This window comes from Podarcis tiliguerta (assembly GCF_965153285.1).
Source record: "Podarcis tiliguerta genome assembly, chromosome: 2".
NCBI lineage: Eukaryota > Metazoa > Chordata > Lepidosauria > Squamata > Lacertidae > Podarcis > Podarcis tiliguerta.
In genome coordinates, this window is record NC_139535.1 from 26,417,853 (window position 1) to 26,562,031 (window position 144,179).

General features: G+C 43.7%; 2 protein-coding genes and 1 long non-coding RNA gene across 10 annotated transcripts; 2 read left to right on the plus strand and 1 right to left on the minus strand.

Moving 5' to 3' along the window:
* Positions 1-22,055: 22,055 nt before the first annotated feature.
* Positions 22,056-35,983, minus strand: LOC310671043. 3 transcript variants are annotated; one of them, XR_014507703.1, is made up of 4 exons: positions 35,842-35,983; positions 31,854-31,946; positions 27,453-27,581; positions 22,056-22,322 (listed from the first exon to the last, which is right to left on the minus strand). It is a non-coding gene; the product is annotated as an uncharacterized lncRNA (long non-coding RNA). The 3 variants fall into 3 exon arrangements; XR_014507704.1 differs by lacking the exon at positions 22,056-22,322 and adding an exon at positions 22,660-24,415; XR_014507705.1 differs by lacking the exon at positions 22,056-22,322 and adding an exon at positions 25,719-26,466.
* Positions 35,984-36,074: 91 nt separating this feature from the next.
* KBTBD8 (kelch repeat and BTB domain containing 8) lies at positions 36,075-58,067 on the plus strand. Of its 5 annotated transcripts, none has more exons than XR_014507564.1 (5): positions 36,081-36,276; positions 42,981-43,191; positions 45,821-46,935; positions 53,400-55,504; positions 55,697-58,067. XR_014507564.1 is itself a non-coding variant. In XM_083425677.1 (5 exons), exons 3-5 carry the CDS (start codon positions 43,043-43,045, stop codon positions 53,861-53,863), a joined length of 1,728 nt encoding a protein of 575 aa, XP_083281803.1. In that variant the 5' UTR covers positions 36,161-36,403; positions 37,519-37,564; positions 42,981-43,042; the 3' UTR covers positions 53,864-58,067. The 5 variants fall into 5 exon arrangements, 4 of the variants coding, with proteins under 4 accessions (XP_083281801.1, XP_083281803.1, XP_083281802.1 ...); XM_083425677.1 differs by adding an exon at positions 37,519-37,564 and having other exon boundaries at positions 36,161-36,403; positions 53,400-58,067; XM_083425676.1 differs by adding an exon at positions 37,519-37,564 and having other exon boundaries at positions 36,168-36,276; positions 53,400-58,067.
* Positions 58,068-74,851: 16,784 nt separating this feature from the next.
* Positions 74,852-101,907, plus strand: LOC310670422 (monocarboxylate transporter 2-like). Of its 2 annotated transcripts, XM_083425769.1 has the most exons (5): positions 75,137-75,251; positions 77,956-78,220; positions 93,316-93,459; positions 94,790-95,647; positions 100,054-101,907. In XM_083425769.1, exons 2-5 carry the CDS (start codon positions 78,004-78,006, stop codon positions 100,353-100,355), a joined length of 1,521 nt encoding a protein of 506 aa, XP_083281895.1. In that variant the 5' UTR covers positions 75,137-75,251; positions 77,956-78,003; the 3' UTR covers positions 100,356-101,907. The 2 variants fall into 2 exon arrangements, with proteins under 2 accessions (XP_083281894.1, XP_083281895.1); XM_083425768.1 differs by lacking the exon at positions 77,956-78,220 and having other exon boundaries at positions 74,852-75,251.
* Positions 101,908-144,179: the final 42,272 nt, after the last annotated feature.

The window sequence follows — 144,179 nt, forward strand, 5'->3', positions numbered from 1 at the left end:
TTTTTGCTGGCCAGTACTGGGGTGACCAAGTGCTTTGAGGATTTGGCTCTGCAAAAACTGTCTGTGCTCCCAGCTCAGCAATTTTTCATAAAACCACCATATAAGCAACTCTGAGCAACCTGGGGGAAGGATGCATAGCAGTACAATAAAGCACATTGAGATAATCTTCTGAGGCCCTTCTTCGTGTGCCTCCTCCTCAAGAGGTCTGGAGGGTCGCAACACAAGAACAGGCCTTCTCTGCAGTGGCTCCCCATCTGTGGAATGCTCTTCCCAGGGAAGTTCGCCTGGTGCCTTCATTATACACATTTAGGTGCCAGGCAAAAACGTTCCTTTTTAACCAGGCCTTTGGTTGATTTGATTGACATTCTATCAGGGCCGTCTTTAGCATATGCACCACCAGGATGCAAATTTAGTTTACAGTGGTACCTCGCAAGATGAATGCCTCGCAAGACGAAAAACTCGCAAGACGAAAGAGTTTTTTGTTTTTTGAGTTGCTTCGCAAGACGAATTTCCCTATGGGCTTGCTTCGCAAGATGAGAACGTCTTGCGCCTTTTTCATAAAACCATCAATGCATTCCTATGGGAAACTGTCAATGCATTTCCTATGGGAAACTGTGCTTCGCAAGACGAAAAATTCACAAAACGAAAAAACTCGCGGAACGAATTAATTTCGTCTTGCGAGGCACCACTGTAGGGAAAGCCAAAGTTGTTAAGTTGTTGACCTTTTTTTACGGGAAGTGAACTCAAAGTTTTTTTTGGGGGGGGGGAATGCTCACCTGTAACAACGACGCAGTGGAAAAAACTGCTTTTGTTTCCTGGCTCATCGGGAATATTTGATGCTATGGAGTAACAGAGCGACAGAGGAGGGGCGGGGACTTTTGCTCCAGTGCTTTTCACTGCCGCCAATCGAGAGGGACTGGTATACAGTAAGTATACATTTCGCACCCCCCAGAATTTGGCGCCTGGGTGCCCAGCACCCCTTGCACCCAGATAAAGACGGCCCTGCATCCTATGCCCTTTAAAATGTGTTGGGGTGGGTTATTGGATTGTTGTTGTTTTCATTTTGATTATGTGTGTTGTAGTTTTATATTCTGGTTTTATTCTGTGAACCACCCTGAGACCTGAAGGGAATAGGGTGGTATATAAATAATAACAGTGCTCCCCCCCCAAAAAAAAAATGTTTAGGGGTACTCTCATTTGACTCAAGAAAATCACCATTTTATAGTTCAAATTGGGGAAAATAAATACAGTAAATGGACAAAAGTACAAAGATTCACAAAATGTTTAGGGGTATGTGTACCCCTGCGTCCCCCCAGAAAAAGGCACCGAATAATAAAAAAATAATAATAGTAAATGGTCATGAATTTGCCATCTTTAAAGAAAGTACGAAGTTGTGAAGGACGTTGCATATAGACTGTACCAACCCAGGATGACTCTGTGATTTGATTGTGGTTTTTCCTCCACCTGATTGCACAAGGATGCTGTCAGCGGTGGCTGGTGTTCATTGGCACTGATAGGGCAGAAGGCCAGGGAGATGGCCAGCAAACGGTGACATGGCCTGTGAGATTCTTCCTCCTTAGTCCCCGTGTTGCCCTTGTAGCACTCAGCAGGGAGGAGGATGGGGACAAAACTTGAATTAGTTGGCTCCATGTATCATTGGCTCTGACTCCACCTGTTGTTGGGTCTCCCTGCCTTCCTCCCTGCCACTCTCAATGGGTCATCACAGTTTATTGAGCATTCATTCTGATTTGTTTGCTGGGCAGTTAGCCAATGTTTTATTAAGCACAATTTACAGTGCATTTTCCTTGCCCTTTGCTTATCACAGAAAGTCTCCTTGTGTATTTTGTGTATTTGGCGTTTTCATTTTTTACTTTTATGTTGTGAACTGCCTTGTGATTTTCAGATGAAGGGTGGTATAAATTAATAAATTAATAAATTTAATAAATTAATAAATTAATAAAATTATTTAATAAATTAATAAAATATAATAAATTAATTCATTCCGAATAGTTTGAAGGAGTGTGTTCTTTTTTTCCTGTCCTGGACCTGTGTGTCCTAGAGGAGTTAAATCATTCAAAGATGACAGAGAGAATCTGTGATTTAAGTTCGTCCTAAGAAATGTCAAGATTCTAATCATTAATGAGCAAAGGAATGCAATCAAGGGATGAATTATGTACCCAAGCGATATATTAAGTTTGATGACAATCAATGGGGGGGTGTCATATATTGGAATAGCTGAGAATTATATTAATATTGGATTAAAGATCTAATGAGGAAATTAAAACAAGAATGGCTTTTGAAAAGCAACTGTTCCAGATTTGTCTGGTTAAGAAAAATAACAAATTCATGGAAGCCTGACCTAGATTCATAAGATGTTATGTATGGCTGAAATTTCTGTATGGATAGACATGAAGGAGGCAATAAAAATGGACTTGAGGCAGATGAAATGTGTATTTTTTTTAGTTTTGGGCATGTGCTCTCAATTGGTAAAATTAGGTAACAATTTTGGATCAAGTGCAGGCTGATTATATATATTTTCATGGGTTTGCGGGAGGGAAGGATCCCCTAAAATTCCTGGATGCCAGATGTTAGATTTAAAATGCAGGCTAAACCAGGAAATAGCCTGTGGGGGGAGAGGGCCATCAAGGTGTAATTATGGGGCAGTGACCAGCCATTGACCCTCTGCCCCAGCTCCGGTTAAATAGCAGAGCTAGGAGGAGGAAAATTACAGAGGAGGCATGATTCAGCAACAGGAAAGCGTTCTTTTAAAAGTGAGGCTTGGGATAGTGGGGGATAAGTGGGGGTGGGCAGACAGATGGGGAAGAGTGGCTTGGGTTCTTGAGAAGAAGACAGGAAGTGGGAAGAACTCTATGCGGCACTTGCTAGAGGAGGCTGCACCAATAAGCCAGGGGCCATAACTGGCTTCTGCTTTGGACATGAGCTGGCGAAAGCTGTGAGAGAAGCAACAATGCTCTTGGGATGTAATGTTCTGCATCCCCCTCCACTGAATCCCTTCCAGGTGTAAATATGTGTAAAATAAACCATATTTCTTAGACACTAGTATCCACTGTGCCTAGATAGATAGATCAACAGACAGACAGACAGACAGACAGACAGACAGACAGACAGACAGACTGGTACATAAGAGGTATGTGCAATTTTTTTGGACATCTAATGAGATCTGGAAAACAAGGGAAGGGAAGGTTGACTGAGTAGTTCTGATGGATCGGCTCAGTCCATTTGGCTCAGTCATGGTAGTCCTGGATTGCTGTTTACCTCATTAAACAAACAGGTGGGCATATTGCAGATTCCTGAATATGTGCTTTGGAATTGCTATGTGGAAAACATGTGAGAAGGCATGTGGTCCCATGAATAGGATTCCAATATGAGCTCAACTCTCAACGCTCAACTCTTTTGTACTGGCTGAAGGAGATAAAAGACTGACTATACCATTGGGTAACACTTAAGTAGTTACGAATTGTGACATAAGTAGCTACCTCGGATATTAGGAGTCGTGCTGTTGCTACAGCAAATGTGAGACTTCACATTTGTCTGCCAAGGAGCTGCCAGACTAAGTTCAAGGTGCTAGCTTTGGTGTATAAAGGCCCTGTGCTTGGTATTAGGATACGTGAAATTTCCTATCCCCCCTTATATACCTATTCGACCACTGTGCTCTATAGGTGAGGGCCTCCTGTGGAAGCCATCTTATCAGAATGTCCTTTCCACACAACGTAAGAATTGGGCCTTTTGTATTGCGGCACCTGCCCTTTGGAATTCCTTTCCCTTTAATATTTAGACAGGTGCCACCTCCATTGTCTTTTTGGCATGTACCAAACACCTTCCTTTTTCAACAAGACTTTAAAGTTACCATCTTTCCCAATCTGCATCAGTACTGGAATTCTTGTTCAGATGTCATTTAGATGTTTTAAAGATGTTTTTATTGCTTTATCACTTTTTTGGCTGCTCTGCCCTCCTTTAGAAGGGCAAGGTATCAAATAAAGAAAAAAAGGAGGAAGTAAGTACCGTATTTTTCGGTCTATAAGACGCACCAGACCACAAGACGCACCTAGTTTTGGGAGGAGGAAAACAAGAAAAAAAATATTCTGAACCTCAGAAGCCAGAACAGCAAGAGGGATCGCTGTGCAGCGAAAGCAGCAATCCCTCTTGCTGTTCTGGCTTCTGGGATAGCTGCGCAGCCTGCATTCACTCCATAAGACGCACACACATTTCCCCTTACTTTTTAGGAGGGAAAAAGTGAGTCTTATAGAGCAAAAAATACGGTAAATCTCCTTTCTCCAGTGGCACTTTAGAGACAATCTTCCCTTTACATTACATCCATTTCCAATGGGCCATGAATGTGTCATGAAGAACCCACAGAGAGAACAAGCAGTGATTACTGCTCAATTCCCCATTTTTGTGTATTTCTCTAATGGAAGCCCGTGAACACAAGGGCACCATTCTCAACCGATGCCAGGAACATTATTTTGTACTCACAGCATAAGATGTCCTGTCAGAAACAACAAATCAAAGAGGCAATGCCTTTATCAGCAGATGGATTTTGAATACACAACAATAGATGTTTCTAAAGGTTGATATGAACACACCCAATAAGAAAGTGGGTGTGGGTGGGAATGTATTTTATGATGATGCTCCAAGAAGTACGAATCGCATCCAAAATGAGAAGCCACAATAGTTGTCTTTTGAGTAGATCCAAAACATGCCGTAGTGATTAAATGGCAGTGTGACTTTTCGGGCCAAATTTATTTAAACCCAATCAGTGTGGGAAGCCAGCAACAAAATGTAATAGCCACGGATTTATGAAAGATGCTAGATCAATTTAAATCCTCAAAGGCGAGCTGTCTGACAGAATTATTTGCTGTTTTCATTGTAGCAAATGTTTCCCAAATAATTTGGCTGGCAGGGGTTCATGTGAAGATCACCCACTTCAAGCACCCCAACCCGTTTTGCACAGTGAAACTAGTACAGACAGCTCCTCGCTAGCAAACATACAAAGAAAGCCTTTCTAAACATGTGGTTGACTCTTAATTTCCCCCAGTCCTCTGGCAGATCAACATGTTCATTGGAAACACTGACACAGCCCTGAGCATTTAAATGTTTAAAGCTGCCGCAGGATCCTTGGTTGCTTTTTCCTGTGACAGACCAACATGGCTACCCCTTCAGCATTCGCAAGATGGTAAGTGCCGGCGTTGTCGTTTGTCAGGATGTCACAGGAGCCCTCCCCGGCATACGTTCAGAGCAGACAGTGCCGTAATTACCCCCATACTTTCTCTAAACTAGCATCTGGCACAGGCCACTTTCGCTGACAAAATACAGGATTGGACAGGATCACGGAGACATTGGTCTGACCCCTCCAGATCTGGTCAATGTGAACAGCTGGAACAGAGCAGCCCAACAGCTTTAAGAGAGACCCATGCCCGACAGAAGCCTACTCAATGTGCTATAAATACATTTGCCATCTCCCAGGAGCTTGACGCGAGCCATTTGTCAGCGGAAAAGTCACATGGGCTTCCTGTTGTCGCACTTCATCCTCTCCCCTTTTGTCAAAGCGATAATTCCTTCTTGTTTGAGACTGCAGCTCGGCATTCGCCAGGTGTAGGGTATTTCTGCAATAAACATTGGTACTGACAGCTGCTGCGCCAGGTTTCTAATTTCCAGCCAAGCTGGCTTGGGGTATAAGATGCCAGATGAAATTAAGCATCTTTTTCTGATGATGAGGCTCTGCATCACCATCGCAATGCACCCTCCGCAATGACCTATCTCAGGAAGGGTAATATTGGAGGCTGCTTTCGCTCCAAGGAATTAGCACAAGAAAAGAGCAAGCCAACACATCTATTGACTGGCGAGGACGTGTTGGCTTGATTGGTAGAAGTGCGATGCAACATTGCTGTCAAAAAGCAGCATAGCCCGTGATTAAATAGTGGCCGCAAGAGGATTAACCATATGTGATTTATTTAATAGAGAAGCCACTGTTGTTTTCTAGGGGACACAGTTAGATCTGTCCCTGACTACTTCTTATATAATTTCAATTTACTACACCCGTCCACGTTCCATCCCTGTTGGAAGTAACAGCAACAATAATAATTACGTACAAAAATTGTATTTCATCATTCCTGTGAGGATCTCGGGATGGCGTACATAGGATTGCGCCATTCCATTTTCACAACTATCCTACCTTGTAGCTTAAAGTTGAGAGGTGGGGTCTGGCTCAAGGTCAGCTAGTGAGCTTTATGCAGAGCAGGGATTTGATCCCTCTTTGATTCACTGTTCACTATACCAGACTGGCTTTCCAGAAGGATCTGTTGGACGTTGTGGGATTAGGTCTGGTAAATCACATGATCTAGGTATCTGCTAGCCACATTTTTTTTTTTTTTTTACTTAACTTATACAGCTGTCCTTACAATAGTTTACTCATACAGTGGCACCTTGGGTTACATACACTTCAGGTTACAGACTCCGCTAACCCAGAAATAGTACCTCGGGTTAAAAACTTTGCTTCAACATGAGAATGGAAATTGTGCTTCGGCGGCGCGGCGGCAGCAGGAGACGCCATTAGCTAAAGTGGTTCTTCAGGTTAAGAACAGTTTCAGGTTAAGAACGGACCTCCGGAACGAATTAAGTACTTAACCCAAGGTACCACTGTACATCCACACAGAAATGTTATGGAGTACAGTCTAAATCTAAATCTTTTCCTCATATGGGAGTTGCTCCAGCGCCTTGATCATTTTATTTGCCTTTCTCTCCATAGTTTCTAGTTCCACAATATCCTTTTTGAGAGGCATCCACCAGAAATATACACAGTACTCCAAGTATGGCTGCACTGTAGATCTGCATGAGGGCACTGCAGTATTATCGGGACATTAAAATGCCTGTCTTGGCTGGATCCTGCAATCGCTGTTCACCTTAGAGGTTTTCCTCCGAGTATGAGACAACCCAACCCCATTTCCTGCATTGTTCTTCTCTGGAATAGACACCCCCCCCCATCAGCTTTTCTGCCATATTTGGAGCACAAGAGGGCACCCTCTCACCTTCACTATCTTTCTATCATCGAAAACCCAAACACGAGCTCATTGTTTAATATTGCTTCCCGTTTTGAACCAAATATCACTGACGTGGATTTTGCATTAGCTCATGCTTGAATTTCCAGTGCCTTGGGCTTAAGCTACTGCACATGTGGCCGAGTTATGTGAACATCTGGATATTTATGAGATTGGCAGGCAGTCTATTCTACTATTAACACCTGCATAATATATTCGGTTCTGGAGCTTTGGTAAAATGTTTATGCTTGACACAATTGCCACTAACCCCTAATGCTTCTGACATTGAAGGCTGCAGATGGTGTCCTCTAACGCTCGCCAGGCTGAAACCTGCTCCCTAGAACTCCATTTATCTGCGGAGACAAAACGCTTGCTGTTTGCCCTACATTTTGCTTGATGTCACGTTCCGAATCACTTCGTTTTGTTAGCCTGCATGTCATTGTTTGAAAGGAAGCTGGAATAAATCCAAGCAGTTTTTACCCCACCCAATTTCCTGCTCCTGGTATTTTAGCTTTTTTTATTATTTTTAAAAAGGGCCAAATTCTTACGGTCACAGGACTTACCAAACAATAGTGAATGACTGGTTTGTGTACACCACAAGCCTTAAAACCTGAGTTGCTAGGCTTCTGGGGATTAAGATACTTGTGTGTGACGTGTTCATTGGTCAGGGACTGTAGCAACGCAATGTGTTTCAGCTTTGTCCTCGAGTACGTCTGATTGAGTTGGCTTGTACCTTGCAAAGGCACAATTTCAGTTACATATCTTAACAACAAACTTTTCCTGTTACCAAGATTGTCCCTGTCAGGCTATTGGTTGAGCTGCTCTGACATCATGGAATGTGTGTAATTGCCCTTCTTGGGTCTGGCAAGGCTCCATTTCACAACTTTCTTGCATTTTGGCAAGGAAACCAGCAACCTAAGCAGGTTTGCCCCCTTCACAACTGGCATTAGGGGCATGGATTTTGTACTCTTCTATTTGTGCCCGGGGATCAACAGTATCTCAATATGTTTTGAAAAGGGCCCTGTGGTGGTTTTCTGCAGATTGCAGACCAGATAATTTGGTGCACTGGCAACCAATTCCAATTCCAACCCCACTCCTACCCCCTTCTCCCCTCCCCAAATCTCTTCTATGGAAGCTTTGGCTTGGAGATAGTTGGGCAAAACAGGTGACTGAAAAACAGTTCCAGGGCATGAGAAAAGCCCTTGCCCAAAGAAATCTCAACAGCTTGAAAATGAGCCTCAGGAACATGGCTTTCATCTGCCAGGCTATTTAAAAAGAGCCAGCCTCATCCTTCCTTTAACTTTCCTTGTCATTGTCCGGCATAAACTGCAAATCTCTGGATGCAAATCTCCCTGTCAAAGGTACAGGCAGACACCTGATCAAAGGTCATCCTCTCTTTTGTGTTTCTATTTGATACTGACATTTCTATTTCATTTTTTAAGTGCCATGGTCAGTTAGAGGAACTGCATTTTGATGGAGAATTACTGATGTGCTTCATGTCTTCTCCAGGAAGAGGTGTGTGTGTGTGTGTGTTTCTACTCATCTTCTCCCATCTCCCTGCCTCTTTTCATATCTTATGGGTGTTTTAAATTGAGTGTGTTTTCATTTTTAATGGAGTAGTTAAATTAGCTTTGAAAGTGCAGCAGCTCAGTGCTTCTGAAGATTGCCTGCTTATTAACTGAAGCTCGGTTTGCTACGAGACGATACCCTGGGAACTGATAAAATAATTATCATTATTTTATTTGTGGCTTCATTTCATTCTTAACTCTCAGGCAGCTTGCGGGATGTGAAAGGGCCAGAGGGACAGGATATTCAGTAAAACGGGGTGGGGCCGTGCAGGGGGGAGGTTGGAATACAATGCGCTGCTAAGTGAAGGTTCTGTCAATGCCAGGGTTTTTTTCTTGCACAATGGAAACTTCCTCTTGCCCAAAGAGGAGAGATGAAACATTAAAGCAGGGATGGAGGGCTTTTGGCCCCTGCTGGGGACGATGGGAGTTGTACCTCCAGGTATAGGACGGTATATAAATTCAATTAAAAATAACCACCACCACCTCTAGAGAGCCCAAGACCTCCCACTCTAACATTAAATCGTGGGGTGTTATGTTTGACAACCTGAGAGGACACTTTTCATTGTGAGTGATACATACTAGCCCCAGTGGCGTAGCGTGGGGGGTGCAGGGGGGGCCGGCCGCACCGGGCGCAACATCTGGGGGTTAGGGTTAGGGTGCGCAAATCCATGGGTTAGGGGGGGCAAATCCACGGGTTAGGGGGTGCAAATTACTTGCCTTGCCCCGGGTGCTGACAACCCACGCTACGCCACTGACTAGCCCTATTCAGGTTATTGCCAGAGGGAAGAAGCAACACAAGTACAATGAGGTCCTGTGTATATAAAGTCACAGGACATTTGTGTTGAAAATGAAGGGAAGCCTCAGTGACCTGTGATCAGCTTCATGGATGATTTCAACAAAACTGGCCTTCCAATGTGACAGAAAAGCACGTCTGGGAAGAAAAGGATAGAAGAATATTTGTTCCTGCAGCAGCAAAGAGCCTGCATGCTTTGTGATTTTGCTCATCTATCTATCAGCTGGGATTAAATTCACATGTAGGCAGGTGGGATTGTAGCATTTGTTAAGATTTACATTGAAAAAAAGATGGGAAGGAAATAACAGCTTGCAGTAGCCAACACATGGCAGTTCTAAAGCTACCCTGTGGGGAAAACACATCAGGAACATGCTTTCATCTGGCCAGGAAAAAACAGAAAGTGATGCCTGCCGGTTTTCATTCATTCTGTGCCTGAGAGTGCCTCTGTTTTGAAGCTGGAGGAGAAGCTGGAGAAACACTTTCTCATCCAACTGCCAACGCTTTGGGCTCTTTTGAACACAAGCTCCCAGAAGATGGCAGCAGAGCACTTTTCATTCAAACTCACCTTGATGCGTACGGAATAGGATATTACAAATGCCGGAATGTTTTCCTTCTAAAACCATCAAGGTTTCCCCAAACAACTTCCAACACATCTCTGATTTCTCATTTTAAAAATATAATTATGCAAAGTCATTGTGGCATCTAAAAAAAACACGCTGATACTTTTTCTTTTGCAAACTGCCCAGAGAAATAAAATATAAACGCAACAAAAGAAACAAACAAATGTGAAAGAAACAAACCTTAAATCTCGAATTATGCCTATTTAAACAAAATAAACAAACTTTCATCATTTTTAATTGACTTGCCTAATTTATTTCAAGTCCAGAAACTTGAGCTTCTTGGCTGAGGAATCAAGATCTCACTCTGTAGAACTGACCTAGAGATGAGGGAAGATAGCCAATTCAGTTTACATTTAAAGGAACACCTTCCTAATTTGCCCTTTTCAAAAAAAACGAGAGAGCTGAAATGCAGCCATCCTTTGACATTCACACATCTCTGAAATTTGCAAAGCAGTTGTCCTGGGCATCAGGGGTGGGGATCCATTAGAACTCCAGGTGTTGCTGAACAACAACTCCCATCAGCCCCAACAAGCATGGCCAATGGCAGGGGATGAAGGGAGTTGCAGTTCAGCAACATCTGGAAGGCCAAAGGATCCTCATGCGATGTAGTTAATAGTGTAGATAATACTGAACTAGATGGACCAATGGTCCATCTCAGTATAAAGCAACTTCCTATGTTTCTATGGAAGAGACAGTGTGTTTTACAGTTGCCTTCTATGGCTCTCTATCTTCTTTCAAGCATGGGTGTCGTTCTGAGGGAGGAAGGGGCACCCCCTCCCCTGCATTTCAGACCACAGTTATTTCATCAGGAGCACATTTATCACTAGTTAGATCATTGGTTCTTGTTATGTACTGAGTTGAATAGGATCCGAACTGCAGCAGTCTGATTGGTCCTAGAACAATAGGATCCAAATTGCAGCAGTCTGATTGGTCCTAGAACAATGCAGCAGTATGATTGGTTGGCAGGAACCAACCAATCATGCTCCAGATAGAAGTGAATCCACAACCTGATTGGCTTACAGTAGAATTCCAGAATTAGCCAATCATGTGCAGCCCATTGTGTAAATAATGTATATAAAGCAGATACTTTGAGGGGACATTCATTCATTCCTCCTCACCACTATGAGCTGAATAAAGAGAATGAAATCACTTTGCAACTCTGAGTATATTTCAGTTCTACAGGCAGAGGGCCACTTTTCATATAACTTTTTTTTTAGGTGTACACCTGAAACGTTTTATGCACGCAGCTAGAAATCTTAACACGTAAATGTGAAAAACTCGTGAGAACATACAGATTCTACAGGGATGCTGAGCTTGTCAGGCATCCCAAACTGACCAAGCTCTATGTTCAGGTTTGCTGCTGTGTAACGTGTGAAATGGGCCTGAACAGGACATTGACAGGTAAATTAGCCCAGGTGAACGCACATTCCTTTGCTTTCCTGTGCTTGTCTTCCTGTGCTGATAACGTTGCTGTAGTTACAGTAAGGTGTAAGAAGAAGAAAAATGATCACAATAAACATATGCTCTTAAAATATGCTTTCCCACAACACATATTTAAATACATAGTCAAGTAGCAAGGCTTTGGACCTTGCAAAATGTGACATCCTACCCTCCCAAGGTTTGGACCATATTTTCTGCCTCAGTCACCCCAATCCTATTTTAAGGCTGGTCACCTCTAAGACTAGAGTTGATCTTGCCAATGTTTGTCATATTCAGAAGAGATCCACTGATGTTCATGAACTTCAGTGATTTACCCATTCATTTCAATAGGTCTACTCTGAATATGACTTAAGTTGGCTATCACCTTATATGTCTCTGGCCTGTCTTACACCTTACATACTGTTAGTAGCAAACAATGCTATTGGGGGGGAGGGGAAACAATAATGGCGGTGGTAAAATCTATTGTCTTACTGTTCCAGCAAGGATGGTCTCAAGGGGGAGCAATTTAAAGATAAAATCCAATCCAGGGAATTCCCATAAAGGATATTTAATTTGGCTGGCAATGTTATGAAAGATTGGCGGGCCAGTATGTTATGTGCTGGTGGATAAAATATTGCTCCATTGTATTCCTTTCAAACCAAATCAGCAGGAGAAACTTACCTTCAGTCTCTTGTCAGCAATTCATTGACTGGCTTCTATTACCATTTTGATTCTGCTTTTCATTGCGTTTATGACACTCCCTAAATATTTATTAGCTTTCACACTGATTATAGGAGTCAGTCAATTTTACCTGGGCCAGTTCAAAAACCATTAGCATTGGAGGCATGAGCAAAATGCAATAAAGATTCTCATGGTAGATTGCAAAGACAGCCTAACCCTAACACTTAAAAATGCAATTGATTACAAAGAGCACCAAATGGGTAATTCTGCACTTTAAATAAATAGGTGTGTGTGTGTGTGTGTGTGTGTGTGTTTAAGTGTAGAATGGCATGATACAATCTCTGTGTGTGCTTGCTGGGAACAATTAACTCTCCTTTCTCTACTGGCCACATATCCAGGGCACAGGTTCTGATGACCTGCCTCTATTGTATGTACCAGCAGAGGCACTATTGTGTTGCACAGGTAGTCTGCGTGACTTGTGAAGAGCTGAGTGGACTTACCCATTCTGGTGCACATCTAGGGCTAGTCCACATGCCACACATTTCTTATGGGGGTCATTCCACACCAAATCACCTGGTTTAATACTCGACGATGCTCTCACGTCTCAGATTTTCTTCAACAACAACAAAATATTTATGTGTAGATACTTATGAGATAACCACAAATTAAATTTTAAAGATTTTTTTGGTCCAAAATTGGGTGTAGGAGAATTTTTTTAAAAATTCAATTTTTGCACAATTTAGGCTAATGCAATTTCTGCGTCTGTTTAGAGAAAACCTCCTGTTCTGCTTATTCTTCAACCAATTGGGCTTATTTTGGTATCAAAATAAAGCTAATTTTGGTCTCTTTCAAAATAAGGTATAAAAATGGTATGAAGTGCCACAGAAAAGGGTCATCAACCATTCAAAGTGAATTTTAGTCATTTTCTACCTTGGTATGTTCGATAGGCCATAGCGCGCAAACCACAACTAACACATGTATCATACTTTTTTTGTAGAATGGGCAAACCATGCACTTGTTATGTTTTAAAAACAAGAAGGATGTCTTTTGTAGTTATAAAATATTTTAAAAAAATTAAGTTTTGTTAATTATTTAATAAAAACAAAATAAATATTGCAAAATTGTAGTGCAAATTTCTTGCTATATGGCCTCTGTGAGTAGAGAAAAATCAGAGTACAGCATTAGAAAGTAAAAATAAAATACTGGCGTTTCAAGCCATTTGAACATAAAAATGAGTGCTCTTCCCATATGTGAAACTGTACACACCATCTCCTGCATGGAACAAATATCCACGTAGGAAATTCACTTGAGGACATTAGCTACCATCTCTCTCTATTTGATGTGACTGGCCAGCAAAACTGCCCTGTCGCTTATGCACTAACACAGGTCTGCTTCTCACATGAAAATTCTGTTGATGATACCAAGCCTTACATATGAGTTTGTTGGATATTCTCTGGGCGTGTGAGAATCATTTGTTCCAGAAACAAAGAAGTTTCAAGAAGCAGCAGAAGGCTGAGATTGTTTTGTCTACGCAAGGACATTTTCTGTGGGAACTGTTCTTTGGACATGTGCAGTATGACAGGAAGTGCTGATAACAATAGTTCTGTGTAACTTGTTGTGAGTCTCTTGCTTGCGCCATGCAGTGAGAGAAGTAGAGAGAGAGTCTTGGACTCTTGTTGCACTCTAAGCATACCTTGAATATGGCAGTGGTGAATGTCTGTACATATTTGCTACCCATATGCTTTTATGCCTGTCAAGTAAACACCTACACTTGACTGAATCTTTACAGCATCCATGAGTGTTTCTTGCCTTACACTTGCCTTCTTGTACCTTCAACCCCGAAGAAGCTTCCAAGGAAGGAGCTGTGCTGAGATGTAACTCTGCTGAGTATGGATACTAGGACACAAGTGCAGCAAATGTGATGCAGGACCCAATCCTTTTAAATCACCCATTAGACGGTGATGGATTGATCCAACAGAGTTTAACATGTTATCAGTAATGTACAGATGGACACATGCTACAAGTGCCTGGAAGCCAATCCCAACTGCTGAGAGAAATGATACAAGCCTAGACACACGTGTTGCAAAGCACATGTGCCTCCGTGCATGACTCACATAATTGTGGCATTTGCCACAGTTCCCAGTGGTGGCGGTGGGATGGCATTTTGCCACCAAGTCACATGGAGCAAACAGCCCAGCAAAGCCATTCAAAAAACCAATGAGACTGATTAAACACGTCTTAGCCGACTGGGTTATCTATAAAATTTTCATTAAAATCTCAAGTGTTAAATTTATTTCCTTGCTTTGTCACAGTTTTCTTTAGTCGGTAGCGATAATTACGACATTAGAGATTAAATGAACCTCATATGCTACATCTTTGGGGCCTCCTAGGAGACTCGGAAAAGTGATTTAGGGAAAGTGCAGTTGCTGTTGCTCCTAATCGAGTTACAGTAATTGTCACCTATAATTTTGGCTTGACTGTTGTGTGTTTAATCAGAAGCTTTACCAAGGGATCCTTTGCCACAGAGCTCCCCCTTATCACCACACACACGCACATTCCCTTTTTCAAGAACGAGCCCTGTTCAAAAGAAGCAAATCTCACTTGCTGTCCTGCCGATAAGCTGGCTTTCCCTCCAATTTAAAGACAGGGAAGTAAGATGTGGACAGTCCAAAGGCTAAACTCACTTAGTGGTTTCCAGCAGATCATAATCTAGAGCGACAGCAGAGGGTTTTCAGTGCCCAAATATCATCTCAGAATTGACAGGCAAAATGAGGAAGGGCAGCACAGGTTGTTTAAAGAGCCATACAATGAGCAGAACCTTGTGCCCTGCTGGGGTGCTTGTCACGAGACAATCATATTCTGATAACCGCTTTTCTGTGTATGAGAACCACCTGCTTTAATTGCAGAAATGGAGATTTTGTCCTGCTCAGACCAAGAAGCTGATTTGGCTGTGAGGGCTTTTATAAGGTTTGGTCTGTGAGGTCAGCTGACTGCATTCATGCCAGAAGAATGGTAGCCACAGGGCATACTGGTTCCAGAGATCATGAACTGCCTGGCTTGTGGGGATCCAAGCGCTGGTGGTGCCAGGAGTATGGTTAATGTGCTGCTGTTCATATGTTGCTGAAGCTCCCATCATCCCTGACCAGTGGCCATGCTGGCTGGCGCTGATGCGAGTTGGAGTCCCACAACATCTGGAAGGCCACAGGTTAGGCACCTCTGTGCTAAGGACCAGGCTGGGAGGCTCTGCTCCTTGGTGCCTTATGCAACCTTATAACTGAGCGTGGCGGGGATAGAGAGTCTTGAAGTTGGCATTCGGCTCTATCCCCCATTATCAACTTCTACCGCTCCTCGCTTTCTTCATCTGAAACACAAAGAGCATCTTCAGTGCAGAACTTGTGCTACAACTGTACGAATCAAAGCAAGTGCCAATTAGAGCAGGATTGGAGCTGCTTGTAGGAGGCCAAACGATCCTAGGTTTTCAGGAGTAAAGAGAATTGAAAATCCATGTTGGGGGACCCTTGCATGTCTCTCTTCCCACTTCAGCTCTAACTGGAATCTGTGTATTTGCACCAGGTTTGAAGCTTCAATCATATGCAAAATAACCGAAAAGAAACAATAACCTGCCCTTGAATAATTCATGCTATTTGTGAGACACTTTAAAAGCTTCCCTCTTAAATCGCAGATTAGCATTTTTGTTGCTTTCCTAATCAAAGGGTGTTTTTTAAAACAATTCCCAGTGCTTCTAAGATGTATTTCCACTATTTTGACTCTGGATTCGGTTTTTTGTCTCTTTTTTCTCCCCCTTTGTGGTTTGATTTGGCCTTTGGAAAAAGCCTCATCGCTTGTTCTGAAGCCCACAAAGTTCAAGAGCTTTCTGCTAAATGGTGAGTGCCTAAAAACACACACACACAAAAAAAACACCCACCAAGGAAGATATTCCCCAATTTGTAAAGAGTCCTTTTAAACTATGTGATTGAGTTTCCGCTATAGGATTTAGGCTGCAATCCAAGACACAGTTATTTCGGAGTACGTTTCAATGAACTCAGCAGGGCCTACTTCTAAGTAGAACATAAGAAGTGGTTACTGGATCAGGCCAGTGGTCCATCTAGGACAGCATCCGCTTCTCACTGATGCCTATGGGAAGTGAACTAACAGGATCTGAGCAGAAGAGAGCCTCCCTGCCTCCTGTGTGTTCCAGCAGCTGCTATCCAGAAGCATTGCTGCCTCCAACTGTGGCAGCAGAGAGCAGCCATCATGGCTAGTAGCCATAGATAGCCTTATCCTTCATGAATAAGTCTGATCCTCTTTCAAACCCATCCAAAGGCAGATCTACACTCATGGTTTAGAACGTTAAAAATGTAGTTAAAATGTGACATTAGAGGGCACTGCAGAGCAGCAAGCCACTGGCCAAGGGAAACCGCAGTAAATGTTATAGAACATTATATCTAAGTAAAAGGTAAAGGTAAAGGACCCCTGGGCGGTTAAGTCCAGTCAAAGGCGACTCATCTCGCTTCAGGCTGAGGGAGCCTGCTTTTGTCCACAGAGAGCTTTCCAGGTCATGTGGCCAACATGACTAAACCGTTTCTGGCACAATGGAACACCATGATGGAAACCAGAGTGCACGGAAATGCCGTTTGCCTTCTTGTGACAATGGTACCTATTTATCTACTTGCCCTGATGTGCTTTCGAACTGCTAGGTTGGCAAGAGCTGGGACAGAGCAACGGGAGCTCACCCCGTTACAAGGATTTGAACTGCTGTCCTTCTGATTGGCAAGCCCAAGAGACTCAGTGGCTTAAACCACAGCACCACCCGCTAATAATGTTATCTAAGAACTAATAATGTTTAAAAGATCAATATGGATCCAGCCCAAATTGGAGCGAATGCCATAGTTTAACTATGCACTGTTTGAAGAAGTGCTTTGTCCTGAATCTTCATTGTTCAGCTTCATTGGACGGCCCTACGTTTTAGTGTTATTAGATGCAGGTAGAGGGTACTTTTCTTAATCCATTATCTTCATACCATGTGTGGGTATATACATCTAGCACTCATTTCGGTGCCAATTGCTTCCAGAAAAAAATCTGTTTGTGACCTTGCTAACCCAGAAAATCGTAAGAGTAAAGTGACCAAATTTGGGGTATTTATACCAGCACACAGTTATTTCCTGCCATTTTCATGGTAGAATCATGGGGGAATAGAAGCACCATTGTCCAATGATGTTCGTTGTTGACATTTGCTATTGTGTCACACCATGCCCGCCACTGTGAATGAAATTTAGCCTGATGTGCTGGTATCATCAGTCAAAAAGCCACATGGTGCAGCGTGAAAGGAATGTTAGACAACAGGACAGAAGCCCAAGCGTTATCATCAGGGAAATGAATGCAATATTCCCCATGTCTGAATGCACCCTCAGACACTGAAAAAGTGCACTTTCAGTGACTATATTGCTGCTCATGGTATCTCATAGCAAACACTATATGAAATGTCAGAATAATGTTTTCCCCCCAGTCCAATAGTTTCCTTAGGCCGAAACATCAGACACAGCCAAAGAGCTTTCTAGCTCAGGGCATGATCCGAACAGAGGTTTCGTCTTCTGGGGCATGTGGTGGACAGTGAGCTGAATCTGCAGGTGTTTGGTCAACCAAGTCTGAGCCACTGCTGCACCAAGGCCATGATGACAACTGAGCCGGGAGATTACAGACAGAATAATAATTTTTTACATTACAACCCTATGCTAGAAACTTTGAAGCAAGTCCCACTGTTTTCAACCGGGGTTTACTTTGTGAGAAGCATGCTTCTCAGCCTTAAAATCTTAACAGCTGAAAAATTACAAGGTGAAAGATACTTAACGAAAACCACATTTTTTAAAAAGTTTTTCAAGATTTTTGGTTCTCCTTTCTAAAAAAGGAAAACACAGAAAACACAGCCTGTTGGCTGTCAACATTTAGTGGGAGGGATTACATTTAGTGGGCATATGATTAAAATGAATTAATATACTCTGTTGCTCTGGCACAACAAATCCTCCCCCCCTCCTCCAATTACAGTTGTTTTAGGATTACTGGGAAGATCCCTTCTACGTAATGCCAATGATTCATTCTACAACTATGTGCCTTTATGACGACACTGAAAAATACATTTAACGTGCTTCAATCCTCCCTTCTTGCTTTTCTACATTCTGTTTCGGGAGTTTTCTGTTCTTCTTTTAAATTCTCTGTCGGCTCATTTGAAAAGCAGTAAAAATTATTTGAAAAGAAATTACATTTTGCCAGGCCTCACAATCAAACTCAAGCCGTTTCTTCCAGGGCTACGGAGCCTGGAGCTCTCCACATGTTGCTGGAGAACTTCCATTATTCCTGATCACTGGCCGTCTGGGTTGGGAATGATGGACGGGCTACAGGTTCCTCACCCCTGATATCTACTCTCAGTGGCTAGCATGATTGCCTTAACACTGCCCTGAAACACTATTTACCACAAAAGATCACGACCTACACAGAGGGCCCTTTTCAGTAATTTCAAGAATGGCCAGATGTAATGGACCTGCTTTGTTCTCTTCCCACAGAAAGAGGATTTGATTGAAAATGAAAGTACGGCATGCCTGTCAGTATAATCCTATATAGCAAGCAAGGGTTGTTGACGATAAGAGGGTACCAACACCAGTGCCATGAACAACATGACAGCATCACATTAAAGGATGGGGGAATCTGTCATTAGGGAGGGGGAAGGGCCAGGGCCATAGCTCAGCGGTAGAGCATCTGCCTTGCAAGCAGGAGGTCCCAGGTTCCCAGGTTCAATCCCCAGCATCTCCAGTAGGGTTGGGAGAAACTCCTGCCTGAAATCCTGCAGAGCTGCTGCCAATCAGAGTAGACAATACTGAGCTAGATGGACCGGAGGTCTGACTCAGTATAAAGTAGCTTCCTACGTTGCTATGGGGTGCAGGTGACGCTGTGGGTTAAACCACAGAGGCTCGGACTTGCCGATCAGAAGGTCAGCGGTTCGAATCCCTGCAACGGGGTGAGCTCCTGTTGCTCGGTCCCTGCTCATGCCAACCTAGCAGTTCGAAAGCACGTCAACATGCAAGTAGATAAATAGATACCGCTCCGGCAGGAAGGTAAACAGCATTTCCGTGTGCTGCTCTGGTTTGCCAGAAGCGGCTTAGACATGCTGGCCACATGACCCGGAAGCTGTACGCCGGCTCCCTTGGCCAATAAAGCGAGATGAGCGCCACAACCCCAGAGTCGGCCACGACTGGACCTAATGGTCAGGGGTCCCTTTACCTTTATGTTGCTATATTGATTTCAGTTTCTCTCAGTTTTGCGTTTTCATAATCTGAAGTTCAGTTTTCCACATCCCATTTTATGCTTTATTTATTTTTAAAGTCCCCATGAAAGTTCATCAGCATTTTTGCATGAATTTCTCCCAATACACACATTTTTGCAAAGCAATTTCCCGTAAGGCAATGCATTTTTAAACATGATTCTCATGAATATATGCACACACTGCCCTAGCATATGCATTTTTGTACACATTACTTGACTGGAGAGCTGCATTGCAACATTCAGAGAATTGCCCAGAATGCACTGTTTCAGAAATTGCAAATTAGGTAGGTTTGTCTTTAGATGCAAACTGAGCTGAATTTGTCCCCCACCTCTGTGTCACATACAACTCAGCTATTATCTCTTTAGGCTATAAAATAAAGATCAGACGGAAAGGGTTGTGTGCCGAGCAGACTGTGCAGTCCTCTGTCCTCCATCTCTCTGCTAAGGCTGTGGTAAAACCTTCCCCTTTGGCTCTTCCTCCAAAAGATGAAAACCCAGCTGTGAGTAGTTGTCCTTGCTGAAACAAGCATTCTTATCAAGGATGACAAGCCTGTGATCTTCCATTAACTCGACGAGGGCAAATTCTACTGACCTCATTAGGAAGGACCCAACCCAACCTTGTTGTATTAGGGATTTCTCCTGCATGAGAAGACAGGCCCCGGCAGACTGAGCAGACGAGACCAACAGTGGGTCCAATGGTCAAGAAGGTGGTTTCTGCATGTGCTGTAGAGGGAAGTGAGGGGCAGATGGGGCTTGTCAGCCTGGGAAGGTAGCCCATCTAGGAGAAGGAAAACTCTGGTCCAAAACTCTGCTGCCTTGCATGATATCTTTGGGAGAAGAAAAGGCTAAAAAGTAAACCTCACACAAATCCAGAGTGGCGTCTCAAAGAGAGTTGGATGGTGCCTTGTATGCCTCCCTCTGGCAACCCCTGCAACCAAGCTGATGCCAAACATATTGTTCTGCTGTCCTTTGGACCAAATCACCTAGGCTGTCTGGGAAGCCCAGGACCTCCACACACACTGCCCAGGCTTGCACTTCGGTGCTGCTAAGGCAGCAATTTGACTTCACTGCCAGAGGCTGACTTCATTGTCTCTTGAGACAGACAGATGCCATTGGAAGGACCGTAGCTCAGTGCAGGAGCACACAGAAGATGCCTGGTTCAACTCCATAGGTAGTGCTGGGAAAGACTCTTGCTTGAAATGCTGGACAGCTGCTGCCAGTCAGGGCAGACTAGATGGGCCAGTGGAGGCTGGTTCTTGAGGGCGCAGTGGGTGCTGCCCCACCACCCTCTGTCTGCCCTTAGCCAGCCCCCATCCGCCTGCCTTACAACCCGTCAGCAAGAAGCTCTGCCTACCTTTGACTCTCCACCTACTGTTGGCCTCCTTGCCTTCTGCCCTACCAGTCTCAATAGGCACCAGCCCCCACTGAGCGTAAGGCAGCTTACCCAGCAGGGTGGGAGAATTACTGACTGGCAATTCCAGCCAGCGACAGCATTGTTCAAACCTCTTCTATTAGAACTGCAGCTCATTCTGCCTTCCCAGCTCGCCCAATGACAATCTGCTGCTCGCACACCGACAGGCTGCTGAAATGACAGCTCAGGATTTCACACGCGGGTGCACCGTAGTCACAGGGGAGTTCCTTTTTTTTATTCCCGTTCCACTATTAGGTTTCAAACTTCCCCACTGAGTGGATATCCTCAAGCCATGCTAGGTATGCTTAGTTATGCATTGAACTTACAGAGTGGAACTAATCCAGCAATTCGGCTTCAGATACAGAACAAAGGGAAATAAGCCCAGTATCAGGTGAATGTTCAAGGCTTTGCAAAGCAAAGGCGAAACAGAGTTCTAACCACACACACTTTGCCTATCTGCAAGCAGCTCAGCTAACAGGGTAGGTGATCAGGACTGTGCCACAGCTGTCCTATGTTCAGTTTGGTGCCCTTTCTAAATGTTAGGAACCTTTTCCTCTGTAGCTACTATATATTTTGGAAATAGGTTTGTCTGTTTGTCAGTCTGTTCTCCATTGGCTTGTCCACCTCTTGAGATATTGTCATCTAGCTTCCCAAACCAAAGTCGCAGCAGCAGATGTTGACATTTGGATGCCGGGCGCCATTTTGAATCAATATGGTGGACCAAAACATGACTTTGGTTTGACATTGCCTGGCTTTTGGCGTGATAGGTCCAAGCTGGTATATCACACTATATATATATTTTAAAATCACAATATTTTATGGTTTCTGCAAACACCTAGGCGGAGCTGGGGACTCCCTGCTGATTTAATAATACAACAGAGTTGCCTAAAAGATGAGGAGATGGAAACCCTCTCCAGGCATTATCAATACAGGGAAAGAAACACACGTGGGGGGCAGCAGCAAGGATGACTGTGGTAACTCTACCTCATGCCTTTTTATTATTATTTACTGAAATGATTTATATGCCGCTTAACTACAACAGCCTCTGAGCAGTCTATTAAGATATGATACAAAAAAATAAAAATAAGTTAAAACTTTAAAATCAAACTCCCTGGAATAATAATTTTATGTCTTCCATAGGCACCAGAAGTGCAACCAGAAGGGGGCCTGTCTGAGCTCAGCTAGAAGGCAGCTCCCTTAAATTGAGCCCCCAAGTCTAAAGACATGGCTCCTGGTGGATCCAAACCATCAATCCCAACCATGACTGCCTTGAAGACTTCAGTGACCTGGGCAGGGATATTTCTGTTTGTTAGGGGCTCCCCGTGTGGTTTGGAACCCTGCTAAGAAAGACTGCCTACTTCACCCACTCAGCTGCCCTAAGATGGAAGGCAATGGAAGCACCTCCCTCTCACTCCTGCTCACGTGTTGCCTTCCTCACACCTCGAAGAGAGTGTGCTTGTTCTGGAGGATGAATCCGCACATGGATATAAAAGCTTATTTATATGCCACTTTTGCACAGCGAACTCTGCCCAAGCAAAGTCACATCAGAAGGAGCACAGGAAACTGCCTTACAGCGAGTCAGTTCAGGGGTCCCTCCCATCTATTCCCAATCCATATCTCTTTCATTTGCCTTACCCGTAAATCCTTTTTTCCCCTGTTTCCCCATTAATCTGCATGAAAATTGCACACAATAGTCCATATTTAATACAAATTTAAAACATGCTTTTCTAAGTGTTTTCACTCTATTATCATCATCATCATCATCATCATCATCATTATTTTACACATTGTATTTTTTTTGTGGGAGGCTGAAAAATCCACTTGAACATCTGGGAAGTGTGACAGTCATGGAAAATTAGGCATTAATCTGGGAGGTGCAGATCAGATCAGCTGGAATTCGCCAAGATAAAGTTCTTCAAACATCCAGGTGCTGGTGTCTTTGGAGGACACCTGAGAGCTGTGCTACTTTCCCCCTGTCCAGGAGTACCCTGTGGAAAGTTCCATTATACAAGCATAAATCCTTGCACTGACAGGATGCATTATTTTGATAATGCCCTGAGTTTCTATTCCCCATAGCTTCAGTGGGAGGGAAAAGACCACTTTAAACCTTAAAATATATGCAGCTTTTAGAGAACCTGTGCTTGTAGCATCCCTGCCCGTTCCCCCCTAATTAAAGATAAATATACAATTGTTTTCTCATTGTACAATCTGCAGTGCCTTTGAAGCAGCAGAACCAGTCTGACCGCACGCACAAGTCAAGGAGGCTTTCTACAGAAGAAAGCACACCCATATTTAGTCTCCTTTCAAATCAAGTCTGAAATCCATTTTGAAGATAATCCTTTCCAGATTGTACAAAACCTGGGTTTTATTCTTAGTGCTGAAATAGCACGGTTTCAGAGGTTGCATTTGCTCATTTGGGTGGCTCCTCCTTTAAACTAGTGGTGGAAATGCATAAAACCAATGAAAGTCGACTGTGCACATAAAGGAAATGTAGACCCTATAAAATAAACAATGCCTCTTCTTCTTCTTCATCACCACAGCATCATCTGAAGGCTATGGGCACCGTGTTAAAAAATTGCCTGCTGAATGCAATCCCTATGACATAATCAATAATCACATAAAATGTCTTGGCAAAAGCTATTTCAATAACTTCATCAGCTGGCTTTTTGATGCCCTACTGATCCAAATTCAACCCCTGTGGGAAACCCTAGGAGTTGAGCCAGACATGGATTTGGCTAGAGGCAGTGGAATAAAATGGAATGAGGAAATAAAGTAATTTAATTGCTTTGGCTTTCCAGCTCAGGAGATCTGTATTTAAGCCACAACCAAGGCACTCATTTTCCCCCTCTGTGGATTCCCCACTGCAAATGCAGAGCAAATATCTTGTCGGTCTGTACTGCAGTCTATGGTGCTGCTATTTTTAGAAAATGTTGCTTGGCTTGACTTATGGCTAGTAGTGACTGGTGTGTAAAATTGGCTCTTTCAGATCAGCTTGCCCCAGCATGTCACTGGATCCTAGGGTCTGTCCTGTTTATTGAGCATTCATCCTGATTTGCTTGCACAAAGCTTACACGGATGTTAGATGATATCCAGTTTTTTATTGAGCGTTCATTTGTTTGTGGGAGTTATATAGCCATGAGCATTGATCTTGATATGTTTGCGGGGTGTTTATGCATCTTCCCATAAAATATTCATTCATCCCACACTCTTCAGTGCCTTTCCTAACTGCAAAAAGTCCTTTTAAAAAGTGGGTTTGTTCTAGGATGACAGAGCACTTTAATCCACTTTAATTGTGCAATGCTAAATTTCCAGCATGCCCTTGAATATCCTCCTGAAAATAGTGACAGCCTGGAAACACACCTAATTTTCTAGAACTGGAAAGTCATTTTTTCACAGGTTCATTGTGGACCACAGATCTGCGTCAGAGAATATACACCTCTGATGCAATTCAACAAAACCTAGAAACATCTCTCTGTAAAGCTAGCTTATTTCCAGATGCTTCAATTTTCCCCAGGATATGTTGGCATGGGTTGGTTTTCGTCATTTTCACAGGTCTGCAAAAACAGACACAAAAAAACAAAGAAAAACAAATGTGTGTGAGAAAATGATGGCAAAAACAATTTTGCTGAATTCTAATAACTCCTGCAGATAAATCAGTGAGAATTACAATGCAATCCTGGGCACGTTCACTTGGAAGTAAGGCCCACTGTTGTTCAGTGTTAAGTATGCACTGTTCATTTTCTTCCTTTCCTCTGTCTTCTGAATGGTCTTCCACTCATGTGTCTCAAAAGCTTCTGCTTTGGAATCAGTGACTTCATTTTGCATTTAAGTCTCAAGTGGCAGATTTGTGAAGGCGCTCAGTTGTGTGAAGCATCAGAAAGAGGTGGTGATACAATGAAAGCTGCTTATCTTCTCCTTTGATCCAAGGGAAAGGGGGGGAAACGGCAGAGATGGGAGCAGGCCAGGCCACTCAACTAAAGGCTACAATTACTATAGCAACCTATGATGGGTGATGAGGGGTTGTGGTAGTGGAATGTAGGATCGTCTTGTTAGAGGCGTGTGGTGGGAAGGATATCTGCCAAATAAGAAATGAATTTTTGATTCCAGCACAACGCAACTACTGAGAATTTCTAACCATGCTTGATCAGCCACCACCCACTCTGACAGCAAAGTGCATCAGCAAATGGAAATGAAATTCCTTGATTCAGCATCTGACCTCTTAGCACCAACGTGCCACTTTAAAAATTCATCAATGCACTCCTTGGAGATCCTTCTTGAAAGGAAGATTGCCAAACATGAGATTTGCACTTCTTCACACTTGTCAGATCCACCTTGCTGGGTCATTGGCTGTGAGCTTATATGTCAGACTTGTCCATTTGCCCCCTTTTTTAAAAATTAATATCAGTGAAAATGGTAAGTCTCTGATCTCTTGGGCAGACCTTGTCATGTGAAGCTAGCAAGGCAGGAGTGCTGTTGTGCCCTTCACTTTCTTATCAGTCATACCTAGCTAGGATGTGTCCGTAATGCAGCATTAATGTGCATGTGGGTCCCACAGATTCCATTTTTTTCTGTGTGCGCTTTTGTCCATGTAAAAGCACTTTTCATTCTATACTTCCGAAATCTATTTCACTGCTTCCCATCCACTAGTGGGCAGTGCTTGACGGGATGGATGGATCTATGCAGCACAGTCTTATCCCCTTCCCTCTGTGATTCCTTCCTTGCCTTTCAATCAATGTCAACCAGACAATGATGATCACCGGAAACCAAAATAGTTAAGAGTGATCAATTAAACAAGGCAGGGTTGGTGGTAGGTAGCACAAGCATCCTGGCATTGGCAAGATGACACATGTAAGAAAATACGATTAAAAGTGAAAATTTTATTTAAGCCACAATTGTCCGATAAATTGAAATTCAAGGAGAAACTCCAGCAGGAAGTGAACAAATTACCATTTATGGGGCAATTAAGTAATGTTACCTGCAGGTTGAATCGAGATTACAGTTTTAACAAAATAAAAATAAAAAATAGCACATGTTAATTAGGGTATCAGTGCCAGGATTTGTCATCACCAATGCTGTGGCCCTTGCTAACTGATCACTGTAATTATTTAGCATCGCTGCCTGTTTTTTTTGCACTTCATTTCCTTCTGAACTTGCTCCTCTGTGTTCCCACCCACCAGAACACCATATGTGTGTCTTCTTGCACATTCAGGATTACTTCATGTGCCGGATGAAATGGACTGTGGTTCATGAAAACTTATGCCATAATAAATCTGCTTGTCTTGAGGGTGCCACATGAATATTTGTTTTTGCTGCAACAGACTAACATGGCTAACCTTTTGGAAACTGTTCTTTTTAAACAAGCGTTTGATGTTTAATTGATTCTCTGTGTGGGCTGGTTGACGGTTCTTAGATGTAGCCAGCTTATTACGAATGTTACATCATTTTTTTTTAAAGTCCATCTATTTGATGCACTTACGGCTTTTATTAAGTTACTTTTTATGACTGCAAGCAGCTTTGAAGACAGGGGGACAGAAAAGTTGTCATATACACAGCCAAATCCAAATATATTTTCAAGTCAGGCTGCTTCTATGGGAAATGAGGAGAGCTGTAAAAAAAGCAAACCACGGCCACGTCCATGTCAGAAGCATTATACCACTTTAAACAGCCACGGCTTCCTCCAAAGAAATCTGGGAGCTGTAGTGTGTTAAGGATGCTGAGATTTGTTAGGTGATCCCTATTCCCAGCACAGACCTACACAGGGCTAGCCCACCCATGAGGTTTAACAATCACGCTCTCTTCCTAAGGAACTCTGGGAACTGTAGCTCAGTGAGAAGAATAGGGGACTCTAAACAACTCTCAGCACCCCTAAGAAACTGTACTTCCCAGGATCCTTTGGGACTGTCTACTGCCTTAAATGTATGGTGTGGGTATGGCCCATCACTTATAATAATAATAATTTTTTATTTACACCCCGCCCTCCCCAGCCAAGGCAGGGCTCGGAGCGGCTTACAAGCAATAATAAAAACAAGACTCCCAAAACCAGGACGGAAACTGGACTGAAATGGATCTAATGCCGATGTTTCCTCCAGAAACCTACCAAGCTGTTCAGCAACTGCTCTCTCAATTACCTTACCCAGGTATGGAAGATTTGAAACTGGGCAGTAATTGGATAGGTCTAAGTTTTCTTTAAGAGTAGACACACCACTGCTTCCTTCAGTTCCCATGGGAATGTCCCCGTGTCAAGGGACAAATTGATAATTTCAACCAGGGGGGTCCGCGCAACATCTGGACACTCCCTAATTAGCCAAGACGGGCACGGATCAAGGAGGCAGGTGGTGGGCCTATCAACTTGGAGGAATCTATCCACATCAGTAGGGAGTATCCGATCGAAATGGTCCAACACTGGACCTGAAGTCAGTCGAGGGGCCTCCAGTTCAGTCACTGTATCTAAATTGGCAGGGAGGTCACGGCGGAGCAACAGGACTTTTCTCCTGCCTTATGGGGCAGGGATGCAGCCAAATCAATTTTGTTGCATTGAACATTACATTACACATTGAAGTACATTACATTAGACAAAAGAGTATGTCTCACCTAATTCAATACAAGGATCCAACCATGAGTCTGGAATCAGATTATAAAAACATAAGAGGATTCCTGCTGCATCAGACCAAAGGCTCCAAGGATTTCTGCACCCTGTTCTTATGGATGCTCGTGGGAAGTCTGAAAGGAGGATATAACGGAATGGCAAATGGCATTCCGTTTGGAATTCAGTGAGAATGTGAACTTGCCGAAGCAGAAGATTCCAGCAACAAAGATTAAGGCCACCAAGGTTTATTATCATTAAGAAGCTTGTCCTTCTATTTGATGGTATTTTCTGAATGTTTTCCCCCTGCATCTGTGCTGAAAACAGGAGTATGTATATAAAATTTGGATCATGTCTTTCTTTTCTTTTCAAAAAGCACGACACTGGCCTCTTAATATTTAAAAAGGACATGCAAAATATGATCCAGATGTCACTGGCTTATGGCCATTTTATCCTGCCATTTTAGATTTGGAAAACTTTATTTGACTAGGAACAAAAGCTAAATCCCACTGCTCATTTCCATAAAACGCCTGAGCTTAGAGGATATGAAAGGATTCCACCCAAAAGGATTTGAAAGAATTCTGCCCAAAGAGGAGTTCAAGAGCCTTGGTATAAAGAACTACTCACAGGGTTTAAGGTAAAGGGATGTGCCAGGATTTTGATAAGAGGGGAATCATATGAAGTGAGTTGATTTTTCAAATTGCTAATTACCATCTATGCAGAGGACTGTGGCCCTGGATAAAGGCATAGTATTTGAAACATGATGTGTCTAGCTTCACAAAATGCTGCTTTTTATTTTGGTGGGGGTAGAATGGCACTGAAGGGTTGGAAAACAACCCTGCTCTGCAGGAATATTTGCAAATAATCACCAAACTATTCTTTCACTGTAGAATCATAGAATTGTAGAGTTGGGAGGGACCCCGAGGGTCATCTAGTCCAACCCCCTGCAAGGCAGGAATCAAAAGCATCCATAACAGATGGCCATGGAAACTCTGATAATACCTCCAATGGAGAGTTTACTACCTCCCAAGGGAGTCGATTCCACTGCTGAACAGCTCTCTACTGTCTGAAAGTTCTTCCTGATGTTTCGTCAGAACCTCCTTTCTTGTGACTGAAGCCATTGCTTTGAATCCTACCATCCGGAGCAGGAGAAAACAAGCTTGTTCCATCTTCCATGTGACAGCCCTTTGGATATTTGAAAATGGCTATCATATCTCCGCTCAGTTTCCTCTTTTCCAGGATAAACATACCCAGCTCTCTTGACTGCAAATGGTATTAGTTATGCAGATGTGGTCTTAAGAGAACAAAATTTACACATCTTGAGGTCACGCGCATGTGTGCGAGTGTGAGTTGGAACGTGTGGCTGGGGGTGGGCTGTCTTCCCAAAACAACAAATGGTTCCAATAAAAAATGCCCCTCCTGTTAAGGACGGGGCTTCTTTTCCTTGACATTAGCAGCACTCTTGCCCATCAGGGGTTCTTGTTTCCAACAGCTTGCCTCAGCGAGATCAAATCCAGTGGGCAGCATGTGGTAATCAGAAATGGCAACCTGGCTATCTGCCCCATTAATTACCCCCTGCCATTCTTTGGTCGATTCTGATGTGACATGCTTTGCGCTCAGTGTGAAAAGATTAATTTGCTTTCAAGGGCAACTGCCCGCCAGTGATCTCTCTTCTTTGCTTTTCCCTGATCAAGTTAACCGCCAATAATGAACAGCATCAACTCAAGGATACTTCAAGAAACACACACACACAAAACACCCTGACCAAAGTGTTGCACAGAGCGAGTCCTTAAATATGAAGCTGGCTAATTAAATCTATGTATCAGTGTATTTAATTACCGTAGTGCTACTTAATGGACACGTCTCCCAAAGATAGTGTTCCTGCAGTAAATGACACACTTCATCTGCTTTTGAAAGATTGAACAATGGCAAATTATTCAAGGCTTCTGCTCTTCTTCGTCTCGACAGCGTAAAGGGTGAGGCATATCAGGCTTCGGGGCTGGCTGAGATCTGTCAAATATTGCGATTGAGGTTGCAGTTCAGCCACATTCACTATTAGAATGAGCAGTGATGTGGTGTCCTGTACTGGCTGGGAGGGTGGTGTTCTGCGTGGAGGTAATGTTGTGAGGACTCCCATGTCACAGAACACCTCCTGGTGAAAGCAGCTGTCACTGTGATGATTAGACCCTGGGGAGCTGGTTTGCCAGTTACGACAGTCTGCCTTAAAGATCCACAAATAGATGTGGATCTTGAAAATAAATATTTGATGTACACTTCTGTTGAGGCCACCATTCTGTGTGCTAGAGCAGGATTGGAGCCGTTCTCTGTAAAATGTATACCTACAATGTATTTTATTTATGCTTATGTTTTTAAATATGCTACAAATCACTTGGAGAACTGTATGGAACAAGCAACTAACAAGCCTAAATAACAGCAGGAATAATAATTTATTTCCCTTCTAGTTTCTTTACAATGTAATGAAGTAAACTTCTTGAAACCAAGTTCTTCCACCTGTTGATATCTGAGAGGCTCAATGAATGTGGGAGTGAATTATGTGCTTTGTGCTGACTTCCCTTGACTGGCCTCAGGGCATGATCTTGGAAAGATTCCAATTCAATTTTAGCTTGTCCTGGATCCTTACACTGCCAGAAAGGTAAGGTGCTAGTAAATATTAGCATTTAGCACATCATGGCTATGTTTCCTGAGGCAGCAGCTGAGGACTACTGAAAGAACCTCCTTGCAAAAATAGTTCTCTGCTTCTGCCAGCAGTAAAGATATCCCAAGCTCAGCAAACCATCAAACAAAGCATTTGACCATATCATCATGATTGTTGGCTTGAGACCGTAACAGTAAGTCTTGGGTATCAAAGCAGTGCCAAGGTTAGTTTTGTTTGACCATCTAAAAAAGATCCCACCTCCTCCTAGGATGTTGTTGTTGTTTAGTCGTTTAGTCATGTCCGACTCTTCGTGACCCCATGGACCAGAGCATGCCAGGCACTCCTGTCTTCCACTGCCTCCTGCAGTTTGGTCAGACTCATGTTTGTAGCTTCGAGAACACTGTCCAACCATCTCGTCCTCCTCCGTCATCCCCTTCTCCTTGTGCCCTCAATCTTTCCCAACATCAGGGTCTTTTCCAGGGAGTCTTCTCTTCTCATGAGGTGGCCAAAGTATTGGAGCCTCAGCTTCACGATCTGTCCTTCCAGTGAGCACTCAGGGCTGATTTCCTTCAGAATGGAGAGGTTTGATCTTCTTGCAGTCCAGGGGACTCTCAAGAGTCTCCTCCAGCACCATAGCAAAAGCCTCCGACTTACATTTTACTTACGTTTCCACACGCAGAAGAATGTATTATCTTATTAAAACTATGTAAACTTGTGGACTTGACAAATATATCATGTGTGTGTGTGTATATATATATTCTCACACACACATATAATATATACATGTCATATATATGTCATATATATGTATACATAAATTAATAATGGTTAAATGCCCTGAGATCCTGGAATGAAGAGCGGTGTATACAAATTTAACCAAGCTCAGCGCGCCCAGCCTTCGGCATGCAGGCAACTCTCTGCAAGCCGCGGGAACCCGGCGCAGGCTCCCATGGCTTACGGAGTTCTGCACGAAGCCTTGAGAGCGAGAGGGGAAAGCCTGCATTCGCCCCATAGGACGCACACACATTTCCCTTTCATTTTTGGAGGGGGAAAAGTGCGTCCTATGGGGCAAAAAATACGGTAATTGCAAAGTGAACCAAACGGATGCCATTATTTAAATCATGTAGGCAATATTAGGGTGGAGCGCCTCCCAGACTTATAAGCTAGCTGCCATCCTGCCAACATTATTCATTTTGTACATGTTTGTTTATTACTAGATTCCTTACCCGCCCTGCATCATGAGGTAGCAGGGCAGGTTACAGTAATTTTAAAACACAATATTAAAGACAGATTACAATTAAGAGAATAAGGTCAGTCCTAAAATATATACTGATCTTGGTGATTTATACAAAGTATTGGTAAAATTCCAATTCATCAGGACAGCAGCCTCAACAAGCACACAGGTCACCTGGCCAGTCTTCCCCACTATGATAAGCTGCATTTTATTTATGTTCATAGTATTTCTTAGTTTGCATCCTTCCTCTAACATTTTCATGCATTTTCATTGCAAGTCTCTGCCCTTCTTTGTCCACTTTTATTTTGCAGCCATGTAAAGAGGCCACCCTAGCCATTGATGATAGATGGCCCTACAGAGTAAGGTGCAGATAAAAATCAAGTTGGTGGTTATAATTCCCCGCCCCATCCCCTTGCATCCAAGTCAGAAGCGTTACAAAGGAAATCTACCGTGAGAAGAAAAGTTTCCTTTCTGAAAGACAAGATTAAATTATCCATATCTGTATTAGACAACACTCACCATTTCATTGCTTCATTTTGCACACTAATCCAGCCAGCCTCTGCAGCAGGAGATAGGAAACAGTGAGGGCTTCAGGGAAGCAGGACCCGCCGGCTGAGAAGGACAAATATCCAAGAATGTCATTTGCTACAAGGTAGGAGTTGTAGGTATTCTTCCTCCACTTTCATTTTTATACAGCGCTGGTCAATTTCACAGCCCATAGCAATGCTGAATGGGGAAATTGGAAACCAGCAGAATCGATTTGCAGAAGTGAGGTTCTATTTTCTTTTACAGCTCTCTCATCAGAGTTGCTATCATTCCCGTGTTATGTGGTATTATTATCGAAAAGAAGCCTGGGCATTGCTGATAATTGCTAAGAGAGGCTGAAGCCGTCCTCTTAAAGTAAAAATGGAACCACATTGCCACACTCCCCAAAGGTGCTGGTTCTGAATGTTTCTTTAGGTTGTCAATAATACATTGGAAGGGTCAGTGCTTAAGGTTCTCACATCAGGAGCCTGTCTGATACTGGCACGCACCTGGAAGCCTCTCCTGCTAAAAATGGAGGTGTGCTAATAATGGAGTTACCCAAGAACTAGGGCAAGGCACTCTACAGATGCGCAAGGGCATCCCATCTTTGGCATTCTTTCATGTGCTAGATTTAAGCATTTATTTTTAAAATGTGTTAGTGGGATTTCTGTTGGGCATGAACTGAGGCAATGTACAATTAACAGCAAGTTTTTAAAAATAGTTTTGAATACATAAAACAAAAGAGAAACAAAAATATAGCTAAATGAGCATAGAAAGGCACAGCATGCTGCTTTCTCACCAAATGCTTCTGGGAAGCCCATCATCAAGAGCATGAATGCGTCAGACATCTCTCCCGCCCCCATGTTGCCGGCTAGCAACCAATCCTCCTTGCGGGGTCAGCAAATCTCCCCCCACCTGCCCCAGTCAAAGTACAGAATACCAGATTAGTTATTCTAGTGTTTTCACATGAGTAGAATGTGTGCTTTTATTTAAAATGCATCTCTGGGTTATTTGTGGGGCATAGGAATTCGTTCATTTTTTTCTTCAAAATATAGTCTGGCCCCCCACAATGTCTAAGGGACAGTGGACCGGCCCCCTGCTGAAAAAGTCTGCTGACCCCTGTTCTAAGATGTCGAGCCAATGTTAACACAGTAGGGTGCTGGCTCAAAAAGAGGCATTTTCTACTGTTGTCTCTATACCTACCTCTGCCATATGTGAAGTAGCAACTACCAGTCACTTCAGATGTCTTGTGAAGACATACCTTTTTGCCCAGACTTTCCCTAACCCATAAGACTATACCCTGCTTTATGTGTTTAAATCTTCTGATTCTCTTTTAGTTCTATTTATTTGCTTTTATGTGTTATTACGCAGGTGGTGCTGTGGGTTAAACCACAGAGCCTAGGGCTTGCCGATCAGAAGGTCAGCGGTTTGAATCCCCGCGACGGGGTGAGCTCCTGTTGCTCAGCCCCTGCTCCTGCCAACTTAGCAGTTTGAAAGCACGTCAAAGTGCAAGTAAATAGGTACCGCTCCAGCGGGAAGGTAAACGGCGTTTCCGTGCACTGCTCTGGTTCACCAGAAGCGGCTTAGTTATGCTGGCCACATGACCAGGAAGCCGTACGCCAGCTCCCTTGGCCATTAAAGCGAGATGAGCGCCGCAACCCTAGAGTCGTCCCTTTACCTTTTTATATGGCTATTTTAATGGGTTTTGGTTGTGTTTTTGTTCTTTTAATACTGTGATGATATATTTTTTGTTTTTTAGACTGTACTCCACTTAGAGATTTTGGGAACATTAAGCAGTTTATAAATGCTTTAAAATAACCAAACTTATTTACAGCTGCTATACACAACAAAAGCAGGATGAAAAGAAACAAAGAAGCCCTCAAACATTTGTGGTATGAAAAGCTATAGGATTTCAGCAGGAAGTTACAGGACATGCACCAATTGGAAATGAAATGATCCCGAAGCTTTTGCAGACCCAAACAGTATTAAAAGTAGGATCACAAATAACTACCCTCATAACCTCATGAGCACAAATCATCATAGATACACAGTAAAAAGGATGCCTGAAGGGGCCCTGAGACACACTGTTTATTATTGAAATAAATTATATTTTATTTATATCTGAAAGTTTCAAAGCACAGTAGATCCTCACAGCATCTGGTTAAACTGAAATACAGGCCACATGCAGCTGAATCCTATGCATGTTTATCAGGAAGAAAATTCTACTGTGTTGAATAGGGCTTATTCTCAGTTAAGAATGCAGGTCAGTCCTGATAATTTTAATGCGTGAGCAGAGATCTAGAAAAGGGAGCCTTTGGGGCCTAGCTTTATTTTTACATATTTATTTTACAAAATGTATATTTAACTTGACTAGTGTTTTTTTTTAAGAAAGCCTCAAAGCCGTTTACAAAAAGAACAGAACATCTTTTTTTTTTACCAGTTAAAAACAGATATTTAAACACGCACAAAATTAATTAAAATCAACGGATAAGCTAAAAACCAGTTTAAAATACAGGTCAACATCACATATGTCTGGATTGGCTTGCCTAAACCAAAGTGATTTTAGGATCATAGAATTGTAGAGTTGGAAGGTACCCTGAGGATCATCCAGTCCAACCGGTTGCAATGCAGGAATGTGCAACTGTCCCATGGGGGATTAAACCTGCAACCTTGGCATTACTAGCACTACGCTCTAACTGACTGAGGTGCTGGAAAGCGTGCAGCGAAGGTGCCTGCCTGATGTCAAACAGAACCAAATCCTCAAAGGACGAGTAGGATGCAGCACCTGCAGCAGGTATGTAAAACTTTGTGACATAACAGCCTCCCATCCGATGTCAAAGAAATAAACAACTATCTGACGTTTAGAAGACATCTGAAGGCAGCCCTGCTATTATGCTAAAGGAAAAAGAACACTGCATTGAAAACAATCCCTATTTTCTCCTAGGACTCTTGATGCACTCAACTCACTAGCAGAAATAATAACAATAACAACAATAATAAAAAAATATTTATACCCCGCCCATCTGGCTGGGTTTCCCCAGCCACTCTGGGCAGCTTCCAACAAAATATAAAAAACAGAATAAAACACCACACATTAAAACTTCCCTAAACAGGGCTGCCTTCAGATGTCTTCTAAACATCAGATAGTTGTTTATTTCTTTGACATCCAGATGGGAGGCCGTTCCACAGAGCGGGCGCCACTACTGAGAAGGCCCTCTGCCTGGTACCCCGTAACTTGGCTTCTTGAAGTGAGGGAACCACCAGAAAGCCCTTGGAGTTGGACCTCAGTGTCTGGGCTGAGAGATGGAGGTGGAGAAAACCTTCATTGTTGTTGTTGTTGTTTAGTCGTTCAGTCGTGTCCGACTCTTTGTGACCCCATGGACCAGAGCATGCCAGGCACTCTTGTCTTCTACTGCCTCCCGCAGTTTGGTCAAACTCATGCTGGTAGCTTCGAGAACACTATCCAACCATCTCGTCCTCTGTCGTCCCCTTCTCCTTGTGCCCTCCATCCTTCCCAGCATCAGGGTCTTTTCCAGGGAGTCTTCTCTTCTCATGAGGTGGCCAAAGTATTGGAGCCTCAGCTTCAGGATCTGTCCTTCCAGTGAGCACTCAGGGCTGATTTCCTTCAGAATGGATAGGTTTGATCTTCTTGCAGTCCATAGGACTCTCAAGAGTCTCCTCCAGCACCATAGCAAAAGCTTCCGACTTACATTTTACTTACGTTTCCACACGCAGAAGAATATATTATCTTATTAAAACTATGTAAACTTGTGGACTTGACAAATATATTGTGTGTGTGTGTACATATATATATTCTCACTCACACATATAATATATAATATAATATATACATGTCATATATATGTATACATAAATTAATAATGGCGAAATGCCCTGAGATCCTGGAATGAAGGGCGGTGTATACAAATTTAACCAATAAAACAAAATTAATACGAACGGCAGCAATAATAAACCACCGCACCCTTTGATCCAAAGCACCAGCCCTGGCCGAAGCACATATACCGGGCCACTCAAGTCATCCACCGCGACCTCTGTGGATTATCTCTTCAGAGCAACAAGCCACCCGCTTGGCGAAGAACCGCGCGCTCCCTTCAGAACTACGATTCCCGAGGTGCACTTCGCGGGAGTCCCGATGCTCCGACTGGGGCGGAAAGCGGGGGGGGGGGGGAGAACACACCCAACCCCGCAGAACGCAGACGACACGCACGCGCGCGCACACATATTAAAACTACAACTCCCAGCGGCGACCGAGCGCTCGCCGGCCAATCCGCGCTCGCGCGTCCTGTGAAGTAGGACGGGCGAGGGAGCCCGTCCTTTGGCGGAGCCGACTGGAGGCCGCGCTGGCGGCGGCGTGATCCGCTCTCGACGGGAGGGTAGCCGAGGAAGGCAATAAAGGGTGTGTGTGAGAGAGATAAGCTTCGGCGCCCCCCTTCTTCCTCCTCCTCCTCCCCCCCCCAGCCTTGTGGTGGGCCCACCCACTCACCCTTCCCCTCGCCCGCCCCGCAGTATGGCTGCCGTGGGAGGTGGGCGCAGCTGGGCCGGGGCCTGAAGGCGGTTGGAGTGGGCCGGGGGGGGGGTTGGGGGGCGCGCGAGGTAGTCCGCGAGGGGCTTTCGAGGCCTGGCTGCTGGGAGGGGCCGGGCAGCAGTTCCATTGCAAGGGTATTGCGGGGGGTGGGGTGGGGGGTGGATGCACCAAAGTGGGGATGTCGTTGCTGATTATATGTAGGGGGGGGGGGGCGTCTTTGTGAGATTGGTGTTGTGGACTATTATTATTATTATTAATACTACTACTATTTGCGAAGTCCAAATGTGCTGGGAAGGGTTGTCAACTTAATCAAGACGCATCAGCGCCCATGGCACTTCCTTGTGCTGTGTGTGTGTGTGTGTGTTATTAGCTGGGTATAGACAAGTGTGGGAGGTGTCAGTCACGCACGTCCCCCCTACTCAGAAATAGGCCCCACTGTGCTCACTAGGGCTTTCTGGCAGGTAAGTGTTTCTGTGTGTGTATAGGTTAGCAGCCCCAGTTAGTTAGGCAGGTTTTTAATTAATTTAAGCATTTGTGTGGGTAGGACGGCGGCAGTTTTGAATTGGATAAGTGGCCCTTGGGTTTTGGGGTGGGCGTGGGTGGGGTCTGACTTGCCACAGGTGCCATCTTGGAAGAGGCGTCGCTTCCCCTTGTGTAGGAAGGAGGGCTGGGGGTGCTGGTGTGAGGTAGAAGGATAATAATTAGGAGCCTCTCCAAACATCTGTTATCTCTGGCGCGCACATGCCAGTGTCTGTGAGCAACAGGGTCTGGATTTGGAGGTTGTATAGCTGAAATGCATAGGACTTTGTCAATATGCAGCATTTTTGTGTCATGAATGTACAGTGGTACCTCGGGTTACATACGCTTCAGGTTACAGACTCTGCTAACCCAGAGATAGTGCTTCAAGTTAAGAACTTTGCTTCAGGATGAGAACAGAAATTGTGCTCCGGCGGCATGGCGGCAGCGGGAGGCCCCATTAGCTAAAGTGGTACCTCAGGTTAAGAACAGTTTCAGGTTAAGAACGGACCTCCGGAATGAATTAAGTACTTAAACCGAGGTACCACTGTTCATGTAAATTGAGTTAAGTGGCTTGAAGATATGTTTCCTCTGTAGGGTCCTGGGGTATGTGGAAACAGGGAGTACCTGGATGAGGCAATTGGTGAGTGCACTAGATATCATTAAATGACTAGACACTTCTCTGAGGCAGTAGATGAATTCACTATCAAATGCAGAATTGTTCAGTTATCGTCAAGAATCTACAAAATGCAGTTGCCATAGTTGCTTGGCAAGCATTATCAGCCCCAACCCCCAACTATATCATGAAGATTGGCTGTAATTTCAAGCTGCACTTTCTGGGCACGTAGAACACCTTCCAAACTGTCTCCATTGTAGGATGGCTTTTCAAGAACAGGCAATTGTGGACTCATGTTAAAGTTCTGACCCAAGGCTCCCAAAAGGTCAACAACAACAACGTTATTACTTGTACCCCGCCCATCTGGCTGAATTTCCTCAGCCACATGTGGTATTTAAGCAATATAATATAGCATACAAATTGACACCAGCCATCTCCTTAAAATATTGAATGAAAAATCTGCAAGGCAGAGAGATCTTCCCAAAAACCAGCCCTGACCCACAAATGCTGGAAGAGATCAGGAATAAACTCTTCAGAGGCGCCTTGTAGGGGTCGATAGGGCAGAACTTCAAAGACTGAAAGTTTGTGTGAGTGGTTGTCTCAGCAGACATAAAACATGGGCAGGATAAGTCAATTACTGTGCAAGAGATAGGTGAAGTATCATGTAAGAATTCTCAGACTTTATAGTGGAAGCAGAAGTATCCAGATTAAGAGTGTTTTGATAGTACAATGGGATTTGTAATATGTTTAAATACCCAATCTTCCCCTCTGGGAATTCTGCTTCCTTTGTTGCTTTAACAAAAGGTTGCTTAATTGTTACTTTCCTTGGCACTCCTTGCAAGATTTTTATGCTTGGTTGTCTTTTTTCGTTATGTACTACTGGTTGTGGCATAGATTATAAAGATAATTAGATTAAATGCAATTTATGTCAGTTTTTTTAGATCTTATCACAGAGGTAAAATGCATAATAGGTCTTTCAGGGCTTTTATTTTATTTTTGTCAGTTGGTTACAAACAGCCTATTTCCAATCCATATGAAGTTTTGCTCTAGCCAGCATTGAGTGGTGATAAATCATAAGCAGGTTTACTTCCCCAATACAGAATTGTTTCTTATAGTACAGAAGTGGCATATGATTAAAGCTTTAATTATGAACCAAAACTGCAAATCACTTATTACAGCGGTACCTCAGGTTACGAACTTAATTCTTTCCGGGGGTTCGTTCTTAACCCGAAACCGTTCTTAAACAGGTGTGTTTTCGCTAATGGGGCCTCCCGCCGCTGCTGTCGCGTGATTTCCGTTCTCATTCTGGGGCAAAGTTTGTAACCCGAGGTATTACTTCCGGGTTAGCAGAGTTTGTAACCCAAGGTGTTTGTAACCTGAGGTACCGCTGTAATACATATGCTTCAGGTTACAGACTCCGCTAACCCAGAAATATTACTTCGGGTTAAGAACTTTGCTTCAGGATGAGAACAGAAATTGTGCTCCGGCAGCAGCAGAAGGCCCCATTAGCTAAAGTGGTGCTTCAGGTTAAGAACAGTTTCAGGTTAAGAACGGACCTCCGGAACGAATTAAATACCTAACCCGAGGTACCACTGTACTCTTAATGGGTTGGATACTTGTATCTAAGCATTTGGAAACACTACCAATACACAGAGAGCTCTGACTTGGAGCTAAAGATGAAAGAGAAGTAAGGTAAGAAAACCCAACTCTTGCTTCCAACCTTATAATCAGGCTATCTGTTTTCAATAAATATGAGGAAGACAAGCAAGCATAATGCCTGGGAAGGTCTTATTATGGCCTGTTGGGGTTTAAAAAATGTATTACTTCTGCTGCACTTAATACAAATTCCTGATTTTGGGAATTACAAACTGATACCATTACATCAATCCCCTTGCCCTGGTATTAGTTGCCTCAGTACTAACATCTTATCCCTGTCCCCAACCCCCCTTTTAAAAAAATTAGCAGTGCAGGAGCTAGGAACATGGTGTCTTTGGCTTTGACAGAAATGCTTAGTTTGCCATGATGAAGGAATTAGTAGTTCTTTTAAGTTTAAGAAAAGTCATGGCCAAGGTTCTTGTTTCAGCATTCTACTTTTAACAGTGGCTGTTCAGATACTACTGGGAAGTCCAGGGACAGAGCATGAGTACAACAGAGTGCAAGGTTTTTGGAGATTAAGCAACTGGCCGCATCCCCCATGAAAATTGATTATTTTCGAGAAAAGGCCCCTAAGCATCAGTTGAGTTCCAGCTGCTGCCAATCAGTAGACAATACTAAGCTAGGTGGACCATTGTTTTGACTTTGTATAAGGCAACTTCCTGTGTTTATCAGTCAGGTGTTTAATTGTGCTGATCTTCTTTGTTAGTTACAATTTCTAAGTTCTTCCACTTATGAAGAAAAAGTTCTTTTTTTATGAAAATAGGAAAACATATTCATGACTTGGGCATTGTAAACAGCAAATGAATGAATGGTAGGGCACAGATAAATAATGCAGTCATAGTGAAGTGAATACATCCAGTAGATCTACATTACTGTAGAATCTCAATGTTCTCATTCCCAAGTATATATTGTACAAGCTTCATTTTAGCTGAAGGCATGAGAGGGGTTGAGATTCTTGTTTGACTGCTTTGTGTAAAGTGATTAATAATTATGGAGTGATTTTTTAAAATTGTTTAGAGCTGTAGTTCTCAACCTTTTCAGACCTGGGACCCACCTTTAGCCCAGACATGCATTTGGGGACCTTTTCTATATTGCATTTGTACTGTGGTAGCTCTAATTTTTCACCCACCTTAGGTCAGATGAATGTTACTGGATCCTGTTTCACCAGTAGGGCTGAGTGATATCTTGTTTTCAACATCACAATATATCACCAGCTAAATTTCATGATATCTCCTGCCAACCTAAGAGTTCGGAAGCACGCCAGTGCAAGTAGATAAATAGGAACCGCTGTGGCAGGAAGGTAAACGGCATTTCCGTGCGCTCTGGTTTCCATCATGGTGTCCCCTTGCACCAGAAGTGGTTTAGTCATGCTGGCCACATGACCTGGAAAGCTGTCTGTGGACAAATGCCAGCTCCCTCGGCCTGAAAGCGAGATGAGCGCCGCACCCCATAGCCGCCTTTGACTGGACTTAACTATCCAGGGGTCCTTTACCTGTTCACCTATATCACAATATATGCAGTGATGGAGGGTCTTGTCACGCCTCCCCGTGGCAGCAGAGGGTCCTGCTGTACCTCCTCGCAGAGGGTGCACCGCACTTCCCTGCAGCAGCTGAGGGCCTTCATCAGGCTCCCTAGAGTGGTGGAGGGCCTTAAAATGTAAGGAAGTAGTAGATTTAACAAAAATATTTATGAGTAGTTTAAGTGATTTACTAGTCAAGTTGCATCTGTTTCCTCACTCAGAGGCCTACGTGGAATCTGCATGCATGTCTCACTGAGTTCAACTAAATATACTTTTACTTTCCTGGGAGCAAGTCCCATTGAATTCAGTTGGGCTTGCTTCTGAGTAGACACACATTTGCTTTCACTGGTTACTGGAAAATACCCTCCTCATCATTGTCACACAGTACCCAACCTCCCATAAGGCAGCCAGCTAAATCTTCTTCCTGCCATTCCCCCCCCCCCGAAGGCCCCCCAAAAGCCGCCATCCCACCAATTCTCCCTTTTTATCAAAGGGAGGGAGGGCAAGCAAGCAAAAATATAGTCTCTTTTACATTCAAAAAAGCACCCTTCTTAATATGGAGGAAAGCTATATTGGGGGAACCAACAACATAAACAGCTCCAGAAAATAAAAGTAAAAACTCTTCCTCATTTTTTCACTGGTGAGGAAAGAAAGAAGTGCTTTCCAGTTCTTTGGTTACTTTGCCTCTTTGATTGTCTAGCTGTGGAATTGTTTGCAGGCTCTGCATGATTAGCTGAGCTCTAAGTGGAAAGATACTGGTGAAGCTGAAAGAGTTTGCTGGTTTGTGTGAGGGCTTATTGTCATTTTTTATTGGTAGGAGGGTGGAGGGAGAGAACAAAAAATGCTGGAGACAGTGCCTGCAAATTATCTGCAAGGTATGGTTCAGCTGAGCTACCCCATGGGAAGCCGTTAACTCTTCAGCTTTTGTTCAATGGTATATTGCCTTGTTGAAACACTTACCACGGTGTTATTTCAATACAATTCAACATATTGTGATTTATTGCATAGTCCTGTTCACCAGCTGAAGATTACTGGTTCATAGTATCTGAATGTATGGGAAGAATGGACCCTGGTTTTATTCAATCTAAATCTGAACCCTAAGAACTCTGGTGTTCTGTGGGGACAGGATGAAGATGATGTTTGAAGCGTTCCCCTCTGAAATTTTTGTGGATGGTTAAAATTGTAGCTTTCAAAACAAAAATGAGATTTCATTATTATAGAGCACCTTTAATTTTTAAATTTTTTTGCATGGCGTAGTATGTTCTTAACACCTGTTTTGTGGTCGTTCTGTAATAATGGAAGCTTAGCCCTCTTAATTAATCCTATTGTTAGATGCTGATGTGAGGCAACTCTGGCATGTCCTTAAAAAGTTGTAGAAAATTCATCCAGCCCATTCTTCTGTTGAGAAAGTGTCACTATGTCCAATATACAAAACAGCTTTCAATTCCAGTTGGTGTGGTTATTGGAAGGCTTTGAGTGTTTCAGTTATAGATACACTGGGATAAGTACAAAAACAATTGAGCCCTCTTAAGTTCATCAGGACCACCTGTTGGGTTGCTGCTGGACCTGAGGTGGGTTGCAAAAGTCGCACTGCTACCATGCAAATATGATTTTAAAAAATTAAGAAAGGATTGCCCAAATTTAAGAAGAAATGAAAGTCCACAATGGTTTCAGTTCTTTCAGTACGGGAATTTTAGAAAATTCACAGAATAGTACTTTGAAGAAACCCTTTGCCAACCTTTGAATTGCTGATAAATCAGTGAAGTGCTGATGGGTTAAGAAGCTGATGTGTTACTAAATTTACCAGAGTTTGCTTTAAAACAAGACCTGTCGTTCGAATGTGGCACTAAGCCGGGATCACTGAAAAGTGAAACTCTTCCAAAAGTTGCAGTTCTTGTTGTATCAGGGATGTGAGTGGGTGGGAGTGTGCAAGGCTGATGCTTTGCTTGGGCTTGTTCATGCTCATCCATGTAATGTTAAACCATGGTTTAATGTGTACTGAATCTCTTGCCTAAGAGATGTATGGAATTCTACCACAAGGTGACTGATGAAAAAAGAAATCTGTAAGGCCTAGTATGTGTTGTAGCTTGTGTGAAGTCTTGGGAAGGCATCTTAATAATCTGCTCCTGTCTCCTTCAAGGTGTAAGAACTAGTGTTCACAACGTATAAAATACGACTCGTTTCTTGATCCATGAAAACATGCAAGAAGATTGTGAGTCTTCTCTTTTTACTCTGTGCTAAGTTTTATCTGTTTCAATGTTTTACCAGAACCGAGCAAGTTCTCACAAATATTGAATGGAACTCCTGTTTCAAGCACAGCCAGCGTTGGGATGGATCCCTCCCATGCTTGTAGCATTCTCCAGCAGCTCAAAGCAATGTATGATGAAAGGCAGCTGACAGATATTGTGGTGGAAGTAGACCATGGGAAAACTTTTTCTTGTCATCGGAATGTTCTTGCTGCAATCAGTCCTTACTTCAGGTACATTTTGAGAGCAATGCGTTGTGTTAATGTTCTATTCATTATATTTTAGCTGTTGCATTCAATATTAATGTGCAGACATTCGTTTAAGGTTTAGGAATAATGGCAGTAGAAGTTTGTGCATTACAAACTTCTGGATTGATTAATCACGTTTCCATATCAACATGAAATGTGATTTATTCATTTTCACCAAACTTCTTCTCCAGGCAGATGTTCTACTAACCAGTTGAATACATGAGGTAGACTGTGGTATTATAAATGTATTGCTAATTTGCAAGAGTGCTTTACAGCCTTGGACATTCGGCCTTGTGTTATGCTCCGAGTGAGGCCGCTATTAATGTTAATATTATTAAGTGAATTTATATACTGCCCTATATCCGGAGGTCTAGTTTTGCCAGTAGGGAAATGTATAGTGATCACAACTTAAATGTTCAATCTGACAGGTATGGAATTGGCAAAAAAGAGGTTGTATTCAGTACTTGTGTTGGGTTATTTAGTGTTGACTATGTAATGAATACATTGAAAAGAAAAAGAAACCGTTGACAGTTTTTGCTTAAAAGTAATGAGTTCCTCAGGCAATTATAATTGGTTGCTGGTGTAATGTGATTTCAGATAGGTTGCAGCAGTGAACATAGCCTTATTTCTTTATTTATTTTTATTTTATATCTTGCCCTTCTTCCCAAAGGCGAACAAATACACTACAGTGGTGCCCCGCAAGACGAATGCCTCGCAAGACGGAAAACCCGCTAGACGAAAGGGTTTTCCGTTTTTCAATGCGCTTCGCAGGACGAATTTCCTATGGGCTTGCTTCGCAAGACGAAAATGTCTTGCAATTCTTGCGATTTTTTTCCGCTCCCCACCCCCTTTTTCTAAGGCTGCTAATAGCTTTTTAGCAGCTAATCCGCTAATCCCTTAAGCCTTTAATAGCCGATGATAGCCGCTAAACCGCTAATAGCGCTAATCCGCTAATAGGGTTGCTTTGCAAGACGAAAAAACCGCTAGACGGAGAGACTCGCGGAACGGATTCTTTTCGTCTTGTGAGGCACCACTGTATTTTTAAAAATATTGCACATGCTTAGAAGAATGGAACTATATTTGCTTGCATTCCAGCAAACTTTGCATGCATGTCACTGTGTTATGCCGAAGAATGGAAAGACAGTTGCCTGCTTGACAGAAATCATGCCTAGGCTTTGTTTATGGTGCTACGTTGTTAGGTCATAGCACATGAAAAAATAAGGCCTCTGACTGAACAGCGACAAACATAAACCAAGAAAAATATGCCAAGGGCTGCTTTCCGCTAGGGAAAATAGGGTCTCCTCCTTTGTCCACCAAGCTGTTCTACCACTCTAAAAGTCTGGAGAAGGTATATCCGTGTAAAAAAACAAAACAGACCTAAGATCTCTGGCCAGTTTCAGGTTCTGCACCAGTGCTACCACATTTCTCTCTATCCCTTCATGGGTTTGTCACTGAGCGAAACTGCAGACAAACAGGAATGCATTATTCCTGTCCAGTCTGAAATTGCTGATGAAGGAAAGGAGATGAAACGAGGCAACTGAGTAAATGGGGACCATGTAAGTAAAGTACAAACTATAGAACTCTCCCATTGCACCCAAGTTCCTATTTGGTATTTGTACCATTGGCTCTTTGTGCCTGGGAAAGTTTGTCTACCCTTAAGTTTACTATACCAATTTTGATTTGAGAGCTTCCCTTTCCCCCCTTCTTCTTTTTGATCCCTAATAAAGAGGTATGTAGCTGGAAGCCTCTTTTCTGTTTCTTCCCCTTTTTGCCCATTATGTTGAAACAAACCAAAGTAAACAGTTTCAAAATAAGATGACTTTCGGCAATTTCAACAAAGCTGAATTATGCCTGCTACCTCCTCCTACAAGAACGTTTGTTACACAGAAAATCAGTTCAGTCCATTTTTACCTCCTTACACTTCCTAGCTCAAAGAAGTTGTGGGTATCCTCAGTGGAAGAAAAATGGCAAAACTGGTTGCTTTCAAGCCCCATGAGTATTTTATATTAATCCAACTTGGAATAGTAGAAACTGCTTGTATGCTTAAGAACTTTATAACTTTTAAATCAGGGGTGGGAGGATCTTTTTCTGTAGGGTCATTCACTGTGCTGAACCTAGGCTTGGCAGTGTGGGTGTGGCTGCTTGTCTATGATAGGCAGTTACTCTGGTCATGTATGTAGTTGTGGTCTGCTATTGCAGCTTCACAAAGTTGCATTGCTGCTATATGCAACTATAGCAGAACATTTAATTCATTACCACAGGAGTCAGACTATTTAGCATGAACTGCTGGGAACAGCTACGTAGGTGGTATATAATATATAGCTATTCACTGCAGTGGTTGCAAAAGAAACCTTGCTTGCCTTGTGTTGCAATCCCTGCCCCGAGCAATAGCATGCATATTTGTGTACCGTCAGTGGATGGTGGCTCAATAAAAGTCAGAAGTCTGTTCAGTTGTCTGATTAAATTGTTTGAGCTAGCAATCTAAGATTAGAAATGTGTCTTGTGTTCTACAAAAACCAAACTGATTAGGTAATTGTTAATACAAAGATTAGCTTACTGTTGGCATGTTAACAGTAGTTCCTTATAAATAACTCTGCATATTTTTGTTTTGTAGATCAATGTTCACTAGTGGCCTTACTGAGAGTACCCAGAAAGAAGTTCGGATTGTTGGTGTTGAAGCAGAGTCCATGCATTTAGTACTGAACTATGCATATACCTCCAGAGTAACACTGACAGAGGCCAATGTCCAAGCTTTGTTCACTGCAGCTAGTATCTTCCAGATCCCTTCTATCCAGGACCAGTGTGCTAAATACATGATCAGTCATTTGGATCCTCAGAACTCGATTGGAGTGTTTATCTTTGCTGATCATTATGGGCATCAGGAACTGAAAGTGAGCTCACAAGATTACATTCGTAAAAAGTTCCTGAGTGTCACCAAAGAACAAGAGTTTCTCCAACTGAGGAAGGACCAACTCATAAGCATCCTGGACAGCAATGATTTAAACGTTGACAAGGAAGAGCATGTCTATGAAAGCATTATAAGATGGTTTGAACATGAACCCAACAAAAGAGAAGCCCACTTGCCGGAAATTTTTGCCAAATGCATCCGCATGCCCCTGTTGGATGAAGCATTCGTAGAGAAAATTCCTCCCATGTTTGCACAGGCTATAGCCCAAAACTGTGTACAGAAAGGAGAAAGTAGTGCCAATGGCTATACCCAACGGCTTGGAATGACTGCTTCAGAAATGATCATCTGCTTTGATGCTGCCCACAAACACTCAGGAAAGAAGCAAACAGTGCCTTGTTTAGATTCCGTCACAGGGAGAGTGTTCAAACTATGCAAACCACCCAATGATTTGCGGGAAGTGGGGATTCTTGTGTCTCCCGACAATGACATTTACATTGCTGGAGGGTACAGACCAAGCAGCAGTGAGGTCTCCATAGACCACAGGGCAGAAAGTGACTTCTGGATGTATGATCATTCAGGCAATAGATGGATCCCTAAGACTCCACTGCTTCGTGCCAGAATAGGCTGCAAACTGGTTCATTGCTGTGGTAAATTGTATGCAATAGGTGGTCGGGTGTATGAAGGAGATGGGCGCAACTCCCTGAAATCTGTGGAGTGTTATGATGGCCGAGAGAACTGCTGGACAGCTGTCTGTCCAATGCCTGTAGCAATGGAGTTTCATAATGCTGTGGAATATAAAGACAATATCTATGTTTTACAGGGTAAGATGCTTTGTGTCCCTGTGGTATATGTGTGGGAGCATCTACAAGTGAAACGTTTCACAGAAAAGTTCTCATTCAGGCCTTTACTTCTGAATAACTTTATTGAGGGTTATAGCTTGTATAAAGGAGAGTTTCTACTTATGTCCACCTAAACTGTAGGCAAAGGGAAGATAATTACTCGGTGACCTATGTATTGCCTGCTTTTTTATCCTGGGTAATACTAGATAATACTAGTTTGTATCCATTGCTTAGCATTGGTTTGACACATACCGTCAGTAGTAATTACTTGATGGGGGAGAAAAATGGTATTGTGTGTAGTTGATGTTATAACATATTCCACTACTTAAGAGTCATGGTAGAATGTACTGGGATTGCTGTCCACAACACAAAGTGAATGATTTCAGGAAACACAAGCAGCATTATTGACTGGGCCATAGCTCAGGGCTTGCATGTGGAAAGTCCTAGATTTAGTTCCTAACAATACTAGTGAAAAGGACTTTGGGTAGCAAGGCTGCCAAAGACCTGTCACTGTGTGAGGACCTGGGAAGTTACTGTCATTCAGAAAAGACTAGTCTAATTAGGTATAAGCACTGACGTCGGGTGGAACATTTGCCAAAATGGACAATTTGTCAGAATTCTCTAGTGCTTAATGTTTCCTTGAAAAATATTCTATTTCATAAGTTCATTAGTAACAGTGATCAGATGCCAGTAGCAAATAAAATACAGTCATACCTCGGCTCCCGAACACCTTGGGAGTCGAACGTTCCGATCAAAAACCGTAAGTGAGTGTTCTGGTTTTCGAATGTTCTTTCGGAAGCTGAACGTCCAATGGGGCTTCCTGCAGCCAATCGGAAGCTGCGCTTTGGAAGTTGAACGGACTTCCGGAACAGATTCTGTTCGACTTCCGAGGTACAACTCTATTATACAAGTGTGGGAGTACAAAGTTGTTGGCTTTCTTTGTTAAATGCAAGTAAAACACACTAAATTAGGTCACTCTCTAGGGCCTCAGAAAATTATCAGCGCGTATTATCTTGTGCAATTTAGCCTAATTTGCATTGAGATTTTTTCCCCCAGAAACCTTGCATCACTGGGTATAAGGAAATTCTGGATCTTCTATGCAGCACTTGACTCTGAATATGATTCTGTGATTTCTGCTCCCACTCCTAAGTATTCTTCTTTCTAATCTGTGCCACATTTTTCTAAGTTCATATGCACATTCATAAATAAGGGGAGCTAGCAATAATTAGTTATGGATGGGAAGGAATAAACTAGTCATCCTCTTTGCTTGCCTACCTTCTATCCATCCATCAAATCCTTCTTATGCATATATACCCCAGTGCTGCCCCTACCAACAGAGCAACCTTCCTCAAGTCACCAAACCCTTGGCTTAAATAGAATTGCTCTGTTTCAAATCACTTCGTAGGCTGCCTCTATAGAAATGGCTTTTAGAGTAGCCTTGTGATGGATATTGAAGCAAACCTAGTTAATCCAGGAAATCCCCGGATTTGGTAGGAGTGTTCTGGAGATTCATGGAGACCTATAATATAACAAGATGAGAGTGTGTGTGGAAATGGGATGGTGAAAATGGCAGAAATTAATAGTAGGATAACATGCATCTGACATTTTTATGGGATTTGATGCTCCTTTCTAAATGGATCCACACTTGGCATCAGCAGTCCCCCCCTTTTCCCCCTAGCTTTATTGTGCTGCTTCAAAGAGAGACAATAGCAGGGCAGGCAAAAAAAGGTCAGGTAGATGTAACGTAGCTTCCTTTCTGTCTTGGAGGATTCATAGCACATAACATTTTAAGTCCTTATTACTGATAAAATCTGGTTCAGTCCCACCTCTTCTGTACTCTAACATTATGCAAAGTGTTTGTAGTGAGGTGGTTCCTGTAGTGAGGTGGAAAGGGTTGAAAAAGAAGCAGAATTCCTGGGAAATTGTGTTTTCCTATTACAATGGGGCTGCTGCCTGGGACGAATACTTCTCATTCTTCCTTGACCTGAATAATAATAATAATAATAATAATTAATTTATTTATACCCTGCCCATCCAGCTGGGTTTCCCCAGCCACTCTGGGCGGCTCCCAACAGATTAAAAACAGAATAAAACATCAAATATTAAATGCTTCCCTAGACAGAGCTGCCTTCATACTTGGTCAGGGGTGGGACACCAGTGGCCCTCTGGATGTTGCTTTAGCACTCCCATCATATCTGTCCATGGGCCATGATGAAAGTTAAGAGTGCAGACAACCTCCAGCTGAAGGTTTCCCATCTTTCATTTTTTAAAACTGGTTTTTAATTTCAAATAATAAAACATATCCATACAAGGAAAACAGAGCTTAGCAGTTGTACAGAAAAGAAAGAAATATACCAGCCGAAGGTTGCAGTTTTAGACGTTCCGAGAAAGGCAGTAATATGAAAGTGTCTATATGAGGTTCCATGAGTAGATGGAGGGTGAAAACCAAGTTCAGTTGTCTTAACAAAGTTAACAAAAGGCTACCATGTTGTGTGGAAGGTGTGAGTCTCAGATCAATATTCCTTTTGTGAAATGGTTAATTTATCCATATGCATGATTCCCCATACTTGTGAAATCGAGGCTTCAAAAAGATTTGCATTTAAAGTAATTAGCTGCATTTAATAAATGGAGGATGAGGTCTTTATTGGTTATGTTCTTAATCTAGGGGGTAAAATTAAGAAAGCTAATTTTGGGTCTAGTTGCAGTGTTTGTTGCAACATCTGATTAATTGTTTGAAGAGCAAAAGGGAATAATTTTGGGGCAAAAACCACCACGTGTACTAGAGAGCAGGGTAAATTGCATTCTTGCCAGCAAAGGTTGATGTGTTAAGATTTTGTTGTCGTTTAGTTGTGTCTGACTCTTCGTGACCCCACAGACCAGAGCATGCCAGGCACTTCTGTCTTCCACTGCCTCCCGCAGTTTGGTCAAACTCATGTTGGTAGCTTCGAGAACACTATCCAACCATCTCGTCCTCTGTCGTCCCCTTCTCCTTGTGCCTTCAATCTTTCCCAACATCAGGGTCCTTTCCAGGAAGTTTTCTCTTCTCATGAGGTGGCCAAAGTATTGGAGTCCATATAATCTATCTGGGCACATGTACCAGTGATGTGCTTTTCTCGAGTTCTAATTGAGATGGAGCCAAATGGTAGCTTAGTCCAAATTTGTTCCCAGAGTTTTTGCTCTAAGTCTCAAAAATCTCTTTCCCATTTTAGTCTTCATGAAGTAAGAAGAAGGGTAGTCAATTGTGTGAGGATTTTATATAGTTAGAAGTTGATTCCCCTTCCCAGAGGGTTGGTTGAGTTGAGTAGTTGCTCAAAACTACTTAAGCTGTGTAATGCTTGAATCCTTATATTTGGCTGATTTAGAAAATTTATAATGTGTATCTCCAACCAGCCACCTGGTATATCTCCCAATATAAAATTTATTTCTGGAGCTATAAAGGGCTTTTGATAAATGTAGAAGATTCTGAGTTTATATAATCCCACTGTTTCCCACTTTTCAAATGAGCCTTTTTTGGCTTCTGTGCACAAGGAAGAATGTTGAGTTCTTGGGACTGAAGGAAATCAAAAGGTAAATGTTTCAGTCTCCCATATGGTCAAATCTGATTTTAGAAATGGGTTAATAATGTCTTTTGATGTCGTCTTGTTCATTTTCTGATAAGGCAGTGAATGCATAAAGTCTTGACGTATCATCCTCCTTTTTTAACCATGGGACCTGGTCTGAGCCTTGTAAAATCAAAAGAATATTGTGTCAGTAAGTGAGCAAAGTCCTTACCTTTTTAGGTTAGGTATTGCTATACTTCCTCCTTTCTTGACTATAAAGGGTTTTATGAGGTCGTTGAGGTCTCTGGTATGCATGAATAAAATTTAGTATTTTTTGGCTAATTAATTAATGTGAGAAATAAATTGCTACGCTCTGAATAAAGAAAGATTGTGCAGTAAGAGCATCATTTTTGCTAAAGAAACTCTACCCGGCTACGAGAATGTAAACTTAGACGATTTTTTGAGCATTATTAATTCTTTTATCAAGGCAGTAAAGTTCAATTTTTCTAGTTTTGATAGATTAGGTATATTCACTTCCAGGTATTTAAAGTAGATATTACAGAGATGCAGGCCAGTTGTTTGTGCCAGTGCATTTGTAGGTGTGTGGGGGGGTACATATACATAAACACAGATTTGGTGAAGTTAACAGTGAACCCAGATATCTTGCCATATATAGCAAGTTGGTGATAACAGACGGTAAAGAGGCTTCATAATCAGAAAGAAATAATACTTTGGCATTTTTTTCCTATACTGAGCAAATTTCACTTCAAACTCCCCCTCCCTACTGCAAAAAAGGGAGTCAAGAGAGTTTATACCAGAGGATGAGCATTGCTAGGCCCCTGAAGCTGTTTTTAAACTTAAACCATTTTAAAACTTGATGTGAACTATTTTCAAGAAAGGAACTGTTTATAGGCGGGTGTTGCATTTAAATGTCCTTCCTGTTCAAAATTCTAAATGTTTTATTGCTGCAGCTCTGCCTGAGAACATGTCAAGTAATGGTTTAGACTCTAGAGGGCCTCTGAGCCTAAGAAAAGTGTCCTTCCTGCTGAATATTCACACTTATGCAAAAAAAGGTGCAGAAAATAAAACCTCTAATCAGACTCTTGAAAACCTACAAGTGAAATAATAATACTATTTAGTCTCTTCTCTGCCTGTGCTCTACTTAAATGCCACACAACTTATCCCCATTAGTAGCTGGGCTTTGCCAGTGGGGGAACCTCATGTTAGCAGAAGTCAAGAAATTAAATGAGATAAAGGGCTCACTTCAATAGGGAAACATTGAAAGGACATCTACCAATGGTAGGAAACACTTGGAAATGTGGTTTGCAAAACAAATTGGAAAGTTTCTGACAAAGAAAGTACAGCTGGATCAGGCATAGGCAGACTCCAGATGTTTGGGACTACAATTCCCATCATCCCTGACCACTGTTCCTATTAGCTAGGGGTGGTGGGAATTGTAGTCCCAAACATCTGGAGGGCCAGAGTTTGCCTATGTCTGAGCTAGATAATCTACATGTGTACTGAAAGCTAATTTGCCTGATTTTGATATAAAGAGGTTAGACCTTGCTGGAGAGGTGCTCCAAAATAGAGACTCTGGGTCAGTACCTGTTAACCTGGAGTATTTTGAACATTCCCAGGCAAGTGGGAAAGTAGCTGTTATCAGTCTCTGTTAAATCTGCAGTGAAACAGCACAAAGAGAATTGAAATTAGTAGATGTAGAACAGAATAAAAAGTAAAAAGGTTGATGGAGTGCAAAAGGTTGATGTCTTTAGAAACCATGGTTTATCTTGTCAATGTATTAGCTTTACCCAAACTGTTATTGCACTGGTATTATTGATTGAAATTGTTTTAAACTCTTTTCAATACTGTACTCTTTGCAATCTGTCCTGGGACTTTAAGGTAAAAGGCATGATTATGATGATCATAGAATCATAGAACTGTAGAGATGGAAGGGACCATGAGGGTCATCTAGTCCAACCCCCTGCAATGCAGGAATCTTTTACCCAACGTGGGGCTTTAACCCATGACCCTGAGATTAAGAGTCTTATGCTGTACTGACTAAGCTATCCCAAATTATGGTGGTGGTGATGATATTCCTGTGAGTTTCAGCAAAATGTATGCTGTTCCAGGAGTCACATGTCTGAAAATGAATTAATGTGGGAAATCTTAACTGTTTTCTACCTAATTAAGTTCTACATGGTGAAGTATGGGAGTGCACACCACTCAGATAGGTTTGTTATGGACAGCTCTCTGTAGTGGACAAAGCTGATAACTGGTTTTAATGAACAGCAGTGTTCATGGAATTCAGTGGTATTTAGGTAGCCTATTTAAGATTGTCACCTAAGTTAATGCAACTCACCTCTTAAATTGGGATAAATGAGTTTTCACCAGCATGTTTAATATAGAAGGAAAGCATAACAATTACTATTTTAGTTTAAATTTAACTATTTAAATTCAGGTTCATCCAACTTCCTAGATAGTCAGAAAAGCCTATCTAGGAAATTGGATGGGTGGTTTTTTTTAAAATCACTGTATGAAGCAATACTGTGGAACCTGTAGCCCTCCAAATGTGGTTAGATTCCAAACTCTCAACAGGCCTTGGCAGCATGGCTGATAGTTGGGGATGTTGAAGGTTGTGGCCCTCTGTTGTTGGGTTGCATTAGGTACATATTTGGATATCTAACATAAAAGCAGCATTTCTTGCAGAGTAACCATACACAAGTCCTAGAATAATTGTATTTTAAAAATGCATTAAAAGTTTCAGACTCTTAAGCTAGGGTAACATTGTGATGAGATGTCCTTTGGAAAGCCAGAAAGGGAAATTTCTTATTCTGGACTTTGCCCACTGTCATCTTAGAGCAAACTGTAAGTTCTTATGTTTTGGTCTCTCTTCCTCTCTCTCCCTAGGAGAATTTTTTCTCTGCTATGATCCTCGAAAAGATTACTGGGGTTTCCTAACTCCTATGACTGTGCCTAGGATCCAGGGTTTGGCAGCTGTCTACAACAACTCCATCTACTATATTGCTGGAACCTGTGGAAACCATCAGCGTATGTTTACCGTAGAGGCCTATGACATTGAGTTGAACAAGTGGACTCGAAAGAGGGATTTCCCGTGTGACCAGTCCATCAATCCATACATTAAACTCGTCGTCCTCAAAAATAAACTTCATTTGTTTGTCCGAGCTACTCAAGTCACTGTTGAAGAACACGTCTTCAGAACCAGCAGGAAGAATTCTCTCTATCAGTACGATGAAGTTACTGACCAGTGGCAGAAGGTGTATGAAACCCCAGATAAGCTTTGGGATCTTGGACGTCATTTTGAATGTGCTGTTGCTAAATTGTATCCACAGTGTCTTCAGAAAGTTATTTGACTTCTTCTGTTCCCAACCCACTCCTCCTTTCATTGGTAAAAGGCCTTAGTACTTTGGTATTTAATGGTAGCAGAAAAATCTGTTTTTAAAGAAAAAAACCAATTCAATTCTGTCAGTATTTAATGTGAGCTGAAATGGTTGGTGGTTTGTTTTTTGGTTTTTTACATGGGGATGGGTGCTCTTTAAAGGTTGCAGTGGGGAGAAGGGAATTGGTAGTTTAGTTTCCTAATGGATGTTTTCCTGCGGTGAAAGGTGTGGGTTACGAAGTGCAATTATCAGCATTTTCTTTGCTAGAGTCATTTGATCATGTTGTTTCAGAGTGACAGTTTGACTAAAAGCAAGAGTAGGTGGATTGGGGTAACGCAGAGAGCAAAAATCTAACATGAATAGCTGAAGTGAAGAGAGCAAGTTTGAAGTGACTTATTTAAAATACGGGTAAAATCTGAGGCAATATCACTAGTTTGCTGTTTTAGATTCAGTGACACTAAATAGACAAGTTCCTGGTCCTTTTACCTCTTCCATATGTATAAAGGTACTGAAATATTTATGTTTATAAATTATGGTAGCTACTGCAGAAATATCAAAATTTGCAGCAGAACATGAGCTACCACCTTGAAAAACGCCTCCATTAGGTGGCTGCATCACTCCTTTTCTGTGAGTTTTAGTGTGTGTGATTGTCTACTCTTGAACTTCCAGTGGCATCAGAAGAACCATTTTCTGCCAATTAAATGTATAGCTTCAAAAGCAGTTGAACACATTGGTCACTCCATAAAGGGCTTAAACCCAATGGTGCTAGCACATTTTTAATACTTGTAAGTTTGAAATGGGTCAAATGGGACTGCTAATTTACAGCACTCCATTAGTATTAATGTCTCTAGTCTTAAGCATGTATCTTAGTGTTTTATATATGAGCCTCTATTTTATTTTGACTCTTTCTTGTGAAATTTGTTCTTGCATAGAATAAGGATAGGCAAAGTATTAATGTCTGTTAGTTTGGGGAGAGTTGTTCCAGCTTTTAGAAGGTTAAGCGCTGTATGCACTTTTTTGTCCATCCTCCAGTAAGACTTAACAGTGTAGTTTGTGACATCTCTTGTCATCCATAATAGGTTGAGTTAGGCTGCACTTATTTTCCCACTTACCTGGGAGGTAAACTCCATTGAACATGGAATAACTTAATTCCACGTAAACATGCATAAGATTGTATTGTGTGAGAGCTGGCTGTTGGGAAAATAATACTGAGCCATCCTTCAAAAATATGGCATATTAACTCATCACCTTACGTTTCCTTCTGTTGCCGTTTTGGCATGTGCTTGTCTTTGCAGCTGACAAATTCTCATGAAACAATGGTTTCCCCCAGTCAGCTTAATGTAGAAGCAGTTCTGGCTTTTGCCAGTACCATCGGATCCTTCTAACTGTTGCCTGATTTTAAGCACTCCAGTTACTTGTGGAATAATGTGAAAGTTTGCACTACTGAGCTTTCTTTGTGCTCCAAGGGTAGCCACTTTAGGAAGTCCAGACATAAAAGCTTTTGGAACAGAGTAAGAATCCAGTACATTGGGACAAAGCCCTGGTGTTTTAAACCACAGATAAAAATAAACTCTGGCTTAATGTGAATGAGCCCTGTGCCATTTTACTTGGTGAGTTCCTGCAGTGCTGCTGGGAGGCAAGTTGGTCATGATGTCTAAACCTGGGCCGGTGGTCGGTTTCTGTCTAAACAAACAATAATTGGAAGCCAACCTTTTGTTACTGGCTTGCTACTCCTGCTTTATTTTGGAGGGGAAAAACCAAGGAGCCTGTGTTCAGTTGTTATAATAACTCCAGGTTGCTTACCAGCAGCACCGTGGAAATGGGGGGAGAATAACAGAAGCACTGCATTGGTTCCATGTACAAGCATGCTGCTCATTTATGTTAAGCCATAGTTGATATTTTTCTTTTACTGGCTTAATGTCAAGTACAGACCAGGTCTAAGAAGACTTTCTAGCTTTTCATTTGGAGTGACTAAGGATTTGTTAACATCTCTTTAGGATCTAAGCGTTAATAGTAGGCCTCTTACTGGTGATACCTTGCCAGGGAGAACAGGTTGAGGAGCATGGTTGCTCAAGAATGAAACATGCCCTGCTTTCATCTTGATTCAATTTAAGTTCCACTTTGAAAGATGGTGACCGGCCTTATACCCAAGGATGATAACTATTTCTGACTTTATAGATACGCATGTCAGTGAAACTGTGGTTTAAAGAGATTACATTTAGAATATTCAGTAAGTATCAACTTGTAATCCCCAACTCGTTTGTGCTAACATGATCCCACTTGAGTTTGTACGTTTTAAATCTTGCACAATACATTGAACACAACTGTGAAACTGAAAGGACAATAAAGCCTCGTTCTGTTACATACCTCATCTTCCAGAGATTCAGCAAGAAGCCTTTTGTCTTTGGGTTTCTTTATGTACCGTGCTCGAGGTACAGTGACCTGAACATAAGAGACAAAATGTGCACATCTGTCATGATGTGTTTATATTTTTTTTCCTCATTGTTGTCTCTCTTAACAGCATTGAGATGTCAGGCTAGTAAACGATATAGGCTGGGTAACTAAAAAACTAATGCTTTTCTTCACTTTTCTTCGCAAAAGTTCATAACTCTAAATTGCCACAATGATGCTTAATCCGTGGAGTAGGAGTGCTGCAGAACTGCGTGCAAAATAGTCTGTATGCCTACGGCATCTAATCTGCACCTTAGTCTCTGTGTAGCCAACTGCAGATGTGAATTGGTGCTGCAGTGTGTCTGAATGGCTCAGCAGTTTCCATTCAGCATGACAAGGCTGTCTTGTGTGCCCATGCTATTAAGAAATAGCGATGGAAAAAGAATGAAGGACAGTGAAATGTTCCCTTGATAGCTGAACATGAACCCAATGCTTCAAATGGTAAGGTGCAGTCAGTCTAATGCCTTAGATGTGAGTTCAAGTGCTTCTCTAAAAGGCTAAGGCTTCGATGTCTTAAGCATAGTTGCTGTGACTAAATTCTGAAATAAGTTAATGGTGGGGATACTGTTCACACATATCCAGTTGCTTTCACATATTTAACTTTTCTTAATCCTTAGTTGGCTATATTTGCGCTGTTGTAAGCCTCTTAGCTGCAAACTTTCTGAAGCACCCTCCCATAAAAGTTGTTAGTATTTTATTTTTTACAAAGAAGGTGTTACGTGTCTTTCAAAAAAAAAAAAAAGTTCTGTTGAAAATCTTTACAAGACTTGTTGCTGCTTTTTGACAATCTCCTGTATTTATTTAGTAGAAATGTCAATCTTGACTTGAAATTAAAAAAAAATAGTTTAAGTTAGCAAATGACCCTGTCATGTGATGTATAGAATATGCTGTGGTTAATTCTACAGTAGGTTTGTTCTTAATTTTCATTTTTATCTGCACTAAATACAAAGATCTTTTTTTGTCTAACCATTCACACTGGGGGGGGGGGGTTGGTCGTAGCGTGCTTGAAAGCTAACTCTTGAATTTTTTGCCATGGGGGTGAAATACACTGAGTCTTATGCATGAATAATTTAAGCAGTTAATATTAACCAAGACATTTTAGTTGTTTACATGCTTCTAAATTATCTAGTGAAAATTGCCAGTATAAAACTTGCTTTTTTAAAAATCTGATTTTAAAACGAACCCTGCACAGCATGAGAACAGACGGCAAAACTGTAATTGTGCTAAACTCTGCAGGGCTATGTTTGATCTATCTGCCCTTTTTATTGTTCTTCTAGCTTAGCTTCTTGAGACATTACTTTTCCATTTTAAATGCTTTTTTTTTTTTTTGAAAACAGGCTGGAAAAACGATTCCAAGTTTTATTCCAAAACTTTTTGATTTGAAGAAACACTCCGCCAAGTGCATTCTCCACTGCTTTGCCTCACAGAAATAAAAGCGGTGCTGTGTGGTGGTAGTGCCTGATGGGCTGCCCCTCTACCCAACTACAGCTGGCTTTGTTATGTGTGCAGTGCATGTAGTTTGCATAATATCAAAACTCCTTGTGTTCCAAAACCTGTTTAGAATTGACATCAGAAGTTCAGTGCTCAGGTATGTTAGTAAGAAGTACTGTAGTCCTCTGAGGGCAAATGTGTGGATTTTTTAAACATTTTGCCATAATTGCACAATTTTTGCATTTTTACTTAATGTCATGTTAATTTTTCTTATAATAAACCTGTTCAAATATGATTGGTTCCGGTGTTTTGTTTTGTTTTTATTGTTTTGCATGAATATTGTCTTAAGTTCATAGCACATTTCTGGAAGGCTGTGGTCTGGTATTAAAACTGAGCATTCACATGTGGGTGGTACTCAACAAAGTTCTGTTAGCACAGGTATGTCCAAAGTCCATTTTGGGGGCCTAACCCAGCCTGCAGGTCGATTTAATCTGCCCCTGTGGCAGTATATGTCCTGGGGTAAAATCCTAAAAAAAGCTGAGTTTGGTTGGCCCTCACACACGTTCACTTCATCAAATCTGGACCTCTTTGAAAAAAGTTTGGGCACCCCTGTGTTAGCACAATGACTGTGCAACACAGATTCCCTGTGCCCCCTAAATTTGTTCTGGGGATTCCTTAACACTCTGGAGCCAAGGGTGGAGGGCAAGGAGAGGTAATTCCATTTTGCAGCCAGGTATCCTAGCACCAATGTAACTGCTTTTTGGCATCCCATAGTTTGGTTCCTGCAAGCTGCATTGTGCCCTTCCCCACCCTCTTTCCATTCTAGTGTTTGAAATCTTCTTCACAAGCCTAATAATGGCGGCACCCCTTAGTTCAAATACAGAGGATTGCCACTGCTGCGCTAAGCAGAAAGATTTAGATAACTTGGTTGGTGACAGCACAGCTCTGCTCAGGAGTAATCACTTGTGAATCAGCCCGTGTACTTCAGGGTCAAACTGCTTGGTTTTCTGTAATCTCTTCCCCACCTCACTCCATCCTCCTAGGTTCAGAAAGTTGTATTTGCTCCAGGCTGCTGATACCAGCTTCAATAGGTAAAGTATATCATACAGAATTCACCCCTGAAAAAACAGCCCTGAGCTCCACGTTACAGCTTCCCATAGCTGCTTTCTTAAAAATAAATAAAATAACATATCCATCTGACTTTGGATCATATGCAGTTTGATTCTAAATACTTGCCCAAAGAGGAACATTCTGCATTGCTTCTAGGAAGTCAAATCCTTTCTTTTCATTCTCAAACAGCAATGTTCTATATACTCATGAATATGTATTTACAAGCCTTAGTGCCCTGAGCCCCAGTTTGGGAAAAGGGTCTAATAAGTATAATAATAATAGCCTAAGCAGCATCAGGAGATTTTTAGCACTAGACTGATGGAAGAAAGGATAAGGATATCTGCATGTTAATGTTGAAAAGAGCTCTGCATGTCCCAGCCTCTGAATAGTATTAAAGATAACACTAGGGTAAAGGTAAAGGGACCCCTGACCGTTAAGTCCAGTCGTGGACGACTCGGGGGTTACGGGGCTCATCTCGCTTTATTGGCCGAGGGAGCCGGCATTTGTCCGCAGTCAGCTTCCGGGTCATGTGGCCAGCATGACTAAGCGGCTTCTGGCAAACCAGAGCAGCGCACGGAAACACCGTTTACCTTTCTGCCGGAGCGGTACCTTTTATCTACTTTCACTTTGACGTGCTTTCAAACTGCTAGGTTGGCAGGAGCTGGGACCGAGCAACGGGAGCTCACCCTGTCGTGGGGATTCGAAAGGAAGTTGTTAGCCACTTTGAGACTCCTTAGGGTAGTGATAAAGCGGGATATCAAATCCAAAACTCCTCTTCTGGATTGTTTTGTTCGCTGTTTTAATGTAGGTTGTCAACCGCTTTGAGATTTCTTTTCTTAGAAGTATAAAGTGGTATAGAAATGAAAACAACAACCATGTTCTTCTCCAGATAAGACTCAGGCCTAGTGCATAAGAAGGTTCAATATACAGCAACTAAAACACAGAGACCCAAACTTCCTTAGAGCCACACAGCCAACCAGAGCGCAACTATGGCTGTTTCTGCACCATTGCATCTTTCTGCACCATTGGAAACATCATACCTGATTCTGTAAACTGCAGGTGGGCAGAGTTCTGTTGCACTCAGCTCCTGCTTGTGAACTTCCCACAGGCAACTGGCTGGCCACTATGAGAACAGGATGCTGGACTAGACGGGCCATGGGCCTCAGTAGCAGCCGGTGGGAGTGGGGGTGGAGGCGGGGCACCATTGCTCTCATGCGTCCAGACACAGTGTCTCATTGGCGCTTACTGGAGGAGGAGGGAAAAACTGGGGTGCATGGCTCTGTGCGCAATGCCAAGTTCTCCATGCCTTGCCCCCCTCCTTGCAGTAAGTACCAGCAACAGACTCTGTATGGGGCTTGGAGAGCAGCAGTGTCCCATCTCTGCTGCCCCACCAGCCGCTTCTGATTGGCTTGATAACAGCAGGCTGGTCTTATGTTCACCTTGGGCAGGTTTGGGAATGTGGCATCCATCTGCTGACTGTCATTTACCAGGCTCAGTGATGATGTATTCAGCATTTTTATGAGGTGCACATCTGTGCTTTACCCCATGGTTTTCAAAATCCGCAAAAAGCCCCCTCCCTTCTTACATTTCAGGTGCTTGCTCAAGCTTTCTTCAATTGATCTTATACCAACTTACCATAAGAAGAAGAGGAGGAGGAGTCTGGATTTGATATCCCGCTTTATCACTACCCTAAAGGTAAAGGTACCCCTGCCCGTGCGGGCCAGTCGTGTCCAACTCTGGGGTTGCACGCCCATCTCAAGAGGCCGGGGGCCAGCACTGTCCGAAGACACTTCCGGGTCACGTGGCCAGCGTGACAAGCTGCATCTGGCAAGCCAGCGCGGCACACGGAAACGCCGTTTACCTTCCCGCTAGTAAGCGGTCCCTATTTATCCACTTGCACCCGGGGGTGCTTTCGAACTGCTAGGTTGGCAGGCACTGGGACCAAGCAACGGGAGCGCACCCCGCCATGGGGATTCGAACCGCCGACCTGACGATCGGCAAGTCCTAGGCGCTGAGGTTTTACCCACAGCGCCACCTGCGTCCCTTACTACCCTAAGGAGTCTCAAAGTGGCTAACAATCTCCTTTCTCTTCCTCCCCCACAACAAACACTCTGTGAGGTGAGTGAAGCTGAGAGACTTCAGAGAAGTGTGACTAGCCCAAGGTCACCCAGCAGCTGCAAGTGGAGGAGCGGGGAAGCTAACCTGGTTCACCAAATTACAAGACTACCGCTCTTAACCACTATACCACACTGGCTCCTGTAGGCTCCACAAGCAGGCTCCTGTAGATTTACTCAGCTGTGCTACTTGTTTCCAGGACAATAAGTACCCCCTGCAGAGGCTGCATTGAAAACCGTGGAGGGAAATGTTTTAAATTCTTCTTGATAGCTTTCAATCCAAATGTGCATCTTATGAAAATGGCCCTATTAAGCTAAATTTTGGGGAATGTGTATTTGACATAAACAGATCCATTACCCGATATTATTCACAAAATAGTCAAAGTTGGTTTAACCCAGGATAAAACCTTTCTTGAGTTGAGCTTTCTTGGTTCATACCGGGGGGGGGGGGGAATCTTTTGCCTCCACATTCCCTTCTTGGCAAGCTTTTCAGAGCTGTAACATTACTGTGGCAAAACATTACTGTGTCCGGCACAGCCGGACAAAAATACACAAGGAAGGTGCAGAGCGGGGCCAGCCAGGGGGATTGGCCTATGGAGAGTCCCGGGGGCCAGACAGCATTTGGCCCCAAGCTTGAGGTTCCCTACCCCTGTTTACATGGCCAAACAGTATGCATTTACCTCTTCTGACTCCAGCAAAATGGTCCTTTGGTGGATTTCATATTGTCAGTGGGCCCCGGAAACATACTTAGTTGTACAATGGTACTTCAGGTTACATACGCTTCAGGTTACAGACGCTTCAGGTCACAGACTCCACTAACCCAGAAATAGTACCTCAGGTTAAGAACTTTACCTCAGGATGAGAACAGAAATCGTGCTCCGGGGGCGCAGCGGCAGAGGGAGGCCACATTAGCTAAAGTGGTGCTTCAGGTTAAGAACAGTTTCAGGTTAAGAACAAATTAAGTACTTAACCCGAGGCACCACTGTATTATTATTTACTCACTCATCACTCCAAGGTACCAGGGTGGGTTACAACAAATAAAACACAGCATTATGTTTAAAACAACATACAAACACAGAAATACAATTTCTGGGGCCCAAATACTGACATCTCAAGGGTCAAAAGCCAGGGTAAAGAGGTGCATCTGTGGACGCATTGTTTCAAGCAGTGCTGTGCAGCCTCTGCCCAGCCATCCTTTTAACTTCTCAGAATGCACAGCCATGACATTTTTTTAATGTCTACTCAGGAGTAAACCCACTGAGTTTAATGGGGCTTACTCCCACTAAGAGTTGATAGCATTACAACGTCAGTTGGGTTGACTGTTTGGGAAACAATGATATGGTTGTTAGGCTTGCATATGTTTTATAGCTGTATAATTCTGCTAGGTGACTGAACTAGCAGCAGTAAAATCTAATTTCGGTTTAACAATGCAGTTAGGTCTAAAGTAACTGTGCATTTTTATGAGAGGGTCAGACAGAAAGAGTGTGAATATAATTACTGTGGGAAAACTCCTATTCACTTGTTTGCCTTTTTTAATAAAAAAAAGATAAAAGGTAACTTAAAAGTACAAAACCCAAGATTTTGCAGCACTACAAACACAATGGGATTTGATTTTACCTATTATGCTGTTTTTCTAAACCGATACTGTTTTTAAAGAAATGTTTTTATATATGCTATTGTTTTAACTGTTCTTATATATGTAACTGTTTAATATGTGCTGCTGTGACAGAGTGTGGATTTAAATCAAGGTCTCATTAGCCCTAGTGTGAAACTCTCACTCAGAGCTTTCTCACCTTTTCATGTTGGTGACACACTTTTTTGACATGCATCATTTCCGTGACACAGTAATTCAGTTTTACTATCAAACCAGCCTCAGAAGGAGCACTGGGAGTTCTCACGCAACACACCTGCGCACCGCAGCCAACACATTAGCGTGTTGTGACACACAGTTTGGAAAGCTCTGCTCTAACCAGTGTACCACGATGGCTCTCCAATAGGATTTTTTTTTTTTAGGGTTCAGGGTCTAAGCCAAGTCTGATCCCATATTAGGATTATGAATCAGGAACATAGGAACTTGCCTTGTACAGTAGTACCTTGGGTTACATACGCTTCAAGTTTCAGACTCCGCTAACCCAGAAATAGTGCTTCAGGTTAAGAACTTTGATTCTGGATGAGAATAGAAATTGCGTGGCAGCGGTGCAACAGCAGTGGGAGGCCCCATTAGCTAAAGTGGTGCTTCAGGTTAAGAACAGTTTCAGGTTAAGTACGGACCTCTGGAATGAATTAAGTACTTAACCTGAGGTACCACTGTACTGAGTCGGGCCCTAGGCCCATCTAGCTCAGTATTGATCTGCAGTAGAGTTCTCTAGGGGTTATTTATTTATTGCTTCATTTCTTGACTGCCCAGTAACTAAAATTATCTGTGTGATTTGCCATTGTTTATCCTAGAACTTTGGCTTTCAGAACCCTCATCATCTTGTATGTGCTCCTCCAGACACACTCCAGTGAATTTGCCAATGCCATTCTTAAAAGGCAGCATCCAACACTGGACCCAGTACAGTGGTACCTCAGGTTAAGTACTTAATTCGTTCCGGAGGTCTGTACTTAACCTGAAACTGTTCTTAACCTGAAGCACCACTTTAGCTAATGGGGCCTTCCGCTGCCACCACACTGCTACTGTGCGATTTCTGTTCTCATCCTGAGGTAAAGTTCTTAACCCAAGGTACTATTTCTGGGTTAGTGGGGTCTGTAACCTGAAGCGTATGTAACCTGAGGTACCACTGTATGCTAGATGTGGACTCACAAAGCTTGTTGCATGGAAACAATTCAAGGAAAGGAGGAGCCAAATGGAGTGGTTATGTCAGGAGAGCCCATGTAGTAGGCCTCTCTTTTTATTTCTTCCTTTGCTACAGACAGGTGGCGTGGTGAATTATTGGATAGCCAGCTTTTCACAAATTTTGTTTTAGTAGACCTGTGATCTAAAACCCATTTTATGCAGGAACAACGATTCACACTATTCCTGCTCACTTTCATTCCTGAGAGTAACGTAGTTGGTGCTTTTCCAGCACATGAGTGGCGGATGAATGAAGTAAGGATTGCTATACAAGGAATTGCTATGTGAGCTCCTTCACTCCACTATTCTCCTTTGCAAACTCTTGATTACCAACGTCAAAGATTTAATCTTAGCAAGCCAAAGTTCATGTAAATAGTGCGTTCCTAGGTGTTAGAAAGCATATATAAATATACTCTTGCGGCTGAGAGAGACACTTTACAGTCTTTTATAACACATTTTAAGTTATTGTTTTATGCTAGTATATTGACCTGTTTTACACCCATTGTGGTGTTCAATTGGCCTTGGACCTAAATGTTTATATACTACAACAGTATGGAATACAAACCCACCCATAATGTCTCACTTCACACATGCTTTCCAGTCTCTCCCCTTGCCTAAATTCTCCCTTTCCACATTTCAGCTATAACTTGATGAGTTGACTGCTCTGTTATCCTTGTCTAAATATTTTCCCTTGATCCTGTACCTTCCAGATTCTGGATGCCACCTCTCCTCCTGCGAATATATCTCTTCTCTGCTATTTAATCATTCCCTTTCTCTCCAGTAATGTGGGTTTTCTGGAAATTTTGAAAAATTTGTGTCAGGTAGTTTAGATCGGAAAGATTTCTGATGCCCAAAAAGAGTGGTCAAATTTATCATGCTTACTTTACTTGTGTTTAGTAAATAGAGCCAAAAAATTTGGGTGGTATCCAATGAAGCAGTTCTGTAAGCGCAAGGCCTCCTGGCTGAGCAATGGAACTTCCCTTACCTCTCTTGTATCCCCCCACTCTCAATCTATTCTGGGTCCCCCCCCAACCCTCTGGAGCGGATTTAGGAATGGCTCAGGGTGTGTGGGGGGAAGAGAGATTGGCTGGAACTACTTCGTAAACAGAACTATTTAAGCACACCACTGGTTCTCAACAAAATAATCCCTCAACCTACCACCCAATTTCCCAACAGGAATTTTCCCTTCTGTTATTGTCAACTCAAACTATAAAACCATGGCTTGTTTGAGCATCTGGACTGTGTACAACCTGTGGTATTTAAGGGCCTGACAAACCAGGATCTGAAGCTACAATTTGTGGTTTGCTCTTTTGTCTGAAGTCGAAGACAATTTACAAACCACAATTGGGGCCATTTCTCATCTCAGAAGGCTGTTGTTGTTTAGTCGTTTAGTCGTGTCCGACTCTTCATGACCCCATGGACCAGAGCACGCCAGGCACTCCTGTCTTCCACTGCCTCCCGCAGTTTGGTCAAACTCATGCTGGTAGCTTCGAGAACACTGTCCAACCATCTCGCCCTCTGTCGTCCCCTTCTCCTTGTGCCCTCCATCTTCCCCAACATCAGGGTCTTTTCCAGGGAGTCTTCTCTTCTCATGAGGTGGCCAAAGTATTTGGAGCCTCAGCTTCACGATCTGTCCTTCCAGTGAGCGCTCAGGGCTGATTTCCTTAAGAATGGAAAGGTTTGATCTTCTTACAGTCCATGGGACTCTCAAGAGTCTCCTCCAACACCGTAATTCATCAATTCTTCGGCGATCAGCCTTCTTTATGGTCCAGCTCTCACTTCCATACATCACTACTGGGAAGGCTGTTGGATCATGGATAAAGGAAGAAATTTGAACTCCTGAGTCCTGAGCAGATAAACATCCCTTAACACTGGAAGGGAAGCTTCCCGAAACAATGCCATGTGCCGGAGGGGATAGAAGCAGCCCCCATGTCATTGTATGTTAGTAAGCTGCCTTGTGGGGTGGAGGTGGGGGCTAGTGTATCAAAAGGTGGGGAGAAATCAATCCCAGAACCACACAAACACCTCTCCTAGCACCACATTTTCTACTTAGATATGCCAGGTATAATATTTTCAAAGGCAGGTTCATAAATTAAACAGCAAAACCCCTTCTTCTGCACACCCGTATTCAGTTTACCTGTGTCAGGTTGCTGCTGAAAACACAGAACTGGACTAGTGAAAAGGCCAACAAATGCTGTGTATATACCATACAGTTAAAGCACATGACCTCTCACAAAGAATCATCGCAGCTGTAGTTTGCTAAGGGAACTAGGAATTGTAACTCCATAATGGGTAAACTTCATGAGCACACGGCCAAAGGTATGAGCCAAAATCTTGGCTCTTACCTGTTCCTTCCCTACCTTCTCCACTGCACCATCTTTCCCCTGCCCACTATGTGGCAAGGGCTTGCTTGAAGGGTTTTACACAGGTGTTTGAACATCCTTTGCCCATGTCATGGTATCTTTGTGTAGTCAGGCAGAGAAACATCACAGTGTTCTTTTACAGTGTGTGAATTGCTAGTCACTCTTAGCTTGCTTCTCTCCTCCCCGCAACCCCCTCCTTTGGAAACAGACTTTGCCATGAATTTGATTTTTCATCTTGAGAGAGGAGGGACTTGGCCTTGCTCCTAAGAAGGTAACTTTTTATTGGACCGTGTTCTTGCCTTTAACGTTTCAAGAAAATTGTAAGAATGCTAGTGATGCAATAGCCCCTACTGCTTCTGGATCAAATATGTGGACCTGGTACAAGGATACACAGACTGCTTCCAAACTTTAGAGGAACTCTTGAATTAGCTTCTCATAAACGTTTCGGGGGCTTTGAGCTGGTTGTTTCTGGAATCCTCCACGTTCCTTTGCTGTAAAATTTTAATAGCCCACACTTCTGCGATCAAGACGTTGAAGAACAAGTCACCTGCTGCTTATGCAATGGGCTTATGCTTGTAAGCAGGGATCATATGGGATCCAGAGATTTGTTCAGTTTTTAACCAGCCTTTCAGAAAATAGTATGATGATGAAGCATTAGTCCTAAAAAGGGGGTCAAGTTTAATCTCTCTTAAGGACAAAGAAACAGCCATCACCAGGACAACTGTTTGGAACAGGATTCGAAGGTAAGAGAGTTGGTGAAGTTCCTGTAAGAACAACGAGATGCGATTCCATATGCTTATCACTTGGGCTCTGAGCTCCATAACCTTCAAGGCATTAAATCCCAAGGAGCCCCTCTTTTCTAGCCTGAAAGGGGGGGGGGGCTGCCGCTGCTGCAAGCAGGTAGGTATGATTTCTTTTTAATATGTAGCACAGAAGTAGTTTAGAATTCTTAAAGTTCTATAGTGAGTTTGTCTGAGTCAATAAGTTTCTCTCTCTCTCTCTCTCTGTCTGTCTCATGCACCCCCCATGTGTTTTAGGGCATTGGTAAAGGAAGCTAGTAAGGTATGGCAGTAGATTACTGTTCTTTGTCTTGAGAGATCACTCAGCCACGGAGATCAATGGGTGATCTTCAGCCAGTTGTTCTCTCTAAGCCTAACCTGCCAAGGTTGATTTGAGGGTGAAGTGGGATAACCCTCACCTGCTTGTGCCACCAATGAAGGAAATTTGAGATATTAAACATTAGAAAGAACCTCCTGACAGTAAGAGCTGTTCGACAGTGGAATTTGCTGCCAAGGAGTGTGGTGGAGTCTCCTTCTTTGGAGGTCTTTAAGCAGAGGCTTGACAACCATATGTCAGGAGTGCTCTGATGGTGTTTCCTGCTTGGCAGGGGGTTGGACTCGATGGCCCTTGTGGTCTCTTCCAACTCTATGATTCTATGATTCTATGAATGTGAATGCTAGTACCACCACCATCACTAATAACAATTGCATTCTTATTGGTTAGGGCCCGTAGGTAGACTACCCTAGTAGTGGTTAATTAATGAGACAAAAATGGAAAGGTGAAAAACCCAGAGAGAGAAAAAGGAGGAGGGCTGGATGAGAGGAGGGCAGAGTTGTTTACTCTGAATCACAGTGCAGAAAAAGAAATTTCATCCGGTTCACCCCTGCATGACAAATCGTAGCTGCCAAAATTCCCTCCTTCGTATCTATGGGTTGTAGCCCATGTTAGTTCTCCCTAGAGTAGGCCCATTGAAGTTAATGGGCATAGCTATCTCGGGTTCATAAATTTCAACAGGTCTACTCTGAGCAGGACTAACATTGGATACAACCCTATATCTATATCTGGTAATATCTGGTAATAAATATATATATATCTATATCTGGTATATTTAACAACAAACAGAGGGTTTGATGTTGCAGCTTTGGGTTGAAATTGGGTTCTAGGTCAGAGGAAGTTGAACACTGCTGTTCTGTTAGTTCATGCATAGCAACTATGAATTGCAGAGATTACCAGTGTCCAACAGCACTGGCCTTTTCATTGGCAGCTAGCTTGGAGTGTCATGAAAGGGCAGCATGTTGTTTTGCTTTTTTCACAAATGCTCCTAATTACAGTCCCCTGTCAATGGCAGTACCCCGTTACCCTATGGAAAACAAGAACTCATGGAATCATAGAACTGTAGAGTTGGAAGGTACCTTCGAGCGTCGTCTAGTCCAATCCCTTGCAATGCAGGAATCTAAATGTAACTAAATGCACTCACAAAAATATATACAGTAAATATACGGATGCTGTTTTAATGCATTCTGGTCTTCCAAGTGGTTGCAGCTCTCTGAGAGATGTCTTTGTGCGAAAGACACACATTGGAGTCAAAATGTACTTTTGTTGTTGAAATTTCATTTCTGTGCTGTCCTATATATATATATATATATATGGCCATCTGTCATGGGTGCTCTAGTTGAGACTCCCACAATTCTATGATTCTATGGTCTATATTTTGCCTCTATTTAGAGAGTCAGTCTTTAGCTGGGTGGAATTCCCTCCCCATTAAATATCAGACAGGCATTATCTTTAATGACTTTTCGGTGCTCACTGAAGATCTTCCTGCTGTATGCAAAATACCAATTTTATATAACATATACTGTATAAAAGTTCTATAAGTGCCCTGAGAGTGCTGCACCTATGTAGGTTTTCAATTTATTTTTATTTATTTATTCCTGTTTAGGTCATCCTTGTTGCATCCGATTGTGAAATTCAGCCATGTCTCCCCCACTTAACACAAACTTGGGCTACACCCCTCCTGATGGGGGATGGGGATGGGTAGTAGTCTTTGGAGCATCTATATCTGTTGGATTTGCGTACTCCTTCCCTAAGGCTTTCACAATCTTCTACAAAGAACTCCAGGCTGTTTATAATATCTCCTATGGCCAGATTGCATGGGTGTCTTCAATTATGTGTGCCACAACCTATGGAGGAGGTAAGTGAATTGAAAATGTTTCTTTCGCCCCATAAAGCGGAAAAGAAGAATCCTCCACACCTCAAAACCTTAGTTCTTCTAGAAGGTTCTTGAGCATATTAAGCCAAGCTGTACATATCATCCAGCTAAATAGAATCCAGCATATTGGACAGGCTTTCGTGGAAATAAAACATTCTCTTTGCAGAATTTTATATTTCATGCAATCTCTCACTGAAGTTTCAACCAATGATGCCAACTTGAATAAAATATAGGGGGGGAGGCAGATAAACCCCACCTTGCATAATAAATCACAAGACGTGGCACATGCACACCATTTGCATGGCAATGCCCATTAACCTGGGGGGGGGGGTAGCTCCCTCAAATATTTTACTGGGGGGACCAAAGGAACCTTGGCCTCTAGGAGTTGGCTCCTATGGTCTCAACTGTTGTTAAAAATGGTGGAACTGCCACCATTTTGTGGACTGGAAACATTCTGTTGAGGAACTGAGTTGTTATTTTTGATGAATTGTATTAATTTTATTTTTCAGTCTTTATAGATCATTTTGTAAAGATTTTTTATTTCTGTGCGACCTATCAATAAGACAGACTTTAAATTGCTTTGGGTAGGATTCATGGGGTTTTATTGCAAGGGCTTCTGCTTGTGCAATGGGACTTTTTCTCTCTTCTCCCCCTGCGTCCCCCAAAATTTCGGCTCAGGAGAACCCCCAGAAGAGTATATGGGGAGAGCGGGGATCCATCTGTCAGGCAAGCTCATACGTCTGAGCAGATGAAACATTTGTATTAGTGCAGCATTTAATTCCACTCTTTTGATCTCATTCTATTATCCCACATCAATACAGTGCTACCTCTAGTTGCATGCTCCTCTGGATATGTATCCTTCAAGATACGCACACGGCAAACCCGGAAGTATTTTTCTGGGTTTCACTGTGCGCACATGCGCAGAAACACTCTACTGCACCGTGCGCATGTGCAGAAGCGCTCTACCATACCGCACACATGCGCAGAACAGGTACTTCCAGTTACAAAAACCTTGGAGCTCCGGCATGGATCCTGTCCGCAACCGGAGGTACCACTGTATAGGCCCTTCACATAGGTGGTTTTGTTGGAGGGCGGTGCTTCTCCTTACTTTTGTTAATGAAAAATAAAAACAGAAACAAAACCTTGTCAAACAGATCCTTCTTCACCATTGTAGTGATCACACAGGGTCCCCGGACGTTTAACGGTCTATTGATCCCTGTGCCACCACTGTGCTTGCTTCCCTGCTGCCACCAACCCATTACTCTCGGGTAAAACAATGAGTCCAGTCAGTTGTTAAAATTGAACCAAATAAACAAGTTTATTTTATAAGCATTAACAAGTTTATGGTTTCTCAGATAATATTCTTGTCAGTTTCTTAACTTTAGTTTCTTTACCTGCCTATACCTTCTGACTGATTATTTTAACTGTTTGACTGACTCCTCTTAACAGATTCTCTCACATCAGACTAGCCCACCCACAGACTTATCCTCTTTCTCTTCTCTAACTCCAGACTAACTTCTCAACCCCCCCTAACTCTAACACCTCCCCTTGGGTTCCCATTGGTTAGTCATTTTACAATTAGTTAACCCTTTCCTTATGAACCCAGTATGATGTCGCACACCTACGAGGGCAAACGCCACAACCATACACCCCCAATTATCTGTTGATGTTGGGTGAGATGCTTTGGCAGAGCTATGTCCCCGTATGATGGCCTAACAGAGGACATTGGTTATTTTACCACTGCCACTGGCCCATAAAGGTTGGCTGATCTGATTACTATTTCAAATTCTTACTTAAATTCCATCAACAAATGATTATTTATTACATTTCTTTATTAATTTTGTGTTGGCAATGATTGCAGGAGAGGAAAAAAATGAAACACAAAGTCAAGCTGTGGACTTTGGCCCAAAAATGATGGAAATGACAATTTCAGACAAGAAGATCCCTAATAAAAAGAGAGCCTTGGGTCAAAATAGATGTGCTGGTTATTTCAATGTAGCCATGGAGGGCTTGGGTATGGATTGGTGCAACAGCATCGGGAGAAAGGGAATGCTCAGTTCCAACCCACACTGCTGTTCTACCATTGGGCTAAAAATGCTGGCACCCAGCCTGCGATTCAGATAAAAATTATAGTCCCTTTGCAGCTGATTTTAGAAATACAGACAGATTCTGTGTGTTTAGGGAGCGGCGGTTATTGTTTTTGTTTCTTACTATGTTATGTCTTTTTGTAAAATGCCATGTGATCCTTGGATAAAGAGCAGTATAAAATGTAATAAATAATAATAATAATATACTGGTAATGAGCAAGCAAGTTGCTAGTATTAGAAACAAAACCTAAGGGTTACATGTCAAGTGTAAATGCAACAATATAGTGACACTAAATAAGCAACAGTTACTGGGGTGCAGCCTCCAAAAACAGGCACCCGGGCTTAAACTAAGCTTGTTCTTAAAGTGTGAATTATTATATCAGTCTCAGCACGTTATTTATTTTCTCTATTGTATCAGTGTCTATGCTCAGTAATGGACGGGAACTAATGGTCAAGTTGGATAAGACTGAGACACTGTTTCCAAGTGGTTCCCCTGTCTGCATGAGTGGAATGTACTTGTTCTGAAAAGGGTTATAATCTGCTTGAAGGAACAGCTGTGTGGTGTAGTGGTGAAGAGCGGTAGACTTGTAATCTGGGGAACCGGGTTCGCTTCCCTGCTCCTCCACATGCAGCTGCTGGGTGACCTTGGGCCAGTCACATTTCTTTGAAGTCTCTCAGCCTCACTCACCTCACAGAGTGTTTGCTGAGGGGGAGGAAGGGAAAGGAGAATGTTAGTTGCTTTGAGACTCCTTAGGGTAGTGATAAAGCAGGATATCAAATTCAAACTCCTCTTCTTCTTCCTGAGGGTACTTTTGAATCCAGTATCGTGTCTTCTACCAGCTTCAGCTGGTAGCCCATGTCTGATCTTATATGGACAGGGATAGCCTGGCTTCCACTGTCTGTGCTCTGACAACCTCCAGGTTAGAACGCAATGCATTTTATATGAGGCCATCTTTGAATATGGTTCAGAAACTACAGTTAGCGCAGACAGCACTTGGCTTGATGAGAGTTGAAACATTAAGAATGGGGATGGACCAGGTTGACGAAGGCTGATTTCGGGTAGCATGAGTGCTTGCTTTGACAGCCACTGCTTATCAGTGAGGAAGACAATCCTAGAATTGTAGAGTTGGATGGAACCCAGAGGGTCATCTGTTCCAACTTCTTGCAATACATGCAACCTCTGTCTAAAAACCTCCAAGGAAGGAGAGTCCACCACCTTCCAAGGGAGTCCGTTCCACAGTTGAACAGCTCTTACCACCAGAAAGTTCTTCCTGATGTTTAGGCAGAATATTTCTTCTTGTAACTTGAATATAGAAGGATGTGTAGAAGAAAAGCACTGGTTAGAAATGTGACACTGTAACAACTTCATGGTGATCAGCACTTTGATCAGACCTTTTGGACCCCATCATCTCTGGCTCCATGAAATCGCTTCATTATAACTTAAAACAATGAGCTCACCACCACCACCAAGAAAATGAGGACATACCAACTTAATTACATGGCGTGGTGCACAATAATGAATTTCCTGTAGCAATCACCTTACTGGGACAATATCAATATGGGCAGTGGAGTTCAGGGGTAAATATATACAATCTTCAGGAATGCCACAAAAAGGCAAGGAAGCAAAATTGCCATTTTACTCTGCTCTGATGTGAATTTTACAGATTTTGACATTTTTTGAGAGTTATTCTTTAATATCTTAGGCATAGGCAAGCCTCTCTCTCTTGGCCTTAGTCCCTTCCCCCACCCCACCTGCAATTTGGGGACAACTATAGTGACCTGTTTTAATTAAATAAATTTGTCAGCTGTGTTGTTGTTTTTTAAATAATAATAATGAAATACTTTAAATAAAAACGAGGCATGCAATATCTGATTAAAAAATCAGTTGAAAGCATATACGGTATTACAATAAAGCATCAAACCATAATAGAGCAGGAACAATAACACCGCAACATGCATTTTAGCGAGTTACTCAGCAGAGACTAAAACAGGTAACGGAGGGTAAAAAGCAGCCCTACTCTACCCCTGCAATCAAAAGCAATCTGATTGGGCAGTCATTGTTGAAATTACTCAGTTAATGCATGTTAAAAAAACACACTTTGCACTATTGAAATGTGCTATTTAAATGTTAACCATTGTTATTAATTCTGAAAACCATTCCTATAAATAACAATACTATACTTTAAAGTTTTTATGATGTTTTCAAGTGTTCAAAGCACTTTGCATGATCTAGCTATAACCTTTACAAAATCCTTGTGAAGAAATACTAGCCTGACAACTTGTTCTTGGACGCCTTACAGCCCTCTGAAGGAACAGGTACTTCTGGATTTCCATGGAGTCCCAAGTGGCCTCTGTGGCAAGCAGTCCTTGTGCTTGGCTTAGATGGGTTCACAGGCTATGGCAGTTCCCTTGACCTGGGTAGCCTGACTTCTGCAGCACAAGCCCTAGCGACCTCCCACCTGGACTACTGCAATGTGCTCCATGTGGGGCTGCCCTTGAAGATGGTCTGGGAGCAAGGGTGAGACAGAAATTTAATAAATAAACACCCCTGTAAGGTAAGCCAGTATTATCATTCCACATGGGGTGGAGGTTGTAGCCTGAGAGAGAGAGAGAGAGAGAATTCATGGGGAACTGTCTCACACTGAGTTATGGCACTGAGCAGGGGTAGCCAACATGGTGCCCTCCAGAGATTGCTGGACGCCAACCCCCATCATTTCTAACCAGCAGGTCAAATGGTCAGAGGTAATGGGAGTTATAGCCCAATCACATCTGGGCAGGGGGACGACACACCACATTGACTACCCCAGGTAGCAGCAGCTCTCCAGGGTCTCAAGCAGGCGACTTTCTCAGCCACAGGTAGCCAGGGATTGAACCTGGGACCTTCTGCATGCCACAAGGATGCTCCTTTGGGAGAGAGCCAGTGTAGTGTAATGGCTGGGGTGTTGGCCTGTGACCTGGGAGACCAAGGTTCAAATCCCCAACTCAGCCATGAAGCTGGCTGGGTGGGTGAGCTTGGGCCAGTCACCATTTCTCAGACTCAACCTACTTCACAGGGTTGTTATTAGGATGAAATGGGGAGGAGAACCACCTTGAGCTCCCTGGAAGAACAGGCGGCATATAAATGTAATAAATAAAATTAGATAGAAATGTGGCGATGACAGGTAGAGCAGGTGGCATTTCACTAAGCTTACATCATCATCATCATTAATTGAATTTATATACCGCCCTATACCCGGGGGTCTCAGGGCCATAGCTGTCAACTTTTCCCTTTTCTTGCGAGGAATCCTATTCGGAATAAGGGAATTTCCCTTAGAAAAAGGGAAACGTTGACAGCTATGCTCAGGGCGGTTCACAGAATGAAATCAAGATCAAATCCACAAAATGCATAATAAAAATAAAAAACAACCCAATAGCCCCCCTCCCCCAATAGGGAGGCCAGATTCAAGGGAGGACAGGGTTCCTGCCCCTTTAGTTAGAACCTGCCAATGCCTCACAAAATAGCGCGGGTTAACTATCAGGGATCATTTCCAGGGAATGCCTGCGCGGGAGAAGCTGCGGGAGAAGCTGCGCGGGAGAAGTTTGAAAGCTGCGAATGAAGCTACCACGAAGCGCCTCCCTTTCTGTACTTTTCCTCTCTAGGCGAAAGGGCAGCGCTGGAAGCCACGGCGAGCCATTTCCACATGCAGGTTCGGGGTGCGGGATCCCCGCTCAGGTTTATGCTCTGACAGGAATCCCGCCCGAGCGAGCGAGGAAAAGGGGCCGAGGCTGCGCGGGACCCCGAAGCCAGGCTTTCGCTCCGAGGCGCCTTTCCGCGCGCCTCACTGGCCGGGCGGAGGGGGAAGACCCGCTTCCCCCGACACACGGGCACCACGCCTCCCCGTGGCTTCCCGCCCTGGCTCCTCCTCGCTTCACTCCCGCGAGGCTGCTCCGAGGCGCCGCGTGCACTCGGGCGCTGACACCGGGCGACCCGGAGGGAGCACAAGGTAAGAAGAGCAGCGCCGCCGCAGGCGAAGGCGCTGAGCCCCGGACCGAGAAAGCGCGCCAAACTTCTTCGGGAGTTTGGGTAGCAAAGAGGGAAACTTCGAGGAGTGCGCTCGTGTGCATCTTGGACGGTGCTGCGTGCGCGCCGTATGCCAGCGTGTCTGCTTTCGTGTGCCTGGTGGGGAGGGCGTCGCGCACGCGCTATTTATCCTCCTCGGATATCGGGGAAGCTTGAGAAATTTATTATTTTTGCATTTATACGTAGCAGCTGTTGCTGGCCCGGTGCGTATAGAAGCAGGAATCCTGCGCCGACGCTTACAAGGCCCTCCAGCCCCCCTCTTGCAGCGTGAATTTGAAAATTCAGTTGCCCATTTGGTGGTCAGCTGTGTGACTCATTTACTGCCCAGCATTCCTGCAACTTTGAGCTTAAATTGACAGTATGCAAACATCATGTTAAGGGCAGTCACATGTTAAAGGAGGTCACTTGTTTCCCCTGCGTGAATTGTGTATATCCTCTCTCCCTCCTATTCTACATCAATGCCACAAAAGGACATATTAAGCCATTTGGGGCAGTTTTTCTGAGGTATGAAAGCAGGGTCTGATGTGCAGCTTGCCTATTCTGTGAGATGCAGCACGGTAATATGTGTGTGCTTTAACTGTGCAAATCTGCACGCTGCTTCATACAAGTCTAAAACACAGAGAAAACAAACACCTGCATTTTGTACATATTAATTCACATGTGAAGGGACCATGTCCTATGTAAGTGTGCTGTGCAATGTATTTTCTGTATGCATCTGCATTCCTTGTGGAGAAGATTGTGTATTGGTCTCCTTCCCAAACAATGGCAGCTCAGGACACAGGGCCAGAAATAACATGCATATTGCTGTCACGTCAGAGCACATAATGCCAATTGCATTTATTACAGACCCCCCCCCCCACTTGGCTTAATGTATTTAGTAGAATAAAATCATATGAGGCCTTCCTCTGGTGACATATGCCGTGAGTGTGAGAGAAAACAGTGGAAGCAATGCTTGGGAAAGGCTGAATAGATTGTATCAGATTCTTGCCTCAGTTTACAGCTTTAGTCGGCTACCTTTGTTCAAGAAGAGTTCCTAGAGACAAAGAACTAGTTTTAACATGGCTTCTGGTCTGAAGTAATAACCGCCTCTGAAGTTAATTACTTTAAAGGGATATTTTTTAAAAAACCTTGATGCTCATACAGAAAAGGCCAGCCAGCTAGTAAGTTGCCTGCAGGAATCTAGAATTAACCTCTATGGGCTTTATGAGCACAAAAAAAAAAGAAAAGAAATCCAAAGGCACTCAAATCAACTACGATTTTGCCATTAGCTTTAAGTTCAAAGTAGAGCTTGAAATTTGCTTTAAATATTTGTATCTTGCCTACCAACAGTAGCTTTTGAGGTGGCTTGCTACTGTTTCTTTTAAAATCAATAACAGTATACAAAAACCAGTGCTAAACCATCCAATACAATAGTCTTCAGCAGATTAAAAAGAACAGGAAACTTCATTTTTAGAAACACAATTAAAGCCCTAGGTATATAACTTTTTTTTTATTTAAAAAAAAACTCTGGTGCCTGAATAGAGTCCTAGTAGATTTTACAAAGATGGATTTCCACAGATGAGGTGCCATCATAGAAAAGGTGCCTCTCTCTCTTCTAGTTGGAAGCACCTAGAACCCAATGAAGTCCTTAATGGTTGGACAGCCTCAAAGTAGGGTAGGCAGTCCTTAAAGATACTCAGCCCATTTATGGCTCAGGGTGGATCACAGCATAAAAGTACAAAATAGAACACCAAATACATAATAAGAACAAGAGTGGGAGTTCTGTTTTCACTATATATAAATTAGGCCTTTAGCGTTGTGGCATCTACTCTTTGGGATTCCCTCCCATTACATATTAGACAGGCGCCATCTAAGTTGTTTTTTCAGCATGTAATGAAGACCTTCTTCCAGCAAGATTTTAAAATACAGCTGTACCTTGGTTCTCTAACAGAATGTGTTCTGGGAGTCTATTCGACTCCTAAAACCATTTGAAAACCAAAGCACAGCCCTGCAGCCAATCGGAAGCCACGCCGGACGCCTGGCTTCTGAAAATCGTTCAAAAACCAGAACACTCACTTCTGGGATTTGATCATTCAGGAGCTGATTTGTTTGGGAGCCAAGGCGTTTGAAATCTGAGGTATGAATGTAGAAGCTTCTTTCACAGTTTGTAACTATTGCAGATGTTGTTTTTTAAAAAAATATTATTTGTGTTTGCCACCCTGGGCTCCTTTGGGAGTAAATAACATTAAAAAAGCAATAACATTACCAAGATTGTAACACATCAACCCACATATAAATAATTCATTTTCTTAGAAATCCTAACCATCAGTTTGATTATGTGGCTGTTGGCTGTATCGTGGAAAGAGGTAACAGTGAGATCCCATCCATGTTTGTCAACAAACTCCAGTGAAAGAATCCTGACAAGCATAGGCAGGTAAACGTTTCCTAAGATAAGATTTCCAGAAATACCTGTTGTGCCTCTTGATTTATTTATTTAATAATAATAATAATAAGAAGAAGAAGAAGAAGAAGAAGAAGAAGACCAAGATGAATGAGAAAGGGAGAATGGGTAATAATGTGTGTGAGAGTTGAGTTAACTATATGTGGGAATCTGATAAAAGACTGTGAGTGTGCACTTTGTTTTTCAGGGCTTCCAGAAAAAAAGGGGAATTACAGGGAATTAACTTAACCTTGACATGCCACTTCCAGCAGACACAAGCCAAGCCTATACCCCTCCAGATGGAGGATGGGGATGGGCAGTGGTCTTTGGAGCATTCATATCCATTGGATTTTCATATGCTTTCCCCAAAGGCATAGCAATCTTCTTCAAAGAAATCCAAGATTTCTTTGGCACGTCATACAGTGAGATTGCATGGGTGTCTTCAATTATGTTGGCTGCTACCTACGGCGGAGGTGAGTAAAACCAGAACAAAATGCTTTGATTTGACTTGGGAATGGAAGGTTGATCAACTCCACATTAACTTGAAAACAAGGGGCTGTTGGAATTACTTCAGGGGGGGAAATGCTCGTAATTGGTGTGTGAATATACTAGTACTCGTGATCAATCTGTGTTACTCTTCACATTGGGACATATTCTGAGAAACATAGAAAACAACCACATAATCATAGTCAAATTATTCAGAGCTGTCCTTAAGTAATCAGATGGGATTCTGTGTTGGTAGGGGTGATAAGTTTTTGAACTTTACTGAAGGCCATTCAGTAATAAAAATGGGGAAATTAAGTTGTTGAGCAATATAGCACAGTAGGTACTGAAGAGCAGTTTCATATAAAATGCAAGAGGAGGAATTGTTTGCAAGGCACTACTGAGGTCAAATGTGCTTTGTATTAATTATTTCATTTTATTTTTAAATACGTACCGATTTCCATTGCAGCAATAACAAAGTGATTCACAATATGAAATAATGCAGAAATTCAGTGAATTAAAATTATCTGTAAAAAAACACCAGAAGAACAATTATTATCATTATATATATATATTTATTTATACCTCGCCTTTTTCCCTGATGGGAACTCATGGTGGCTAACAGATAAAAAAGAACACAGCTAAAAACACAGACAAGTCAATAATTTAAAAACAAGTAAACATTGATAGAATTGAAACTACGTATATAAAATCTGTTTAAAACATACAAATAATTACAATAAGAACAGCATGGCACCGCCCCTTTAACTAAAAGCAGCCAATCTCCCTGCTGGAACAAAACAGTCTTCACTTGCCAGTGGATGGAGAACAAGGAGGGAGCCAGTCTGGCTTCTCTAGGGAAGGAGTTGCAAAGTCCGAAGGCCCTTTCTGACACCCCCACCAAGCTTGACTGTGAGGGTGGTGAGACCAAGAGAAGGGCGTCCCCTGAAGACCTCAAAACCTGGGCAAGTTCAAATAAGAGAGTACAGTCTTTCAGATAGCATGAACCTTAGCTGTGTAGGGCTTTATAGGTCAAAGTTCCAGGCATTTTGAATTGTGCCTAGAAACAGACCAGTAGTTTGATTATATGGGTGTTGGCTGTATCATGGAAAGAGGTAACAGTGAGATCCCATATAGGGAGTCATGTGCTCCCTATAACCAGTCCTGCTCAGCAATCTGGCTGCTGCTCTTTGAGCCAGCTGAAGTTTCTGAATGCTTTTCAAAGTGTAGAGCACGTTACATTAATCAAAAGGGGAAGGGAACAAATGTGCATGTCACTGTGGCCAAATCAGACATCTCCAGGAATGCAGCTAGCACACTAGCTTTAACTGTGCAAATGCACTCCTGGCCATTGCAGAGACCTGTCCATCCATCCATGCTCAGGGCTGAGTTCAGGAGCATGCCCAAACTGCAAACCTGTGTATTCAGGGGGAGTGTTACCCCATCTAGCCCAAGCTGAATCCCCATTCTTCGTTCTGAGTAATAACCAAGGATGTCCGGGACTGGTACCTAACTGAGTTCCTTTTCAATAATGCTCTCAAAAGAACCACTGTAGTTTTGGGCATAGATTTTGCATTTGTGCAAACTGCAAAATTCTCAATTTGCAATATAAATAATTAGTTGATGTCATTGATATGTGTCAAGGGCCAGGGTGTGGTCTTATAGGACAGTGTACCCAAGTTACATTTCAGCCTCTCTATTCTTCATCTGAAAAATGGGAGTGATACTATGCCACTTCATAGAAACATGATGAGAAGGCTTTGTAAAAAACATTTTGTACCACTAAAATCTTACACGAATTAACTACAGTGTCATCTTGCCTACCTTTGAAAATATTGAAAGGGTTTGCAAAAGTATTATTTTCAGCTAATAAATCTCTGAATTTATTTCAAGAATCGCAATACCTGCAGCTATTTTCTCTGTTGCCCAAGGTGATTTTCAGCATGTTTAGAAAAATCCAGATTTCAAATTTTACTTTTCTTCTTTAGGCTTTTGGAAAACCTAAAGAAAATGGGATTGTTCATTTGCCATGTGGCTCTTACCACAAAATGATATTACCTTGGAGCGCAGGGTGTGTTTATGATTGTATTTAATTGCTTGCACCAGCAAGAATGAGTTTTCTCCAAATCCCTGTGCTATGTTTTTCTATAGCGCTGTGTGTGCTGGTATGTCATTGCAAGACTGTGTCTACAAAGCTCATTTCATCTTGTTCAAAGTGTGTTTTCTTCAGGTTTGCAACAAATTCAGTTCACTTTCTTGTGACTTTCCCCCTTTTAACATTTTTATTGCAACATTCATTATTTCTGCCACCCTTTCGGGCCTCTTAAAGGTGCTATCTAGTATCCAACAGTAAACTGCAAGATAAACAGAAATTGTTATAGTTCTGTTTAAGGACAATATGATATGAAGCATAGGGAACCTAAAAACAGCTGGTTTAAGCATTATTTTTTTTAATATGGATTTAAGAGACCTTGGTAATGCAACAGGGCACCGTGGAGTTAATGTTTGATTAAAGAGATTGTTCCAATTCTATGCAGCAATCTGTGCTGAAGCCAGAAATCCAGGATGATGCAGTTATATCCACAGAGGGTTATTGCGTGTGTAGAACATATAAAGTGGGGATGGATTATTTGTGTTTCCTCTTACCCTGGATACATTGACCCTGAACCCGTGACCAGAATCTGCACTTGAAAATAGGCTTCGCTGTGCAGATATGCTGCTGTAGCAAGAGTGCAAAGAACAGCTGGGCCAGGGGCACCAACATTTCTATGTGCTTGCCTCTCTTTGTCAGTCCTTCCCCCACAATCCTGCCCCTGTTGTCTAGGTCTGATCACATTTTAAGCAGGAAAGGGCAGGGCAGGGAGAGGGAATCAGTGAGTGCACTGGTAGAGGCTTCTTGGTGTGTGCAAAAGTTTCCTGAATTTGATTGATGTTGAATAGAATAGCTGGAGTCACAACTCTCTTCCTCCAGAGCATCATGCTTCTTCTTCTTCTTGTAGCCGAGTAAGATTGTCTTCCATAAACACGGTTTTAACAATGAGTCCGTAAGTGACTATGGAGGCCATTTCTGGATCCTCATGTCCTTCCACAGTGGGACATTGGTTTCCGGGCAGGAGTTGATCATGGTGTGGATTTGCCAAGCGTCTTAGCACATTTCTCCCTTACGTTCTGAGTTCGAGTGTCTTTACCAGTGTGGTGTAGTGGTTAAGAGCGGTAGACTAGTAATCTGGTGAACTGGGTTCGTGTCTCCGCTCCTCCACATGCAGCTGCTGGGTGACCTTGGGCCAGTCACACTTCTTTGAAGTCTCTCAGCCCCACTCACCTCACAGAGTGTTTGTTGTGGGGGAGGAAGGGAAAGAAGAATGTTAGCCACTTTGAGACTCCTTAGGGTAGTGATAAAGCGGGATATCAAATCCAAACTCTTCTTCTTCAAAGCCCATGACACCTTTGGTAAAGACTGTTCTCCAACTGGAGCACTCGCAGCCAGTGTTTCCCAGTTGTCAGTGTTTATGCTAGTGTGCTATGGAATCAAGATCACCTGGGCGCTTCATTACATCTCTTTAGGCTCCAGGCAAAAACATTCCTCTTATGCCAGGCCTTTGGCTAATTAAATAACCCCATGGTCTTTTAAACTTAAGTATGTGCAGGATATTGTTTTTGTTTGTTACTGTTACGTATTTTTGAGTTTTTATATTGTAAACAGGCCTGTGATCTGTGGATGAAAGGTGGTATAGAAATCAAACAAATAAGCAAATAATCCATGAGACTTGGACTGTTCAGAAAAAACAGAGAGAGGTCTGCACTGCTGTGATGCTAATTTAGCATAAACTCTGAAGTGCAAGAAGCAGCGTCACAAAGAAAGTAAGAAGGAGAATCCAACATTTTGCACAACATTTAATCAGTGACTTCCCCCCCAAAATAACCACAAGAAAGCTTTTTAAAAGACCGGTTGTCATGGTGGGGAGGTTTTTGTTGGGGTGGTAGCTGTGATCCCAACAGAAATTGCCCTGCCTCTGCATCACAATTAGGATTAGGGGACAAAAGCTGTTGCTGACATTTTCTAAGCGTGTTTGCCATTTGGGGGCCAATGAGGTGAAACACCTGGGGAGGGGACAAGAAAAGGGGGGGGGGAGAGTGCACAAACAAACAAAGAAGCAGGAAGATTGTCATTACCCCACACTCTTCGTTTGTTGTTCTCTAAGAGAAAAAGTGAACAGGTGCTGAATGGGTAATAGGAGTGTCCTATATTCCCATTCCCTTTATCGAAACAACTGGGCCCATTCTCCTTTACTTTGGGATGTGCTTCTGAATGCTCAGCCCATTGAAAGTAATGCAATGTGGAGCAATGGTTCCCCATTCAGGATACGTTTCCTGAAGCAGTGACAGCAAAGCAGCGAAGCAATGTCTGCAAGTAGGCATACGGCCATTGCTGAGATGCCTGAAATGACAACCTTCACAACAAAAATTCAACATAGCACTTCACTGTAGAGAAAGAGCTTTCACAAATGCTAGACACTTCTTATAGCAACACTGTATTTTGGGCGGTGTGGGCAGTTCCCCTCCACAGGGTGCTGAGCCGAGTGGCGCAAAATTGAGAAGATCCATTTGGGGGCACCAGATTTTGGCTTTGTATTATGAAATATTACAGAAGTCTGCCCCTACTTATAGCGTGGAAATAAAAGCATATTGTATATTGAAGCCATTGAATAATAATCAGTCACAGTTCAGAGGTATATTTCAAGGCCTAATGTACTAAATTAGGTATGATAACCAAATACAGGCCCTAAAACAACCAAGAGTCTAATGACTATTTTTGAAAATTAAACATTTGATTCAATACTTCATTCAGAGCAAATGGAGAATTGCTGTTTGCCTCTTCTTGGCTCCCTGAAATACACATGAAATGTTCAACAGTTTCTGCCTGATTTCTGGCTTTTGGCCATGTGTCCCCCCCCCCCCTCAACATCATATAATGTGGCATTATATATCTACCTGCAAACAAATGAATATGCACACCTATGGTATATTTTCTCAGCAAGGCTCCTCAATTTTTTTTAAAAAAGAATTTGTATGTATCGCTGTAAGATAATACAGGAGAAAAACAACTATGGTGAAGAAGTGCCATAACGCGAGTGATGCAATTTTGCGCTGATTTATGCCAGCTGATACTGGTTTGTCTTTGAGTGCTGTGCTGGGTGGAGGAGAAACTGATGTTCGGTCTGATAATAATAGCTTTCATTTGCAGATAGCATAGATGTGCTTGCCTTCATTTCTTCCTCATGATCCTCATTACAGAGGCACTCTGCCATTGGACGTCACTGTTTGCATGGCGTACTATCTGCTCCGCCTTTGTTTTGCCAACAAGGCAGAACAAATCTATTTGCCTGAAGCTATTTTCACAAGCAGCATTTAAAGTGATGTGCAAATCATTAGGGGACCTAATGTTAACCATTGCGAGCTTTGTTGAGGATATATAGTCCTAAGCCGTGGCTACATTTGATGAAAGCTGATAAATTTGTATCCGCTTGGGGAGGAAGAAGGCTGGCTCCCAGTTTGCAAGCCGGAGTTTGCAATGTTAACATCTTCATTGGGCTCACCTGTAAGATCAGGGAGGAATTTAAGGGCACTGGAGCTTTAAAAAAAAGCATGGTGTTCTGTATGCTGCCTGGGATCTTCACTCTGATGAAAAGCCAATTTGATGCCTGTTGGGACTCCACACAGTGGTTGTGATGCTGTGTGGAGAACTGGAGAGGAGTCGGCAACCTCCCCAGGTGCAAGCAGAGCCAGTGTGGTGTAGTGGTTAAGAGCGGTAGTCTCGTAATCTGGGGAACCGGGTTCGCATCTCTGCTCCTCCACATGCAGCTGCTGGGTGACCTTGGGCCAGTCACACTTCTCTGAAGTCTCTCAGCCCCACTCACCTCACAGAGTGTTTGTTGTGGGGGAGGAAGGGAAAGGAGAATGTTAGCCGCTTTGAGACTCCTTAAAGGGAGTGAAAGGCGGGATATCAAATCCAAACTCTTCTTCTTCTTCTTCTTCTTCTTCTTCTTCTTCTTCTTCTTCTTCTTCTTTCCATTCGCACGTGGGCACTTTATATCGAAGCCATTCACTAGTGTAATTAAAACTGTTAAACAATATCAAGTCTTGGGTTGAACCTCTGAAAGTTTCAGGAAGTTCTCAGATTCATTTAACTTTCATCACATGAACAATTCTATTGAAATCATGGGACTAATCACAAGTTGAGCATTAAAAGCAAACGAACAACTTTTTCAGGGAAAGTGTCTGTTCACCACTGTTCCCACTCTAGGGGTTTTTCTTCAGCTTGTCTCTTCCCCCTTTTAAATGCTATGTTCCTAGCCTTCATGGTCTCAGAGAACAATTTGCAAACATGCGACATTGTTGGCTAAAGCGGTGGCATATTAAAGGGGACCAGAGTTACCTTCAAACTGCCAGAAAGTGAAATTTACTGAACTAGTGGTTTTTAGTAGTGGAAAAACTAGTGGTTTTTCTTTTCATACTGATCTATCCCAGTTCCTGGGGTCTGAACTGGCAGGGACTGATGAGGAACAAGACCTTGGGGTCATAGTGGATGGTTTGATGAGGAAGATGTCGATCCAGCATGTAGCAGATCCTGTACTAGGGATCGTTAGGAAAGCAATTGAAAATTTTAAAAAAATTAATATCATAATTTTTAGAACTCTGTGGTGCAACCACATTTGGAATAGCGTCTGCCGTCTGGGTCATTTCACCTCAAAAAGGAGATGGTGGCATTGGGAAAAGTTCAGAAAAGAGTGAGCAGAATGATCAACTTCCCCTATGAGGAAGTTTGGGACTTTGTAGTGTAGTTAAAAGGTAAAAGGTGGCATGATAGACGTTTACAAAATTATGAATGGTGTAGAGAAAGTGTATAGAGAAAAGTTGTTCTCTGTATCACATAACACTAGAATTCGTGGACATCCAATGAAGCTAAATGTTGAAAGGCTCAAGAAACATACAAAAATACTTCTTCACACTGTGCATAAGCTACAGAATTTGCTCCCACAGGATGACCATGAACTTGATGGATCTAGAAGAGCATTGGAGACATTCATGGAGGATAAGGCTATCAGTGCCTACTGATGGCTATACATTGCCTCCATTGTTGTAGTCAGTAACCTTCTGAATACTAATTTCTGGAAACCATAGAGAGGTAGAGTGCTCTTGTGCTTGGCTCCTGCATATGAGAACAGGATGCTGGACTAGATGGGCCTCTGGCCTGATCCAGCAGGCTCTCCTTAAGTCTGTATCAAATCTCTATGGTAAAAAAAGAATTCTTCTTCCAGATTCACAAAGATTCTCCTGCAGGCTTAATAAAGCTCAGTCACAGGGCTGCCGTGTTTCTTGTAACATGTACTTCTGCCCTAACAAAGGAACGTCTTTGCGAACAATGTTCTGTAAGGGAAAAACAACTAGCTTCTGCAATCCTGTACATACTTACCAGCTGCAATCCTGCACATACTTACCTGGACCAGATGAACCTTATGGTCCCGTCCAACTTTACAATTCTATGATTGTATGAACTAAATCAGGTTTACTTTTGAGCAGACATTTTCAGGATTGCACTGTCCACCAAGCAAACTTAATTTTGGAGTTTTCAGTCTCAAGCAAGGAACATATTCTCAGACATTGGGCTGTAGGTCACTCTGCTCCACCTAGGAAGCTGGAAGCTGACAGGTGACCTTGAGCATTTTCATCCAAAACTTCATAGCTATGCTTTATTATTCAGCTGCTACTATAAATTACAGTGGCAGGTACAGAAAGCCCATTCTAACTGGGGCATAAATAAAGCATTAAAATAATGCACCTCATTCTTTAGCCCATTGAAAGATGTGTCTGAGGATTCAGCTTAGCATTCAGAGATCTGCTTCAAGTTCCACTGACATTAAAGGTAAAACAGTGAATATTTGCAGATCAAAGTGACACATTTGTTTTATTTAATGCATATTTGGAATTTTGCTACTCCAGGTATACATTTCTGCTGCCTGTACTAAAAAAAAATTATATGGGCATTCCTAATTCCCTTATAATTGATATGTACATTTATTCGTATTTGAAAGCTGAAAACATATTTTTAAAACACACAGACAAACATACATTAAGTACACAATTCAATCCCAAGTCAAATACTTGGACAGTCTAGGGATTTCAGCAGGAAATTTCAACAGGAAATTCTGTAAGCAAAAGTTGGATTGCACCCTTAATTTTAAAAGACAAATGTTTAAACATAATAGATTTTTTTTTTTGCTTTATTATAATACTGCATTTCCTTTGCTTTTGTATGCAAATCCAAGCTTTGGTTTGCAACAGTAGTGTCTGCAATCTTTTTTTAAAAAATTAAGTCACACAGATTTAGGTAAGTTTCTTACCTAACACAGTTATGATTAACAATAACAATAGCACTATCAATTCAGGTGAAATGTTCCTATGTTTTGATGCTGCACTACAAACCATAATTTTGCCTTTCACTGTGGCTATCAAGTTCACTGGACAGGAATATAACAGAGCTGTGATAGACTTAAAATATAATATGAACTAGCAGTGGAGAGGAAGGTTAACTCTATGCAACCATGCTAGGGGGTGTTTCCCACTCTCTCTTTAAGAAGCCCAGTGGGAAAAGCTCCAAATTGTATCTGTTGGATGAGCATAGCAAAAAACAGGAACTGACCCAAGCAAGTGGAGTCTGACTCTGTTTGTGTACTTTTTTCCTTCTTCCCACAGTTCTGCACCTTCTTCCTCTAAATCCTTCCTTCCTCTCAGGCTTCTTGCTCCCCACACCTGAGCCGCTCACAGACCAGATCAAACAACTGTCTTCTAAGTAGGGTTGGCACTAGGGATGGTGTTCACTGCTGTGTCCCTGCTTGTTTAGTGCTCATGGTTCTCATCATGCTGGTTTGCTTCGTGCTAATACTTGGTCTGCTTTAGTAGTATGGGCTTGGCCCATAGCAGGTATATAGACCATGAACTTGACTGCTGTTGAGCTTTAGCCTGTTGAGGTCTAGCACAAAAATATTGTGACTGATTTTGACTCCAGTGGAAATCATCTGGCCCCAGGACACACAGCATAGGAGAATGGTGTGTTTTTTGTATTCTATAGTAAGATATGCTTTGAGGTTGTTAATTTCGCCTCCACAAATAAATAGCATTTGATATTCTACATTATTATTTAAACTCCGCCTCCAGTCCCCTGCACCTGAACCAGCCCACCTCCCCATGGGATCTTTTCGTTGCCTTCAGGCAGTGAGTTAAGCAGAGCTTATGAGGTTAAGCTTGGAGAATGAGAACAGTGGTGACAATCTTGGAGTTAAGAATTTATTGAAGACTGCTCATGCGCTCTTGCATTTGAAGCAGATCAGTTTGTGCACTATTAATTAACTTTATCCCTATCCCTAGTCAGCGCTGCCACTAATTTTTACCTAGCATGCTGTTACTGGATTCAGCGGAGACCCTGATTTCTTTAAGGCAAGAAACATCTGTTCAGTTAAGGGTGGAGACTGACAGAAACAATCTGGAGGCATGGGCGTAGCCAGGATTTTTTATTTTTTTTAGGTGGCAGAACCTCAGATTTGTATTGATATTTGTTGATTTTTTTGGTGGGGGCAGCTGTCCCCTGACTCCCCCTTGGCTACACTCACGTCTGTAGGTGGACCACTTTTAACATCATAGGCACTATTTAAAACAAGTGGTGTAAAAATGCAGGAACCTGAGTGATCTCATAGAAGTGCTATAATGAGATTGCACCTTCCAGACCTTATTCTAGTTGTTCAAGCCATTCATGCCTGTGTTTTATCATTCTATGATGTTTTTATTGTATTTCTGGTGTACGCTGCCACAATATTTTCATTATGAGTTGGTGGTTTATAAACCCCCTTATAAACAAATGTTAGCGGGAGTGTATATTTTGCATGCAGAAGAACTCAAGTCCAATCTTTGGCAGTTTAAAGGGCCCAGTTAGCAAGTGGTGGTTAGCAGACAGCAGGCTGCTTGACATTTTGGAGAGCTGCCATCAGCTAGGCAGACAATTAGTCTGACATGATCTAAGGCCGCTTCATATGTTCCAGAACAAATTCTGGACATTGAAAGACAAGCTCATATTTTCCAGTTGATAACAACCCAGGTTGTTCACCTGCTTAATGGCAGGCTGGAGTTGGCATTATAGTAAGTAAAAGAACCTTTAGTCATCTCAGTCACCCATCCAGAGAAATTTGCACCCCACCCCCAGTTGCTAAACTCAAAACATGGAACATTTCCTTTCACATTTTTGGAAGACCCCCCCCCCCCCGCAGAACTTTTATTCCTGGCAAAGCTATTAGTCAACTCCTTGTCAGTGACAAAGAAATGGCAGTATCTCATTAACTTGTCAATGCTGGTGCTATTCATTTATTTGAAAATACACCAAAAATAATTGTAGTGACTTACTGCAAAAGGTGTGCAGATGATCTGTGGGCTGCCTTGACCACAGAATCATAGGTTTTGCATAACACACAATGCACTGGGCGATGCCCTACTTCTTAGCCTCTGCTCATTATCTGTTAGATGGGAATAATAGTCACCTACCTTAGCAATTTTTGCAAAACCTACTATTCTGAATCAGCAACGTTTGTCAATAGAAACAAGCCTTTCCAACCACTCATGAGTTATTCATAGGTCAGTTGCCTTTGCAGGCAAATCTGCACTCTTTCTGCCTCTTGTCTACCAGAAATGACACACTGGTATTATTTATATAATCACTCATCCTGGGGTCCAGGAGAGTTGAGCCAAGAGCATTTGGAAGGGATCTTGAAAAGGATTCTCTTTCTGCTAAGACATTAACTCACCCTTCAATGTGTAAACAAATGAGAGGTTATGTCGAATTAAGAGGTTGCTGCTCCCGTATGTCTGATCCTGCAAAGAAGCCTTAACCAGACTCTTCCAGTGATGAATAAAGGAATATTGCATTAAAAAAGCACTTTGCTAGGTTCCAGTGCTAAATGAATGCCCATTAATGATGCAGCGGTTGAAGCAGGAAGGCTATAGCTGCAATTCCCCAATTGGTAAACAGGGTTATACTGGTTTAAGTCCAGGCTCTTCATGCTCACTTGTTTGCAGAATACAGCTGTAAACCTTTCTCAGTAGGTCAAATCAGCTCTAATTCAACTGAGTTGTAGCTTGCATCCATAGTAGGGCTCTTTTAGTACAGAGGCATTTCTTTCCCACCATGAAGTGGAACAGAGGGAAATGCCCATCATCAGGGACAAAATATTCTATCATATCTGTACATAGTTATCTATATAAAAATCATTCTATAAATCATCCTTTAAAAAAATCCTTTAATAATCTAGCAACGATCCACAACCAGGATCCTTCTTCAACACCTACCCAGCAGTAAATCTCATTTGACAATGACCCCTCACAATGTATTCTTAGTGATTTCTGGCAATGTTAACTCAGTTTTCATCATGGCTGATGCGTTACTGACAAATTGATCTCACCATTGCCCCTTAATTATTTTATTTATTTTCTTTCATAAAAGTTATATACAGTGATACCTCGGGTTAAGAACTTAATTTGTTCGGGAGGTCTGTTCTTAACCTGAAACTGTTCTTAACCTGAGGTACCACTTTAGCTAATGGGGCCTCCCGCTGCCGCCACGCCACCAGAGCACAATTTCTGTTCTCATCCTGAGGTAAAGTTCTTAACCTGAGGTACTATTTCTGGGTTAGTGAAGTCTGTAACCTGAAGCGTGTGTAACCTGAAGCGTGTGTAACCCAAGGTACCACTGTACCAGTTGATTATAAAAAACCAACAACCACAACCCTCGAAGTGGTTTTAATAAGTAAGTTAGTAATTATCATGTTTCTGTGTCCCATGGTAGAAGTCAGAAGAAGGAAGCTTTTAATAATAGATTAATAATAGATTCCTCCCAAAGCCTCAGTAGCACTTTGCCTATTACCCTGGACAGGTTGGTGCTGCTGTTGCATTTTCAGCAGGGGAAACTGCATAGATTCAGGTGAGTGAACAAAGGATCACAATACAGGACTGAACAGCTGACATTATTGCACCTGAGCAAGGAATAGTTTCTGTGCCAAGCATATACAGTACCTGCCTGGAAGCCATACACCCATGCTAAGAAATGCTAATCTCAAGTGTTGGAAGATGGATTGTGTTTACTCAGTGGCGAGGGAAATGTATTCTTGTGCACAGAATGACTTCCCATTATTATTGCTTCACATGCTATGAACGTATGAAGCTGTCTTTTCCCAAATCACATCATCGGTTATTTTCGCACAGTACTTTTTACACCAACAAGCATCAGTCCTCCCTCCTCCCTTCCAGGCTCCTGACAGGAGTATTTCCCTGGCCCTCTCCTTAGATATGCTAAGGACTGAATCTGGGACCTTTTGCATACAGATCATGCGCTTTGCAACTGAGCTATGGCTCTTCCAGGTAATCCCTGGATCAAACTGAGTCCTGCATTTAATTCCAGCACTAGAAGAAGAAGAGGGGAAAAAACATGCCAGGGTTTTTGTTTGTTTGCTTCCTTGCTTCCCTTCACTTTTTCATTCCTTTTCTCCTGTGACAGATGATTAATAGAATACATAGAATTCGAAAGGTCATTGAGAGGAAGGAGTGAAGTAGTCGGTTGTCTCGCTGACTTGGTCTGGGAACTGAAAAGAAGGCCAGTGCATTTGGTTATTTCTGTCTGCAGAATACCCAGCACTTAAAAACCCCACACCCAGTTCTTGAAGGCATGCAAACAAGTGTTCTTAGTGGATTTGGGGTGCGCTGAAGAGCCAGAGTATTCCCTCCCCCCCCCATTAGAAAGAACCAGACAGCAGGCTGCTTGATGCCACTAATGATTGTTCTCAGATGGCATTTCTCCCTCTGCCCCCCCGCCGCCCCGTTTTTGAAAGGTGTAGGCCATATTGATAAAACCTTCAGCAGCTGTTGACTAGACCTCAGAGGCTACTTCCTCAGCTCTAAAACTTTTCGGGGGAATCTGTCAACGCTTCTGCCACTTCCGCAGCAAGGTCAAGACAAGCACATGGCAGTTTTATGAGTGTGCCAGATCATTGCCAGCTGTTTCTCCTACCTTCATTTTCACCTAACTCTCTTAATTAAGAAGCAGAAATATATGAATCCCCCCTTTCCTTTCAACAGTAAGAAAAGAAGACACTTAGCATGAAGGACGACCGCCACCCCCAATTATTATTTTTTTGATTAACGAGTATGGAATCAGGGCCTAAACCTGCACACAGCTATGATGATATGAACCACTCTTTTGATCTCTCTCTACCTGCTATCTAAAGTGGCAGTTAGGCATCATAAACAGCAAAGCACCTTGCGACACTTTTTGAGATTAATAGGTGCACTTGTGGAATAATCTTCCAGGAACTTGAGCCATGCTTCATCAAATGAATCAAATGCACTATTTCAGTTGGCAGATTGTGTGAAATGACATTTCTGTTCAAAGCTGAAATGTATACAGTGTAAGCTGAGCAAACGTTTGCAACTTCTGCAATTGGTGATATTCCTAGCTGTGCCAATTACAGTGGTGCCTCTCAAGACGAAAAGAATCCGTTCTGCGAGTCTTTTCGTCTTGCGGTTTTTTCGTCTTGCAAAGCAAGCCCATTAGCGGATTAGCGCTATTAGCGCTATTGGCAGTTTAAGGGCTATTAACGGCTATTAAAGGCTTAAGGGATTAGCGGTTTAGCTGCTAAAAGGCTATTAGCAGCTTAGCGCTTCAGAAAAAGGGGTTGGGGAGCGAAAAAAACCCCTCAAAAATTTTCGTCATTTTCGTCTTGCGAAGCAAGCCCATAGGGAAATTCGTCTCGTGAAGCGCCTCTGAAAACGGAAAACCCTTTCGTCTTGCGGGTTTTCTGTCTTGCGAGGCATTCGTCTTGCGGGGCACCACTGTATTACTGTTGTGTATGGCCACCATATCTCACTAACTTACACTTGAACCTTGTATGGAAATGTCACAGACCTATGGGACCTCCTGCATTCCATGGCCCTTTGGCTTCCCTCTTTCTATTTTCTCTCTTTCTCCATATCTATAGCTAATATGGATAATCTGCCAACTGCGATAATAGGCCATGCACATTTGGTGAAGTAGGTTCTGATCTTATGCCAGGCTCCTTTCGTTAGACCTTGTAAGTTCCCCAAGGATCGTCCCTGTTTTTCGTTGCAGCAGGTTAACACAGCCGCTCCTCCCGTGGTCGAAATCACGTTTTCATTTTCACAAAACAACTTTGCTTTCCTCTTTCGTTGTGGTAGCTCTCATGTCACCTTGCTACAGTTGTTGCGACACCAAGATCATGTTCACTGAAGGATGCTTTTTTAAAAAACGCCTTGCATTAAATTCCGGGTGATATGGTGTTACCCAAAAATTGTGGGTGACATCGTGCTTTCTGCCAGGAACCTATGGAAGAAGCTGGACATGACTATAGAGTTTTTTCAGGTATGGTTTGTTCTTCATGGAGGCAAAAAAATCAGGGGAGGGGGCAACAACAAAAGGGCTAGGAAATATGAGTGCAACATGACATGGAAGAACCTTGCACTGATAGCATATTTTCACCCACATAGCTTGTCCTTCTGGTTTGCAGATGGGAGGAGACCACGAGGCATCTGATGTACAGGGTTTGAATGTCATGAATGATCATACAGTGGTACCTCGGGTTAAGTACTTAATTCGTTCTGGAGGTCCGTACTTAACCTGAAACTGTTCTTAACCTGAAGCACCACTTTAGCTAATGGAGCCTCCCGCCGCCGCCGCACCGCCGGAGCACGATTTCTGTTCTCATCCTGAAGCAAAGTTCTTAACCTGAAGCACTATTTCTGGGTTAGTGGAGTCTGTAACCTGAAGCATCTGTAACCTGAAGCGTATGTAACCCGAGGTACCACTGTACTGTGCCCCTGTAAAAAGCACCATGCAGCCATGCTCTTGCTAATAACCTGAGCATTATTGAATACTTTGAATGATTTTAACCAGTTTATCTTTGAAAGTATATTTTTTTCCAGAAATGTTTGTTTTGGGGATTCATTTTCCTACTTTGATTTCATTTATTTTTAGGTCCCATCAGCAGCATTTTGGTGAATCGCTATGGTAGCCGACCGGTGGTCATATTGGGAGGCTTGCTATGTGGCATAGGGATGGTTTCTGCATCCTTCTGCACAAGCATTTTTCAACTATACTTATGCGCTGGGCTTATCACAGGTAATAACGAAACCTTTCTTTACTTTCCTTAGAATAATGGGCACTGCAGGTGTCTAATGAGGATATTTAAATCAGTCCTCACCAACGTGGTGCTCTCTGAGAGCCAGTGTGGTGTAGTGGCTAAGAGTGGTAGACTCGTAATCTGGTGAACCAGGTTCGCTTCCCTGCTCCTCCACATGCAGCTGCTGGGTGACCTTGGGCTGGTCACACTTCTCTGAAGTCTCTCATCCCCACTCACCTCACAGAGTTTTCGTTGTGGGGGAGGAAGGGAAAGGAGAATGTTAGCTGCTTTGAGACTCCTTTGGGTAGTGATAAAGCAGGATATCAAATCCAAACTCCTCCTCCTCTTCTTCTTCTTCTTTGGACATTTTGGACTGCGGCTCCTGCCACCCCCAGCCAGCACAGCCATGCTGGAATGGGCTAATGGGAATTGTAGTCCGACAATATCTGAAGACCCAAGGCTGAGAAAGGCTGGTCTGGTGACCACAGTCTCCTCAGGAGCTGAAATCTTAAAGGTTTTCTAGCTTTTCTTTCTCATTTCACGTTATCCTTTGATGAAGAAGACGGTTGTCTGCAAAAGCTCATATCACCTTAAGCTCTTCTTCTGCAACCAAGGAATTAAAAAGCAAGATTCCAGCACAGGACTGCTGGATTAGAACATATCCAGAAGTACGATTTCCTATCCTATTACAGATGTTAATTAACATGGCTGTTCTAGCTTGATTGTATTATCAGTAATTACTGCTGGTGTGAATGATCATTTGTGCTTATTCTGCATACATTTAAGCTTTAATCGAATTGTCACAGACTGCTCTTTTTGCATTTCATTGCCATTTGACCCCAGAGTTTATCATTTCCCTCTCTAGCCTGTGTGTGTAGGTATACACTTCCCCACTAAGAACAATACCTCATTCATCATGCTACAATAAATCTAGTCGCAAGGGGGCATGAGGCTCCTTTGTTGTCTTTGATGCAGAAAGGACAACATGGCTACCTCTCTGGGGCACATGGCCACCACATGAGAGCCAGTGTGGTGTAGTGGTTAAGAGCGGTAGTCTCATGATCTGGGGAACCGGGTTCGCATCCCCGCTCCTCCACCTGCAGCTGCTGGGTGACCTTGGGCCAGTCACACTTCTTTGAAGTCTCTCAGCCCCACTCACATCACAGAGTGTTTCTTGTGGGGGAGGAAGGGAAAGGAGAATGTTAGCTGCTTTGAGACTCCTTAAAGGGAGTGAAAGGCGGAATATCAAATCCAAACTCTTCTTTTTCTTCTTCCTGCTGTTTTGGAGCACATTTTGCCTTCTGAATTAATTCTATGTCTCTGTTACAGGACTTGGCCTTGCCCTCAACCTCCAGCCTTCCGTGATCATCATTGGAAAGTACTTCCTGAAGAGGCGTCCAATAGCCAACGGCCTCGCCATGGCAGGAAGCCCTGTCATGCTTTGCACGCTTGCTCCCTTGAACCAGGTCCTTTTCGACAACTTTGGGTGGAGGGGGAGCTTTTTCATTCTTGGGGCGATACTACTGAACTGCTGTGTGGCTGGAGCCCTCTTCAGGCCCATCGGCACAGCAGCTGGCCCCTCTGAGAAGCAAACAAATAAACAAGCCAAAGAGACTTTAGCTAAAGAACAGCTTGATATGGGCATAGCTGAAATGGCTGACCCTGGAGAAGAAGAGAAGGAGGACAAAGACTGTTGCGAAAACTTTAACAAATTCCTTGATTTATCTCTTTTCAAGCACAGGGGCTTCCTAATCTATTTGGTAGGGAATGTGCTGATGTTTCTGGGCTTTTTTGCCCCTATTGTTTTTTTGGCTCCTTATGCAAAGCACCTTGGGATTGATGAATATTCAGCAGCTTTCCTCCTTTCAATTCTGGCGATAGTCGATATGATAGCTAGGCCAGCTACGGGGCTCATTGCCAACAGCAAGTGGGTGAGGCCAAAGATTCAGTATTTCTTCAGCTTCTCCATTGCTTTTAATGGCACATGCCATCTGCTGTGCCCATTAGCAACAGGCTATACAGGCCTGGTAGTGTATTCCATCTTCTACGGGCTGGCCTTCGGTATGGTTTGTGCGATGCTGTTTGAAACTCTCATGGACCTGGTTGGCGCCAGCAGATTCACAAGTGCTGTTGGACTCGTCACTATAGTGGAATGCTGCACCATCTTACTTGGGCCACCTATTGGGGGTAAGGATATTTCTATACTTCCGCTCATTGTTCAGTTTGCAGTTGGGAACAGATCTGTGAATTCTTTGACTTTGAGTAGGGGACATCAGGTTTGAAGGTGCGCTCCACCACTTCGAATGTTGACCCACCATTTCTTCCTTTTGCTGGACCAAACCCTCTTTCCTTGAGTTTTCCAGCAATGCAGTTTCAATGGGACTTGCTCCCAGGTAAGTACACATAAGATTGCAGCTTAAATGGCAACTGATATAAGATGGCTGGCCACCACGAGCTCTGTCCCCGGTTGAAAACGCAGCACAGCTAGAAAGTTCAGTTCCCCTGCAAACTAATTGAAATGGGTCTTGCGGAGCTGAAGTGCCAAATCAAAGTTTCTTCTTCAAACAAATTCAGATGAACATAGTGAAATCTTTGCTGCTTAAATGTAAGGTATTTGCAAGCTAAGATGTAGCTCCACTGCTGAGATGTAACCTTACAAGACCTTAGCTTCCTCTGCTGGCAAACTAAGTAGATAAGACTTAGATTAGAATTTGAAGAGTGACACATGGTTGTTATCTTTATATGTTTGCTTTTAGGAATTAAGACCTTTTAAATTTAGTAGCACTTATTTCTGAGTGGACATGTGAATTCTAGCCACATTTCTCTCCCTCTGTCATACCAAGAATTCAGGTTGGGCAACAGGGGTTTATATGGTCAATTACACAGGAAGCTACACAGGCCTCTCTTCAGTAAACAGTTCTAAACAAATATGAAACCTTCCAGAGCTGGGGGTGGGTGGAGGAGCTGGTTGCAAGTGCTGGAATCCACACATGTTTTTATTGTATAATCCCTGCTTTTTGTTCTTCAGAGGTATAACTGTTCAATCAAAAGCTTATTAACTTCAAACAACAACAGAAACCCTCTGATAGCAAAATCTGCTCTCTACAAGAAAGCTCTGCAGGAGTTGTGTCAATATGACAAAACTTTTGAAAGGGGGAAATTAGATGCAATATTCATGTAACTTTCAGAATAAAATCCCTTTAACCATCCACAAATGCAGCGACAGTGGGTTTCAGTTTTATTACAATGCGAGCATCATTTCATTAGTAGGTGCCATTCCTGTTAACACTTGTTGTGTTCTGCAACGACCGTATGAGGCCATGTTCCCAGGTAACTTGCTAGAGCTATAATTCCAAAATGGTGGTACCCCTAGGGAACAGCCTTGTGGATAAGCTTTTGGTGGTGACTTGTGATATTAACTTGGCACATGCACACCAAGTACGTAGTATTTGCTGGCATTTTAACTGCAGCACATTGATTAGTGCTAAGATTGATTTATCTGCCTCGTAGGAGTGCATCTAGGCAGCATTCAGCTCTACTGTTTAATTACACGCTGACATAAATGGTGCCGCTTCTCATGAATAAAATTTGAGTTGTTGCAACAGCCAGCACTCCTGCTTGGTTCCATTGCTGCAAGATGCAATGTTAGGCCATAATAAATCCATTCTAATCAATGAAGGGGCTGGTCTGGTATGCATTACCAAGGCCTGGCAAGAGGGAGGGGCTGATCTAACTCAGCACTTTCCCACTGGGTACTTACTGCAGCACCAGTGCAAGTTGCGTTAAGATGAAAAGAGAATGGAATTGAACTAAGATGGAAGAGAAATGGATGTGATGTACCAGGGTGATAGTAAATTGCAAGTGGTTGATCTTAGTAAATGTTTTGGGGAACTGCTACAATATTCTACACACTTATGAGAGCAACAGTCTTTTGCAGACCTTGGGATAATTTAGCCAGATATAAATCTTTGCATAGTTATAGGATAAAAGTTGCCTCTAAACTTTTTTTTTTTGTCTCACTGCTGCACTAAAGAGAGTATTTCAACAGGGACATAAATGACCAAATATGGTAGGCTCAGTAATATATAGGATCAATGCCATCCTCTCACTGCACAGGTTTGTGTTGGATTCTGTGGTTTGCATTCACAAATTAATAGAACAGCTCCATTTGCATTTAAATTTGCTTTAACCCTATGGATTACAGTGGGACTGAAATGGCTTTGGACCACTTCCTACCTAGATGGTTGGTGGGTTAGACGATATAACCATTAAAATGCAACTGCTTAGTGGGTAATTTTATAACTTATGCTACCCCAAAAGCATTGCCAGGCAAATGGACCTCCGATAGTGTAATTCAAAAGATTTACAAAAATGCAGGCCCCTTTTTTGTTTTGTTTTATTACCTCGATGAGCAATTCACTTCTTCCCTTTTTGTCCTTTGCATGGAAGAACACCTGCACATTACCTTCCTTTTGAGGGGAAACTTTATTCCATTCAGGATAACTTGGATTTTGTTTTAAAGCAGCCATTTCCCAAGTTATATACAATTTTATGAAGCAGATTAAGCTAATTGCTAAAGCTTGGTAATGAGGCCAGAAACTGCTGTGTAATAGTTTGCAATATGAGTTTTGCAGCATTGTTTCCTCCATTTTAATAAGCAGCACATTGATTGGTTCTTTGGCATTTAATAACCTACCACTGCGTTTTGCTTTAATGAACTAAGTAAATTGTTCCCGGTGTGCTTTATGACATCGCCTTACTCTCAAAGGGGGGAACAGGGTGAGACTCTTCTACTGCTGAATTCTCCAGTACTCTCCTCATTAAAGCGCTTGGTGAAATGTATTTAGCAGACCTCTAGGTCATTCTGATTAGCAGAAAGTGAGAATTACTTCAATTAGCCTCTGGCGGGGTGGGTGGGAATGGCAAATGAGAGGGGACATGATAGAAGTACAGTGGTGCCTCGCAAGATGAAATTAATTCGTTCTGCGAGTTTTTTCGTTCTATGAGTTTTTTCGTCTTGCGAAGCACCACTGCATTTAAACACTGACAATGGCGGGGAGGGGCGGGGAGAAGCAGGACAGCTGCCGCAGCCGGTACCTCATACTCACCCGCGCGTTGTGGCCACCGTGCGACACGGCTGCTGGAGGGCGGCGGGGCTCAGGAGCGCGACTCGGTGGAACTGCCACCAGGGAGAGAGAGGCACTGGCGGCAACGGCTCTCTGAGGGGAGCGCGCGAGGGGGTGGGCAGCGGCGTGAGGCGCCAACCATCAGCGGGAAGGTGGGAGGGAGCCGGAGGAGCAGGGAAGCGTGCGTGCGTGCAGTGCGCGTCGCCATGACACAAGAGGCAGGGCCGTTTCGTCTAGCGAAGCAAGCCCTTAGGGAAATCCGTCTTGCGAAGCACCTCAGAAAACAAAAAACTCTTTCGTCTTGCGAGTTTTTCGTCTTCCGAGGCATTCGTCTTGCGGGGTACCACTGTTTATAAAATTATGCAAGTTGTGGAGAAAGTGGATAGAGGGGCATTTCCCTCACTTTCTCAAAATACTGAAACCCATGGTCATCCAGTGAAACTGGAATGGAAAATTTAGGGCAGGCAAAAGAAAGCATTGTTACACGCTACTCTGATCTTCAAGAGGCGCAAAATTCCAGAGGTTGCAGGTGCGCTTTAACCCAGGGCCTGTGTTTCCTTTTAGACCAGGGGTTGTCAAGCTGGTCCCTACTGCCCACTAGTGGGTGTTTCAGGATTCTAGGTGGGCGGTAGCACTGGCAGAGGAAGAGGAGTGCGGGGGGAACGCACCGGCAGCGCAATCCCGGTGAGGTGCCATTGCTGCTCCCCCTGGCTTGCTCCTTCCATCGAGCACTGGTGGGTGGTAGGTATAAGAAGGTTGACTGTTTTAGACAATGAAGCACAGAGGAGGCTGTGATGTCTTTATGATATATTTACACATAAACACAACCTGGATCTAATGGAGGGATCTCCAGCGTTGCATTACAAGTAGTTCTGGTTTCTCCTATAGCCACAACATTGGATTCAAAACAGACATCGGCATCCTGCTTTTTGACTCTTTCTCCAACCCACTGCTAAGTAACTCTGTTCCTTAACTCCTGCCATACTAAACTCTAACCTCCCCTAAAACACTGGCACTGCCTTTTAACTTAACCCTTTAACTAAACCCTTAGTTGAGGGAGGGAGGAAACCCACACATGGGAAACCGTTTGGCACATGGGAGCCACTGCAGAAAGGCCCCGTTCTCGTGTTGCCACCCTCCGTACTTCTTATGGAGGAGGCACACGAAGAAGGGCCTCAGAGGATGATCGCAGGGGCCAGTTTGGTTCTGAGACTTTGGCAATCTGGGTTCAGAGCCTTGTTGGGCCATAGAAACCTCATTGTGTAGTACGTACAAGGCTTAGTGCTCCCTTCTGTGAAGCTGCACAGTTAGTCAACCTTTGATCTGTTTGTTTTTTTGGGCGGGAGTTACTACTTAATACACGCTTGATTGATTATTTATCCAGCTGAATAGGCTGAAAGTAATGATTAATCCTGTAAAGGTTCCTTTTTGGTTGATTGACAGCCCTTTTTCTTTCTCCCTTCGTAGGAACTCTCATCGACATGTTTGGGGACTACAAATACATGTTCATCAAGTGTGGGGCAGTGATGGTGCTGGCTGGGCTATTCCTCTTCATTATGAATTACTACAACTACAGAATGCTTGCAAAAGAGGAGAAAGCAAGGAAAAAGATTGAAGCGCAAAAGAAGGACGATGGACCCGTAAGGACAGTAACTGCAGAAGGGAACGCCACGGGAGCAGAAGAGATGAACGGTGGCCCCGAAGCAGTCCCTCTGGGAAGTGAAGAGGAAGCACTAAAGAATGGGGCAAACATCACAAGCGAAGCCTAAATCTGCATCACCTGGTTTTCTGAATGGGAAATAGCTCTTTCATATAAAGTGACTTCAGATGTACAGCATTTATAGATGGCCTTCACACACTATTGCCTCCCTGCCCCCCGCTGACTCCAAAAGCCTAGAAGCAAATAACAAGCCCAGTTTCCTATGAGCACACAGCAAATGCTATGTAGTGCTTGTTACTACACTACTTCAAATCTGTATAAGCTTAGAGCCACTTCCCAGCCACTTAGGCAGCAAACACTTTCCTCCTTGTTTAGTCCGAGATAACTGCCTATGTCGGAGCTTCGTGCCTGTGCCCCTCACTCAAAATGGCCCCAAAATGGAAGAACCAGGGAACATTTTGTAGGAAAAGTTGCATGGCATTGGGGAAATTGCTCACCCACAGTAGATCCTCTACGTTGGAGAGTCAGCATTCCTTCTCCATCGCCTCTAACAGAGAAGAGCCACAGATCAGCAGTAAAGCACATGCTTTGTGTGCAGAATATCCCAAGCATCTCTAGAAAAAAAAGGTACTGAGTACCAGGCCTGAGAAAGAGCATAAGAAGAGCCTGCTGGATCAGGCCAGTTCAGCATCAGTTGCAATATAGGAAAGCCGAAAGGCAACAGAATTGTCCCCTCTTGCCGTTTCCAGCAACTGGTATTCAGAATACTGCCTCTGGCTGTGGAGATACCCACCAGTGTAGCCTTGTTCTCCATGAATTTGTCTAATCCTCTTTTAAAAGGGCCTCTTCCTAAGAGCTGCTGCTAGCCAGAGTGGTGAGTGCTCTCTTAGAAGGGTCCATGGTTTGACTTGGTATAAGGGATGCTTGTATTTTCATTACTCTTTCATAGCTTATAATTCACAGTGCCTGCTGTATGGCTGGGGTGTACACAGCTGGCCTCTTCTGGTGGCGATCTGGTGCACAGAACAAAAAAAAGTAAAGAGAGACCTTGAAGAGAGCTAAGTGTCGCCACTGACTTCTCTTGTTGAGAAACACCCATTTGACATTTGGACCCAGTCATGTGATGGTTGCTCATCACTTTTTCCAACAGGAGAGTTTTCTGGATCTAGGCCTATGAGGTCTCAACATTATGAACATGCATAAGAACAACATACAGTTCGAATGACTAGGTTGCACTACACAGTTCAGTTTCTGTGGCATGTTTACTAACATTAACAGTAATTCACTGCTAATATAAAGCTTACCAAAGTTTTTGTTGTTGTTGTCCGGCCTGTAAATTCTGGTTAGATTTAGATAACTTCCAGCTAGACTGTACAGACCCCAATTCATGCATTGTCCAAGAATGCCGCCACAAAACCTGTCCTAAGACTTTTGCACAAGACATCGTCCTAACCTGATCATTCAGCAACCATTTCCTCTTATCATTTTATGACTGACACAAACTGCACAAAGAGCTTCACACCAGATATTTCCCCAGAAACACAGATTCCATTCCTCTCTTTTTTTAAACAACCTGGCCATTCATTCTCAGGAAGGCTTCCAAGTAATGTCAAAAATCATGAGCTTGGCTTGTTACAAATAAAGGCATTATTTTACTGCCACTGAATTTTATTATTATAAAGGTTTCCAGTGAAGCTGAGCCCAAGAAGACATTTTTCTGATAAAATTGTCTGAGTTTTTTCTTTTTCTCATCTAACCCCAGGGGGAAATAAAGAGACCACTTTGCAGAATTGGGTACTGAAACTTATACATCAATGTAATATGTGTACATTTATTTGCTGCCACAGCCAAAATTAAAGGGCATCTCACCCCCCCCCCCCCCAATGCTTGTGGAGATTGATGCGGGCAGCAAGCTGATAGTTCAGTTTCCCTGACATATAACATGCGAGTTAGACCCCAAGTCAGGCTCAAATCAACGAGAGCGAAACTAGGGACATTAGGGATTGAGTCAAGGGAATTTTGGGGCAGAGAACATGGATGGTCCTTTGTAGAGAATTAAAATCCAGGAGCTCTAAATCTCAGGCAAAATTTACTTTGCCTGCAGCTGATGGATACCAGATACACTTGCCAAGATGAACATGCGCTGCTTTATCTGGCAGAACTACCTGAACATTTTAGAGAAAGAAAGTGGACCTGTTTTGACACAGTGTGCTTCCTTCTCTGAGAAGCACTTGCAGAGGAATCCTTTGAAGAATGTTAACATCAAAATGCAAACTCCACATGATCCCAAAATCCACAGGAACCAGCAGGAGTTTCTTCCCCAGAAGATGCTTCCACTGTGAAGGGTTTTTTTTTTCCTGTCCAGGGGGTGTTCCTCTCTGAAGATTCCTTCCTGAAGTTCCTGAGGGAAGGGGGCTTTTTAAGTGAAGACATAGTCTACACATTAATTAGCAAAAACTATGGTTATTTTTAATCAAATTTCAATAACATCAGAGTAAAAAAAAAGACTTTTAAGTAACTTCATTAGTACTGTGAGAGAATCAGGCACATTAAAAGGCATGTTGACACTGATTTCTCAACTGAACCTTCAGTTTTTATTGCCTGAGGTTCTTCTTGGAAGGACAATAGTTGCGTGCCAAGGCACCTAAACAACAAAATTCCCAGGAGAACAATAAAGCACATGGACACGTCGTATTTTGGTTTATGGGTTCAAATAGGCTTTATTGGATACAGATGCGAGTGGTTTGGCTTAGGCATTGGGGTGAAGCCAGGCTATATCTTGACTCCTGCCCATCTGCAGGGAGTCCACTTAAGGGTAAACCGCCGATGGAGGTGCCCTATGACTTACATCAAATAGGGGCACCCCGAGAGGTCCCTGTAGGGGCTGTGACATGGCCCTAGCCCACATTCAGGCTTCAGACAGGATTCACACCCCGGATCTCTTAACGCCACCCACCGGCAGAAGGTGAACAGACTTATCACACCTGAAAGGCAATCATTTGCTAGCTTTGCATGCAACCACTGGCGTTTATTCTTACCATTTGATGCAGGAAGAAGTAAAGGGTATAAAGTTTTGTATCAGTGCCTGCTCCTGTATTTGGAGCAGAAGTTCAGTCTGCTGACATTAGGATGTGTTAATCTTTATCCCAATGCTGCAAGAAGCTTCACCTGCCAATTAGGAGAGATTAAAACTGCACAGAAGATGGCCAGGTAGCCCCCCCCCCGCCACTCTACAACTGGCAACATTAGCTAATAAAGGACCAGATATATTTATCTAACCTATACAGTACAATTAACCCTATACAGTACAATTCTTGAAGACCCCTCAGTGCTGGCCGACAAACCGTGAATCTGTTGTCATCTCCCTTTATTAATTGGGATATACATTTTTGTCTTTGGTGAAAGCTTTAAGCTGTGATCCTGTTTATTAATTAAGATTTATATGCCACTTATTTTTTTAAAATCACCTCCTAAGTGGTTTTCATAAAATGGCATAAAATATTCTTTAAAAATAGCCATAGACTTTGAAAAGAGACATCATGACATTATCAACATATAAAAAACCCCCAACAGATTCAAAACAAAACAGAACAGAACAAAAACAAGAGCACACAATGAAGTACATGCATTGGGTATGCTTACATAAAAAAGAGAGAGATGTTCTTAGCATGCATCACATACTAGGAAGTCAGTCCCATTGAGTTAAGTGGGACACCCCTCCTAGCACATTTTGTATATTACGGTGGGATTTCACATTTTATGCAAGATGTATTTTCCAGCTAACCAGAACAACAGGTCTCAGTCACCAATCCAGGCTGTTATTTGTGTAAATGCTGCAGTTAACTGACCCCAAACATACTGGCACCTACTCTTTTCTTGAGCAGCCACGCATAAATCTTCAGATACGCACATCTCCCTGCCCCCTCCTATACCCATGTGCTGCAGCACTAGGGCAAACTTGACTGAAATGCTAGCTACGCTTATGAGGACAGCTGATAACTGAAGGAACAGGATATTTAAACAAAGCCTTCCTGTTGAGATAATGTAGGCAGCCACCATATCTAGTTTTCAAAACAACAGAGGTTCCTCTTTTCAACTGGGTGCATTCCTGTGGCTGGATGGAGACCAAAAAACTGATTAGCAAGCAAACAAAAGCACACACCAGTACAGCCTTACTCTTCTTTCAACATAAGCCGCTTTTCGGCGGGCCAGATCCTTTTGTCCGGAACATCCCAACCTCAGCATTAGAAGCAAATTGGGAGGCGAAATAAAACTGTGTGACCTGGATTGCAGGTGGAACCTCATACAAGCTCCCTCTTGGTCTCACTGCAGTCTTCTGGACTGCCAAACAGTCTGATTCCAAATATTGAGGGATACAGGAACAATTGCCCATAGCAGAGTTGTCAGGGGTTCAGGAGCAGAGTCACTGGAGAGGGAAGAAACAGAGAGCGAGGGGGAGGAGTCGGAAGGAAATGTCAGCGGCGACAGTAGTCCAAGATCTCTGAGTCTCTCCAGTGACTCGGAGGATTCACAGAAAGGGGCCCCCATGGTCAGGGCAAGGGGAGTGCCCAGGGGGACACCTCGGGAAGAAGGGGACTCAGAGAGTAGCAGCTGGAAATCCGGACCAGCGTCCCCCCCAGAGTGCAGTAGGGGGGAGGAGTCTAAGGCATCGGGATCAGGGAGCGCGCAGGCAGAGGGAGAACGTGAGGCAGGAGTGGCCACACCCTCGTCAGGGAGCGAGGAAACGGTCATCCGGAAAGTAAAACGCGCGCGCGCGCCAAGTTCAAATGTACAGGAGGGCGGCAAGGTGGGCAGCCCGGGTAAGGAGCCAGGTCCTAAAGCCCGCCGAAGAGAGGGGGAGGAGTCAGAGGGGTCTAGCTCCGCGTCGGAAGAGTCCAGGAGGAATGAGACCCCGGGGGGTAGTAAGACCCAGAGGAAGAGAGAAAGAAGGAAGAGGTGGAGTAAGATTAGAGTCTTGAACTGGTGCACGGGGGGTGGAGATCCAGACAGAGCTTCGCCGGTCTAAAGTCCAGACGTAGGGCTGGGACGCTGAGACTTGTAAATGGAGACTATTCTTCAATAAAGACTTTGATACTGTACTATCGGCTAGCGTTGGTCCTTGGTGAGCTGGGACCCGGAGCCAGCCCTGACAGTAAGCTCTGTCTCCTATTTTTAAAGTTTTGGCACCAAGAACCTCGCCACGTGAGTCGGCGCAGCGAGGACAGAGGAGGGGTGCTTACAGAGCTCACAAAACTCAGGCAAGATGACGACGGAAGAGAAGATAAAAGCCCTGCAAGAAGCGGTGACACAACTCAGCACTGAGGTAATTGCATCCAGGAAGAGAGAGGAGGAGATGGTTACCTCCTGCCGGGATCTCCAGGCCAGGTTGGACGTGCTTTCCAAAGAGGGGCAAACGGGAGCCAAGGCAGAAGGCATAGGTTTGGGGAGAAGGGGAGGAAGCCTTGTATCGCATTTCGACGGGAGTTTGCAGCAGTACCCCAACTTCAGAGCAGACCTGCTGTTTGCGCTGGATTTACTTGACAAAGACTTTAGAGATGAGAGAGAGAGAGTGGGGTTTATCTTGTCCCATTTGCATGGGGAAGCCAAAACGTGGCTGCGGAATCTATGGAGGGACAATGATCCAGCGCTCCAAGATGCGAAGGCTTTTATTAAAGCAATGGACTCATGCTTTTTATCAAAGGTAGACGTCGATATTGCCAGGAGGGACATACATGGACTTAAACAAGGCAAAGCCAGCGTGCGGCAGTACCATACTCGATTTTTCGGACTGGTTCATGCCCTGGGGTGGGAAAAAGATTCTGCGCCAGTCAGAGACCTCTTTTGGGAGGGGTTGAATGCAGATGTAAAAGCGGAGATTGGAAGAGGGGAGAGACCAAGGAGCACCCAGCAGGTAGTCCAGAGGGCTCTGGAGATCGGGGTGCATCTGGAAGAACGTCCTTGCAACAGGGAAGAAGGGCGTTGGGGAAGGGCACCAGCCAGAGCACCTCCCTTCTTTCCCAGAGAAGCAGCGCGTGCGCACTCCACACCCTCGCAGGGAGGGGGAGAAGAGCCGATGGAGATAGGAGGTGCCAGGGCTCAGTCAGCTAACAGAGCCCTAACACCGGGAGCAGCCAAAACGAAGCCTCCTAGAGGGAACAGGAAGTGCTACATCTGCGACAGTGCTCAACACATGGCGAAAGAGTGTCCCCAGAGGCTCCACAAGCACACTGCAGCCTCCGCAACAGTCGCTGAAGCAGCTCAATTGAAAACGCAGCAACAGTTAAACGACGGAGTCTGGCTGGAGGAAGAGGCACTGGGGTCCAGTCAGACAAGTCAATGAAACAATCCCCAGCACTTTTGCAACCCACAGACCCCCTCCCACCCAAACCAGTGGTGCAGCTTACAGCGTCTCTCCAACTGCCCAATGGACGCACTCTGGAGGTGCCGATCACCATTGACTCCGGCAGCAACGCTGACTTTATAGGACTGGAATTCATTCAGCAGCACAATATACCACTGCTACCAGCCACGCTGCCCCTGAACGTTGTCACGGTGGATGGCAGAGACTTGTTAGGGGGGCAGGTGGTGCAACAAACGCAACCAATGGTGATGCGGATTGGAAATCACCGAGAAGTCATCAGCTTTAATGTCACACACCTGTCGGACACGCCTGTAGTCCTCGGCATGAGTTGGCTGCACAGGCACAGCCCAGCATTGGCGTGGTACCAACGCCAACTGACCTTCGGCTCCTCCTATTGCGCGGAACATTGCATCCTTCCTAGCCCGGAAGACGGAGGGGACGACCCGCAGCTACAATTAGGCACGCTGCAAGCAGTGCCTCGCAAGTATGCAGCGTTTTTGGAGGTTTTCTGCGAGAAGGAAGCGGACAAGCTGCCCCCCCACAGGCCCTATGACTGCAAGATTGACCTCCTGCCAGGAGCGACGCTGCCAGCCGGGAAACTGTATTCCATGTCTGAGGATGAGCTGCAGGAGCTCAAGGAGTTCATAGACCTCAACTTGAAGCGCGGTTTCATCCGGGAGTCGAAGGCAGCGGGGGGCAGTCCTGTATTCTTTGTGAAGAAGAGGGACACGCCCCAAAAAAGACTTGTGGTAGACTTCAGAATTTTAAATTCCAGAACCAAGCCCGCGGCCTTTCCCATGCCCAAGATAGATGACCTGCTGGCGACGGCGAGGAAAGGACGCGTTTTTACAAAGTTGGATCTGCGAGGGGCGTACAACCTGATTCGCATACGGGAAGGAGACGAGTGGAAGACTGCCATGTTCACGCCCCTGGGCACATATGAATACAGAGTTATGCCCTTCGGTTTACAAAATGGCGCCCACTGTTTTCAAGCTTTCATGCATCACGTCCTGGCGGGTCTCCTCTACAAGACATGCGTCTGCTTCTTGGACGACATCCTGATATTCTCAGAATCTGAGGAGGCCCACGAAGGTGACGTCAAGGAAGTTCTGCAGAGACTGCAGGAGCATCGGCTGTATGCCAAGCTGGAGAAGTGCCAGTTCGACAGGACGGAGGTGGATTTCCTGGGCTACAAGCTGTCGGACAAGGGGCTTGCCATGGACAGCGCCAAGGTTCGCGCAGTGTTGGACTGGAAGAGCCCGCGCAATCGGAAGGAGGTCCAGCGGTTTGTGGGGTTCGCCAACTTTTACCGCAAGTTCATCAAGGGGTTCGCGATGCAGACGGCGGCCATTACTGACACGCTCAGCTCTAAGAAGAAGAAGTTCATCTGGACGGAGCAAGCGGAGCAGTCCTTTCAGAACCTTAAGCGTCTCTTCTCGTCCGAAGGGCAGCTACTGCATGTGAATCCCAGCAAACCGATGAGGGTTGAAACAGACGCCTCAGACAGAGCCGTGGGCGCCGTACTGTTGCAGGAGGACCCGCATGGGGACTGGAGACCGTGTGCCTTCTACTCTAGGAAGCTCAGCAAGTCGGAGCAAAACTACACCATCTGGGACAGGGAGTTGCTGGCCATTCATGCAGCATTCAAGGCGTGGCGACACTTCCTCGTCGGGGCCAAGCACACCGTGCAGGTCCGCACGGATCATAAGAACCTGGAGTACTGGCGCACGGCAAGATTCCTAAACCAGCGGCACATCAGATGGGCGGAATTTTTCGCGGATTTCGACTTCAGGATAGAATACATCCCAGGCGACAACAACATCATGGCGGATGCACTGTCCAGGAAGCCGCAATACCTCGAAGAGGCGGCACCAGCAGCGGCCAAGCACATTTTCGCTCCGAAAGCGTGGGCGTGCGCTGCAGCAACCGTGGACTTGGAGGCGGTCCGTCGAGCACTGCAGAGGGACCCCTTTGCACAAGCCAAGATGGAGGAGGTGCACAAGGGCACGGTGAAGGACGACGAGTTCCAAGTACGAGACGGATTGCTCATCCGCAGAGGGGCCCTCTACGTACCGGGAGACGACCTCCGGGCGAAAGTACTGCAGCAGTTACACGACGCACCCACCGCCGGGCACTTTGGCAAGGAGAAGACGGCAGAACTCGTTGCCAGAGATTTTTGGTGGCCCAAGATGCGGGGGGAAGTCGCGGAGTACGTCTCGAGGTGCGACACCTGCCAAAGGGCCAAGTCAGTCCACAAACCTCCGGCGGGACTGCTCGAACCGCTGCAGACTCCGAGCGAACCGTGGGAGAGGGTGGCCCTGGACTTTGTCACGGATTTACCCAGCTCAAGGGGTAAAACGGCAGTGCTAGTGGTGGTGGACATGTTCACTAAAATGGCCCACTTCATTCCGTGCGCGAAGGTGGCCACGGCAGAACAGACCGCCAAACTGTTCATAGACCACGTCTTCAGAGTGCATGGACTGCCACGGTCTATCTTGTCCGACAGGGGGCGCCAGTTCATTTCGAGCTTCTGGCAGAAGCTGATGGGTTTCCTGAACGTCAAGATCAACCTAGCGTCGGCGAGACACCCGCAGACCAATGGACAAGCGGAACGCGTCAACGCCGTCATGCAGCAGTACCTGAGATGCTACGCAAATCAACAGCCGACGACATGGGTGGACTACCTGCCGCTCGCTGAGTTCGCTTACAACAACACGAAGCACGTGTCCACAGGGGTGACGCCGTTCTTCGCCAACAACGGGAGGCATCCCAGAACCTTCCCGGGGTTAGAGAGACTGGGGGAGGGGGAGCCACAGGCAGCGGAAGTCTTGGCGGCGGAATTGCAGGAAGTCCACGAGCAGCTTAGGAGGCAGTTAGAGCTGGCAAAGCACGCATACAAACTGCAGGCTGACAAGCACAGGAGGGTTGGTGAAGACATACAGGTGGGAGACTGGGTGTGGTTAGCGGCCCACGCAGTGCCGACCAGATCCTTAGCTAAGAAGAAACTCGGACATAAGCAGCTAGGACCTTACCTAGTTGAGGCACAGATCAATCCGGTGGCCTTCCGGTTGACACTTCCGGAAGGATCCAGAATGCACCCAGTATTCCATAGGTCGGTGCTCACGCCCTACAAAGCACCTCACCGATTTCAGGCGCAGGGCACGGCACCAGACCAGTATAAGGAGATCCCCCCAAGGAGGGAGTCGCCAAGAAGGGAACCCATCAACCAGGTCACAGAGATTTTGGACTCGAGATGGGGGGAAGAGGGAGTAGAATATTTTCTCGCAAGGGAAGGTACCCCGGCCAGCGCCAACAGTTGGGTGCCGGACTATGCCCTGGATGAGCCTCTCCTCAAAGAGGAGTTTCATGCCTTGTTCCCACACAGGCCCATGCCAGCCGAGTATTTCGACGACTGGCTTTTCACACCCACGCTTTCTACCAGCACGTTCCAGGGATTCACCTCGGACGAAGAACCACCATTAGACACACGTTCACCGGAGGGCTCGCCCTCGGGGTTTGCCTCAGACCGCTCGTTTTGGTGGGACAATCGAGGAGAGGAGAGGTGGCTGAGGGGCCCTTGGCAGGCAACGGACCCAGAGGGGAACGAGGGTGAGAGGGACATGGACGTGATGGGGGAGGACGTTGGGTTCGAGCATGGCGGCACGGAGATGGAAGCAGAGGAGAACGAGGTCGGCGAAGACATGGAGGACGAGCCGGATTTCTCTAACTGGATGCACGCCACGGGGGACGAACTGTATCCACCATTCACCCCCACAACGACGGAGCACCCAGCACCCCCGCCGGAGGAAGGGGAGGGGGGAAGGGGGGGCTTCGAGGGGGGGATGGATGTCAGGGGTTCAGGAGCAGAGTCACTGGAGAGGGAAGAAACAGAGAGCGAGGGGGAGGAGTCGGAAGGAAATGTCAGCGGCGACAGTAGTCCAAGATCTCTGAGTCTCTCCAGTGACTCGGAGGATTCACAGAAAGGGGCCCCCATGGTCAGGGCAAGGGGAGTGCCCAGGGGGACACCTCGGGAAGAAGGGGACTCAGAGAGTAGCAGCTGGAAATCCGGACCAGCGTCCCCCCCAGAGTGCAGTAGGGGGGAGGAGTCTAAGGCATCGGGATCAGGGAGCGCGCAGGCAGAGGGAGAACGTGAGGCAGGAGTGGCCACACCCTCGTCAGGGAGCGAGGAAACGGTCATCCGGAAAGTAAAACGCGCGCGCGCGCCAAGTTCAAATGTACAGGAGGGCGGCAAGGTGGGCAGCCCGGGTAAGGAGCCAGGTCCTAAAGCCCGCCGAAGAGAGGGGGAGGAGTCAGAGGGGTCTAGCTCCGCGTCGGAAGAGTCCAGGAGGAATGAGACCCCGGGGGGTAGTAAGACCCAGAGGAAGAGAGAAAGAAGGAAGAGGTGGAGTAAGATTAGAGTCTTGAACTGGTGCACGGGGGGTGGAGATCCAGACAGAGCTTCGCCGGTCTAAAGTCCAGACGTAGGGCTGGGACGCTGAGACTTGTAAATGGAGACTATTCTTCAATAAAGACTTTGATACTGTACTATCGGCTAGCGTTGGTCCTTGGTGAGCTGGGACCCGGAGCCAGCCCTGACAAGAGTATACTACAGAAAAGAAAGCCAGGGGAACATATACAAATGTTTATGCAAATAATTGCAGATGTGGGAAGGAACACAGATTTTTCTCATCTGACTATTCTACCTGCAGGTATGGTCTGGAATAGGGTGGAGAATCTCTCAGCCTCAGGGGCCACATGTGGCCTGTTAGACTTCTTTCTCTGGCCCTGAAGGCTACACCCCCCAGCCACACCCACTTTCCCCAGGTCACACCTTTCCCCAGCCTTGCTGCACACCCTCCCTGAGTATTTTTGTCTTTCTGAAAGGTGCCGTTGAACTCTGTGCTTCTTGCTTGTCTAGACAGAGGATAGAGAAGTGTGTGTGTGTGTGTGTGTATGTAGAAAGTAGCCTTCTGTATTATTATTATTATTAATAATAATAATAATAAATTTTTTTTATTTATATCCTGCCCTCCCCAGCCGAAGCCGGGCTCAGGGCGGCTAAAAACAATAAAATAATACAACATTCTAAAATCATTTCATTATAAAATTAATTCAAATCAAATTGATGGCAACCATTGGGCTAGAGTTCTGTGAAGATTGCCAAAGGAGGGGGGTCAGGCTGTGCCCTGGCCAAAGGCCTGGTGGAACAGCTCTGTCTTGCAGGCCCTGCGGAAAGATGTCAAGACCCGCAGGGCACTAGTCTCTTGTGACAGAGCGTTCCACCAGGCCTTTCGTGGAATTTACTGGTACATCTGTTGCTCCACCCACTTTCTCTCCAGCCCTGACCACCATTGGCATGTGGCCTAGAGCAGGTTGTCTGAAAGGCTGAAAACAGTTCTGCAGGCAGGGTGGGGGAGTTGTGACTTCCCAGATGTTGCTAGACTCCAGCTCCCATCCACCCCAGCCAGCATGGAGGGCCAAAGGTTCCCCATCCCTTCCATAAGTCTTGTCTTGGTGTCCAGTGTGCTTGTTCCCTCGGTGTTCATATGTATGGGCTTCTCATAGTATAGTAAAAATACAAATTCAGGATAGGTTGGGAACAGATACTAGCAGACAAAGTCTGCTCAGGGAGAAAGAGGAGCCTAAAAAACTCATGGTGTTGAAAAAATGGATAGTTTGGGAAATAAAAAGACAGAGAAGATAAAGAAACTGCAAAAGACAGTCATAAAACTGCCCAGAATCTTAAAAACACCCTTCCTGCTTTGTAACGGGGAATCTCATAGCCATACTGGCTCATTATACAGTGGTACCTCGGGTTAAGAACTTAATTAATTCTGGAGGTCCGTTCTTAACCTGAAACTGTTCTTAACCTGAAGCACACCACTTTAGCTAATGGGGCCTCCTGCTGCCGCTGTGCTGCTGCCGTGCAATTTGTGTTCTCATCCTGAAGCAAACTTCTTAACCTGACGTACTATTTCTGGGTTAGCGGAGTCTGTAACCTGAAGCGTCTGTAACCCAAGGTACCACTGTACCTGGTTCATTTAGGTCTGGGCTTGGTGGTAGATTATGATGATTGATGATTACTTAATTACTATACCACTTAATATATTAGAAATATCTCTAAGTGGTGTACAGAAAACTGAAGCAACGGCCAACAGCTTAAACAAAAATATTACAAAAATACTCAAAAACATATAAGAGAAGTTACCTTAATCCCAAATTGCTACTTTATTTTCCTTCTGACACACCTTCCCTCTCAGCTTCCAGGTTCTCACTTGGAGTCCAGACAAACTTTCCATTCACCCATAAAAATCTCACAATGAGAAGAGTTCCTGGAAGCAGTGGACATCACCCTAGGCTCTCTCAATCTAGACTTGCTTTTTATGGGTAGGTCCATGGTGGATGATCCTTCCTCAGGCTGCCCACAGCTGTGTCCCATTCGGCTGCACTTTCTATACCCAGTTTCAGGTACAGCAGGTTTGTTGAGTTTCCCACCGGGTCCAAAAGATGGGGAAAGAGCCTCCCTCCACTCATAGCTCATTCTTTACTCTCTGCTTTCTTTCCATTTCAAAGCAAAGCCAATGATTGATTTATACAGTGTGACTTCTACTGAACATCTATAACTCTCTAAACCAGGGCCAGCAAACTTTGTCAGCAGGGGGCTGGTCCACTGTCCCTCAGACCTTGTGGGGGGCCGGAGTATATTTTGAAAAAATAAATTAAAAATGAACGAATCCCTATGCCCCACAAATAACCCAGAGATGCATTTTCAATAAAAGGACACATTCTACTCATGTAATAACACCAGGCAGGTCCCACAAATAACCCAGATTAAATTTAAATAAAAAGACACATTCTACTCATGTAAAAACACGCTGATTCCCAGACCATCCATGGGCCGGATTTAGAAGGTGATTAGGCTGCATCCGGCCCCCGGGCCTTAGTTTGCCTACCCATGCTCTAAACCATACAGTAGGGTTGCCATATTTCAAAAAGTAAAAACCAGGACACTTTGAAAGTTGTTGAGCAAACTCTAAAGTTGTTGAGGTTTTTTGTTCGTTTTTTGTTTACAAAAATGCCCCCAAAACTCACAGTCTTTTGAATGATTTGTCTAAGATCCAGGACAAAGCACCACCTTTTGGAAATTCCCCCCGGACATCAATTCCGCCTTGGAAATCCCGGTAATGTCCGGATGTATGGCAGCCCTACCATACAGTGAAATGGAAAAAGTGAACAAAGATAAGTAGAAGCTCATTTGGGGCAACAGGATAAATTGATTTGGTTCAAAACCAGAAAGCTTTTGTTTCCCAACTACAATATATAATGAAGCAAGCTTGCAGACTTCGATGCAGCATATGACAGTGACATTCTGTTTTTGACTTCTCAGGTTACTTCCTCTTCTTACTATTTTCATTCTTGATAATAAGAAACATGGGCATTCAAAGTTCCTCCCCATTCTTTAAAATAGAGTGTCAAAATGGGATGTGCCATCATTTTTAACAACGCTTAGAATGTCAATAATGTTGTCCTGGGTTGTACTTCAGCATGTAATAAGGTTTGTTAAGGGATTAAGCCTTTTTTCTTCTTCTGCTGCTGAGAGCACTATGCAGAGGTCTTTGTACCAAGGCCACAGGGTAACAGTTTGCGCTGGGGTCCGAAATACGCATTGCTCAAAGGCTACTCAGGCCTGCTTGCATTCTGCAAGAATAATGATGTGTAAAGTATATTCAGCACCACAATCCAGCATCATTAATACGGGGCTGAGGTAAGAGAAATTCTCACACAGAGTGTCACAAAAGCAGAGCTTACAAAGTTGAACTCATCTTCACACTAACAGCCTCTTAAATCCTTACCTCTCGGGCATGAGGAATGAAAAAGTGGACAATTCTAACAAGTGCCAAAATGTCTCCTAAGTGGCAAATAAGCACAAGCAAAATGCAGCCCAAGGCCTGATCCGATGCATGTTTAATGCCACCTACTCTCATGCAAATACAAGCACAAGTGGTCTTTTCATAGAAGTTTCTTTTTCTTTTGTCTTATAGTCTATGCACGTGACCCACACATGCATTTCCAGGTTTCCCCCTGAACTGTCCACGTTCATTTATTTTATTTGCAAACACCTTTTCGACGTATAAGATTGCGGGTTTACACACAGGATGATTCCATATGGACATGTATCTCTTAGGAGAAATTTGTACTAAAATGCTGACGGATTTTCACAGGGACTTTTTTTTTAAGTCACAAACTGATATGAAAATGTGGACAGTTGAACTTAAAATTGGTTTTTAAAAAAGAGAGAGAAATTGAGAGAAACTAAAATTGATAGAGTCACCCATCTCTACCTAAGCCATTTACATTTGTGGGCCCCAAACCCCAAACAGATGCAATTCCTTCATCAGTCAGCTGATCTTTTATTTTTATTACAGTGGCTCCATGCCTCATTGCCAAATGTTATACATGGATCACGGGCACACATTTTTCTTCCTCTCTCCCGACAGGAAGAGACTTTGTGTCCCTCCCTTAGCACCTTCTCCATCTCAGTAAAAGTGAGGATGTGTATATTTATGCAGTCTGACTTACAAGCAAATATATTCCTTCTTGACAGGTTGTGTTCTTTATAATGTCTGTCATTATTCTATCTGACAAAGGAGCCAGCAAGTTGATACACTTAAGATGAATGAGCCTTTGCAACTCACCCAAGAAGCTAATAAAGATGATACATTTTCACTTAATGACTTGGGCCTGATAAATTAATTCCAGCGCGAGCCCCCACTTCCCCTCTCCAGCTGCATTGGGTTGAAAGGATTGCCCTCAGTGGAAGGTACACTTTTCAAAATTTTTCTTATTATCCAAAAACTAGGAGAGGTGACCAGCCCAGGGATCTTTACAACTCTGAAATGTTTGCTACACTGAAATTGCTTTCCCTTGAGTTACAGCTTTCTGTAACTACAGATTCACACACACAGCCTTCTTTGTTGCTTTTCTCAGTTCTCCCAGAGGGACCAACAAGCATTAGTTGAAGGAACAGCAGCTGCCAATTGCCTGCCTTCCCTCTCTGGGAAGTAGTGGGATTGGGACCAGAGGCCTAGGAAGAACAAGTAGGCCACTGATGAAAGGAGGAAAGTGTCTTCTGAAAGCATCTTCTCCAAGTCCCTTTCCCCCAACATGGAGCTGTCACTGCTGTGGGTGACCTTCCTGTCTATTGTGTCCATGGTAATCTGAGGTGGGGAGGGAGGGACATAGGAAAACTGCCTAATACCTAGAAGGAAGCACACCAAGAACTCAGGCCAATGCAAGTTTCAACAGTGGGAGTGGTTCCTACTCGCAAATCAATAGTCAATAGTAACAAAAACTAATCCATTCAAAAGTATGTATTCTGACAAGGATTACAAACTTAAATAGAAATTACAAATTCTAACAGAGATTACGAACTCAAACTCATCAAAATATGTATAACACAATAATTCATTACAGAATTAGAGCTAAGAGTTTATGAGCAGAGATAAGTTCATGTTAGTCCAGATTAGTCGTGGAGGTCTTAGTTTCAATCATTGATTGAATGATTGAAACTAAGACCTCCACGACGAGTTTGTAATCTCTATTTGAGTTTGTAATCCTTGTCAGAATACATACTTTGGAATGGATTAGTTTTTGTTACTATTGACTCTTGATTTGCGAGTAGGGACCACTCCCACTATTGAAACTTACATTGGCCTGAGTTCTTGGTGTGCTTTTTTCTTGGTATATTTAATACCTAGAAGGGCCACTGATCCACCCAACACAGTATTTTCAGCTGGCTGTGGCTCTCTAGGACTTCAGACAGGAGTCATTTCTTAACCCTACCTGGAAATGAAGGGGATGGGATGTGGCAAATGCGGTACCCCCTTAGCTACAGCACAAACATAATCATCAGAATGTGTTTGGTCAATCCAGATGCCTGAATGAGAGCGGTCCACGAGTAGAAATACATTTCTGGCAACAGATCTGTTTCACTGCCTGAACAAAATGATGTTGCTAAGGGATCTGGGTTCTATATGGTCCAGCACACTGACATAATACCAAGCAAATGAATTCTTGCCAGATTCATCAAGGCCAGTCACCTGGCGAAGCAGAGAAGGGATAGAAAGAAGTCTGTAAACCTACAGCCCGTTTCTATGCATACTTACTTGGAATAAATTCTATGACCAACAGGTCCACAGTTAATTGTGCATAGGCTCAAAGCCTTAGCTCAGGTGCCTTCTCTCTCCTCCAACAGATCAGTTCTGTCACCATTGACAATACAGATCATATATTTGGTGAGTAGGAGAGGATGTTCCAAGGCTTCAACAGGCACCTATAGGCTTCAGCTGCAATAAAAACCTGTGAATTGGACTAATAATGTTCAAGGACGCAAAACATACTTTTAATGCAATTTGATGCATGGTGAAAATATTGTTTTTGAGTATATGGAAACAATAAGAAAATTCAAGATTACCAGAACAGAATGGAGACTATGCTTTCCAAGGGCATGCACTTTTAACTTCTCTCTGGGAAAAAAAAAATATTTCCAAGGGTTTCAAGTCTCCCCTTTTATGTTGGAGCTCTTATTTTGCAGACACCCTTTGCCACATTTTTAATGTATCTCTTTGATGTGCTACTGCTAACCACTTCAGTGCATTTTACCCGAAGACTGACAATAGCTTTATTTCTTCCCAAACAACCAGAATAGATTCTAAATAACATCTTTTGTTTTGCGAAGGTGCCCAAAGCTGTGTGCAGTGTTTAAATATAACCACTAGAGTTCAATCTTGAGCTGCACAAGGTGCTTTTTCTTGCTGTAGGAACTTTTATCTCAAATTCACAGCATGACCTTTGGCTTTTAACGTCTAATTTACTTAATTTACCAGTTCTTTCCAATGTAGTTAAGGCTGCTAGAATGATAATCATATCAATTATTGCATCTGAATGGTGTGACTGCCATCAGCCTAGTTACAGGTGATTTATAGGCACGGGAAGAAGTATATAACTTTTAAATAGATGCTATGCTGCACTGTCCTATTAAATGCATTTACTGCAACTGCTGCTGCTGGAATCAACTAGTGACCATTTGCTGTAGATGTAGTGGCTAATTATTATTATGCATGGGACGGGTGCATGATGCACATTGTCCCAATGCCAGTGTCTCTGGCTTCCAGGAAAACATCATCATCACCTACCACTTCCAACATTCCCATTACCAGTGCAGCTTTGGACATGATCAAGATGGTGCTACAGGTGGCAACCCTAGTAAAGACATCCAGCCATGTCTCATACCAATGCACACATATGCACAGGATTGGCAGTGCTATTTTCTGCATTGTGCCCCTTTCATATGGCCAACATTGCCATGCTTAGAATCGCTTTCACAGAATTACGATTCCAATCGATGCCCTCAGAGGTGTTGGATGGACACTATGGCAAAGTACATTATAAAGAGAGACTTTGACTGTGTGGGCAACCCTGTGTGGAGGATCTGTGCCACTATTTATTGCAGTGCCCATTATATATAGACCCAAGAGACCGATTCATAAAATCCCTGTCCTGTTTCTGAATGGAACTCACTTGAATAGGGTGGAAATGGCTGCTGAGCGATACTGATGACTTTGTGACTTATAAAGTAGCACTCTATGCTTTGGCAGCTAAGAAGATCAGGAGGAAAGAACTCGATAAAATAGCAGTCAACTGCAATGGGGATTCAGATATTTAATTTGGCTCATTTTACTAGAGAATCTTCTGCTATTCTATTTTATGCAACAAACAATCTTAGTAGTTGAGACTGTGGTTTATATTGTAAGTGTGGTGCCTGATGATTTTTATGGTTATTGCTGTTTTTCCTTTTTTCTGAATGATGCCATGGCCTATGGCTAGCGCAATAAAAGTCTATGATGATGATATGGCCAGCAGAAGCAGTGATCATCCAATTGTAGCTTGCCCCAGATGGATTTGTGCAACCATGAGAGTGCATTTATCACATGATAGTGTGGTTGCTCCCATTTCCATTTTTCCATTAGAAATGGGAGTGCCTGATCACCTCATCTGTCTCCTGAGAAATCTCTATGTGGGACAAGAAGCTACAGTTAGAACTGGATATGGAACAACTGATTGGTTCAAAATTGGGAAAGGAGTACGACAAGGCTGTATTTTGTCTCCCTGCTTATTTAACTTATATGCAGAATTCATCATGCGAAAGGCTGGGCTGGATGAATCCCTAGCCGGAATTAAGATTGCTGGAAGAAATATCAACAACCTCAGATATGCAGATGACACAACCGTGATGGCAGAAAGTGAGGAGGAATTAAAAAACCTTTTATTGAGGGTGAAAGAGGAGAGCACAAAATATGGTCTGAAGCTCAACATCAAAAAAACGAAGATCATGGCCACTGGTCCCATCACCTCCTGGCAAATAGAAGGGGAGGAAATGGAGGCAGTGAGAGATTTTACTTTCTTGGGCTCCATGATCACTGCAGATGGTGACAGCAGCCACGAAATTAAGAGACGCCTGCTTTTGGGGAGGAAAGCAATGGCAAACCTAGATAGCATTTTAAAAAGTAGAGACATCACCTTGCCAACAAAGGTCCGTATAGTAAAAGCTATGGTTTTCCCAGTAGTGATGTATGGAAGTGAGAGCTGGACCATAAAGAAGGCTGATCACCGAAGAATTGACGCTTTTGAATTATGGTGCTGGAGGAGACTCTTGAGAGTCCCATGGACTGCAAGAAGATCAAACGCATCCATTCTTAAGGAAATCAGCCCTGAGTGCTCACTGGAAGGACAGATCGTGAAGCTGAGGCTCCAATACTTTGGCCACCTCATGAGAAGAGAAGACTCACTGGAAAAGTCCCTGATGTTAGGAAAGATGGAGGGCACAAGGAGAAGAGGACGACAGAGGACGAGATGGTTAGACAGTGTTCTCGAAGCTACAAACATGAATCTGACCAAACTGCGGGTGGCAGTGGAAGACAGGAGTGCCTGGCGTGCTCTGGTCCATGGGGTCACGAAGAGTCGGACACGACTGAACGACTAAACAACAACAGTGTGGTTGCTCAAAGCCTCAGCCACGTGTTGATTTTAGGGTGTTTTCTAACACTTCAGCTGTCGTGAGGGACCATGCTTGGGATTGGCTCATCACACATCAATTACTCTCCCTAGGCTGTTCTGAATCCTCTTCCCTTTGTGACAGGTTTTAGCAATGGGTGAATCAGCCTATATTTCTGGTCCGTGTTACTTTTGCATGTATTCACTAAGAAGGCTGTTCGATTTCTTCCTCAATCTGTGATTTATTTATTTTTTAAAAAATATGCACACATTTTTTCATTTAAATATATATTTGATATGCATTTTAAAATGTTTTTACTTTCCAATTATGCACTCTTAAATGTATTTTATCTCAAAATACACATTTTAAATGCAGACTGATTTTTTTTTTCTTAAGCCAAGAACTATGTCAGAATATTTGGGAAGCACAAAAGCCAGGATTGTGGATCAGATCAGTTTGTACTGGGATTCTGCTCCACAGCAGCTGTACAGTGGTTTAGAGAGGGAGCCAGATGAGAGGCCAAGCAGGGGTGGCTGTTTCTTTAAGAAGCTATACTCCTAAGACATGAGGGGCAGTCTGGACTGAGGGAGTTGTAAGCTCTGTCAGCCTCCAGCTTTGCTTGGAGTGAGTTGTTCCACTGGAACTCTCCTAGGTCCTGAAACCCTGGCCTGACTCAGTGCCCACCCCATCTTAGCTTGACATTTTTTGGCACACAATTCTACATTTATAAATTCCAGAACCAGCTTGATCTCCATACCTGTTTTCACAGGGAGGAGGAAAATGCAAAACACGGAGTACCAATGAGATATGAATGAATGAAATCTCAGGATGAAAGAGGCCATGTAATCCCAACTTGGCAACCACACCCATTTTTATGGAGGCTGGGGAAAATATAAAACACAACATTATGCTTTAAGCTCCAAGATCTCACAATGAAACTGGGATACATGTGTCCATGACATGGTAGTATCCCATTTTAGGCCTACTCCAAGTAGACCTATTGAAATTAATGGGCATGATTAAGTAGGTCCATTCATTTCAATTGGTCTAAGCAAAACATAGAGCTGGACACAATCCATAATGTTCTATTAGACCATCAACCATCCGATGGATTTCAGCACCCATAGTTAAATGGGGGGGGGGGGGGCATATGCAAAATGCATTGGGATGTAATCTCTGATATGAGGCCTCTCAAACATTGTGCTTGAATGTTGCTATAAATGGAACTGTTCAACAAAACATGCCCCTTACAAAATTTTGTATAACTGCTGTTAAAGCAAATCTTATTCTCCAAAATGAATTCTGCCCAGTTTCCACTCCACTCTAACGACAAAGCAAACAGACAGCCTCTAGCCTTGTCTTTATTAGTGCCAACAGCAAAAATCTCATCCTGCTCTGAAAAAATCCTATTACGTCCAAAGAAAGGTCAGCAGCATTATACTCTACTGCTTCTCCTTCAAATAAAAGACCTCTTCTTTTGTTAGAAACACACACACACACACACACACACACACACACACACACACACACACACTTTGCTGGAACATATTTTGACACACATTTCAATGAGAAGTGGCAGTATTATTTATTTATTTATTGCCATATCTGGCCTTAGAAAGGTCAGTGCTAAAATTCAGAGCCAATAGTATTGAACTTGATGGGGCGTCCAGTTCCTCTCTGCCTTAATGGAGGCAGCACCCATGACAGCAGGAGATCATTGGCAAAGGAAAAACAAGGATGATTCAGGGTAAACATCCTTGCAAATTCCTCCCAGGGAGGGGGGAAACAGGCTTCACTCACAGTTCGTCTCGGTACCTGGCTCTCGCTCTGCCATGGAATGCTGGGGGGGGGGGGGCGGGTAGGGAGGCACTGAGTGCAAAAGCCCTTCGCCTGCCAAAAACCCTCAAAGGCCGCCATTAAGAAACAGAGGTTCTCCTTTTAATTAGAGCTTAATTGGACTAAAGTACAATTAAAGAAGAGATGAGATCATAAACTGTGGAACAAAACAACTGCAAGGACTTTAAGGTTTGAATTTGTGATTTCATTTGGTGCAAAAGACACCGGGGGGGGGCATGGCTTCTTTATTTAAAGTTTTCTTCTCTACATTTATGATTCAGCAACCCTCCTCTGAATGTTATGAATACGTTATCTGGAGCCTTCTGGTGGTGATGTGGTCACTCTGGATGTCTTTTTATGAAGCAGGGAGTTGAACTGGCTTGCTTATGAGGGCCCTTCTGATTAAATGATTCTGTAAACCAGGGTGAACGTCCAACATTAAGTAAATGTTGACCAATCCCAGAGGAATTCCACAAATGCCCCAAAATAGAATATGCTCCCATTTGTCAGATACTACACACACCAGTGAATGCTGACAATCACATTTAGGGGAGTGTCAACTTCACAGTGGTCTTTGGGACATGGAAATAGTTGCCAAATTTTGAACAATTTGTGTAAAAAAATAGCCTCAGTTTGGTCTTTTTAACCTACTTTGTATAGCTAACCTTTCATAACCTACTTTAACCTACTTTTTACAGATGCTAGGACAGAGCCTAGTTTAGTTTAGTTTCTTGAGGAACAATTTGGCACACATCTCTTTAAAATACTCCAGAATAATGACTGAGAAAGTATTGACTCCCTGCTTTGAAATATATGAAAGGTGCTTTAGATTTGACACATCTGTGTCCTTCATATTTCAAAAGGGATCCTAATGCATTTTCTACTTGGGTATCTGTATCTGAGCACAAAAGCTTAGGGCCAAACCAGATTTTCCATCAAATCTGTGAATGCATTTAATGCGACTTGGTAACGATGCTATAAATACCCCACTGTGTGTGTGTGCAAGATTGAGATGACAGTGGATGGGAGAGCAGGCTTAAACTTTTATCTGCTGTATTCACAATGGAAATCACACCCATGTACTGGTCCTATCACCTTTGCATGTTGGGATGCTTCCATTGGTGTCAATGGGTATTTCCTCCTGGGTCTCATAGGCTTTGGATATGATTTTCATCGGGACAGTGGTGGGAGGAAGGATTAAACCCCTTCATGGCTCCTAGTGAAGCCTTCTGCAGCTGCTAGTTCTAAAACCAAGACATGTTAAATGTATTTAATCTCCCCTTTATGGTCATGTCTAGTTTGCTCCTGAGGATCAGCCCTGAGAAAGGAGTCAAAGTGGGGAGGAAACAGAAGTATACATTCTGCTTTATAAAAGAGGATGCACTTGTCCCTAAAGAGTGAGTTATGGAGACAGTATGTAAACTGTACAGAAGCGAAGCCAAGTTCCCTGAATAAGCCATATAGGAGTGCTTATTTCTGCTTGTCTGTGCCCACAGTTTACGTCATCTAAAACTCAGATCTCTCTTTTTGTTTCCTTTCCATCCTTTTTCTATTCCGAGCACACGCGGAGCTGTAAAGTTCCTGGATTACATATGCTGTACAATGATCAAGGCAAGTAGGCTATAAGTAAGGGCTATCATCTCTCATAAATAAGATCCGCATATTCAGCTCACATTACAAATCAGCACCAGTTACACGTTCTGACAGCACCAGATGTCATCTCCGAAATGAACCGCATCTGTTCAGCTCGACTTGATGAACAATATATGTGTGTGCTCCGAAAAAAGAGGATATTTTGAAAACCCTTCCTGAGCGATCTGTTGTGGGCTGCCATCAGGGACGAAGGCCAGACTTTGCTCATTTGAATTGTAGAGGTTGAAGTCACAGTGTCAACCAAACAGCAGGTGAGAAAGTAAGGCTGCAATCCGACACGGCGGTGGTGGGGAACTTTTATCAGCCTGTGCGCCACCTTCCCTTGTGGGCAACTTTGATCACATGATAATGATGGGTGGGGCCAGAGACAAAAGCGGATGGAACAAGAAATGTTAAATTTACCTTTGTACAGTAGGCTAGCTTCTACACAAACACATACACACACCCATTTCCCTGTTTACCCTTCATTCCAATTAACAAGAGGCATTACCTAGAGTTCACAGGCATGTTCCAGCCAGGCAAGAACTCTTAGGGTGCAAAGGAAGATCATTGAGAGGTATCACTTGGGGGAAAGTTTCAAGGGCCAAATAGAGAGGGCTGGGGGCCACATTTGGCCCCTCAGCCTGAGGTTTCCCATCCCTCCTGTAAATGTTTATCTTGGAGAATGCCTCACTGAACTCAGAAGAAGAAGAAGAAGAAGAAGAAGAAGAAGAAGAAGAAGAAGAAGAAGAGAGTTTGGATTTGATATCCCGCTTTATCACTACCTGAAGGAGTCTCAAAGCGGCTAACATTCTTCTTTCCCTTCCTCCCTACAACAAACACTCTGTGAGGTGCGTGAGGCTGAGAGACTTTAGAGAAGTGTGATTAGCCCAAGGTCACCCAGCAGTTGCATGTGGAGGAGCAGAGACGCGAACCCGGTTCACCAGATTACGGGTCTACCGCTCTTAACCACTACACCACACTGGCTCTCTTAGGGCTTACTTCTGAGCAGACACTGCAATCCTTCCATTTTTGGAAGTCCAAATGCTTTCCTTATTCTTATAAATTGGTGACATCTTTGATGGGGTGATACCTTTCTTGACCTGTGCTATACATTCTAGCTGAGTGTGTATCATAGTGGTTTTTAGTAACCCCCAAGTGTTCTGGAGAAATTTGACCCTCTTGACTTTCTCTTTCAGCTTTTGCTTATTTATTTACCAATTCCATTTCTTGATTTTTTTATTTTTGGAGGGAGGAGTTTCCCCCTTTGAATGTGTTGCACTGACAACTGTCAACTTTCATATAAATTGAATTCGATGGCAGCACGGCCACTGTTTCAACATCAGTTCTAGTATTAGTTTCTGAGCACCATTTCAAATTAAATCCTGGTTTGTCTCATTTCTGGTGAGTTCAGGGCAACTCTTTATAACTTTTCCCCACCCTGACTGCTCTTTAAAGGGTTGCCTTGACTCAAAGCATTCATATGGAACCCCAACTGTGTAACAAAGGAAGGCAGAAGCCAAAGAACATTTAACTGAAAGTGAATTAAATCTATCTCTGTTTTGGCGTTCATGCATTTTCATATATTTGCTGCAGGGAGCACCTTTGACTTGAAGCTTTGTAAACTGTAATAAAGGTGATTGATTGATTGATTGATTGACTGATCACCTTCAAGTTTTAATGAGTGGGAGTGAAGGATATATTTTTCTCTCATCCTAATGAATGGTCTTTTCCATGAGAGCAAATTGATTTTTATGCCACATTCTGTGTTCTCTTTATAATTTTTTTATGAGAAGAATGAGACGTTGGAATCTTATGTCTCATAAATTCCTCTAAATTCTGCTTTAGGCTTATGCAACCTGGTGCATTTATTTTGGCTATTTTGCTGCTCCCCTGTTTACAACCTCAGGGGTGGTGGTGGTGAAGAGGCAAATAAATGACCAATCAATGGAATATTGTAAAGGTCACATTAACTCTGAGCACAACTCCAAACTCTTAAAGACGTTAGACATTTATTCAGATACATTATTTTTAGTGGTGCCTGTCTGGATTGGAGATTCACTAAACAAGCCTTAGTTTAGCACCATCCAGCACATTTTAAAAATGGACACTGGCATGTTTGCCATTCGTTTTTGATATGCTATATAATGAAACTTACAGAGTTGCACCAGTGCAGTGCTCACACAACAGAAATCCCCTGTCGCTGCCTCCCAACGGCACCCTCTCAAGCCCCAGGATATGTCTGATATGTGGGGTCAGGGGCTGCAGAGGGAGAAGGAATTAAGGAGAATCAAGCAGAGACAGCATGGTGATTGTCATGGACTAGGCAGAGGAGGAATGGTGGAGACCGCCTCTCCAGCCTGACCCTTCCAGAGAAGAAGAAGAAGACACTTCAGAATTACAACAGGGGTTTGAGGGAGGTCGCAGCTCAGAGGAAGATGGGGGGGGGGGGAGTTGGGAAATAATGGGAGAGGAGGAGGAGGCAGAGGCAGAGCAGCTGGCTGACACGTTATCACTAGATAACCCACCATCTCCCAGAACCTGGTGAACCTTAAGAGTAGGAGAGCAAAGAGCTGGAGACCGGTGGCCCTAAGCAGCAACAACAGTAAGGGTGGTGGTGCTGTTGACAAATGAGGAGGTGGAAGAAAAGGGAGATGGAGATTTACTCGGGACAACGTCATTATTCCAAGGGGCTGCATTCTCAAGCCTCTCTCTGCAAATATTGAATAAAAAGCAGATGGTAAGGACTTATCCATTCCTGGCAACCTGCCACGTGGGTTGGTTTCTCTACTGCCTGATGCTGATCCTCAGGTGAGATTTGTTGGGGTAGGTGCAGCAAGAACGAGCAAGAAAAGGGGATTCTCCCCACCCTTTCATGCTTGCACTGCATGGGATGCAACCCAACGTTTCTTATTTATTTACTTTCACTGTATCGTTTAACTTCATGTGGCTGGATGAGCTGGGAGAGTGCAAGAGAAAAGGATGGTCTTCATGACCATAAATCCTATTTATTTATTTTATCACTTATTAGAACACCAGAAGAACTTGCTGGATCAGGCCAATGGCCCATCTTGACCAACCGCCTCAGGTGGCAGGATCCACAAGGGCAGTAGATCCTGATCCCCCCCCCCCAGTTCCTGATGCAGATCCTCCCTCGCCTCTTCTTCCCTGGCAGGGAGGGGGGCACCATTTTGAGAAAGAGAGGAATCCCAAACCAGCTGTAGGTGTGTGATGAACCCCTACCAGGGATGTCCAACCGGTTGATCATGATCTACCGGTCGATCGAGGGGGCATACCTAGTCGATCCTGGTCAATCGCGTGTTCCTCCTCCCAAAAAGCTCAACAACTTTGGGTCTGTCTCCCCCCCAAAATGCTCAACAACTTAGGTCAATCCAATGAGTAGATCACTGCTATTGATTTTATAGTGGGAGTAGATCGCACTCCCTAGAGGAGTGTGATTTATAGAAGGCTGAGAAATTGACAGAAAGTACCATCTTGTTTTGGGACGCGGGTGGTTCAAATCCCCGCGACAGGGTGAGCTCCCATTGTTCGGTCCCACCTCCTGCCCACCTAGCAGTTCGAAAGCACGTCAAAGAGCAAGTAGATAAATAGGTACCGCTCTGGTGGGAAGGTAAACGGCGTTTCGGTGCGCTGCTCTGGTTCACCAGAAGCGGCTTAGTCATGCTGGCCACATGACCCGGAAGCTGTCTGCAGACAAATGCCAGCTCTCTCGGCCTATAGAGCGAGATGAGTGCGCAACCCCAGAGTCGTCCACGACTAGACCTAATGGTCAGGGGTACCTTTACCTTTACCATCCTGTTTAAGAACCTGAGTATTAAGACCAGATTAAGACCAGTGAAAAAAAGCTGTGCATTCATCACCTTGTTTAGAAGCCTGTAACATAGGGTTGCCATACATCTGGAATTTCCTGGACATAGCTGGAATACTGCAATTGGAAGCAGTGTTCGGGTGGAAATCGCTTAAAATGTTCGGGGAAAACCCAGACATATGGCAACCCATGTCGGTTCTGGTGATTTTCCTTAAATCCTTAAAAAGCTCAACAACTTTGGGCAAAAAAGGGCTCAACAACTTTTGTGTCCGGATTTTCACTTTTAGTAATATGGCAATCCCACCATACACTGAATTTGGCATACACACAGTTCCCTGTTTCCTGAAATAATTCTTGACACATTCTTTGTTTTACCCATTTTGTTCTCAAAAGACATTCTTTTTTCCTGTTTATCTTCCCTAAGTCTCCAATTACCAGAATTCTCTTTAGAAAAAAATAATAAAAAAATTATCCAGTAGTTAAGAGGGGGTTCGCTGCAGTTGAACTTCCTGCCTCTCTAGGCCCTTATCACACAAGAGAGACCTGTGTGGATGCTCAGAAGGGAACACCTGCCTCCGTGAGTCCTCCCCTCCCTCATGCTTACAGAAGTGTGGCCTTTACTTTGCATTCTTCCCCCGCAATTTCCTTTGTTAAGAGACTTCAAAGGCTTAGATTAGTGATTGAATGTAATTTCCCTTTAAGCAGTAGGTGACTTTATTGATTGCTGCCCAGATACCTTGTAAACTGCTTTTTTTATTAGACTCTTTTACCTCTAATTCAACTTGTTAAGCAGTTTCTCACCTTCTAGTCCTAGGGTGATGAAAGTGCAGGGTTTCAGATGCCTGCAGGCTCACGTTCACCATGCACCGAGAAGCATCTGTGGGCCAAATCAGTTGTCACATGGCTTTCTGCTCTTCCACTTGCTCAGACTAATTATTGCTGCCAAAATAGACATGCATGCTAAGTAAGAAATGAGTTAAATCTTGTGCTGACCCACTTTTAATCATGTGAGATGAATACTTTACACTTTCTAGTATCCACAGCCAGGAGATAATGTATCCTCCCTCACTCCTAAGCTTTCTTCTCTTGGTTCCTCTTTCATTTCCAGAATTCCTTTCATAACTCTCTCTTCCCTCTCTGTGTTTTGAACACATGTACTGTAGTTAGAAATGGGATGTTATGAAAGGGAGAGCCTAAGAAAGAGAGGTGGTCATTTCAGACACTTACGGTATGATCCAAACCCAAGATCTGCCAGGTTAAGACAATTTAGGTTCAGAGAATCTTTGACTTTCTTGGCTGAGCCAGGGCTACACTGTGCCTACACTGGAACAAGCTGAGCTGGATTTAAAGGTAAAGGTAAAGGGACCCTTGACAGTTAAGTCCAGTCACGAATGACTCTGGGGTTGCGGTGCTCATCTCGCTTTACAGGCCGAGGGAGCCTGCATTTGTCTGCTCCACATACAGTTTTCCCGGGCGCAACAGAACCAGAGGAGCGCACGGAAATGCCTTTTACCTTCCCGCCAGAGCGGTACCTATTAATCTACTTGCACTTTTGGGCATGCTTTCAAGCTGCTAGGTTGGCAGGAGCTGGGACTGAGCAACGGGAACTCACCCCGTCACGGGGATTCGAACCGCCAACCTTTTGATCGGCAAGCTCAAGGCTCAGTGGTTTAGACCACAGTGCCACCCATGAGCTGGATTTAGGCTGTTGTAAATCCCTCAGGTCAGCTGGAGCCAGGGGTGCCAACTTGAATAAAATGTGGTGCACACACACCATTTGAATGGCAATGCCCATCAACTTGGGGGAGGAGCAGCCCCCTCAAATATTTTATTGGCGGGGAGTGAAGGGACGTCAGCCCCTAGGAGTAGGCTCCTATGGCTGGAACTCTTCTGGCTCAGAGAGCAGAATATACAGCAGCAGAACTTTTGCAGGCATAGCTTGGCTCCCCCCCCCCCCAAAAAAAGGTGTTTGGAATGAGAGCAAGGTAAGAATAGACACTGATTCCAGTTCCCTTTCAGCTCAGTAGCAACTCAGCAGAACTTAGCCAGCTGGAAGGGTGGTTTAAGACAAATTCCTACTGAATGGGGCTTGGAATAGGTGCAACTTAATCTGGCCCAAATTATATTGGCTTAAATTGCACTGGTTTTCCATAGCTAGGATTGCTCTGATAAACACAGTTTCTGATGTTCATGGTATAGATGGGATGACTAGATGCAAAAGAAAACTGGTTTCTTTTGCATTTAAGAGAAGAGGGAACTTTAACAGGTGCAGAGGAAAGAAAAAGCAGAAAAAAAATTGGCAACTAAATTTGCATGTGTTAATCTTTAGGTCTGGTGTAGCTGAACTCAGGATATGCCTGAATGCCTTTCAGGATGCAAGACTTGTACCAGGGTCACCAAAGTTCATCATGGAGGATCTCCTGTAATATTAGAGTTATGCCACTTATTAATGCCATGATCTACAGTGATAAACCATGGAAAAAAGTTCAGATCCACACACACCCATTACAGGTCCCCTCGTTATTGGGTTCATGCTTCTACATGTCATCTAACACTCCTTTGGTACTGAAATCTTATGCATTCTTAGAGGATGTGGAAAGTCCATGCCTGTCTGGCCACCCATCATATTAGCAGTTGAATGCAACCATCATGGGGTGGGACTTCCTATGAGGTCATATGACATCAGATGTCAAACAGAGTTTGATGGGAGGTATGGTGCTGTGGGTTAAACCACAGAGCCTAGGACTTGCCAATCAGAAGGTTGGCGGTTCGAATCCCCACGATGGGCTGCGCTCCCGTTGCTCAGTCCCAGCTCCTGCCCACCTAGCAGTTCGAAAGCACGTCAAAGTGCAAGTAGATAAATAGGTACCGCTCCGACGGGAAGGTAAAGAGCGTTTCTGTGCGCTGCTCTGGTCCGCTAGAAGCGGCTTAGTCATGCTGGCCACATGACCCGGAAGCTGTACGATGGCTCCCTCGGCCAATAAAGTGAGTGTCAGCATCGCCCTAGAGCCAGTGTCACCAACTGGACTCGTCCACCTCAGCCCCGACTGGGCTAGGCGAGCTGGATGGCACTTCCAGAGACCACTTTCCTCTGTAGAACAGGTCCAAGTGCCGTGGACTCACAACTCAGAGCTGTGAGCACCGCAAATCACTTCACCAAGAAAACAGTTGTTGTGCAGCAGATTACAGCAGAGCAAAAATACTCAGACGACAGTGCTGAAGAATATCTTCTTTATTCTCTAACAGCTACTGTTCTATACACTATATACAAATGGAGATTCTCAGTCTTTCTCTATACACTGACTTGCTGACTCACTCCCTCACTGGCTGACTCTCTCTCTCTGAGTCTCTATCTCACACTGAGTGAGTCTCACACTATCTGAGTCGGAGTGGAACATGCAGATATAAGAACACGCCTCCTCCTCTCCTCAGAGTCAGGAGACTGATGAGGTGATTCTTGAGTATGGGAGGGGTGAAATCTCCTCATCCTCCCCCATTTCATCCGACCATTCCAAGAATCTTTAACATAACTGCAATTTACACACACACTCCAAAAAGTTGTTTTCTGCTTACAACCTTGGTTAACATATCTGCAGTACCTCTCTCCCCCTTTTTCTAAGACACTTTAACACATCATTAAACAATCACTGTAACCACTCTGTGTCCATTAGGAAGGAGTTAAAACATAAACCTCAATCTGCAGTTTACACAAAATACACATTGTGAACACTCAAATGAATAAGCAGCTTCTAGAAAAATCTTCATACACGTTTCTCTTTCTCACATGCAAATTAACATTGCTCATTTAGGCAGATTTGAACAAAACACTTTTTGTACTCAAACACACTTGCTCCTTCAATCCTGATCCTTTAAACATATTATACATGAACTACTTTAGGTCAGGTAAGGAAATAAATAAAGTGTTTTGTGCTATTACTCTCAGCACACTTTCTGCCTGGTTTAGAAACCACACCAGAGTAGCTCGTGACCGCAGTCTTGGCGAACTCTTCAGCAAACCTTTTCGGTGGTACACCCTTGGTTGTTCTCTCGGATCTGCGCAAAACTCTCTGATCCTCTTGTTCTGGTGCTTCCTCCTCTTTGGGAGAATGGGGAGCTAAAGTATATGAAGCTGCTAAGTCTGCATCCGCGTCAGACTCTCCTGAGGCTTTTGGGCTCTGATAATCTGTGCCACCATCCGAAACTACATTGGCATTAGGATTATCAATCACATCATAACTTGCCTCCCTCTTAACTGTCTTTGCCCCTTTTGCACCATCATCACAAATGGGATGGCACTGAAAAACGCCAACTCTGTCCCATTGTGGATTGTCCTCAATACTCCTGGTCAGCCTGATGGTTTTCGTGTCTGTGATCAGGACACGATAAGACCCTTTCTCATATCCTAGGAAAACACCACGTTCTCCACGCTTGCTCAGTTTGTCACCCTGCGAGGTGTGCACCCAAACCTCTGATCCAAAAATTTTAAAATGCTTTACACATGGCTTCCTTCCGTGAAGCATCTCATATGGGGTGCAATTCACTGCGGACTGGTACCTCCTGTTATACACGTGACAGAAAAACGAAAGAGCTTCGGCCCAATAGGGATTGGGCAAACCCGAATCGTGTAACAGTGTTCTAATTCCTTGCTGCAGGGTCTGGTTTACTCTCTCACATAAACCATTCTGCCAGGGTGATCTGGGCGTGGCCGTCCTATGCTCAATGCCCTGTTCAGAAAGAAAACTCTCAAACTCCTCTGAACAAAACTCACCTCCCCTGTCACTGAAAAGACAACGTATGTTCTCATTATGTACATTTCTGAGCCATTTACAAAACTGGCGAAACTTGGTAAAGGCTTCAGACTTTTTCTGCAGCATATAGACCCAAACATATCTAGAATAGGAGTCTATCAATACCATGAAAAACCTTGAATTGCCTCTAGAGGGCGCTAGAGGCCCCACTAAGTCCGCATGAATGACTTCGTATGGTTTCTTGGCCTCTCTCCCAGACTCTGTACCTTTGGGAGCTTGCCTTGCCTTACTCTCAGCACAAGAGACACATTTCATGTGGTAGGGACATTCTTTCAACTTCATACCCTGAACCATATCAGGCATTTTTGCCACAGCCTGGAAATTCAAATGAGCAAAAACACGGTGGTAAAAATGAATACATTGGTCATGCAACTTCTCATTCTTATCAACAGATAAATTGCAACACTCTTTCTTAGTTGCTTCTGCAGTACCTGTACCTGAAACAAAAGGCAATTGGTACAAACCATTAACACATTTTGCATACAGAATGAGCTTGCCATCTCGACGAATTTCACAGCGAGATTTAGCAAACACCACCTTAAACCCTTGACGATCAAGCTGGGAAACACTCAACAAATTGTCCTGAATATCAGGCGCATACAGGACATTCTTAATTGTTGCATTCAGGCTCTTTAAGAACACAGTTCCCTTAGCCACACTCGTGAGAACAGTCCCATCTGCTTGATTAATTTCTTTCTCTTGCTTCTCAAGCTGAACAAAGAGATCCTTATCTTTGGCTACGTGGTTGGTACAGCCAGAGTCGACCACGAAGAAACTCCGCCCACGTTCATTGCAGCAGCGAGAGATCAAAGCCTTTGATGCAGCTGCTGCTTGGGGGTTTCGTCCTCCTCCCCCTCTGCCTCTGAAGTTTCCCTTCTTCTTTGAAGTTTTCTTGCTGCACTGAAAACTCAAATGGCCTTGTGCTCCACACGAAAAGCACCGCTTCTCCTTTAGTGCTTTAACAGCAGCAGTTTCACTTTCACTTTCCCCTGCTGAAGACTTAGGCACATTTTCAAGCACATTTTTAACAGCACCATTTCCCCGGCTTTCTCTAACAGCCTGTCTGCGATCCCACTCATTCAGGAGCACGCTAGACACATAATCTTCAGTTAGCCGGTCAGAAGGCATTGTAGAAATCTGGGCAGCTACTCCATCGTAAGAGTCGTCTAGGCTATTTATCATGAGCATTGCAAACACAGCCTCTGAAATAGCCAGGTCTCGCTGAACAAGGTCCTGTCTGAGACGCTTTAACTCAGATAGATGGCTAGGCAAATCACCACCTTTCTCCAACTCAAGCCTGCACAGTTTCTTGAAGAAAATCACGCTGGAACCAGCATTCTGCCTCAAATGCATATCTCTCAGCTTATGCCAAACAGCTCGTGCAGTTTCTTCACCCTCCAAGTTCACCAGCAAGTGGTCTGAAACACTCAATACAATTGTCCCTCGGGCTCTCATGTCTGCAGCATGCCACTCAGGCCATTCATCATCATCCTTATCGGGAGGGTCATCTTCTATCGTGTGAAAAAGCTTTTCCCTCTGTAAAAGCGCTTTCATCTTCACTTGCCATACTGCATAGCTTTCAGGCTTCAGGGGAGGAAAAGACAGAGCCATCTGGCCAGAATGTGCACAGGCCATGTCTGCTATTACTTAGAGCAAGACACTTCCCTCGTGCAACACAGATAGAGCCTTGACTCCTTCAGCCACTCTCTCTCCCACTCAGAGCGCAATTAACAGGCAAACAGGGATGCTATCTTCTTTCTTTGGCAGTCAGCAACATACCTCCATAAATCAAGCAGCAGCAACAGCAACAGCGGCAGCTTGAACACTCTGCTCCAAAACAGCTCTGCTTCTGGGCACCACAAATCAGTCCAGCATGCAGCCTCCGTTCCGCCGTCCAGCAATCAGCAACAGAAACCTCTGGCAACTGGGACGACTGGGATGACTGGTACAACTGGAACACCGCCTGGTCAGATGACTGGAACAACGACTGGGCCCATAACCGATGTCAGCATCGCCCTAGAGCCAGTGTCACCAACTGGACTCGTCCACCTCAGCCCCGACTGGGCTAGGCGAGCTGGATGGCACTTCCAGAGACCACTTTCCTCTGTAGAACAGGTCCAAGTGCCGTGGACTCACAACTCAGAGCTGTGAGCACCGCAAATCACTTCACCAAGAAAACAGTTGTTGTGCAGCAGATTACAGCAGAGCAAAAATACTCAGACGACAGTGCTGAAGAATATCTTCTTTATTCTCTAACAGCTACTGTTCTATACACTATATACAAATGGAGATTCTCAGTCTTTCTCTATACACTGACTTGCTGACTCACTCCCTCACTGGCTGACTCTCTCTCTCTGAGTCTCTATCTCACACTGAGTGAGTCTCACACTATCTGAGTCGGAGTGGAACATGCAGATATAAGAACACGCCTCCTCCTCTCCTCAGAGTCAGGAGACTGATGAGGTGATTCTTGAGTATGGGAGGGGTGAAATCTCCTCAGTGAGATGAGCGCCGCAACCCCAGAGTCGGTCACGAATGGACCTAATGGTCAGGGGTCCCTTTACCTTTACCTATACACCTAATTGAGGGACGCGGGTGGCGCTGTGGGTTAAAGCCTCAGTGCCTAGGGCTTGCCGATCGAAAGGTCGGCGGTTCGAATCCCTGCGGCGGGGTGCGCTCCCGTTGCTCGGTCCCAGCGCCTGCCAACCTAGCAGCTTCGAAAGCACCCCCGGGTGCAAGTAGATAAATAGGGACCGCTTACTAGCGGGAAGATAAACGGTGTTTCCGTGTGCGGCTCTGGCTCGCCAGAGCAGCGATGTCACGCTGGCCACGTGACCCGGAAGTGTCTTCGGACAGCGCTGGCCCTTGGCCTCTTTGAGTGAGATGGGCGCACAACCCTAGAGTCTGTCAAGACTGGCCCGTACGGGCAGGGGTACCTTTACCTTTACCTTTTTATACACCTAATACTATTCATTTATCATCCCCAACTCAGAAATGGGAAAACTTAGGCCATGGGGGAGGGGGAATGTATCCCTTCAGACCTCTCTATCTGGCCTCTCTCCCCAGGCCACACCCACTCCTCAGCCACACCCACTCTCTGCAGGCCACACTCCACATCAACCCTAGTTCTTACCCTCCTTCAGTGTTTTTGCCTGGCTTGAACATGTCCTTTAACTCTGACATTATCTATTGGTTGCTGGATGGAAGATAGAGGAAGGTATTTGAGTGTGTGTAGAAACTAGACAATTCACAAAGGCGACACTGATTACATTGCTTTGTCCATTTTGCCTTGACCACTGGGCATGTGACCTGCAGAACGTTACTCAAGTGGAAACGGGACCCTTTGTGAGAAAACAGTTCCCTCTCCCTGCCCTGAATATTTGGATTACCCGACATATTTTCAGATAATGCTCCTCCGAGATAAGTGATACTCACGGGTTATAGTCACTTGCAAAAGAAGTGTATTGTATTCCTAAAAGTCTGCGAAGTTTCTCCCTGCATCTGCCATGACTGCTATTCCAGACCATTTCCCCCGCCCCCATCTCTGAACATGATGGCTTAACGTGGCATTCCACATCCTGACAAGAAATTGGTTTTCATTTGAAAGGAAACATTGATGTTTCTTAATTACTTTCTATTCTAAATCAGAATGAATTGTGAAATGTCCAAAACATCAATGGAGCTTTGAACCAGGCATGTCAAAATGGGAACATCTACATTTTTTTTTTGCTCTGAACCACTGATTAAACATTTCAAAAAAATGACACACTTTGTTACAGTTTTCATTTCAAAATGAGAGAGAGAGAGAGAGAGAGAGAGAGAGAGAGCACACTCCCCCTCTCCTATTTTTTGTGTCTTGGGGAAGAATGAACAATGTTTAAAATCAATACATTTGCCTATAATGAATATTTAAAAGGTGATGAAGCAAACCACTTACACCGGTGTAGTTTATTCAATATGATCCAATCTCCTCTGACCTGTAAATGATGGCAGGCAGACAGTTATTGCTATATTGGTCCAAGGGAGAAAGAAACACCTTTTGGAAGCCTGGTGATATATTTCATTGGTATACATTTTGATAAAGGAGACGTGTGCACAACTTTCAAGCTTCATCTAAGTAGTTATACATTTATTATTACAGGCCTAAGATTTCAGTTTCTGCCTACTGGTGTTTCCTTTTCCTGTCATTGGAAAACAAAACAAAAATCCACCTACCTCTCTGATGTGCTAAGTCTCTTTAAGTGTGGGACTGTATTCCCTCATCTTTACACCCTGACCGAACCTTATATGAGCCTTAGGATGCAAAGGGAGAAATGCAAAGGGAGCAGGAAGAAAAGACATGGAAGATGAGATCACATCCATGTAATTTTGGGTCGCACATGCTGCCTTGTAGCAGTCCCATTACCAACACCACCTAGGCTAAGTATACATTTGCTTTAAACACAGCAAGGTCATTTACCCCTGCAGCATTTCAAGTGATTTTTTTATGTTGATGTACAAGCCAAAGAGGGACGCAGGTAGCGCTGTGGGTTATACCACAGAGCCTAGGACTTGCCAATCAGAAGGTTGGCGGTTCGAATCCCCGCGACGGAGTGAGCTCCCGTTGCTCGGTCCCTGCTCCTGCCAACCTAGCAGTTCAAAAGCACGTCAAAGTGCAAGTAGATAAATAGGTACCGCTCCGGCGGGAAGGTAAATGGCGTTTCCGTGCGCTGCTCTGGTTCGCCAGAAGCGGCTTAGTCATGCTAGCCACATGTCCCAGAAGCTGTATGCTGGCTCCCTTGGCCAATAAAGCGAGATGAGCGCCGCAACCCCAGAGTCGGTCACGACTGGACCTAATGGTCAGGGGTCCCTTTACCTTACAAATCAAAGAGCAGGTGGGGATGTGTTCATCTGATCTGCATGATCTGACTTGTTTCCCCGTGTTGACTCCTATTCAAATGAAGCTGTCATAAGTGTGCATGCGCTCTCTCATCTGAGCATGTGCAACGACTGTCTCAAATGTACACACCTCAGCTTTTTCCAAGCAGATGGAAGCTGGCTAGAGTGAAAATGCACCAAACAGCAGTATTTCTCAAGGATACTTATGGATTGTTGTTAACATCATGTCTACGGCTTCCAACACCACTAGTGGGAGTGCCCTGGAGCCAGAGTAAATGTAATGTGTGCACATCTCGTCAGGGAGCTGTCCAGTAAATCAGGGATGAAAGTAGCTTGGGAGCTGTCCAGAAATGGAGGCAGTAAAAGCTCAGCAGGGTAAGGTGTTGCCTTAGAAATTCTTAGATACCAGTTGAGCATCATTATACTTGCCCCTGACGCCCTGCTAATTCCTGGAGTGGTAGCAGGGGCCTGATCCACAACTTCTAGCCACAAGGCCTATGTTCTACCCCCCACTGCCAGAGGCAGCAATTTTTTAGGCTCCTGTCTTCCACACACCTGAATAAATATTTCAGATTCAAAGATACTAGCACTGCATTTCTGGGTACTGGATAGAACTCTGAACAGCAGTGCTGATGTTGCTTCTTGCTAATAAGAGGACAAGTGGTGCCAAGGCACAAGCATGTTAAATCCAGCTCTCTGACTAACAAGTCTGGCGACTGGATAACAACTATAAATGGCTGTCAAAGCACTCACCACCAAGCTTTCTGCATTTGGAAGTTATCTGTGTCCTCTTTGAGGAGAAGGTTTCTTCACTTCAGGGAGGCTCAGAATTAGGAGACAAGAGGAGGCAAAAGGAAGCGAGCCCAGGGCGTGGTAAATATTATAAATTTTAAGGAGACTTCTCACGTACAGAACAAGGACATAAAAAGGAACTCTGCTGATCAGCCCCAAAGCCCTCACAATGCTGTGTTCTGTTCTCACAATGGCTAAGCAAGATGCCTGTGGGAAGCCCACAAGCAGGCCCTAAGTGCAACACCATTCTCCTAGTCATGGTTCCCAACAGCTTGTATTCAGAGACACATCGCCTCAGATGCTGGAGGCAATAAAGCCATCACGAGTAGCAGTAAACAGTGGCTGGAGGAGCTACACTGCGAGTCACTGCTGGTTACCAAGGTTGGGAGGGGAAAGGGCAAGGCAGCCCAGAGCTCAGCATGGTGCAGGCACAACAGTGGAGCCAATCGGACACTCCTGATACTGGGCCCACACAAGGGCCATCTCCTGACTCCCTCTCCCCTCCCACTCTGGCTATCCAGCAGCAACTGGGGAAACTGCTGGGGAAAGAGGAGTACAATGCAGAACCTCACACACACCCTACCAGTTGCAACTGGTAGTAGTCACTGATGGTCTTACCTTCAATGAAATATTGTGGTAGAGAGTTCCATAGTTTCGCTCTCCACTTTTCCCACTCCTTGCGTAATTTTATACAATTCCAGCTACTTCTCCAACTTCCACATCTTTAAGAAGAAAAGAAAAGAAAAGAAAAGAAAAGAAAAGAAAAGAAAAGAAAAGAAAAGAAAAGAAAAGAAAAGAAAAGAAAAAGCTCCGAACTGTGTATCATTTCCACATAGGGGAGTTAGGAAGTACCTATTTAACCAGTGCATGGTTCATTTATGGAATTCTCACCCACAGAATGTAACATAAACTGCTTATTTTGTAGCCTTGGGGAGGGGATGCAAAGTTTTCCCACTGAAGTTTCTCCCCCTCCCCCCCCAAAAACAGTCACTTCATTTCTTCCATACATTTTGGATCTGACTTAATGTATTTGCAATTTGTATGTTTTTAGGAATTTCTGCCCCATTTGAGTATTTCCTTCTTTCTGTCTGTCTGTCATACATACAATTAGCCATTTATATGGGGTTCAGTTTTCTGTTTGGCATGGAGTTCCTAAATGATGGGGCAGCGCTTTTTTTTGCTTGTCTGTTTGAGTGTATTTCAGTTTTGATGTTGGTTCTGTAGGAGCTTTTTTACATTTTGTTGTTGCGAACTCTGGGATGAGTATTCTCCTGCATCAATGGCTCAGCTGTTGCCTGGGATACCAAGACCTTGGGCATTATACATGGGGACGGATCAGCATTATGATAACCAAGCATTGTGACATGTGAGATACTGGACAATTGCTGGTTTATCTGATCTCAATCCAAGGACTTCACAACTCTCCACTTTCAAAAACACCAAGCTTGGCGTCTGACACTCTTTACTAGAGATGTGTGCTGGAAACAATCTTGTGGGTTTTCCTGCCTTTTCACTTTGAGATTTAAGATACTGTTTGTAACTTCTTTCTTTCATGAAACCTGCATTCCTATTCTGTTAATGCAGATGTAGTTCACTGATTTTAAGGATTTTGGTTCTGTAAATGCCGGGAGTGGGTGGGTGGTGGTGCTGGCAAAGAATTTTTAAGCATCCTCCTGCTCCATATGTCCTGAGCAGACATTGGCGGGGTGCAGCCTTCCTCTGCCTGACCCCCACCCAACATTCAAGTCAATGAAAAACAGTGAAGACATAATATAGGAAAAATCACTTGATCCTGGATGGGGTGGGGGAACTACAAAAGAGAAATGCTAAATAAATAAAATGATCATAATTTGAAATTAATTCTTTCGGAAAAACTTTAATTTGTAGTTATTAAATTCAAATCAGAACATTTAGCCGTCACCTAAAAGGCACTATATATAACATATAAACTCATGGGGTCTGAATTGGTGGTGACTGACCAAGAACATGTCCCTAAGGTCAAAGCTGGATGGAGATGCTGAGCCATTGTGCATGAGCTGTGAAAAAAGTAGATTCCAGGCTTGGGATCATTGGGAAAGGAATTGTAATATTTACTGCTGATATAATACCATGATACAAATTTATAGTGCAACCACGTTTCAGATACTATGTACAGTCCTAGTTGCCTACACTCAAAGAGGATATTCTAGAGTTAGGAAAAGTTCAGAAAATGGCAACCAGCATGATCAAGAGGCTAGAGTGATGGGCCACTGGACTATTCTTATGTTCGGATGAAAATGCCCTGGTTCTGCTGTGCCAACACCCGCCCCCCTGCCAATTCAGTGAAAGTTTCTGGAGCAAAGCTTCTGTTGTTGAGCTGAGCACATATTGGGCAACATACATCGGGGAAGGTAGTCTCTTAAGATTACAGTGTCCTGGAGGAGCAAGTGGTGCTGTGGTCTAAACCACTGAGCCTCTTGGGCTTGCGATCGGAAGGTTGGTGGTTCGAATCTGCACGACGGGGTGAGCTCTCCCATTGCTCTGTCCCTGCTCCTGACAACCTTGCAGTTTGAAAGCGTGCCTGCCTGCGCAAATAGATAAACAGGTACTGCTGCGGTGAGAAGGTCAATGGCATTTCTGTGTGCTCTGGCACTCGTCATGGTGTCCCGTTGCACCAGAAGCCGTTTAGTCATGCTGGCCACATGGCCACATTCCAGGGTGTCCTGGAATGACTTTCTAAAGCAGCCTCATGGTTGTTCTTTTCTCATAAAGTTTCAGAGATTAGATGAATCTTTGGCAGTAGCAGAACTTCTGCTTTGCAAATTGCTGTTTTGACATACTGCTGTTGCTTTTAGGGGTTGCTGGTTTTGATAACTAGAGCTCGGTCTAGTCTATTGCCCAAGTTCTGCAGGTGTTTACCTGGCACCACACCTGATGTGGGAGAGTAAGGGAATTCTGTATCTAGAAGAGGGCAGGAAGGATGCAGCAAGTGTGTTGATGTTGATCCACTTGTTGTTGTTGTTGTTGTTGTTGTTACAGTGGTACCTCAGGTTACAAACATATCTGGTTACAAACACTTTGGGTTACAGACTCCACTAACCTGGAAGTAGTACCTCGGGTTAAGAACTTTGCCCCAGGATGAGAACAGAAATCACACGGTGGCAGCGGGAGGCCCCATTAGCTACCTCAGGTTAAGAACGGTTTCAGGTTAAGAACGGACCTCTGGAATGAATTAAGTTCATAACCAGAGGTACCACTGTATTATTATTATTATTATTATTATTATTATTATTATTTCCACCATGCCCGTTCCCTGACAGGGAAAACATTCTCTATGTCTGTCTGTCTGTCTGTCTGTCTGTCTGTCTATCTATCTATCTATCTATCTATCTATCTATCTATCTATCCCACTGCCTTGTGGGATATCTTCACTAGAAGAAAAGGCTAAGGAGTAAACCGTATACAAATATGGAGTGGAGGCCCTTAGATGGTTGGATGGTGCCTTGTATGCCTCCTTCCAGCAACTCCTGCAGACAAGCTGGGGACAAACTTATTGCTCTGCTTTCCTTTGTACCACATCAGTAAGACTGAGAGGGGGGTCTTGTCATCTGGGCAGCCCAGGACCTCCATACACAGTTACACACTGACCAGACTTGCATCCCAGAGAGGTCATTTTGGTGCTGCTAATGCAGCAAAAACAACACGGGAGGCAGCAGTCATGAGTTACTGGACCCTGCAGACACAGCAGGTGTTGTGATTCTCCAGCGGTTTGATGCCACCCCTGGAGGCACACTCCATTGTCTCTCAAGGCAGAAGGATGCCATACACACAACACACGCACATACACAAAATCAAAACTCATACAAAATGTGCAATAAAAACAGCACAGAATCAGCTCTCTCATTAGAAGCAGTTAGTGATTTTTAACACTATTTTTGCTAATCCATCAAACAGCAGTTTATAAATCAGTAAATAAAATAAACAAAATTAATAAGAAATAAATAATGTTTTTGTGTGTGTCTGTGTGTGCTGACATTCATCCCTGTTCTTGTGTAAGTAAATCTGAGCTCCAGTGAAGTCCATCGTAATGAATAGGAAACCAATTCCAAATCTGAAGTTAATGGGAGAATTTGCACTGCCGTGCTGCCCTTTTAAGAATCTCCAGACAATGAGGTGATGCCCTAGAGAGGTTTCTCATGGCAGTAACAACTTACCTTTTCCCAGAAAGACGTTCCTCCCTACTGACAGCTTGGTTCAACCCTTCAAGACCTGCTAATTAATTAACTTCCAGATGGTGGAGACAAACCAGGGCAAAGGCTCTGGCAATTGACTCTCCTGCTTATTTTTGGGCCATGAATGAGGGCTTAGGGGAGCAAAAACAACAACCAAGTCTGCATTATGCCAGCGGAATCTGCTGCCAATATTTAACAAACAAACGGAAAGAAAAATAGTGCTCTAATGGAAACCAGCTTGCTGCCTTTGCTGCTGCAGATATGAACTGTTTCGCATGGGCAATAGCAGCTCATTTGCAAAATAAAAAAAAATGAACACAATGTCCTGGAATTTCATTTGTGGTTATAAATTTCCAATATCTTAAAAACTGTCATAACAGTGCCTGAGTGATGAATAGAGACCTCTTTAATTTGTGAAATTGGTTGGGGATAAACCTCAAACATTTGGCCTTTTAGAATAAACAGCAGCATAGCCATGGAAACATACACTGGTATGAATTTAGCAGGTTGACAAACAGAAAGTTGAAACCCCGGTTTGCAATCTCTGAGTATTTGCTCCTTTAGTATTTATTTATATACTCCACTTGATTGTCAAAAATCTCAAAGTGGCTTACAGAATAATGAAACAATAACCATTATTGGTGGCAAAAACAGTTAAAAACCATTTAAAACACTAAAATAAAATATAAAAAATCAATGATAAACAAAAACACACCAAAACACACGCCAATATTCTTGATATCTGGGTGTTGTTGTTTAGTCGTTTAGTCGTGTCCAACTCTTCGTGACTCCATGGACCAGAGCACGCCAGGCACTTCTGTCTTCCACTGCCTCCCGCAGTTTGGTCAAACTCATGCTGGTAGCTTTGGGAACACTGTCCAACCATCTCGTCCTCTGTCATCCCCTTCTCCTTGTGCCATGGGTAGGTTTGTCTAAACAAAAATGTTTTTAGCAGGCACCAAAAAGAATACAGTGAAAGTTACTACCTGATATCAATAGGTAGGGTCATGCAGGTAAACTTGTCCTCGGTTTTATATACTAATGGTAACACTGTGAACCTGGCCCAGCACAGATCACTTACTCACTTACTCTCACTTACTCAGTGATCCATACTGCGAGCACTGTTTGTGGAGAGGGCCAGAATCTGTTCAACAAACCTGAAGCTTGATCATTTGTGTAGGCGCTGCTTTAAACAGTCTATGACTGCCACAGAAGACTTCAAAAGGGTGTAACTGGCCCCCTGGGGACAGGTGGACTAAATGGAGACGCAGTAATTTTGAAAAATTAAATGTCGCCTCACCGCTCCCCAATTGTTTCCCAGGATCTGCAGTTGATCTCAAATGGTCTGGATAGTTGTCTGATCTTTGCCCAGACAGCTGTGGTGCAAGACATCCTTCACAATTAGAAACCTAAGGAGATCTAACCAGAAAACAACCAGAACGTAAAGCGTTTCCCTATGTGGTTTAGATAGCAGGCGTCAATGACCCTATAAGGGACTGACAGGTGTCAGGTTGAATCTAAATTAAAATAACAGTTTAACAGCCTTAAAAGCAAAAGCAGAGAAACAAATATCAGGTTCCTCTCAAGCCAAGATCAGCAAAAGCTTGTTTTTGCCTTTCCTGTATTCCAAAGTTCTGCAATGTCCCATTAATTAGTACGGCTGGGGACTTCAGGATTTAAACTAGTGATTAATGAGCCCTTAAACCAGGCGCTCCCTGTGAGCAAGTATCTAGTTCACGTTATATTTAATTTATTTGCAAGACTCCCAGAGATGGTCAATCTTGCTGGGAAGACTTAGCAGAAGAGGAAATAACACCCAAACCACATTTATTAAGTTGATTGCCTTTTCACATTCATACTTTCTTAGACTAATTCAGCTGTGTGTTTAGGAAGGACATCATCATTCATGTCCATAAACTGTAAGTATCTGCCCTGTACTGAAAAATGTGCTTTCACGAGTTGTGCATACCCCTTTGTTGGCATTGCCATTTTATTCCAAATTGGAGTCCTCTTTAACCTTGCAACTGTCGTCTTCTTCTCCTTCCTCCTCCTCTTCCTTTCCTTCTCCTCCTCCTGAATCTATTCAGTCATCTAAGTACTGATTATTTTACAGAATTTGCTTGACCTGCACAATTCACATTTTTTCATTCCATTGCTTATCTCTGGCATGAGCCAATCAAGGGTTTCTCTTTTACGAAAGGTCGCAATAGTGGGATGTCTGGAGTGTGCATTGGAAACAAATTTTCAAATCCAGATGCTCTCTGAGCATTAATCCACTCTTAAGTTGACTTTGTTCCCATAAGACACGTAATAAGCAAAAGCCAGGATCGTGACTTGTTCCCTTCCACCCACATATAGATTTCATCAATGAACCCTTTACAAAGGCCATTGGTCTTAATGAATTCCTTTAACTATATCTTAAAGGCTGAATGTCCTGCTTGCAACTTACTCTTGGTTTTCCATACACTTACAGGCAAGGCTCTTTATTTTAAACTATCGAATGGCTTCAGCATTCTGAAGCTTTGATCAGCC

What these genes read in the sequence shown, in the direction of transcription:
- KBTBD8 (XM_083425675.1), top strand. Translation starts at nt 43,043, where the DNA reads ATGGATCCCTCCCATGCTTGTAGCATTCTCCAGCAGCTCAAAGCAATG. An exon ending in GCAATCAGTCCTTACTTCAG is followed by an intron (nt 43,192 to 45,820) that starts GTACATTTTGAG and finishes TTTGTTTTGTAG; the next exon opens with ATCAATGTTCACTAGTGGCC. An exon ending in CAATATCTATGTTTTACAGG is followed by an intron (nt 46,936 to 53,399) that starts GTAAGATGCTTT and finishes CTCTCTCCCTAG; the next exon opens with GAGAATTTTTTCTCTGCTAT.
- LOC310670422 (XM_083425768.1), top strand. Translation starts at nt 74,861, where the DNA reads ATGAAGCTACCACGAAGCGCCTCCCTTTCTGTACTTTTCCTCTCTAGG. An exon ending in CGACCCGGAGGGAGCACAAG is followed by an intron (nt 75,252 to 93,315) that starts GTAAGAAGAGCA and finishes ATTTATTTTTAG; the next exon opens with GTCCCATCAGCAGCATTTTG. An exon ending in ACTTGGGCCACCTATTGGGG is followed by an intron (nt 95,648 to 100,053) that starts GTAAGGATATTT and finishes CTCCCTTCGTAG; the next exon opens with GAACTCTCATCGACATGTTT.